Source organism: Heteronotia binoei, chromosome 1 (genome assembly GCF_032191835.1).
Source record: "Heteronotia binoei isolate CCM8104 ecotype False Entrance Well chromosome 1, APGP_CSIRO_Hbin_v1, whole genome shotgun sequence".
Classification (NCBI taxonomy): Eukaryota; Metazoa; Chordata; class Lepidosauria; order Squamata; family Gekkonidae; genus Heteronotia; species Heteronotia binoei.
Window position 1 is genome coordinate 46178057 of NC_083223.1, and position 144179 is coordinate 46322235.

Below are 144179 nucleotides of genomic sequence, written 5' to 3' on the forward strand. Positions count from 1 at the left end.
AGTACTCCTGCAGCGCGCCAAGCAGTGGTGGCCAAATACCAGCAAGATCACCCCAAGGTGCACAGAGTGGCACAATCTTGATATGAACAAAGTAATCCTGGAACACGAGAACAGAGGCTATCACTTCCCTGGAAGTCAAGGCTCACTCAGGTGTGGCATATGATCCTGATGTGGCTTATGAGGCAGACAGCACTCTAGCTCTGGGTAGCATGACGCACAAATGCAAGTATTGCAATGTCCTCAAGTGGAAGGAGGAGCCTGTCGGTATGTGTTGCAGCAATATCAAGGTGCAACTCCTCCCCTTCAAATCTCTGCCTGAGCCTCTCTATAGCCTGCTACTGGGCAGCCACCCTGAGCAGTGGTGCAAACAGATGATATGGTCCACTATCCTGTGGAGTTCATCAACATACTCAACTCTCCTGGCTTCCCACCCTACAAACTTCTCCTCAAAGTTGCAGCTCCAGTGATACAGAACCTCAACCCACCCAAACTCTGCAATGGAACCAGACTGCAAGTGAAGACACTCTACAGGAACATCATCGAGGCCACACTGCTCACCAGCACTGGTCGGGGGGATTCAGTGATCATATCATGTATACCACTCATACCATCGGATAACCCCTTCGAGTTCAGGAGGCTGCAGTTCCTCCTCAAGGTCTGCTTTGGTATGACCATCTACAAGTCCCAGGGGCAGACAATGAAGGCAGCAGGAACTGACTTAACAGAGGACTGTTTTTCACATGGGTAGTTCTATGTGGCCTGCTCCAGAGTGACCTCACTCAGCAGCCTGGTGATCTTAGCATCTGAGGGCAGAACAACCAATGTGGTCTTACAAAAAGGTCATTCAGGAGAGAGAAAAAAAAGATTACATGTATTTTTCACTACATTTTAAAATTACAATCTTCTCTTTTGCATTACATCAACAAATGTTTTATTTAAAAATTAACTTTATCTGTTTTGTCCATCAACTCTTTTTGCATTATTCAAGTCAAGTTAGCCTTTATTGGCATAATATATATATCAGAGCAAATTGGTTAAAAAAAAAGATAAAATGGAACGATTGCATACATATATAGCAGGAAAAGCATAAACAAACTATTTCGATGAGATCCTCTGGAGTGCCTTTAAAACAGAATAAAGAAACTTAGCTACTTTCTCAGTGACACTAGATGAAGTATCGTTCAAAAGACTATAGACCTTAAGTGCATCAGAACAATCAACCATGCTAACTAAAAGAGGATGTAAATACTTGTGACGAAGATCTGTATACAAATTACAATAAAGAAGAATTTGAGTAACTGACTCCACACATTTTTGCTTACAGAGACAGCATCTGACTGAGTAGGCTGTCTTGTTAAATCTGCCATAAAGAATGGCAGAGGGCATGGCGTTGCATTTGGCAAGGGAAAAAGCTCTACGCTGCTGTGGCAACTGCAAGACTGATAGATATGAGGCCATTTTCCCAGTACTAGAAGAGATCTCAAAACTCAGTGGGGAACAAGTTTTCTTAGCCAGATTGTATAGGTCTTGGCGCTCAATATCTAGCAACCTGTTTTTAATTTGTTGGACTGCGGTGGTGAAGGACAGCATGGACAATAGTTCTAGGGATAAACCCACTGCTTTTATTTTTCTCTCAATTTGTGCTGACCAATTTGACAAATTAAATTCAGAGAGCATTTGAGAGATATAGCTCCCCAGTTCAGAGTTGTAGTGCAAATGTAGCCAGAATTTGAAGGTCATGAGCCATGCACTAGTAACCATTAAAGACATGCCAATTTCTAAGCAGATAACTGCATATGGGACACATTTTGGCATGGCCAGAATTTTACGCAGGAATCTGGATTGGACACATTCGATAGCACCTTCATAAGATCCAATCCAGACTGGGATCCCATACAGAAGTTGTGAAATCACTTTGGCTTTGAATATTTTTATGGCAGCTGGCACAAATTGGTTACCTCTGCCATAAAAAAAGCGAGCTATGGCAGATTCACTGATGTTAGCTATCTTCACTGCATACTTGCGATGGGAAGACCAAGTCACATTATATTGAAAATAAACACCTAAGTATTTAAAATACTTCACTTGCTCTCTCTCTTTACCATCAATAACCCATTTGTAAAGTCTCCATTTTTTTTTTGAGAAAACTAAGATTTTGGACTTCTCATAATTGAGCTGGCCCTTATTACTAGTAAAATACAGAACACAACGGGACAACAGACGTCTTAAGCCCACTCTAGAGCAGGACAACAGCACCGTATCGTCAGCATAAAGTAACATGGGTACATGTAATGCACCGAGTTTTGGACTATGTCAGTCAGGACCAGACAACTGAATAGCCAGGTCATTATTTAAACACCCTTGTGAAGTTTGGCTACTATGCTATTATATTACAAGACAATTCCAAAAACAAAACACCCTTCCTACAACACAAAAGCATTTTATATATATAGAGGTATCATAAGTGGACACAACAACATAGTGAAACATGGGTTTCATGCTAGTCTACAATAATTAGAGCACAGTATTACAAGGGTGCTACAGTGAGACTGTATTTATGAAGTGTTCTGAAAACTCATAAGTGCTGTGTACATTGCACTGTGCTGTGCATATTTATACCATTTTTATCCTGATCTCTCCAGTACGGTACTGGAGATGATTTAGGTAAAGATAGTCCCCTGGGAGAACCAGTCATTTCTGACTCAAGGGTGAAGTTCAATCACAATGTTTTCACAGCAGACTTTTTACGGGGTGGTTTGCCATTGCCTTCCCCAGTCATCTACACTTTACCCGCCAGCAAGCTAGGTACTCATTTTACCGACCTCAGAAGGATGGAAGGCTGAGTCAACCTTCAGCCGGCTACCTGAACCCAGCTTCCACTGGGATTGAACTCAGGTCGTGAGCAGAGCTTGGACTGCAGTACTGCAGCTTACCAGATTTACAGCCAATTCAAAAAGTATAAATAATTTAATAATACAAAAATAAAATAACCACTCTTCAAAACCACACTAAAATAACAGAAATGCTAAGTATGGAATATGGCAGCACATTTTTAAGGAACTGAGTAGTGTTTCTAAACTAGTGTTGAAATGCTACCAGTAGGCTCTAGGCTGCTACACCAGGAAAGCAATTTCCATTGAATTAAGCAAGACTTCCTTCCAAGTAAGAGCATACAGAGGTTTACTCTGTAAGCAACTAAGAGATGAAGGAAATGTCTAGCAGCCTATCTAGAATGTCTACATTCTCACAGTGCAGGTACTACACTGTAGTAGATAGCAGGTTGTGGTTCTTGTTTGCTTCAGAACTAAGGGCTTGGGTGCCTCTGTGTAAAGGAATCCCTTCCTTTATTGCAGTAAATAAGGTGGGAGAGCAGTGCATTCCCCAAACTATTTAATGTGGGGTCGTTCACTACGATTTGGGGGAGTCGGTAATTTATAGTGCAGAATCACCCAGGTCTACACAACCACTGGTGAGCTCTGCATGCGAATGCTGAGTCAGACACGTGATAACCTTTAAACCCAATTGGGTTTAACTCTGCATAGGACTGCAGTGTCCGCATTGTCTCCTTTCAGTACCTGCTGCTGTGCAAACAGAAAACTGTGGAAAACCCCATCCCCGCCCCCCCTCCGTCCATTCCTCGATGGTTTAAAAAGAAAGTTGTGAAGCTGACTCAAGCGAAGCAAAAGATATCTTTACGCCGCTGCTTCTTCCCTCGAAAGCTTTATATGGTCTGCGTGCCTTAACGTCAGCCTCATTCAACCAAGGGACCGCCTCGCTTGCTGTCGCCTTCTTTTTTCTTTTTCTGTCGTCTCTGGTGGAATGAGAAAAGAGGCCGGGGGGGGGGGGAGGAGAGGAAGCAAAAGCAAGCAAGGAGGCACTCTACAGCCAGCCTGACTTTTTGCAGGGGCATTCCTGGCCGTCCAGTCAATCCCCCTCTTCGCAGAGTTTGACTGAGGTAAATTGTGCGTCATCGCGGGCTAGCATGCACACAGCGTCACTCTGTTGCTTCCACAGCCCGGGAGACTAAAGTTAGCTCCAGTGCCCGACAACCGCATCCCTCTCTCATTGAAGGGAACCCTCCCCGCTCCGCTTCCTTTCGGCCCTCAGCCCGAGAAAGCAGAGGTTTGTGGGTAAAGCGGAGGCCATAGCAGCAATCCTAGGGATAGTTTACCCGACGCGGGGGGGGGGGCGGGGGAGGAGGAGGAGAGGGAGAGAAACTAAACCAACAACACGGGTTGCTTCAGCCGGCTGCACCGCCGAGCGAGGGCCCGTCAGCTGCAAAGGGAGTGACCGGCAAGCCCCAGAGCAGGAGAGCCCAGCAAGGCGGTCCCAGGCCCTCCTTCTCTTCCTCGCCACAGAGGAAGAGGGGGAGGGAAGAAGAAGAAGCCAGCCAGACTCCTCTGCTGCTGCCAGCCTGCCTTCCCTCTCTTTTCTCCCTCCCCACCCCGGACGGGTACTGACCTGGTGCAAAATGGCCGAGAGAAGAGGAGGGGGAGGCCGGCCGTAACTTGCTTTCCCGCCTAGGCAAGAGAGGGGCGAGGGAGGCTGCGAGAAGCCGGCCCTTCACACGGTCTCTTTCTCTCGCCTCCTCCTCCCCCCCCCCGGACTGTGCATGCCTGAGAAGGGGGGGCGCCGCCAACAGCCGCGCGGGTGGAGCTGAAGCAGCAACGCTCGCCCCAGTCGGGAGGAGAAGAGGAGGAGGAGGAGGAGGACGCTGCTTGCGCCCCTGGGCTGGCTTCCTCCTGAGAGAGGCCGGGCCCGGGCTGAGCAAGGCCGGCGACTGCCGCTTCCCCGCAAGGCGGTCGCCTCTTCTTTCCTGAAGAAAGCCGCTGAACAGGCCCCGAAGCGGATACCGGCGGCGCTGGCGACGGAAGGCGGCAGTCGCTTGCTGCTTCTCTCGCCTCCCCGTTCTTGTGCCCGCCCGCCAGCCATCGCCCGTCTCGCCTTGGCGCCTCACAAGGAGGCGAGGAGAACGAAGGAGAGAGCCCCGCGGGGAGCGGGAGAATGAACCATCAGCCGCCGGCTCAGCAGGCGGGGAAAATGTCCGCTTCCCCCCCGCCGCCGCCGCCGGAGCCCGACGAAGAGTTCGTGATGGGACGCCAGAGGAAGTTGGAGTCAATGATCCGGGATCCCCGATCGCCGGTCAATGTGGAAAGTTTGCTGGTGAGTTGAGCGCGATTCCGGCGGAGATATTTGGAGAGCGAGAGGAAGGGGGGCCGGCGGATGGGAGGCTTTTTTTGGAGGGAGGCTTAAGAGGGAGGGGATTGGGGCCTGGTTTTTTTGGGTGGGGGGGCATTACTGTTGGAGAGAGTTGGATTTCAGAGTTTTGAGCGATCCTGGGAAATGCTGGCTAGGAGGGCAGTGAGCCCGGCCCCGCTTCTGGCCTGGAAGACCGGGGGTGGGGGACGACCGGCATACTTTCTCGACGTGTGGATTGGGAGATTCTTCTGTTAGGTCTCTCTGTGCGTGTTTTTTTTTTTTTTTAAACCCTCATGTTTTCTTCCCCCACTCGAAAAATTCTGAACTGTGAGCATTTTTTTAAATACCCCCCCCCCAGTCATTTGATTGGAGGGCGATGTATTTAGGACCCCCTCCCCCCTTTCCTCTAGTGTACCTAGAGTGCTGGCATGGTATTCAGCTGGGCCTGTTGAAATATTTCCCCCTAGAAAGTTAGGAAGGGGTAGCAAGGAAGAAATGTAGATCTGCAAATAAGAGTTTAGGGGGTGAGAAGGAGACAATAATAACTATAGTGACAACAGTTTTTTTGTTTGTTCAGGCTGGGAAAGTTACAGGCTCCCACCTAGCATTTGGGAATATATATTTTTTGGGAGTCAAATCACTTTAGAAATCCCTATGGCATCGCTGACTTGCAGTTGTATGTAGTGATGCACCAGTCCACTGGAACTGTTATATTGGATTGTGAGTCAGGATTCTAAACATCTTCATATTGGAACTTCTATTGTAATCAGATGCTTGTCCATAGTTCTTTGATATTATCTTTGACCCTTTATCTTTGGTTCCCTGGTGAACTTGGTTTCTATTGAATTGGACACTAATGTCGCCTTTCTGCCTGCAAACACTATGTGGCGAGAATTGAGAAATTAAGTATATGTGGGAGGGGGTGGAGACACTAAGGAAAAGACAAATGAGATTTTTTTTCTAATTCTAAATATAGGACTGTACCCCTTCACCATTAGCAATCAGCTACTGTAGGAAAATAGCACTTTGGAATGCCAGAAATTTCATGCGTACTTTGGAAGAAAGAGGAATGGGATTTTTGTTTCTGTTCCAAGAGTTGTTCCCTGCAGGCATTTGGGGAGGGGGGAGAGCAGCAGCTGGAGTCATTTTCAAAAATGACTCAGTCCTGCTTGGCCAAAGTACAGGAACTGACTAAACAGTATATGTATGTCTGTGCTGGAGGGTGTAGGGATGTGTAGTGATATGCTTCTTACAGACAAGACACTACATAGTGCTATGATGACATTAATGACAGTTACTGGAAGTAATGCAGAATATTTTTTCTAGACTGTACTTGTGTTCAGCAAAAACACTCCTTGTCTCTGCTATCCATCTCACAATCTTTGTTCTTCAGCTAGTGAAATCCTTGACCTATGGCCAATGGATACCTGATGATGATGATGCAATAATTAAACAACAAGTTATCAGATAAATATTTAATTCTTGACTGGAATTTTTCCATACTTCCCTCTTTCATAGTTGTTACATTGTTGAGCTGTTACAATTGCATAGGCACCATTTTCATACTGATGAAAGTAATTTTAACGAGAAAAGTTCACTTTACATCCATGCTTGTAAGTTGATAAGTGTTTCTATATGATTTTGTTAATCAGTATTGGATAACTAATCAGAATAAATTGAATGGTAGTCAGTATTTTGCATTTGCGTACTGTATTCAGAGGATATAGATGGTTCATATATGTTCTTTCTATGAAATATTCACATAAAAGCTTTGTGTGAGATCTTTGGATGAATTGGTGCTTTGATTTGAAACATGTGTTACCTGAATAGAAATCCAGTTGATTCTGATGGAACTTTCAAGCATGGTTTGTTGAATTGTGGTCTTGTGTAGAAAATAATTCATACTTTCAAATGTTTCACGTTTAGTACATCTTTAGTGATTATCTTAAACAAAGTTTGCAGGACAAGATAGAACAACAATGCCTGATCAGACCAATGGTCTAGCACATATATATCCTGGTGCATCCAGCCATGCTGTTTGATAAAGTTTGTAGTGATAAAAGAGGTAGGTTGCCACTTATTCAAAGGAATTAATGGGCTTTTGACTATATGACTGCAGTGAAATAACAGCAGTCCTTAACATTGAATGATCAGTAGTCAGCCAACAAATCTCTGTAGAAGTACAGAGTTTTTAATTAGCCTGCAAATATTAAAAATGAGCCATGTATCTTGAGTTGTAAAGTGCTATCAGCCTATAGCAATCTATTTAATGAAGTGGATGTTGTCAGCTTTTGGGGCTGTCCTGACAGTGTGCATTCGGAAATGCTGATTTTGGATTGCTTCTGTAGTGAGCACTATTAGCTGTGTAGTAATAAAGGAATGTTAAATGTCTACCTAAGATAATGTCTCTTCTAACTCAAATTGCTGTAGAATGTTTGGAACCAAGTATTTGTGGTACATTTAATATAATAAATGCATTGTACTTTAAAAGAAATAATATTTTGAACATGTTTTTGAGGTCTGTACTTAAAGGACTACAGATACAGCATAATGCTGGCCTTTACTAAAATTAAGAGATGGTGAGCAGTTTGCAGCCTTGTTACCCTTCCGTCTTCCATTTGAATTCAACATACTATTTTCTTTTTACTGTAGTTTATAATGGTATCCGAGTAACACATGATTAAGCAGACACCTCGGTGTGTGTGCTCATGTGGATGCTGTTAAAGTCTAATATTTTAAACTTCTAAAAAGTAAGTTTGAAGCAACCTGAATTTGTGTGACTCATGATCCATTTCCATCAAGTGTCATGCTACACAATTGCCAAGGGAGCAGAAGTAATTGAGGTGGGGAAGGGGGCTGGCAGAAATCCTACTGCCCTCTTCAGCACTTTGACTGCCAGTTAAGAATGTGTGTTGTGCTTTGACTGTAGTAGCCATTAGGTATTTTCAAAGCCAGTAAAATTTAAAACTTTGTCTCTTGAAAAACTATATTTTCCAATACATTCAATACAGATAAATGTTATCTGTATTAACAGATATTCTCTCCCCCCCCCCCCATCTCTGAAGATCAAAATAACTGATGTCAGGGCTTTTTTAAAATAGAAAAAGTGACTCAGGAACTCATTTGCATCTTAGGCCACACCCCTAATGCAAGCCAGCCAAAATTGCGTTCCTGTGTGTTCCTGCTCAAAAAAAGCCCTGAATGATGTGCTGAAAAACACCAAGAGCTTTTGTTTGCCAAGACAGGTGTGATAACAGAAAAAGTTGCTGTGTTTGTTTTTGAAGCAGTGAGCCCATGGCTGTAATAATGTATGCACTTGAAAGCAAGTTCCATTAAACTGCTACAGGACTATTCTGCGTGTCAGTCTTCTCTAGTATTTGATGTGATCGATTTCTGCAAGGATAATTTACATGTCATATTGATGCTTCATGAACATATTTAATATATTATTACAACACATATAAGGCTATTGTATGTTTTGACAAAGGTTATACCACTTAATTCACATGTGAGCAGTTTACTCTGTTCTACTTACAGGGAGATGTGAGGCTTGTATTTGTGAGTTTTAAATGGCTAGTTTGAATAATAATTATATGATAAAGGAAAAAAAACTTAACTGAGTTAATCCCTTTTATAGAGACTTTTATAACAGTGCTTCTTAAATAGCTGGGCTACACAATCAGTGTGATTCTATCACGTTAGATTCCTATTGGTAGTTGCTATGTACACATATCTGTTGGGTTTTGGCAGTTACATGTGAAGCAATAATCTGAGCTACCTATCTTTGCCCCACCACCACCCCAAGCTACCTATTCCCAAAATACTTTGTGTCTTTGCAGAGGAACCTAAGCTCCTAGGATCTTATGCTAGCTGCCATGCATAGTCCTACTAGCTCTCCAGCCCTGCCATTCCTTTGCCCCAAGATAGTGAGTTGATGATTGTTTCACAAGGTCTCTGAAGCAACAGTGCTAGAGGTTGTAACTGCACCCATTGTGGGAGCAAGGTAACTTCCATACTTCCTAGTGTGAGATGTTCAGCTGTATAATTTGTAGCATCTGTACATGAGAATGTAGTGTTGGGTTTTATCATTAGACAGAGACAAACAATGCAGTTTGTTTTGACAGAGCCCTTTAGGAGTAAACGTTCTCATTTTGAGGGGAGTGGGGCAGACATTTTAGTATGGGTGATTCCCACCTATCAGACAAGGGGACAGCTCTTAGTTTCAGACCTCATATCCCCAGCAGTGGGGGTCACCCTACTTCTCAGTTTGTTTCCTCCCTGGAGCTTTTGTTGCTGTTGTTGTTTTTTGTGGTGGTGGTGGTGGTTTTGTGAGAGCTCCTGAGCTGGGCTTCCACAGCCTATTCTTTTCTTCTTTTGTGTATTTTTTCTCCCATTCTGCCTTCCCTCATGCTGCCCCTCCCTTTTGAGGCCAGGGAAAGACAAAGGAAGTCATGGTCTCATTCCCATGCAGGACTATTCTCTAAATAGGGAGGCAGGAACTCTCCTCCCACAAAAGTATAAAGCAGCCATAGAGAGCCAGAGGTACTTGGGCTCCTTTCCTCGAACACAGCTACTGTGATGCTGTGCTAGATGCATAGCAGAATGGAAAGGCTGAGCACAACATGGCCTAGACAAGTAAAAAGAGGATTTGTTTTGGCAGGAAAATCCTTGCAATGAGGGAGTATGTAATGGCACCAGATCTTCAACAGCAACTGCCACCGGCCCATCCTCATGTCTCCTAAAGGTGCAAATATGTATCTGGGAGAGAGATGAAATGCTCAAGGGCTCCACAACATCTCAGTGGCTGCCGCTGTCTCTGCAAGTAGCCAGATGACTCTGGAAAGCACAATGGAGGAGGAGATTGAATCTATACCCCACCCTTCACTTGGAGTCTCAGAGCGGCTTACAATCCCCTTTCCCTTCTCCTCCCCACAACAGACATCCTGGGAGGTAGGTGGAGCTGAGAGAGCTCTTTTGAGAACTGCTCTTGAGAGGTCAGCTCTGAAAGAATTTGTGACTGACACAAAGTCACACCAGCAGCTGCCTGCAGAGGTGTGGGGAATCATTTACATTGTTACTAGCAGGGGCAGCACCAGCGTCTTCTAGAGGGCACCAGTGGCATAAATCTTAGTTTATTTCCCTTTCCTTCCATTCAACCCTCCCTCCTTCCTCTTCAGACAGAAAAATGCAAGGTGGCACACACTCACACCCAGTCCCTAGCTGGGTGTGAGTGTGTGCCACCATGCAACCTTAAGGCAATAACCCTCCTGACAGGAATGTAGTTTGCTAACAGTGAATCATGGTTCTTTCTAACCTATTTAGGGCAGAGAGTAGGGGGAGAGACTTATGCTGTCCTGGAACAGTCCATCAAGGGCTGGCGCTTCAAGATGAAAGTAGTAGTTCCTCCTCAGATGCCACATAGCTCGCCTACCTCTTTGGGATTATTTTAAACACCAGTACCTCCATAGAAACTGGTAGCCTGTCTTCCTGGGCAAATATGGCTATCTGGAAATGTGCCTTGGGTCTTCACAGAAACATTCTTAGACATGGTAGCCATTTTTTTGACACATTGAGGAGAAACAGCCATTCTGTAATTTCAGTCAATTGGTTCACTTGCCTCTAGATTCGAAGTACCACAGAAGTAATCATCACTCTAGTCTAAAGCTGCCTTTCTCATCTACAATAGAGGAATCTTGGAACCCCTCGTGGCAATCTCCCGCCTTATTTGCATTGTGCATACTTCCAGGAGAGCTGCCACTGAAATTGAAGAGGTGGATGTTAGTTTCAGATACAATGCTACCAGTTCTCCTTGAGAGAAAATTTCATTTAGGAAATCTGATTTCTCTCTGGATCTTTCCTCCTGACCAGATGGGTAGAAAGTCTCCAACCTGACACTGAGCAAATGGCTCAGGCAGCATGTTGTCCTTGTCTATCCAAGTCAACCCCAGTTTTGTAAGGATCACAGTTGTAAAGTAGTAGCCATTGCATATCCTTCTTACCATTACCTCATTTGAGGTAACTGGTAAAATAGCCACCTGGGCATTTTCCATATACCATTACTTAGATCCCATGCATTGGCTATGTATAGATCCCTGTATGTGCCCCAAAGAGCTTTCTGAGCAGTTCTTGACCTGAAGGACATCCACCTTATCTTGAGCACGGCCAGGGTCTTTTTGGCCCTGGCCCCAACTTCTTAAAATATGCTTCTGACTCTGACTGAGATCAGGGCCCTGTGGGATCTATTGCAATTCTGCAGGGCCTGCAAAATGGAGTTGTTCTCCCAGGCTTTTGGCTGAGGTGGTGGATGTCCAGATGTCACTGGCCTCCCTGCTTAACTCACAGTTTGCTCAATATGCCTCATCTGCCTTAGGGCACTGCTTATACTAATGTGACACCACTGCCAGCCGATTCTGGTTATTCTAAGAAAATGTGTCCTCTCTGACATTGTTGCAGCATGCACTGTAGTTAGGAACTGTCAAGCTGCTATCAGGTATTATTTTAAGTAATTTATTCTAGATGAAATTACTTGATTTTTTTATGAATTGTTGTTTATTGTTTGATCAAATGTGAGCCATCTTGAGCTCACTAGCACAATAGGGTGGGATATAAATTGAATAAAATGAATATTACCATTATACTGCTAATGGTCTTCCTGTCTTCTTTTACTGCCTCTTTAATTCAGAGTGCGCAATATATACCTGGCATTTTCACCTCTCTGAGTTACAGGAGAAATTATTATATGGCTTGCGGAGCACCTGAACTGGAAGGGTAGTGTGACCTCTACTGTTTGGGACAGGAGGTTTGAAACTAAGACCCTCTTCTTTGATTGGTAGGAAGCACTCATGCAAAGATGGTCTCCCTTCCTCAGAGTAGGAACCGTCGCAGTAAGTTCCAGTGTTCCTAGTTAGGTTTGAACTATGTAAACTCTGCTTTATTTATATGTATTTTGTGGCAAATTTCATCTCTGTAAGAAAAGCTTTCAGAACTTCCCTTGACTATTAAGAGGTTCATCTTCTGTAGCTTTGAGGGACCCAGTTTAGAAGTTAACTACAGTCAGGGTGAGAATGAAACTTCTGGGTCTGATCCTCCACCCCATACTTCCTGTTAAAGTTTTGAAGTTTTGTTTGAAAAATCAAATCTTGCCTTGAGTCTCATTGAGAAAGACAGACTATAAGTGAGTTATATAAATAAATTGTGCTTAATTTTTTTTTTTTAAATCTGATTGGTATTCTGGATCTGGCTTTGATAGTCAAAGTCCAGAATATCATTTTAAAAGGTGCATCATTTATCCACTCTGATACCCAGGCCTCAAATTCAGTGGGAGCTCACAGGAGCACAGCTCCTGCACCTTTCTGACAGCTCCACCTCCTCCTCCTGAGAGTTCCTCCTCGTCCATTGAATAGTATGTGCATAACAATCCCTGGATGAGCTCCACCACCTATTTTTCTACAAAATGATCGCTGCTGATATCAGTTGTATATTGAAATATATAACTTGTGAAATGGTGAGTAGGTTGTCCTAAGAAAATTATTACAGCTAAATATGAAAAAATACATTAAATTCATGGATAGAAGCATATTGATGCCATTTTTAGGAAATCAATATAATACAACACAAGCTGCTGTTTGTGACATCAGAATGCATAGCATATTGTTTCATCTGGACCAGTGGCTGGTAATCACTCATACAGTGATTATCACTGTAGGTGGGGAGGGATGGTGGCTCAGTGGTAGAGCATCTGCTTGGTAAGCAGAAATTCCTAGGTTCAATCCCTGGCATCTCCAACTAAAAAGAGTCCAGGCAAATAGGCATGAAAAACCTCAGCTTGAGACCCTGGAGAGCTGCTACCAGCCTGAGTAGACAATACTGACTTCGATGGACCAAAGGTCTGATTCAGTATAAGGCAGCTTCATATGTTCACATGTTCAGTAATTTTCAGCCTGAAGTGATTTGAAGTCTCCAGTGTGTTTCACAACATTCTTGTGTAGGTCACTACTAGTTTATAGATGAACCAAGGCAAAAGGTTTCTTTCCTACACCCACAGACTGATCCCAGACTTTCTATCTACTAAAGTCTGAACATTTTCCAGGTACTTCCTGCTGAAGAATTTTGAAGACTCTGACAGTTACTTGGGCAAGTATACATATTCTGTGTAATATCTGAGGCACATAGGTCAGGGCTTCACGAAGCCCTTTGCTGGTATGAGACTGTAGAAGTGTTTGTAGGTGCAAAACCTATCTTTCTCCCATTTAATGGTTTGAGTGCTTGCATGGTTGGGGTGAAAGCAAACTGGTTCAGTCTTGGAATGCACTTTGAAGGAAATAAGATAAAAATGTGTAAAAAAGGAATAAGGAATTTAAAGAAACAGTTTAGGTGTAAGTTCATGTTATCTGTTTGTTAGCTGATGAGAAACAGGCTATCACTAAAGATGTAGCCAAATTTTGTGCAGCTTATCTTAGTATCCATAAGGATCGCTCAAATTGGTAAATACTTTTAATTTTTTAAAATCCCTTTTTGATATGCGGTGGATAGTTTTATATTCAATTTAACCTGTACCTTGTTTGTATGGTCCTCCTTTATTTTATATTATACTTACACAATTTTTAGCTATTTTTATTGTTGATGTAATCTATTTACATTTTATACTGGCCTGGTGCCGCAATAAACTTACCTACCTAAACTCAAGTGATAGAGGATTACATATGTGGTTGAAAGAGCTCAGAAAAATTGAGAGTTATGTAAATTATCTTGATTGTAATGGTGGAAATGTATTAAATAATCTAATTAAATTGAGAGAATTGCCATTAGTAATGAGAAGTGGATGTGGCTACGATAATGAGGTGGAAATGGGGAACACAAAGTATATGCATATTGAAGTATAAAGTAGTAAGTTCAGTACTAATTCCTGACTTCCACAATATGCACTAAGGCAGAGGTGAACAAAGAAGCACTTCTCTAGGAAGTTCCTCTGATTGTGATTGATTGTATGCCATTCATCTTCTGTTGTCCTAAAGAACATAATTGACAGTATTGAGTAGAAGAAAGGATGAAGAAATTGAGGTCAGAATGGAGCAATCATGTAAATAAATAACCAAGAAGCAAATCACCATTTCATTCTGCTGACTAAACTCCTCCTCCTGCCTCTTTTAGTGTTAAAGAGCTGCTATATCTTCAAAGCTAGAAGAGTGTGTACAATGCTAGTCTGTCCCTCCTCCCAGTTAATTAGCCAGAATTCTATAATCTGAAGAAGACAAGAGCATGTGAACTAGAGCCAATCATGTACAGTTCAGTGCTGTGTTTACTGTAGAACTGAGCTGTGAGGGCTGAATGTGCGCATGCTATGTAAGAATAAAGAAGAGGGACAAGTCAGTACCTTTCACTTCTAGTTGCCTTGTTTTCAGGGAAAAGGTAGACTCAATATCTCTATGCTAGCTAAAGAACAGTATAGTGATAACCATTCTGCTTTTTCCATGGCCAAAGCAAACATCGACAATGAATTGGTCTCCTTCCCATTTTTCCTGTCCTGTCCTCATGAGGATGTTGTGTCAGACCGATCCCTGTGACTGAATGTGCATACTGCCTGTCCTTGCTATAAAGCAACATTAAATATGCTTGTGTTACTTTAAGTAACTTACGTTTTCCAGACTGTAGTTTCCAGCAGACAGGACAGACAGTAGTAGGGGTATACTGCCTGACCTTGCTGTAGAGCAACTCTAAATAGCCTTGTTACTTATGTTTTCCAAACTGTAGGCTCCAGCAGACAGGACAGATAGTAGTAGGGTAAGGAAACAATTGCTGACTTAGATCCAGCATCATTGCTCCTACTTTTCCCAATAAAATGTTCTGTCAGCTAGGAGATCTTAAGCATGCAAGGCATCTGCATGTAGAGCCTGCTTGGGTCTGTGGTAAATGCAGAATTGCAGAATGGAAGCTATATATGTTGCATTCTGTTGTCAGGAAATTTCCACATGTTGAATGTTAAGATGGAGCATCACAGCAGTCATATGTAGTTCTCTTGCTGAAATTGGAATTAGTACAGTGTCTCATTCTCATATTGATCAGAAGACAGTTGCTGCCTTAGCAACACTGGCTTAGAGAATCCTGCCTTTCACTGCCAAGAGCAGGTAAATCCATTGTCTGCACATGCACAGACAGCGGCTTTTAATGTTGGGGAAAATTCAACCCCCCCTCAAAAATGATTTTTTGTAAGGTTTCAGATTTTTTTGTAAACCTGGGGAGTGCCACAAATTTTCAGAAAGATCTGTTTAGCCTCCATGTGCTGCTGATGTGCAGATTTAGTTATGCACACAGAGGGGGGCATATTGGCTATTAGATATATAGATTTTAACCTTTGCTTAACCTACTGAAAAACTGCTACAAAACCAACATCCCACAAATAGCACATTGGGAAGAATACTTGGCAGTATGTAGCATAAAAGGAATCTTGTGGCACTTTAAAATCTGACATTTATTGTAGTATAAGTTTTTTTGTGAAGTGCTACTAGGCTGCTTTTTTTGTTTTGCTGCAACAAATCCTCTGAGATTTATCAGTATATATTCTGCATGTGCACTCTGGCTGCTCTTCACTCTCAACCCTCCCTACAATCTCAATTGCTGCTCCAGAAAAAGGCTTTACTACTTTGTTCTTATGAAAATATAACCTTCTAGAAGGTGGGATTCAGTTACTGCTAAAGTCCTGCTAAAGTAAAATTATCTTGCTTTAAGCCCCAAATACAGTATGATAAAGACTTCTGCTAATTCATCTATCTCCTCTAGTTAGTATTGTGTAAATAAAGAACTGCCTTCTCCATTGACCCAGGAGTATACAAACAAACACTTCCTGATAGTAACTTTGCATGGTGCAAATCACGTAAAACATCAGCGAAGCAGTCAGGAAAAAATACATGTGTATTTGGCTGCCCAGTTGCAGATAGTCCATTTGAATGTGCTTTCTATTACTAATAATGTGATTTTCTGAGCACCAGATTAGAGCATTTGTTGTTGTTGCTTATTTTAAAGAACACATGTAGTGTGTTCTTAAGTAGCATTTGTAAATTGAGAAATTGAAATTGTCTTGGATCAGGTGTCAACTGACCATTCTAATACCTCAGTAAAAGTTGTTATAGCATGATAACTCACACCTCATCAGGGCTTGTAGATTATTGACTCTTCTGCTTCTACTGTTTGTGCAATGGGTGAATGAGAGTGACTCTGACTTTTCCCATGAAACGGGAGGGGTGCTGACAGTTTGTTCTCATATCATGTTAATGCAGTTTTTAAATAGTTTACACTATTCTTTTCTCCTGGGAACTATGGTAGATTATTATGAAACAGTTTTCTATCTAAATTCTCAACAGTGTCTTGTATACTTGAAATCATATTGTATAAGTAAGAAAAAGAAGTGAAGTAACAGATTTATTCTTCCTTGAATTCTGGTACGTGGACAGTTTGCACTTTGGAATTGTTTGTAATCAAACGTCACAAAAACTGTATAGTTAGAGCTCCTGATACGTGTCTAGTGTTGACTTTCTCCAGGAAATTTCATTTTTTTCTCTAAAAGACAAGCTTAGCAAGTGATACTAAAACAGGTAAACAGGTAAGGTTTATTGTCTATGGCAAAAGGTTGTTACAATCTGAACACATAAAGCAATTTGGCATAAATATCAGCATTAAAAAATCAGTGTTAAAATGATCTCGCTAAAAGATACTGATCAAATAAAAACATTACTCTTTAAATACAGCTCTAGCCTGTATTTTCTTGGCTGCTGAAGCAAAAAGTGCAACTCTATAGGAGACAAATGGATCAGTGTCCGAGAGAAGAAAAAGCAGCTTCTATGAATCTGAAGAAAAGTTTAAACCCAAATAATACAAATTTTCTATATAAGACTAAACTTGGCAGTGTTGGTAACGTTGGAGATTTGTACAGTTAACAGAGGAGGTATGTGGCAGTTCTAGTGATGACAGCACCAATTGAAAGCTTTTTAAAAAATACGTTGTTCACACTTCAGATTGTTTAAAAATGTGCTTTGTCTTTATTGAGATTTATGCTATTGAATGTTTCCAAGTTAGATGTTGCCTGAGAGCCAATTCTACTGGTAACAAAGTTTTTTACTTCATGCAGACATAATAGGGTGGATGCGTGCATGCACACTTCAGTAGGAAAAAAGCAGCCCAAATGACTGTTGCTATTTGTTTGCACTCTACATTACCAGTGGGCAATAAATGAATAGGAAGGAAGATTGTTCAGGAGTTCATTTTAGTTGTTGAATTGCAATGGTAAAACCCTGTTGAAGTTCTCAGTTTTTTTGCCACACAAGGCATTGGGATAATGTCATAAATCATATGGAGCAGAGTTTAAAAATGAAGTCTGCACTTAGAGACATTCTGTTTTCTTTTATAGTTAGGAATAAATGATTTCATGAGAATCAAGCTGTAAAATCTAACTATAAATACATTGTCTTCATTATTTATATTCTTTGTTTAAGCATGGGTTATTGCAAACCTCAACAAGGAAATGTAGTTCTCCTTGACTTGTCTGATATTGAACTAAAGTGTCAACCTTTTTTCTTTTCTGCCAAAAAATACATAATCTAAAACATTAATCTTTCATGTTGTTAAAGGGAAGTGTTCGCCTAATAAATACCTTAAATGCATGTTGACTGCAGAGCTGGACACTTCCTCCTGTTATATTGTCAGCTGCCTTTTGAGGGATTTTTTAAAAAAAGTTATATTAATTTAGATAAAATATCCACTTTAGCTTAGGGAAGCTCACAAGCAGGCAAAAGTATGATAGTGGATCCAGCATTGCCTATGAATATGCTGATTCCATGTCTAGCTGTTGGGTCTGTCAGTTTCTTGTTTATTTTTTTATTTAAGCATTTCTTCAAGTTAAAGTAGGAATCATCAATGACAGTGAATTCCATACGTCTTGAACTGTGTGAGGAAATGCTTAATTTGTTCTGAATCTGCTGCCAATATATTTTGTGTGGGTGATCCTGTGGTTTACTCTTGGGGCAGGGGTGGGGAGAGGGAATAAATGAGAGCCAATTTTCATGACCATTTCTGTGCTAGTTCAGCTGCAGTTGCAGCACATATTGATCTTTAGTTGCACCTATAAGTAGGTTGTAAGAGAGTTGGTGGTGTATTGCATGCAGAAATTACCATGAGTTGGCTTTTCATGTGAGGCCACAACTAAATATATCCCATATGAAGGTATTTAAATGGTGTTTTGGATACATATGGCATTTGTTATTAGGCATTGAATACTTTTTTGAAGTGTTGATGGGTCATATTGTGATAATTGATATACACCTTTGGATTTTTGTGTTCATCACATGAATATATATAAACACACTCGGCTGTTATTTTTGTTTTCACTCTGTAGAAGGCTTAAAGTGGGACCTCTTTCCCCTTTTCTGTTTTTGGCCATATGGTTTTAGATAGAAAGAGAAAGCTAGTCTAAGAGGTCCAGACTGAATTCAGGATTATTTACAGATAACAAAATTAAAGCCTCTTGATCTGAAGAAAGACAGATAAGAAGCATATCCAACTTCATTAAGGCAAGTAACTTACTTAGCAGCATGGTAAATTTCCATTCTATGTAGGCATTTTTAACATATATAGCAAAATAACTTGCTCTTTTAATAGGAGTCTTTGCCACCCACTTGGCTCCAACAAATTTCTGACACAAAAGTGCTTTTATAAGTTTGAAGTGACTCCTTATATTTGTTTATTCAGCAGCAACTTGGAATTCAGTTACCTATTAACTAACTAACTTGCTTTTAACAGACTAATCAATTAGTCATTATGTCATTGTTGTGGTATCATTCTGCAGGTAATAAAGTGCAGATACTTAGTCAAGGTTGACTGGTTTACATCATTTAAGAACAAATTTGGGGAAGTCAATATGCCTGATAATGGATGTAAATATGAAACGCTCTTCTCAAAAGTATTATTTCTGATTTTTTGAAGGTTGTCTAGATTTTAAATTTGGATTCAGTTACCAAGTTAGTTATGCTGATTGATGAAATAATGCTCTCATCTTTCTTCTAAACTTGGGTGAATGCTGCTTCCATTGTAGATTACAGTAAATTGTATGCTGCATCTCTTTCTTAAGTTATCACTCTTAATGCATTCTTCCTCTCAGCACTGGGACTAAAGGGCATCATATTGTGGTGGTTTGAGTCCTATCTGAGGGGTCGGTCTCAAAAGATAGTGTTGGGGGGTTCGAGCTCTGCTTCATGGCTGTTAACATGGGGGATGCTAAAGAGTTCTGTCTTATCTCCCATACAGTTTACTATCTATATGAGGCCAGTGGGAGAGGTCATCAGGAGGTATGGGCTGTGAAGTCACCAAGATGTGGATAATACTGATATCTACCTTTCTTTTCCTCCTAATTCTGAGGATGCTTTTAAAGTTCTGAACTGGTCTTTGGAGTCAATAATGGGCTGGATTAACGTGAACAAGTTGGAACTTAATCCTGACAAAACAAGAGTTTTTTGGGTTAGCAGAAAGGCAGATCAGGGACTTGAGATCTCTCTCCTGTCTTGAATATATTCCCCTTGTAAAGCTAGATTCACAGTTTGGGAGTGCCACTTGACAGCGGTCCCCTTAGAAAACCAGGTGGCTGCTGTGCTTGGAGAATATTAGCCCAGCTCTGTTTCTGGGTCATTAGAATCCAGTCACAGTGATTCATGCATTAGTTACATTTAAACTGGACTATTACAATGTGCTCTACTTGTGGCTACCCTTGAAGAGAGTTCAGTAGCTGCAGCAGTGCAGAATGTGGTGGTTAGACTGCTGGTCAGGCCAGCTATCAGGAGCATTATGTCTCCAATACTACGGCAATTACATTGATTACAAGTCTGCTCTCAAGCTCAGTTCAAGGTGTTTGCTTTTACTAGGGCCAGTTTCTGGTTTTGAGGGGCCCTGGGTAGGTGGGTGCCCAGAGGCCATTGTCTCCCTACCACCAGGCCCTCATATCTTTCCATCCCCATCTGTGTGCCCCTCCTGACTTTCTCCCATTCATAAGGCCCCCCCCCCCTCACCATGTCAGTTGCCGGCACCCACTTTCCTCAGCTGTATTGGCTGGTGCATGCAGCTGAGAATGGGGCTGTCATGGCCACCAGCAGCATCGCCTCCGTGCACCTCATGTCCTTCCCCATGATGATGGGCATCTGTGAGCATGGGAACAAAGCACTTCAGGCATACAAATGAGAAAGGGCATGCAGACCTTTGGCTGGACAGGTGCCTGGGTAGGGATCAGTAGTAGTGACCCCCGCCCCCCGCCAAAGTCCTGTGGCTACTTCAGGATATGCTAATAAGTTTTGACTTTTAAAGGCAGACATGGTTTGGGACTGGGGTGTCTAAAGAACCATCTTCTCCTTTATGTTCCTGTCTGGGAATTAAGATTGCAGGGAAATGCCCTATTCACAGGCCCACCAGTTAAATTAAAGGTGCTCATTTGGAGAACATTTGGTTAAAGTCTGACCAAATGCAGGGTGGAGCCCATTTAAGAGCCTATTCTGTAGTGGTGGGGTGGCACTGAAGGGGAAACTGTTTTCTGTAACTGTAGCATATATACAGTGCAGTTATGCTAGTTAAAGTGTGTCAGACTCCATTGGCTGGGGTTGGAGTCTGGGCTGGGCACACTCTCCAACATCCCCTTTTTTTACAGCTTGCCCAATGGTCTTGATAGAGGCAGAGGATGAATCATTCAAAATTTCTGTTATAGTTTATCTGCAAGATTTTCTGTGTACTAAGATGTGTTTCAGATATTGTCTTTAGAGCTGAACTGGCCAAGAATTCAGTGGAAGCTTGTACATGGATCCTGACATTTAAATTAAACAACAACAACAAAAATCTCCAGTGTGAGGGAAAGGGATTTTGAATTTCATTGAAAAAGACCCTCATATGGGGTCGTGGGAGAATAGACCCCAAAGAATAGGATTCAGTGACAAATATATGGGCATCATAATACAAATAAAGCCTTCAATATTGAATTTGGACAGAAAAAGTACTTTAGTGAGAGCTGGTGTATACTCACCATTTTTTGAAGCACAAATTCAGTAGGTTCAAATTGCTGTTTTCCGCCTGTGCTGGAAAGAAAGTGATTGACTGAAAAGTGTAATATCTGTGTTAATTTGGTTTTTAAAAAGGGGTTGGTTTTTTTGCGTGTGTAAATGTATGCGTATGTGCTTGTGTGCCTGGAAGTCATGGTGACCTCCAGCACCCTCTACTGGATGTTTTTCAGAAAGGTGGGTTGATATGCCTTCCCTTGGGTCCTGGCCCCAGTATTCCTTTGGAGGTTTTCCTTCCAAGTACTTGCCAAGGTTGGGCCTACTTAGCTTCTGAGATCTGATGAGATTGGGCTTGCCTGGGTTATTCAGGTCAGGGCAACTGTGTTAACATGTGTTTGAATAGGGATTTCCAAGCTTTTTTGAACCTGTAGGCACTTTTGGATTTTGGTACAACATGGTGGATGCAGCCACAAAATGGCTGCCCTAGGAGGCAGAGCCAGCCACAAAGTAGTTGTTGCAGCTTACCTTCAGTGTCATGCTGTAGTGGCAGCTTCGCCAAAGCAGCGTTTTTACAAATCTGCACAGCCGATCAAATCTTCAATAGCCAGAAAAGTCTTGTTGTGCAAACACTCCACCTATTTTCTAAAGACACTTGTTGGACACTAGGAAAGGTGTTTGTGAGCCATGGCACCCTTGGGCAACATGTTAGGGACCTTGAGCTAGAAAAATGTCAGAGCACTGCAGTGCTATCCATGTTTCTGGAATCCTGCTTCTGAGAAAAAATGTTCCTGACCCCTTTTCATGCCTAGCGGTTTTAACATACTTGGTTTGCTGGACCTCTCTGACAATTTTATTACAAAGTCGGGGTTCCATTGTTAGTAATGAGCACATGACCATAAACTTAGAAATAAAAGACTGTGGGAAGTCGATATTATTAGCATCCTTCTGTGAAATCATTCCCCTCCTGTTGGCCTACACAGGCTACGACGCTGAAACGAAAATGCTTGTGTTACAGAATTTCAAGATTGCTTTGCATGTTCTGCTAGTAAGAGTTCCTGTGTCTCATATCGATTTTTTCTGAATGGACGATACAGAGACAGCAAGTTAGTTGAAAAACAAGACAATGTTTATATAACCCTTGTCAGTTTGAGCCTAGTCAGGAAATGCAGTAGTGTACTGTGAAGAACTAATGTACCAGTTAACTCAGAACTGAAGAATATATTAGCTCAGTGTCTTCTCTAGATATTATTATTTAGTTATTTTTACTTGTATTTGTTATGTGAAATTTCTCAGATTAGTACACTAATTTGGCATGGGTAAAATCTCTGCGCTATTTTTTAAAAAAATAACTAATTCATATGTTATAAATAGATCCTGATCTATACAAATGACAGTTCATGTGAGCTGTGCAAGGGGAGGTTGGAATGCTTACTAAACACGTGTTAAGCAGGGATTTCTTCATTCCCTCTATGAGAGGGTTTTTATTTTATATTACATTGTTCATGAGCGCTGAAGCCTATTGGCAGTCTTCTCATAAGAATCCATGGAACACAGCTGGCATTTAAAAAAACCCTTTGACCTGAATAAAAGACACTCCTGTTTTCTTAAACAGGCATATGCAATAGGATGAGTAAATAGTTCACTGTAGTGGATACTGCTTTAAATTTGGTAATGGTACTGTGGAGAGCAGGATGGTGTATTATTTAACACAATCAGTTTATTGCTTCTGTGGATGTGATTGTTGCATTTCAGAATTGTTTTACTTGTTCCACAATGCTCTTGTTCTAGGCATATTATCCTCATGACATCACTCTCTAAAAATTTTGGGACTCGAACCTGCATTTATAAAAGTTGAAAAGAACATTTTTGTCACCTTAAAAAGGTAAAAGTGGTCCCCTGTGCAAGCACCAGTCATTTCCAACTCTGGGGTAATGTTGCATTATGACGTTTGTCACCTTACATCACTTTAAAAGTGGAAGCTGAGATCCTGAATATTTTAATGAATGTAATTCTCACCTTAACAGTTGGGAGACTTCATGAAGCAATTTTCTGCTCCCCCCCTGCCCAAATCTGGCCTTGTTGGAAACCCTGACTGGTTTGCTATATTACAGGAGTGTCAAACATGTGGCCCGTGGGACACATCCTGCCCCTGCAGGGCTTGGATCCATCCTGTGAGCAACTGACCTCCCCTTCCCTCCCCCCCCCCGCACCTCTCTGAGAGGTAGGGGTTGGCTGGGTTTTTCTGCAAAAAGCGGGACAAAGACCCCCTCATGCCTCTTGTCCAAGAGGCGGAGGATGACTGGGATTTCCTCCTTCTGTAGCCTCGGCTGCAGAAGCAGGACAAAGACTACCCCTCACATGTGCACACACCTCTTGGACTGTCTGGGGTTTCCTCCTGCTTCTGTAGCCAAAGCTTCCCTCCACACTTGGCATGACATTTTATGACACACATGGCCCATCCCAACAGGGTCTCATTTATGTTAGATCCAGCTGTCATAAGAATTGAGTTCATCATTCCTTCTCTACAACCTCAGCTCTTTCTTGTTGTCGATCATTCTTCAAAGACTTCTGCAGATACCTTGGTTTGAAACATATTACTGGGATTCAGAAGAGCCTCATATATAGATCCAGAGAACTGTTCTTGAACCCAGGCTGGGATGTTAGCTATGGAAAGCAAAGAGCTGCATTCAAAAACGGTTCCACAATGGAACGGATAAAATAAAAATATCTCTTTGCTCTTTGTCTCTGGTTTACAGCCATTATGGCAAAAGAAATATGGTTCCAAGCAAGGAACTTCAGGTTGCATGCTGTTAGCCTAGTGCAAGTTGGAAGGCAGAATTTTATTTGTGTATATTTGATGTAGGGAAGCTCAGGCTGTTTATAAGTCTACTTCCTTGATAATGTGCCACTGAAATCTGCAGGGTTTAATGCTGAGAATGTTGGCTAGGATTAAAACTACACTTTTAAAACTTACTATTGAGAGCTAAATATTTAAAGTCTTAACCATCTCAAATTGCTCATTAAAGTATCATTTTGGAGGATTAGAATTTTTCTTTTAAAAAAGCACTGATTAGCTTGTGTCAAAAGTGTTGGTATGACAAGCTTGCTCCCTGGAATTCATATCATAAATTAACTGTGTTCGTTGTCTAATTCGAAAAATATTTTCCATTACATAAAGCTGTTGCTGAAAGATCAGGAACGTCAAACTTTCCCCCCAGTATGTTAAAGCTGGGAGTGGGGTTGGGGGAATTGCTTTGTAGCTCTGAGTTTGAACATTGCTGGCACTTTGGCTGGGTTTAGTTCTTCAGAAGTATTAAAAATATTGGATTCCATTCCTTAAAAGTTTTAATGTTCAGATTCTAAACGCTGTCATCTGGTGTCAGGTTACAGATAGATGCCACATTTTACCCAAAGAATGTGCAATACAGATTCCAGAGTGAGATCTAATTTTTATATTGTTGATGGAAAAATCAGGAGCGAAGGGCCTTTCTTATGAGATGAATAGCCAAGGCTGCCTTACCTAAATAAAGCTTCAGAGTACTTCTGATATCACTACCAAACACCCTGTAAATTTCTGCTGCTATCTAGATTTAGTGACATTGATTCAAAAGACTGCTGTCACACACTTTGTCATTTCTATTATGCCATGTTTTCATTAATTTTCAGGCTCCTTAGCACTTTTGGGTCTTGAGCTCAAGTGCTCTCTCTAGCTGAAGGTGTTTGTGTAGACTTTTTGAATTTTTAAATACTCTTGTCTCACCCCAAAATATTCACACTAGGTGTCAAATTCTTCAGTAGCTCTGCTGTGTGATTGAGAGAGCCTAGCAAAGCAAGCTCTCACTCTTTCCCTCTCTTCCCCTCTTCCTCTGCAAGGGAGGAGGGGGAAGGAGCCTCAGCCAGTAGAGGGAAGAGAGGCGTTGCTCTGTAGCTCCTGTATGATTGAGAGAGCCTGGCAAAGCAAGCTGTGATGCAGAATGAAGCAGGAGAGAGGGAGGAGGAAGCAGAAGAGAGCCAGTTGCTCACGGGATGGATATGAACCTTGTGGGGGCTGGATCCAGCTGTGGGCTTCATGTTTAATACCCTTGCTCAATGTTTGCGCTCCATAGAGGAAGCATAGGATAAATATATTATAAATTGCCAATAAGGGAAAAGGTTTAAGTCTGAGCCTTTGCATTATATAGATCATATGTTAATTGTCCCTTGTGAATTTTGCTACAATGCAATAAGTGGCAAAGTTACTCAGTACAGAGTTGACCCATAGCTTTGGAAAGCTGGGATGTTTTTGTTTGTTTGTTTTGACATCTCAACACTGTGTCCACATGTGTGTTCTGTTCCTGCCTGAAACCCAGTCCAGGAACTATCTAGAACAGGGGTGTTGAAATTTGTTATAAGGGCCAAATCTGACGTAAATGAGACCTTGTTAGGCCGGGCCATGTTAGGGTATGTGCTGGGTGGTGGGAGAATAAAAGTGGATTGGGGCAAGGTGCAAACCATCCAAGAGTGGCCCAGACCCACCACTATGAAACAGATTAGAGCGTTCATAGGTTCATAAGATCAGGTAGCAGAGATATAAACTTTATGAAGGACACAGACAAACACAAAGATTTTTTTTTAAAAAAAGACTTAAAACATGCTTAAAACATTAGCACTCGTTGGACTTAAGGGTGCTTTTTTTATATTTCTCCAGTGGGATCCAGGGAATGAGGAGGGCGAGGAGCAGAAGGAGGATAGGCTTGGCTCAGTAGCTCTGCTTTGTGATTGAGAGAGCCTGGCAAAGCAAGCTATTCCTCCCCCCCCTTCCTCCCCAAGGAAGGAACCTCAGCCAATGGAGAAAAAAGAGGTTTTGCTCTGTAGTTCCTGTGCGATTGAGCAAGCCTTGTGAAGCAAGCTGTTATGCAGAAGGAAGCAAGAGAGAGGGAGAAGGAAGCAGACAGCCAGTTGCTTGTGGGCTTGATAGGAGCCCTCCGGGGGCCTGATTTGGCCCCTGGGCCACATGTTTAACACGCCTGATCTAGAGAGAGAGAGAGTTGCTGCTCATATCTCCTTTCCTTTGAGAAAGAGAGTCTTGTGTGTGGCTTGAGGGATAGGGAAATATCATCCTGCTGAGTTCTGTTTTCTTATTGCCGATTGAGTACATTGTTTTCTTCAAACTCAAACCTAGGATTCATTGGGCTAGTCTGAGATGAAAAACTCCCCCCTCCCCCCCAAAAAACTGTCCTAACAGGACCTTGCTTATTGAGTATATTTTTCATTCCATCTAAGAAGTACAAGGAGGTATATGTGATTCTCCCTTGTCTATTTTACCCTCATAACAACTTTGTGAGTTAGGTTAGGGCTAATTTAGTGGAACTGGATCAGAGTTATCCTGTAAGCTTCTCACTTAATAATTTGAACATATAATAATAATTTTTATTTTATAACATGGGTCTCCTGGATCCTGATCCAAAACTCTTACTGCTGTACCACACTTGCTCTTGCTAGCAGTAGCAGATAGGACTGGAATTTTTTTCTGTGCTGTACTGTATCTGCAGTTAGAGTTAGCATCTTTTCTTTATTTTCATCATGACATCATAAGAGAGCTGTTCCTTGTAGCACTTAGCTTAATTAGGTAATGTTTTTAACCATGTCTGGATGATTTTTTTAGCCATGTCCTCTCACATGCCTAAGGTGCAGTGAGTATATTTTAAGAGTGCTGTGGTTGCAGGAGAGAGCCCAGGAGGAGTTGCAGCCAAAGATGACTACAGCTACATCTCAGGGTTACTTACAGGGTAACCCTGATCCAGTTCAACTATCTTAGCCCTAACCTAATTCACAAAGTGGTTAGAAGGGTAAAACAGGGAGAACCACATATACCTCCCTGTTCTCCTTGGATGGAGTGAAAAATATACTCAATAAGCAAGGTCCTGTTAGGACAGCTTTTGTTGGGGGGGGTGTGTGTGTGGAGTTTTTCATCTCAGACTAACCCACAGAATCCCAGGCTGTGAGTCTGAAGAAAACAATTTTCTTGTGTAGAATTTCTCAGAGTTATTGATATAAGCTCTGGATTAACTTTGGTTTAATTATGACTTCTGAAGACTCTGTTCCTAAATGTTATTCAAAGATACTCAGTGTTCAAAAGAGCAAGACTGAGGGTGGGCATGGACCAGTCCACAGACCTAATTTTGTCATGGACCAGGGGCCAGTTTGTGGTCCGTTTGCCTGGTCCAAACATTTGTGGTTTTGATGGACTGCCCACAGATCATGATTTTTTTAAGGCACTCATTTGGTCCTTTGGAGTGGTCCATGGACCAGACATGGCGGAGTCCAGGAACCTTTGAAGCACTGCCAGTAAGCTCAGGAGGCATTTAGGTGCTTCCTGAGCACACTAGTGTTGCCCTGCTGCCGCAGGCTGATCTGTAAGTGGTCTCAGAAGGCATTTAAATGCCTTCTGAGCCCACTTCTGGGTCACACTGCATCATGGTCCTCAAAGTGGTTCATAAAACAGGAAAGTCCATGGAAGTTCATGAAATTCACAAACCTCCATGGACATTCATTTTTCCGGACCATGCCCATCCCTGATCAAGATTGCACTTCCATTGGTTTTATCCATTGGTGATTACAGTCTGGAGCCAAAGGTCAGGGGAGCAGAGCTTACTGTGCCAAGTCACACACATCATCTGAAATTCTTGCAGTTGCTATGCTTCAGTCTTTACTACTGGAGTTGTAGGTGTTGGCTGGTCTATAGGTTTTCAGTACCTAGTTTATAACTATTCATCTCCAACCTCAACTTTTGGCTGATCTTTTAGATTTTGCAGTGCTGGAACCTGCACTGTGTAGTCTGGATAAATGTGTATACATCATGTTACACAACAACACATTACACAGTATCACATTAGATATTCAAATGTTAGGATCCCTTAAGGAGGGTAAGATAGAGGACAGCATCCCATTTTCACCTTTGCAAGTCATTTCATGCCAATCTATTCTGCAGTCTCTGATTTCTTCACACAAACCTTGTAGGGCCACAAGACATAATGCCTAGAGTCATGATTGCAAAGTATAGAATGAACTGAGGCATGAATCATTAAGATGAATAGCTTGTTTGTTGTCTATGTGGACCTGCTTTTGCCTCCCGCCTTACGCTATTTGTTTATTTAAAATTATTCTAGCCCACCTTTCTGCTAATATCTTCAAGGCAGAAGAAGTAGGAATAAAAATAAAAAGTAGAAGCAACTCATGTATTAGAATAGAAATTGTAACAAGAAGTCTCCCAATAGGCACAAAAATAAAATGACACCATGCACAAAGTGAACATGAAGAGTCAATTAGCTCTCAAAGTGGGACTAAAACTAGGATTCCCATTGAATCAATCTGCCCTTTATAATCACAGATCAAGAAAATAGGCATTTAAACAGAACCACAAGTCACACAAAAAGAATCCATATAAATTGTCTGGCGATATTGCTTGTACAGAGGGCATTGGCATCTTCTCTTTAGGGACAGGTTGTTCAGATAGCCATAGATAACACTGTCACCAAACTTAAGATCAATAAACAGGGAGGCACCACTTCCAAGATAACGTGCTTGATAGTGATCTGTCTTTGGTATCTAGATCAAAGTATTTTCCTGACTGCTCTTCGCAGGTTTCTGCAGTTTGACCATGGATACACTGACCTCTGAATTCTTGATATCTGTCTCATATTTTCATGTCATAGGGCCGTTTTTGTGGACCTGTTTGTGAGTTCCACTCACAGTGTCAAGTGTTCCTTTCTGTTGTGCAGGAGATTGGACCTGTTCCTTAAGCAGTGTATCCACAAGGCAGGATACATCTTATGTGAACTTTGCTTCCTCAGTTCAGAAATACTACATACAACACTCAGTTACCCTCTAGCACACAGATTTGAGTCACGATACAGTAGTGACTAGTCCAGTGGAGGCTCTGCTAATGTATTGAAGAATGTCCAAAAATGGAATATGGTATCAAGAACTATGGCAGTGTTTGAAACAAACAAGTCAACTTGCTTTTCCTTTCCTGAGCTCAGGGAAACAGTTTGACTAAACTGGATCCTTCAAACTAGCTGGTATATGCTGAAGAATTTTGCAGAGGTGTTGGGAGAACATGGCTGCCAATGAGAGATTACAAACTAATTTTCAATGTTTTTATTGAAAGGTTTGTCGTGAGATTTTTTTAAAATAGTAAAAGCAACTTTAGATAGGAGAGTGGACCCCCCACCCCCAAAAAACTGCTGCATAATGAATATGACAACAGCTTTTCATCTTATTTTCACTGCCCTGTATAGAGCTGATTTTACTTTTTTTTTTTTTAAATAATCGTATGACCTGGAGAACCAGTTATTTAAATGTGCTCAAAACCTACATCCATTTTTTAATATTCCAGCTGGGATGGAAGGTTTTTCTTTGGTGCTGTCTAAATTACTTAGCCAATGGTATCCTGTAACTTGCATCTTTTTTGTCTTTCAAAACTGCCTTTCTAGTAGTGATTATACCTGTTCTTTTTAGTATGATGTCCTTGTTTTTCATATCTACAAAACCCAGGTTGTTTTTCATCAAGGGCTGACTTCTGTTTTGAAGTAGGATGATCTGCCTCCTTCCTACTCACCAAATTCACAGGTCGACAAGAACATGCATATACTGTATACTTTACATGCAGGAAGAGCAACAGTCATCTTTGTAGGACGATGTGTGTGTGTGAGGGGTTTTTTTTGTAATAACAGAAATTTGCATGACTGTTTCCTCCGTGTTCCCTACAATTGCAGATCTCTGGAACAGTAGTACATACTTTTTCTAAATAAATAAAATGTTAGGAAAGTGCTATGGCTCACTGATAGAGCATCCGCCTGCCATGCAGAAGGTCTTAAGTGCAATCCGCAGAGTCTCCAGTTCAAGGGATCAGGTAGCAGGTGATGTGAAAGATCTCGACCTTAGACCCTAAAGAGCTGCTACAAGTCTTAGTAACCTTGAGCTCTGTAACAGGATGCTTTTTAAAATGAACACAGTGTTATAAAATATTTTCTAGCATACACACTGCTTATCTTTAGTCACTTAGTTAATGTCGAAAGGCAACATGGCCTGACTAGAGTTAAAAAGTACTTACTGGAGGGATGCATTATGGATAAGTTCTCACCGATGCTTTATATGAACAAGTTAGAAAATCCTGACCATAGGAGATCATTTACTCTATTACAGTATGAGACCCTTTCCTCTGCTATCCTGGAAGGCAAATATAAGAAGATGCCATATGAAGAATGCCTATGTGGAGATAAGAGTGTTGAGTTGCTAGTGCATGTTCTCTTTGATTGTAAAATGTATGAGTATATCAGGGGAATATATGTTAAACCCATAACTGATAGCCTGTCAGGCATAGCTAGAAGAGATTAGCTTTTAATATTTCTAGCCGATAGGAACAGGGAAATTATTTATTTATTTATTACTTTATATTTATATCCCGCCCTCTCCGCAAGCGGACTCAGGGCGGCTTACAATATCATAAAAACAATCAATTTCATAAAACATATAAAACCATAATACATTTATCAAACTATTACGATATCTCAGTCTAGTCTGGCGGTATTAGGTTCTGACTATGACCACCAGCTTCTGTAGGATGTCCGGTGGCAGCCCATTTTCAGTCAACCAGAAAAGCCTGCCTGAACAGTTCGGTCTTACAGGCCCTGCGGAACGCCGACAAATCCCGCAGGGCCCTTATAGCTTCTGGGAGGGTGTTCCAGAGTTCTGGTGCTGCCACCGAGAAGGCCCTAGATCTTGTTGCGGATAACCTGGCTTCTTTTACCTTAAATTACCTTAAAAGTAGCAAAATATGGCTGAATTAAATTGGAGAGCCAGTTTGGTGTAGTGGTTAAGTGTGCAGACTCTTATCTGGGAGAACCGGGTTTGATTCCCCACTCCTCCTCTTGCACCTGCTAGAATGGCCTTGGGTCAGCCATAGCTCTGGCAGAGGTTGTCCTTGAAAGGACAGCTGCTGTGAGAGCCCTCTCAGCCTCACCCACCTCACAGGGTGTCTGTTGTGGGGGAGGAAGGTAAAGGAGATTGTGAGCTGCTCTCAGATTCTTCGGAGTGGAGGGCGGGATATAAATCCAATATCATCATCTTTTAAATAGGAGGAAAATCTGGTTAGATATGGCTAACCATAGATAAGTAGTATCCCACAATAATAAATGGTATTTAAATTTTATGTATTTTATAAATTTTATGTATTATTCAATAGGGAGCTATAATTCTACTGAATGTGTAGATATATTTTAAAGTGAATACTGAGGTTTGCTGATTGAATAGTTATGTCTGTAGTTATGTCTTTGTAGGATAGATTTATCTACTAAATTTTTAAACATAATTGCTCTGTAAAATGTAGCTGGTTTAATCTTTGCTTCTTATACTGTTTGTTTGTCTGTCTGTCCATTTTTTTATCATTCTGAATTGTTACTAAGAAAGTGATGGCATTTGGCCAATAATCTTGAAATTATTAAACTAGTCATTTAGTGAAGATCCTTTGCTGTGGTTGCAGCTGCCTGCAAGGTAAAAATGTGCCAATCAGATGCCCTGAAGGGCAAAAGCCCCATCTGCCCCTGCCTACTTTATATGAACACTTAGCAGTCATCAGGAAAGATGTTGGCACCCACAGGCACCACATTGCAGACACCTGCACTATACAGTTGTCATTTCATTTTTGCAAATCATTATATTCTGAATATCTGCATAGCCAGAAGTGGCTTTTGGCAGAGCAGTTTTACACACTTTGTTTTGTGAGGAAATCTGCTAACTCCAGCAGGTGTGTCCCCTGTCAGGTTACACTTATATGGGGCTGGTTGGAGACCATGAAAAAGATAGCTGCTTTTTAGTTGGTTTTTCTTTTTCTAGATAGTTTCCTGTGTAGTCATAGTTTGTCCCCCTTTCTTACTGTAAACTTTCATTCACAGATTTCTAGTAATTCCCTCCCACCCTGGGATACATGCATACAGGATAGATGCTTGCCCCATTCTTCAAGAGATATATGAATGCTCAAAATGTGACAACTTATTGGGTATACTAGTTATTGTGTTTCTCAGATTGGCTCTGTGAAAGCACAGTACCTGTATTTAGAATAGCACATAGACTAATATGGACACAGCAAAGCAATCCATTACAGAGTGATGACAATGCATTGTCTCACTGCTGGATTCTTTCTAACTCATGGTTCGATCTATTATAAGAAGGGAGGAGGTCAGGCCAGCAGCCTCAGTCTTTACTGTTTCTGGCCAATGGTCATCAGTCTTTATATGTTATAATTTCAGCTGTTTTTACAAAAGCTCTAGTTACATAGCTTAAAAGTCAAATATTCCAGCTCTCTCTCTACTTAGGATGTGTTTGGAGTAAAGCGTATATAGAGCAAAGCATGTACTGTATATAGCAGAATGTAATAATAATTGCTTTTCAGAGAAATGGTCATGTGCCTTTAGGTATAATCTTCCTTTAATTGGCAAGGTTCCTTTTTACTTCCGTACCACAGAATGCTGCTGCTTATTCCCAAATTCTTTGGAGCGTCAAATGTTATAATTTCCCTACACATTTAATATGAGATAAGTTTTAAAACAAGATGTTCTCTCTCTGAGGCCGGGAGGACATATTGCGGGTGATTTCCCATCCTACTTGAAGGGAGGCAAGAACAATATTCTACTTCCTGTTCCTGCTGGGAGTCACCTACTCTTCAGTTTGTTTCCTGCCGCAGTAGGGAAAGCACCTTGGATAGGCTTTGCTTAGCCTTGCTGTCTATTTCTGTCTGCCACTGTTCTATCTACCTTTTCCTTACCTTGTTGTTTCTTCTTCAACCCTCCCCCCTATATTTCTTTCTTCCCCCTACCTCCTCATACTTAATTTCCTGTCTTGCTTTCACTCTTCATTTCCATCCGCTCCTGGCTGTCTCCCACGCCCATCATTTTGCTTGCTCCATTGTGGCTGTGTACCCCGGAGCTGAAATACGCCATTCCCTGACCAGTTACTTCATGCCCAGCAGCGAGGACGACTTTCTCTCTGAAGGAGAGAGAACCTTTGAGCACAGTTGAGGGAAGCTGAGCTGCCTAGACCCACTCACAGCTTGCTTTGGTCACCTCATCAGTGCCACTATTTTGTGGCTCTGCTAAAAAGTGCAGAAAAACGATCGGCGCTACTTAGAAGGACCACAAGCCATGGCAGCGCAGGGAGAACTCTGTCAGCAACAGCTATGGAGCAATCTGCTGGCAGCAAGAATTGCAATCTAGCAGGGATCCTCTAAACAGAATTTTAGTTGAGACCAGAGATAAGAAGGCAGTGCCAAAGTTTTTTCACCATCAAGATAGGAGATCCTCTCATTCTTCTTCCTTTTGTTCCCAGCATTCACTGCTACACTTTTGTCAGGATGCCAAAAGAGGCTTCTGGTCTTCAAAATAGCAGTTTTGTAGGCCCAATTTCACTAATCGCTTCAACAAGTCCAGCAAGCAGTTGGACAGAACAGAGATCCAAAAAAACATCAAGGCATGATTATGCAGACTACCCCATCAGAGCTCGCCTTATACATTTCCAACAATGCTGGCAAATGTCAATCACAGACAATTGGTGCAAAGAAATAGTTTCCAATGAGTACAGAATCGAGTTTCAGTCTTTCCCCCCCTCATTGCTTTCCTCGTTCTCCAGAACACAAGGACCCCCTAAAGAGATTGCAGATGCTGCAGGTGAGTCCACACCTCCTGACAATAAGAGCAATAGAATTAGTTCCACTGGAGAAAGGCAATCTAGAGTTTATTCTATCTTCTTCAACATCCTGAAAAGATCGGGGGTCTAGAGCAGGGTGGCCAGTGGTAGCTCCCCAGATATTTTTGCCTACAACTCCCATCAGCCCCAGCCATTGGCCATGCTGGCTTGGGCTGATGGGAGTTGTAGGCAAAAAACATCTGGAGAGCTACTGTTGGCCACCCCTGGTCTAGAGGGCAGTCCTGGAGCTAAAGTACATGAACAGATTCGTACTGGCAAACACTTCAGGATTGAAACTCTGTGATCCATAGCAGAGTCCCTGCAGCATCAAGAACTTCTGATATTGATCAATTTAACAGAGGCATATATGTATATTCCAATCTTTGCAGGCAATATAAAGTTTCTCAGTGGAAGCCACTATCAATTCCAGGCACTGCCATTTGGCCTGGCAGCAGCCCATAGGATCTTCATGAAGCTACTAGTCAGCCCAGTAGTCCTCCTCAGAGTACATATCCATCCTTATCTGGACAACAGCCTAGTACAGGCCCCTTCATTCAACAGAGTGAATCAGGATACCTCCAGAATGATCCAGTGCCAAAGAACTTTGGTTTCGTAGTAAACATCTAGAACAGCTCCTTCTTGCCTTCACGACATCATAGACACCAGCTTGAATCGTCTATACCTCCCAGCAAGTGAGGCACTAAGGATCAAGAAGGTGGTGGCTGCATTTATAAAAGGCAAACATTATTCTCCCATGATACTCGCTGCACTCCAGGGCCTGATGGTCTCCACCATGGACACGATCCAGTGGGGGAGATTTCACATCAGACAGAGTTTCCTATGCCCATATCAGGTCCATATATCCAAGAAATCAACCTCTCTAAGTGAAAGTCAGCTGCTGGTTGACAAAGATGTTCAATCTACTCCAAGGGAAATTCTCCTGGATCAAGGATGGCATCAGCTTTACATGGATGCCAGCTTCTCCTGCTGGGGAGCAACCTTGCAGCAGACTCCAGTCCAGGGGAGATGGTCCACGGAGGATTCCAAGCTGCCAATAAATGTATTGGAACTCATAGTGATCAAGCTAACTCTTCTCCACTTCGTTCCCATGATCATCAACTGCTATGTTCTAGTCCAAACAGACGTTCACACTTCACTAAATAATGAGTTTTGCAATTGGATTTTTACTATGTAAGAATAGCAAAGATCCATTTGCAAAATTCATTATTTAGTGTAGTGTGAACACACCCACAATATCAGCCAAGGCCTACATTAACAAGGGGGCTCCAAGTTGCATTCACTGTGTAGGGAAGCTTGCAAATTGTTTGATTGGGCTCAGTTCCACCTAGCATCGGTCAAGACAGAACATGTGGAATGTATGTCCCATCACACAGTTGTCAACAACTCAGGCAAGGAGAGCAGACCCTTACCTGGAGGACATCATGACACACTTCAGAAATTTGTGTCTCCATCAATCACAAACTGAAGCATTTTTACACTTGTTACTACCATCACAAAGCGGAAGCCACAGATGCATCGATGGCACCATGGCCGAAGGAACTCCTGTATGCCTTTCCCCCCCAACTTACAGGAACTATCCATCCAACAACCCCTAACCTTGCAAGTATTGACAGATGTGTTACAGCAGGGACTGATTTTCCACCCCTATCCAGATTGTTATCACTTGACCACTTGGAGGTTAAAAGGAGAAAATTGCTATGCTTAGGGTATTCCCACCCAAGTCACCAGGACCATTTTAGCATCCAGGAAGGCCTCCACCCATACAATATATAATGTTACATGGAAAGCTTTTGTGAGATGGTGTCACAGAAAAAAGGATGATCCTTTCCATCCAACGGGCAGCACTATCCTAAACTGCCTCCTGGATGGGCTGGTGACAGGACTCAAGGCAGCAACCGTTCATCGACAAGTGGCAGCACTATCATCTATCTTTCCTAAGTACCACAGAGAACCCATCTCTAGATACCCTCACATTCAGTGTTTTCTGAGAGGAGCAGTTCTTTCTCAACCTTCACAGTTACACAGGTTCCCAACCTGGAAATTAAATACTGTATTGTCAGCCTTAACGGAACAGCTGTTTGAGCCCATCAAGGAGATTTCCTTGTTATATCTTTGGATGAAAGTTCTCTTTCTGATAACCACAACATCTGTTCAAAGAGTTTCGAAGCTGGGAGCTCTCTCAGTGAAGTCCAATTTATGCATATGCCACAAGGATAAGGTCATGCTTTGCACTGATCCAACCTTCCAACCCAAGGTCAATTTGGTCTTCCACAGGCCGCAGGAGATCTGTTTGCCTTCATTCTGTCCTCCACCCGAAGGAAAAGGTGTGGCACATCCTCGATGTCCGAAGGGCCTTGAAGTGCTACACATACAGAATAGAATCCATTTGAAAGACAGATACTCTCTTCATCAATATCTCCTCTCCTCATACGGGAAAAAATCTTCAACGGCAGCCATAGTAAGAACATCCACATGTGTATTGCAGAAGCTTATAAAAGCCAGAGAATTCCAGTACCGTCAGACATGACACACTTGGTACGCAATGCAGCAGCAGATGCAGCCCTACCTAATAGAGCACCCATAGAAGAAATCTGGAAAGCGATGGCATGGTCATCGTTATCCACATTCATTAAACACTGGAAGATCAATGCATATGACTCTGAAGATGCAGCGTTTGGTCATAGGGTGTTACAAATGTTCTGGGGGATATCGACAAAGAAGGCCCTCCCTTACATTAGGGACACTGCTTTAAGATGTCCCATAAAATGTCCTCCACCTCAGAGGGAGAATGACCATGAAGGGTCCTTCTGCTCTGAGGAGGACATCTTGGCCATCCCAGATTGCTGTCAATGTTCTCCAGAAGTCCAGTCAGCAGGCAAGCAAAGATAAGCGTAAAGATAGACAGAATGTTAGCAGATACAACCGTTATCAATTCAAATGTGGGCACTTTACCTATTCTGGTCTCTAACTTCTTTACGCTTTGTTTATGTTTTTTTCTTCCTGTTTACTGTCGCTTCTGTAAGTGTTGTACTAGTTGTTTTTTCCAGTTATTTCAATGTTCTGCTGCTTTTCGGAGTTACTGAACTGAAGAGAGTGGGTGACTCCCAGCAGGAACAGGAAGTAGAAAAAATATTGTTCCTGCCTCCCTACAGGTAGGATGGGAAATCGCCCACAAAATGTCCTCCTGTCCTCAGAGGAGAAGGACCCTTCACGGTGAGTATCCAGTGGTCATTTTAATCTTGTGGGTTTTTATTAGAGCTGAAGTCTTGAACAATGAGCAAGCAGCCAGCATGGCTATGTGCTTCCAAAAAAGTGTGGAAGGTATTTTCAGATCATGAGTCAGTTCAAAGTAATATTTCTAGAAATGCTATTTAAGTGCCCAATGAAAGGATTTCCAGTGAGGCATATCCAAAGTTGGGGTATGAAGTCAAAACTACAGGACTGCTTATGTCTTTAGTTCAAAGTATTATGTGTCCTTTCAAGAACTAGGATATGCATCAGGGAACCAGTCCTCATATATTTAGCTATGATGAGTACATTAACTTTATATATAATACAAACACTTCTTTAATTCTGCAAGCATAGATAAGTCCTTGTCTGCCAATGCAAATACTTCTTTCTCAGTCTCAGAGTGATTAAAGTGAAAGCCTTCCGAATTAACTATGGCCATAGTCACCTTTGTAATTTTTCCTTACTTATTATAGTTTTCACTTTCTTTTAAAGAATATGATGGTTTGTGGAGAGAACCAGTATGTGAAATAAATAGGTAAATATTGAAGAAGCCTGCTTATTAAATAATTATTACAGTTATAACCAAAGAATTGACAGCTGGTTCATTATGCAATAAGGAAGTCTTGTCTTATCTCCTGCTTGTCCACTTATGGTTGCCATATCATAATGCTGCACTGACAGTAAAGCCACAGATGACAATTTACTGTCTATGAAATCCTTAGCGGTGTGGTATTCTTATTGGGTATAGAATCTAGGCTCAACCATTATGTTTTATTTATTTGTCAGCTCTCTAGGTAATGAACATGTTATAACAAACATCAAAAAGATAGTTTCCCAAAATATTAAACCTTTCTGTGAAACCATAAAACCTAACAATATGTTTTATGTCTCTATGTAAAATTTGGCTTCAATTCTACTTTCTTCTTAGCTGCTTCTTTCTTTATCTTCATCTTCCACCATTTCCTCTCGTCTCTGCTTTTTAGCCCACTACATTTTTAGTCCCATGTTATCAGAATGCTTCCAGTCCAATTTCTGTGAGAAATGAAAACTTGTCAATTTGGCTGGGATTAGTTCACAGAAGAGTAGCTTTGTGGAGCAGGCTGACTGCTGGTAACCATTTGTAAAAATAGTGATTAATTAGACAATTGAAGACTGCAGCAAGGTCATCCAACTGAAGGATGTAGGGGTGAATCCAGTAAACACTTCTACTCATACAAGAGTGCTTGGGAAAGTGGAAACACGCAGTCATCGTAAGTAATCCTCGTGCTAAATCAACTTGAGTGGTTCTAGATGTGATTACTTCAAATACAAGGTTTGTCAGTGGAGTCGGTTCACACACTGAATTACGAGAAATCAGATGTAGTTTGTGAATGAGTGAACTGGCCTTTTGGACTACAAGAAAATGAGATGAGCAGGTGGAAGCTGTATTAGAGAAGCAGGGGAGAGAATGACACCGTTGTGGAGTGAAGTAGAGTTTTCTGCTCTTGGGCTGAAAATACCGCAATCCTTTGAAAGAAGGCTTTTATAGAGAAACAAAAAGTTTATGCCCTCCAGTGTCTATTTCTCTCTAAGCAGAAAAACTGAAAGTTGAATTTCAGGTGAGAAGATAAGTCCCTCAAACCTGTTTTCCCTCTCTTCCTGTCTTCACTTACATGGGTCTACCTTTGGATATTTATCATGTATCTTATTCACCTGAACGTTCCTAAATCTTGGTGTGTAGTGTCATTTTTCTTTTGCCTTATAATGTAGTTAGCCAGTAGGCTTTAGGATAGATTCATTTCTCGGTCTTTGGAAGGGGAATGAAGACCTGTTTGCAGGACCTTCTCAATTGCCTGGTAAGAAGAGAGAGATAGGGAACAAATGTTATGAGAGATGCATTGTGAAGTGGGAGTCTGTCTTTCATGAGATTCAGGATATAAGGTTTGTAAGTTGCTATCTTGGAGCATTGTATACGATGGATTTTAAATGTCAGGATGCTAATGGGAATGGGGTTTGTTTGTTTTTTCTCTTTCTCTCTCTCTCTCCTGCACGTTTTCTGACAATAAGCTAACTCAGAAAGGAATTAATAAATTAATGCAGTTCTGCTCAGAACAGATTATATTAGGTAATTGGTTCTTCATAACTGCAGTACCACAAATGAAATAGTCATGGGAATGGATATGTGATACATTTCTTGATTGTGAGGGAAAAGAAGTAGCAGATGAAGTGTGGGAAGTGCTAAAAGAAGAAACTTAAAAACTGGAATTAATTATTTTGGCTGCCATGCTTCGTTATATCAAAGTCAGTGTGAGTTCTATCATATAAAAGTCTTATTTTTAAAAGATTGGCTGGTATCTGTTTAAGTTGTGATAAACAAAAATGCATTAAAATATGATATGAATTTTTTTTGGTTGGCTTGTCTCTAACAAGGATCAGATTATCAGTGATACTTTCTTGAAATAAGACATTTGTAAATTTAAGTCTTTTTATTTAGTTGCAGTCAGATTGATATGTCAGATTTCATGCTATTAATGCATGCAAATCCCATGCACTTAAAAATCATGTTGTAAATTGTCATTTATGGCACATTTCCAAAACTTGCAGCTATCAATATTTAGTAGTTCAAATTCTGTCATGTATTCTGTGATTAAAATCTGAGAGAACTAGAAAGTTACTGAATTTTTGTCAAATTAATTTTTGGTAGGAAAGTGTGAGAAAACTTTTGAGCCCCACATACTGGTGTTCCTGTCTTTCTGTGTTTTAAGAGTATCTTGAGTGATTAGGTAATTGCAGTTTCTACTGTATGAGCACAGTGGGATGATTGAAATAGGATCAATACTACAAAGTAGGAGTCAAGTGGTACCTTTAAGACCACAAAGTTTTATTCAGAATATAAGCTTTTGTGTATGCATGCACACTTCTTCAGACGAGGAACCAGGTACACTGAGCAGAGTTACATGTAGCTGGTAGGCAGTGGTTTAGAATGCAAAATGGTACAAATTTAAAATCCAGTGACAGACTAGTAAAAGTAACAGATTGAGCAAGCCTTTGATCTGGGTAGCATGAGCGTGAGAAACCAATAAAACAGTAACATGTCAAAATGTTTTTGGTTACTACATGCTGTGTAGAGATTATTTAGACCCCTTGCTATATTACAGCTATTGGTATAGATAGAAATTAAGTGAGAATGCTGTAGAGCACATTTGTTCTTGAAAAGCGATAATTATCCAGAGAATTTCTCCCAGTAATATCAATTTTTTTTATTCCAAGGATCCCAGGGTTGACTTGTGTTTTTTTTCCTTTTTACTCATCCCCACTACACTACTATCACTACAATTTTGCAAATAGGATTAGACAGAGATATTCTTTCAATGCAATGTTATACAGTGAAGTAAAGAGAGTGGGAATTTAAATCTGCATTCTCCTCTCCCCCCTCCCCCATTTCATCCAATGCTATCTATTGCATCATGCTGACTGCAGTCCCCAGCTAGAGATATGAACACCCTGGAAAAAACCTGAACATTTTAAAAAGAATCCCTCCCCCATCCCACTCCGAATGTAAAAGTTAAAATTTTTTAGAGTGCTGGAAAAAAAATATATGAAATATCTGTGTTTTGGAGCAGTTGAAATACTTTTAAAGACCCCCCTCCCCCCGGACTGCTGTTGCATAGGGATGGGATTTTAGTGTTCTTTTGTGCAGCTGAAGTTTTTTATTGTTTTAAATCTCCGCTGCCTCGTTGTGATGGTGGTGTTCTATTTTTATGGTGCCGTAAGCTGCTTGGTTCATTTGTGAAGAATCTGTCAAGAAAGAACATTCTTAATTATAGCCGAACGTAAATTAGGCTGTTACCAAAATGACTGTGAAGTTATTTTGAGTATATATTCACAAGCTTAAATTCACCAAACCTCCACACAGGTGCTCCTTTTTAATGTAAATTGTCCAGTTGTACAATTTGTTTTCGTAGTGCCAGCTACAGGGACTGGGGGTCTTCATTGAGATACGCAAATGGCCAGATAGGCTATTACTGGGGTTGGGGGGATGCCCCATGGGCATTTTCGCAGGCTTTTACATTGATGTTGATGTAAATGTTTTATAAATGCAGGAAACCATCTCTCCAAATCTGTTGGAGTCATCTATCTTTTTGAATCTTCAGGTGCCTTTGGAATTCTGGCACAGCATTGTGGGTGCAACCCCAGAATGGCTGCCGGCTGCAGGAGTCAGAGCCAGCACAGAATGGCTGCCACAGCTTACTGTTAAGTCACACAGTGAAGATCCTTATGCTGTGGTGGCAGCTGCTTACCAAAGTAACGCTTTTAAAAATTTGTGCAGCTGATCAAAACTCCAGTGGCCCATGGGAAGCCTTGCTGGACAAAAGCCCCACCAGGTGACTACACACTTTCTAAAAATACTTAATGGGTGCCATGGTACCCGTGGGCACCACAGTGGGACCCCCGGAGAGCCACTTTGGTGTAGTGGTTACGTGTGTGGACTCTTATTTGGGAGAACTGGGTTTGATTCCCCACTCCTCCACTTGCACCTGCTAGCATGGCCCTGAGTCAGCCATAGCTCTCGCAGGAGTTGTCCTTGAAAGGGCAGCTGCTGTGAGAGCCCTCTCAGCCCCACCTACCTCACAGGGTGTCTGTCGTGGGGGGAGAAGATATAAGAGATTGTGAGCCGCTTTGAGACTTTTCGGAGTGGAGGTCAGGATATAAATCCAGTATCTTCTTCTTCTTTTTATATCAGTATCAAATATTGGAACATGCTAATTAGAAAGTTGTGGCTAAAATTGTGCATTGTTTTAATCATGTTAGTACATTCAGGCTTGTTGTGCTTGCCTTTGCCTTGGATATTTTTTGTTATATGGTATTTTTAGTGTGGTTGGCTTTCAACTTTTGTTTAAAAAAACGGAGAGAGGAAGTGAACATTGAAATCACTTTAATAACATATTTCCTGCTTGAAGTGTGTTTTATCTATGAGGCCTAGACAGAGGACATGTCATTTCCTGGATTACTTATCTGTAGTACAGATGGTCTGTTGTGCTACATAACTCTTGACCCCCATGCATACATCAGGATTTGTAAGTGTAGCACACATGAAAACCTTCACTTGGTAGTAGTTCCTTAAATCAGTGGCCCCAGCCAGTAGATCAAGATGGGTAGCCATGTTAGTCTGTCTGTAGCAGCAGGAAAGAGCAAGAGCCCAGTAGTACCTGAAAAGACTAACAAAATTTGTGGCAGGGTATCTGAAGAAGCGAGCAGTGACTCACAAAACCTCATATCCTGCCACAAATTTTGTTAGTCTTTAAGGTGCTATTGGACTCTTGCTCTTTTGTACTACATAGGCACTAATGCTGAATATACTTGTGTGGGACTAAATAGCATTTGAAACTAATGGGAGATTTCTAAGTAAATATGCTTATGAGTGGGTGTTTTTTAATCTGAAAGATGTCCTCCAGCAACAGTTATGGAAACTTAATGTGATTGCTGAATTCCTAAATAATGTTGTACAGAACTTGACTGTTTATGTTATTGACAATTTCTACATATACCCTTCTTATATAAAATGTTATATAATATAATATAATATAATGTAATTTATCTGTGTAACATCTGTTGATGAATGCCCCCCCCCATCTCTAATCAGAATGGGTTGTGCTAATTTATTTTTCAAAACATCGATAAATAATACTGTTTCGAAGCCTACTGCAGAGTTTGTACCCTTGTCACATACTGACAATCTCTCTGAACATCTTCAGGTCTTTGTGAACCCTTACACCTTGGCCTACTATTTTCTTACCTATCCCAAAACTGATATCATTTAGCCTCCACAAGCATATCATATTGGAGGCTTCTCTTTTTGGGTGGTTTTACTCTTGTTTTATGCTGATCTATGCTGCAACTGAGATTGTATACATGAGGAGATAAAGATTTCTCTTTCCATAGCAAACATGTCAGTGGAGGTGAGGCATAGTGAATCAGAAAGAAACTGAAAACTGTTTTTTAAAAAATCGCATCTCCTAATGTTGATTATAATTAATGCCTATACAAAAGTTTGCCACAGCTACATGTTGTAAAAGAAACAACATCTGGAATTATGAGGCTCTCTCTCTCTCTCTCGGCTTGACTTCGCGAACAAAGATTTAAGAAGGGTGCAGTAGTCCACGTCTGCTGCAGGCTCGCTGGTGGCTGACAAGACCAATGCGGGACAGGCAGATCCGGCCACAGTGGCTGCAGGGAAAAGTCTGATTTGGGGTTGGTGCTGTAGCAGTGCGATTCTTCCGCAATCTCCTTTTGTCCTCAAGACCAGCTATGCGTGCGTTCTCAAAGGAAGAGACAGCCTGGTGGATGGTGTGCCTCCATGCTTTGCGATCTGAGGCTAGGTCAGACCACTGGTGATGGTTGATGCGACAGGTGCCAAGGGATTTCTTCAAGGAGTCCTTGTACCTCTTGAGGCTAAGTTACCTAAAAATAAGTGAGGTATCTGTATATCAGTTTCTCAAGCATGGGCAGAATACTTAAATCTGCAGATCGGGCCCTATTGAGAAAAATTAGATTTTTCTTCAAATGTTGAAAAAACTGCAGGGCTGCAGAAAAATCTGATTATCTGTAAAAAAAAAATTAAATGTGTTTTTTTTTTAAATCCCCCCCCCAACTATACCATTCTCTATACATTCACAAAAGATGGGATTACCTTCTTTCTATGGTAGTGGCTTCTGATAGGGCTGCTTTGATCCTGCCTTCAATGATGATAGCCTGAGAAAGCCACTCTGGACCCACCCTCGGTGGTGGCAGCAGCCCGTCAGAGCTGCCCTCAGTGGTAGTGGCCTCTGAGAGCTGCTCTGGGCCCACTCTCTGTGGTGGCAGTGACCATTCAGATCTGTGCCAAGCCCAGCCTCAGCAGGCTGAGAGAGTTGCGCTGGGGTTGGACTTGGCAGCCTGTAAGAGTTGCACTGGGCGCAGTGGAATGCAAGAGCCATGCTGAGTGCAGCAGCCTGTGAGATCTACTTTGAGCCTAAACGCAACACAGCCACCTGTGAGAGGCACACCGGTTCTGGACATGCCAGCTGCAAAGCCTGGGAGCTGCACTTCTCATCCTACCATGGTATGAGAAGGAGAGTGGAAGGACAGAGAAGTAGTAACTTCCCACTTATCAATTAGGCAAAACTGTAGGTAGGAGGAGTTATCACTCTCCCCTCCCACTCCAAGCTGGCAACAGAGGAGGGGTTGACAGCCAGGGGTTGGGGGGTGAGTGTCTTAAGTGGTGGTGTTGAAAGAAGCAGGGGATGAGTGTCAGAAAAGGTGTAAAGGAGATAAAGTAGAGATGTCCCATTCTTGCAAGTTCCTTATGGGTCCCCACTTGTTTATGACACTCAGCATGCAGACCAAAAATATGCAAATAGTGGTTACCCAGTGATAGGAAAATATTTCTGCAAACCTGGGGGAAACCTCACAGTTGCTAAAATATGTATAAAGGAAAAATACAGATTTAAAAAAATCTTTTGAAATGATGTCTGCACTTGATATCTCAAAGCAGTCTACCCTGTTTGTTCTTCAGTATGTGGGCCATATTGGTTTATTTGTGTGTGTTGTTGAGGTCTGTGTGGTTTAGCTTTCCAAAAGGAGGTGTTTTAAGAATGTTAGAGCCCTGCTGTAACAACCTGGTGTTTCATCTTGTCCAGCATCCTGTATCATGCAGTGACCAAAAAGTTTCTCTTGAGGGTCAGCAACACGGCATAGAGGCCAAGGCTCCTGGCACTGGTATACAAAGGTTTACTGCCCCTGAATGTGGAGATTTCCCTTTAGCCACCATGGCTAGTAGCCACTGATAGACCTCTCTTGCATAAGTGAGGTAGATGCACTGGTTTCTTTCTGTGGATCCCAGAAGCCACTGGAGAATTGAACAATAGCGTGTTTGGTTTTTCTGGGCTTCAGAAACTTAGTGTAAAAGGGTCAGTTAATTTTAGAATTCCTCCATTATGTTCCCTTTTAGACATAATATTTAGGAAGGCTGACAGAAGCAAGAAAGTCAACTGAAGTAGGCTGTGGAAAGCTACACAGTTTCAACAGCTCTACTCATTAAAGTAGTAGATCATTTGCAGGGAAGGGCTACAGTTATTGCTCTCCTGAGCATTATAGAAACATGTTTATAATTTTATCTCTGTTTATCTCTGTTCTTTTATCAAGCACAATGAAATTAATTCCGTAGTATTAATGGGAGCTAAGAGCCCTGTGGTGCAGAGTGGCAAACTGCAGTACTGCACTCCAAGCTCTGCTCACAACCTGAGTTTGATCCCGGTAGAAGCTGGGTTCAGATAGCTGGCTCATGGTTGACTCAGCCTTCCATCCTTCCGAGGTCAATAAAATGAGTACCCAGCTTGCTGGGGGTAAAGTGTAGATGACTGGGGAAGGCAGTGGCAAACTACTCCATGAAAAGTCTGCGATGAAAACATTGTGAAAGCAACGTCACCCTCGAATTAGAAATGACTGGTGTTTACACAGGGAATTACCTTTACCTTTAATGAGAGCTACTAATGAGCAGGGTTAAGTTGCTGCTTTTTTGTGTATGTGAGGTATGGAATTACCGTATTTTTCGCTCCATAAGACGCACCTGAGCATAAGACGCACCTAGTTTTTAGAGCCGTTTGTGTGAATTTATAGGCATTTGTGTGAATTTTTTGCAGTATTCGCTCCTTAAGACGCACACACTTTCCCCTCCACTTTTTTTTGGGGGGGGGGAAGTGAGTCTTATGGTGCAAAAAATACTGTAAATATAAACTATCACAGAGAAGTATCCAGTATAGCAGGGGAAAAGAGAGCTAAAATCTTATATGTGAGTTACCTTCTGGCACTGTTTATTGGATGCCACTTCAGATCTATTAAATTATTGTATTTTACCCATCTCATCTTCACAGGTGAAGGGGGTAGTAACATACCTGTGTAATAATTTCTAGATGGGACTGGCCTTCTTCCTCACTTCAGTTTTTTTTTTTTTATGTCAACAGATTATGAATTACTGGTTCAGGCCAAGAAACAACATAGCTTGTTATTCTTTCCCAATAGTGACCAGCCAGATGCTTCTGAAATTTGCAAATGGGCAGTAAAGAAGGTTGCCCTATTGGCCTCCCATTTCTGGAATTCAGAGTTATTCTTCTGTTACTGTATATGAAGCGTTCATTTAGACATTCTAGATAGTACCAACCAATCTACCCTCTATGAATTTGTCTAATCCATTTTCAAAAAAGTGATCTAAATAGTGGCTACTACTTCTATGATACTGGATGCCATTATTATATATTGTGTGAAGAAATAATATATTTTGTTTTCCCGAGATTTATTGCCTGTTAGATCTTGCTCCCTCCCCTACTTGTTAGAAATCTCCCATCTGATTACTCTGTGACAGGCTGCTGCAGCTGGTGCAAAATTCTGCCCCTCTTCTGCTTGTAGTAGGATACAGAAAATATATTTGTTCTGGGCGCAATTCAATGTGTTTTAGAGGCTTGGGCCCTGTATTCATAGGGATAGTCTTCTCCTGTATGTTTCCCCCAGGGTTAGCTAGTGGTGCTTCATTCTTATGTACCCTCCTCTCCCAAATGCACATACATACATAGACATTCATTGTTTTAATTTGAAAAAAAACGATTTGTAAAGCTAGGATTAAATATGAAAAGTAAGAGCTTCTTCAGCATCTTAATTATAGTTGGAAATACAGAGTATGCCATACAAGCTACTTTGTAATCTGTGTAGCAAAATATCACGTCCTCTCTGTGTAAGAAACTATAGAGCAGGAATGGGTGAATTTCTGTAAAACTAAATTACAATTAACCTTTTAAAACCTCTTTTTATAGGATGGCCTGAATTCTTTGGTTCTTGACCTGGATTATCCAGCACTGAGGAAAAACAAGAATATAGACAACTTCTTAAATAGATGTAAGTTTCATTTACATACTGTCCCTGTCCAGTGATACTGAATAATTTAGAGATGTTACATCTTACTTAGTTTTTAATTTTGCCTGAAAAAGCCAGACTGATTTTAAAAGAGAGACTTCTGTTTTCATCATATTTGAAAAACAAAGCTGTGTTTGTTAGGTATTTCATTAAATTATTCAAGGCTTCAGAATAATATTATTAACTTTTCTGTGTAATTATAGCGGTAACTTTGAGAGCCAGTTTGGTGTAGTGGTTAAGTGTGCAGACTCTTATCCGGGAGAACCGGGTTTGATTCCCCACTTCTCCACTTGCACCTGCTGGAATGGCCTTGGGTTAGCCATAGCTCTGGCAGAGGTTGTCCTTGAAAGGGCAGCTGCTGTGAGAGCCCTCTCAGCCACACCCACCTCACAGGGTGTCTGTTGTGGGGGAGGAAGGTAAAGGAGATTGTGAGCCGCTCTGAGACTCTTCGGAGTGGAGGGCGGGATATAAATCCAATATCATCTTCTTCCAAATTTCAGTACCACATAGTACCTGAGATTCTGATGTATATTATATAGATGGAGAACCTAATTATTTGACATACCAAACTTCTTCTAATGGTAAACATTTTATTGAGAGCTCTGACCAGTAGATATAAAAGTCTTTACTGATGTCAGTGGATCACTAAGAAAGCAGCAGTTAGTTTTTATACCCTGCTTTTCTGTACCTTAAGGAGTCTCAGAGCTTCTCCAAATCACCTTTTTTCCTCTTCCCACAACAGGCACTTTGTGAGCAGAAACAGTGCCAGGCTTTTTTGGCACCCTATGCAAGGCTTACTACTCCCCCCCCCCCCCCCCCCGGCCAACCAATTTTCAAATACAGATAAATTGTAAGGAAAATGAAAAGCACAAAACTTGAAATTACTCCCTGACCTGGATAGCCCTGGCAAACCTGATTTCCTCAGATCTTGGAAGCTACACAGGGTTGACTGTGGTTAGTGCTTGGATGGGAGACTTCCTTGAAATACTCAGTCAGCAGGACAGGGGCAGCTCTATTCAGCCACCTCTCTGAATATCCTCCAGGCCCCCATTAGGGGTCAGTCACCAGAGGGCAACATGACTTCCAGGTGCAGGCAGACACACATACATACACCCCCCCGAAACCCCCTCCCCCAAAAACAAAAATAGCGAACTTGAAATAGCTATTTAAAAAAAATTGTGAGAACAAGTAGTACAACAATCTTTCATTTTCTTTCTCAAATAGAAAACAGTTTTAGCACACAAATTATTTTGGATAATCCTGTGAATTGTGATGTTACAACTTAAATCTCTTGGATATTTCCATTTCAGGCACATCAGAATCTCATTTTGCATGCCCTTTTCCTTTGCAAATTTTGTTACCAATTCCTTCAATGCTGATGCTTCAGTGTTTTCAATTGAAGTAGCTGCCAAACAAGTAGTCTGTTTTGCAGCAGTGTTGAGCATATGTACATTTTTATGTTTGATCTTTGAAAAGACTTCATGTGGAGTAGTAAGGAATAAAACCCAGTTCTACAGATTAGAGTTCATCACTCTTAATCTTGTGCACTGGCACAAGTGGAAGCACACGATGAAGGCTTTTGAAAACGGAGAAATTTCCCCCTGGCTTGAATCAACTCTGCCAAGACACTATAGGTGGGATCTAGAGATCTGCTTGCGGAGGATACTTATGGTCACAGATCTTTCCCACTTTCATCTCTTCCAAGCGCTCCAAACGTTAAAAGAATTTATTCTTGAGGTTGCAAGAATCAGTTGGAACACAGATGAAAAAGCTTTTACGGGGAAGGGGGAGGGTACAAAATTCAGTTTCTCTCTTTTCAGTCAGTGCAGCTTCACTAGCAGAAGAGAAGATAATTTTGTCCTCCTTCTTCTCCCAACAGCAGCCTTCAGACCATGGCTGTTAGTTCACACAGGTTCCACAACGCCAGGAATAAATTCTCCCAAAGTTAGAAATGCTGGAGTGAGGGGCATGTAGAAAAGATCTGTGGTTGCCAGGATCATGGATCACTGGATCCAGGTATATAAGGCTTAGGAATTGGAGGAGGAGAAAGTTTCCATATCCTGATCTTTTGCTATACAAATAACACATTGATAACAAATGCTTAATATGTATTATACAAGTGAGGCGTACTGTTTCTACATTTTGGCTTGTAATTTCTGTTTGAATCTTGAAAAGATGAGAGCCAATGCAGTGTATTGGTTAGAGCATTGGACTGGGATCTGAGAGACCTGTATTTGAATTTCCATGGTACTATGGGCCAGTCACTTCATAGCCTAACCTACTTCACAGAGTTGTTGTGAGGATAAAATGATAGAGATAATAATGATCTAAGTAACTTTGGGTCTCCATTTGGGAGAGAGACGGTATAGATAAAATTTATTTATTTATTATTTATTTATTACTTTACATTTATATCCCGCCCTCTCCGCAAGCAGACTCAGGGCGGCAACCATTTAAATGAAAACAACCATTTAAAGAAAATGTAATAGTTTCTAAAAATATAGATAGATGACCCAGTATATGACCATATGTTGTGCACACTGTAATGACATTCTTTAAATTTGTTTTAGTTGAGAAAATTGTGGAAAAAATTCGAGCGTTGCAAATGAAAGCTGAAGACTATGATGTTGTTAAAGTGATTGGAAGAGGAGCATTTGGAGAAGTACAGTTGGTAAGAATCAGAATTGCTATAAGACCACTGAACTTACATTTCAGTGGTAGTGAAGTTTTACATGAATAAATTTTGGTTTTATGTTATTAATATGTTTTATCCTGTGTGTTTTATCTATGTTTGTAAGTCTCCTTGAGCTCCATATGGAAGAAAGTCTTCTGGTACTTTGGAATAATCACAACTTTAACTTGTCTCAGACATCTTTACTTCATATTGCATGCAGAATTCTGAAAATGTATGTTGTGAATATGCAAACGTATCATAAAATACAGTTCCTTGTACAAAAACAATTGGCCTCCCAATAGTCTGTTTTTTCTTTATTCACTCTTCCAAAGGGAAAGTGGCTTGACTTTATACCCTCCTTAGATGACTTGGTGGTTAGTTCGCCTCAAAAGTGTGTGATGCTCAAAGTATGACAAAACATGAGCATGGAAAGGAAGTCGAAAGGCAGTTAATATGGCTGTTAAAAACTTGTATGTGTAATTGACTAAGATTTCTTTCATCAATCATGCTAAATTTGTACATGAATATTTTTCTTTGTTCACAAAGAAAAATATTCTTTGGCTTGGTTCCAGATAGCTTTTATGTCTCAGTCAAACTCAGTCTCCAGACTTAGGCTCCTTAGGCTCCTTTACTGCAGCCTCTATCTGCACAAAACGTCTGTACATGCAGGTCCAGCATAGCCAAAAGAGACCCTGTCTTTCTTTTTCACTATCAGAAAAGCTGAAGGAATCTAGCCCTTTGTTTTTTGATAGTGTACTCATATGCCGCAACAGGTACCACCTTAAAAAAACCTTCTGTATAAAAATTAATAGACTGAAAAAAATGTACAGTCCAATCAGTCAGGTGCATATTTTACATCAAAACTGCAAATTAACTAAATGTAAGTGCCTTAGTAATCAGTAGTATTTAAGTGGTCTTGAATACTTTTTCTAATTCCTGTTCTAAAGTATTAATCTTATTGTAAGTTAACAAAGATGTCCCTGTGCATGTATCTTCAGATTCTCTGCAGCCACGGATCACACTCAATTCAGCGGAGAAGGTATCTTTGTGTTGCCCACATGCTTCCTACCATCCCTAGAGGGCCTGCAACCATATTTATGGTTCTTTTGCCTCACTCATTAAACAAATATAGAATGTTCCCTGAAAATCTGGGGTTATGGAGCATTGAGAGTTACAGTAATAGAAAAGGAGGGAGGCAGAGAATAAAAATATTTTATTTTTGCTGATTTCTAGTCCGCCCTTTCCCAGGTTGGGCTCAGGGCAGATTACAACATAAAATAATTAAAATCACATCATAAGACAATTAAATTTAAACAGTTAAAACCATTAAAATGAAATAAAATAAGGCATCGTCAGTGTACAGATATGTACATCCTTCACAGATTGAAAATATCTTGTAAATGATATTTATTGTTTATTTATTTAGTTATTTATTACTTTAAATTTCTATCCCACCCTCTCTGCAAGTGGACTCAGGGCGGCTAACAACATACATTTTTACAATTTAACCAATAAAACTACAATTTCAAATCATTTAAAACACTTAAACATTAAAACATTCCATTGCATTTTTGGTGCTGTATCGCTATGATATACCTGTATTTTTCGCACCATAAGGCGCTCCGGACCATAGGACGCACCTTCCTCCTGGGGGGCGATCCGCTGCCTCCGCCTCCGATCCCGGCGCTTCCCCCGCGCTTGCCTGCCTGGCTCCAGCTTCTTCCAGCAAGTGCTGGGATCGCTCCACGCTGCCCCCAACGCAAACCCAGCACTTCGCGAGCGCCGGCTGCGGAGGGGGCAATGTGCTTCCTCCGTGCCTGTCTGCCTGGGTCCAGCTCTGACACTTACAGCAAGCACCAGGATCGCTCCCTCTGGCCTCCGATCCCGGCGCTTGCTGTAAGCATCAGAGCTGGAGCCAGGCAGACAGGCACGGAGGAAGCACCCGCCCCCTCCGCAAACCCAGCGCTTTGTGAGCACCGGCTGCGGAGGGGGCAGCGTGCTTCCTCCGTGCCTGTCTGCCTGGCTCCAGCTCTGATGCTTACAGCAAGCGCCGGGATTGGAGGCCAGAGGGAGCGATCCTGGCGCTTGCTGTAAGCATCAGAGCTGGACCCAGGCAGACAGACTCACGAAGCGCTGGGTTTGCGGTGGGGGCAGCATGGAGTGATCCCAGCACTTGCTGGAAGAAGCTGGAGCCAGGCAGGCAGGCGCGGGGGAAGCGCCGGGATCAGAGGCAGTGGATCGCCCCCCCCCCCAGGAAGGTACCTTCGCTCCATAAGACGCACACACTTTCCCCCCACTTTTTTTGGAGGAAAAAGTGAGTCTGATGGTGCGAAAAATACGGTAATTTAACATAAATATAGATGTAAATGGTGATCATGGTACTCCAATAATGTAGAGTGGCAGCTCTCTCCCAAATTAGGTTAGATCTCAAAGGCCTGTCGAAACGTTTCGGTCTTACAAGCCCTGCGGAAAGTGGAAAGATCCTGCAGGGCCCTTATGGCCTCTGGGAGAGTATCTCAGTATAAAAACTGAGATAGAGGAAGTTCAGGATTTCAAATGGAATGTAGTCTCAGTTGTCCCAAGGAGAAGCATTGCTAGCAAAATGGAAGAAAGGTGCAGGCTTTGGGGACGGGGGCGGAATGTTATCAGATTTCTGTAAACCCCCACATTGCTTTGATTGCTGTAGCTACTGGCTCTTGTCTTTTCAATCGCGTAGAAGATTGATCCATATAAAACACCAAACCTGGGTATGATGTTAATGAAGCAAGCCTCATACCCACATGCTCACTTTTCACTCTTCTGTTTACACATTTCCCCCTTGTGTGCTGTGATTCCTTCTGTGGTTTACAATTCAGGAGACATCAACAAAACCATAGTTTGCTGATTTAGACATAGCAGCAAGCCAGAGTTTCTGGGAAACAGGAGTGGAGGAAGTTGTAGAGGAGGAGGGACCATACAAGGTCAGGGCTTGTTTATAGTACACTTCCAGACTCTGATTTGGTGTTGCATCTCTTCTGACTTTCTGCTGTGTTAGAATGATAATCTGTTGGTTATTTTTGGCTTGGAAGAGTGCGCTATTAAAATAATATTCTTATTTATGATTGAGAGTATTTTATACTGCCTTTCTTTGAAGCTAGGCTCAAGGTAGGTTACGATTATAATAAAATAATAAAGAGGGTACTTTATTCTTGTTTGAATGAGTTGGATTTGAAAAAAAGGGTGTTGATTTTTGCCCAGGGACTTAGAACCTACTACCCCGGCTGCCATGGTGATTGTTTTTGATAATTCTGTCTTATGGATTTACTGCTGCTCTTATTTTCATATTTGTAATGCAGTTTTGTAAGTTTTATTTATTTATTTAGTAGGCTTATATTCTGCCCTTTCCCATAAGGGGCTCAGGATGGATCACAACATAAATTGAACAATAAAAAACCTACAATTTATATTTAAAACAATACAATAAAAACCAAGATAATAGAACAATAGAACAAAATAAGGTGCCTTATTTATTTAATGACTTATTTTGTGCAATGCCTTGACAATTGTTTAGAGGAGTCATAAGTGTATATAAATAGGAAGAATTAGGACAGGATGGTTAGACTAACACGTAGCAGAAGACATTGGAAGATCTCCCTAACATTTTTAAAAGGCTAAACAGGAGCCTGCTGTCCTGATTCAGCTTGGGTCTGTGAAAGGATGGGAGTGTGCACTTGTGTTTATTTTTCTTTCCAAGACTATAGCACACAGAGAGTCAGTATAGTGCAGTTAGTTGTTCCAAGCAGCAGACTCTATTATGGTTTGAGAACCCACTTATTCACGTGAAGCTAGCTTGGTGACCTTGGGGCAGTTCTCTCAGAACTCTGTCGGCCCCACCTATCTCACAAGGTGCCCATTGTAGGGAGAGGAAAAGAAGGTTCCTTAAGGTAAGAAAACATCAGTTCAGGACTGACTTTGTTATGTCTGGTAGATCATCCATTAGAACGAGTGGCTTTCAGATCTGCCTTGTGATCACTTGGTTTCTGCATTTGTATAGTTTTGCAGATCCCAAGTACTGTTTCTTGAGTGTGAGGCTTTTAAATCATTTAGATCAACTGGTAAGCTTTTCTTGCTTGGATAGAATGAGTTATCTGGGTTAGATTTTTGTTATTGGTGGAAGTAGTTTCAGACTTGTATGTTCTTATTGAAAACAAAAATGCAAGAGACTCCTTTGGAAAGTCTTGATAAATTTTCAAAAAAACTTCTTTATTCACAGGTTCGCCATAAAACAACACAGAAGGTTTATGCGATGAAACTTCTTAGTAAATTTGAAATGATCAAAAGATCAGATTCGGCCTTTTTCTGGGAAGAGAGAGATATAATGGCCTTTGCCAACAGTCCATGGGTAGTTCAGGTAAGGATACTTTTTATGTTTAGAATTGTTTTGCAATTTGAGGCAGGCCCGTAGCCACAGGGGGGCCTGTGGGGGCACTGCCCCCTGACTTCCAGGGGGCAGCCTGCTTTTCTCTCTCTGTCTCTCTCGCCATGACTGAGCTGCTAAAGTGTCAATAGTGGCAGCCGGAGTTGGGAAGGCTGAGCAGGACACACTGTACTGCAGCAGCAAAAGCAGCAGGTGGAGAGGAGAGAGGTGGAGTAGTGGGAAGTGGAGGAAGCCACATGCAATGGGTAGGGGAGGGGGGAGAGATGGAGCTGCTGGCTGGAAAGTGCCAGGGTAGGGGAAAGCGAGTGGAAGGAACCCCCCCCCCCCCCCCGCTTTCACACAAGCTCACAGTCCTTTCTTGACTCCAAAGTTTTAGGGTTGGCTGCCTTGACATGGTCACTTTCAGAGCCTCCAGCTTTTGCCTCTACCCTGAGAAGCGGCAAGCCCCGCAATGGATGGGAAAGGGTGCCCCCCCTGACTTTTAAAATCCTGGCTATGACCCTGATTTGAGGTGCTGTTTTGAAGATGCCTTAAAACTAGTGTAGTATATTATCCTTGATGATAGTGTTAACTGATGGATTTCTGCTAGTTTGGAATCCAGTTGACTCTTTCCTTATGAAGCTGAACTTGTAGTGGGTTGGGTCCACCAGTAATTCCACCTGCAGAGCACAGCTTCTTCACCTTCCCCCTCCTGCTGCAGCCCCTAGGATCAGCAGAGGAGGGATTGTCCCATGAGGGAGTCTGCAGTGGGAGGCAGGAAACAATGAAAGCAACCTCCATCTTCAGAAGTCCTCAAAGGCAATATGTGGTTCTTTCAGATACATTTGCTTGTTGTAACTCAGTTTCTGTGAAATTGTCTATTTGCTGTGGTAGCAATATGTAGAACATTGACAACAGTGCAATACTAATCTTTGTGTATGCTGCCGCTTTAGAGTTTGCCTCTTATTTTCTTCTGTAGCATGTAATATTAGTCTTACATAGCTGACTGTATCTCAGGAAGTTTTATGAAATTGGTAATGCCTTTGAAACTTAAAACAGTATGATTAGCAAACTATGCTGTGAATCTTTATTTGGGTTATTTTAAAACCAAAATAAATGAATTATGCTCACATGCCAGTAATATGTACAGTTCTGGCTATAATCAGTTTTACATGCTGATGGCCAGGATGATTAAATTAATTCCAAGTGCATTCAAAATGCTTGAAACCCATGTGGAGAATTTGCAATCAGGAAGTATGTTTGGTATTAGCAAGAACTCCCTGAGGGCTCTTTACAGATCTTTTATTTACTGTTTCAACAGCAGCTTGGTTTAAGTCAGAAGCCAGTGCAGTCCACAGCCCATTCAAGAACCATCTTTTAGGCTTGTCTTGTAAAAACACATGGTTTTGGCATTCACTTTTTATTTTCACTGTTACACTGTGTGATATTACTTAAGAAGGTAACCCAGGGGAGTGGAATTTGGCTCCTTTCACCTTCTAGCTGTGTGGATTTGCTGTCTTGTCTGCCATTGTTGGGTTGTGGGCAAAAAGTTGAAAGATAGGTACATGAGTGGCATTTTAGCAGTGTCATAAAATTGCCCCTTCCACATTTTTATCAGTTTCTGCATAAACTTTGGAGTTACTAGAATGGCACTACCCCTAACCTTGTGGACTGTGAATTGATGTTGTAATCTCTGTTTAATCCAGCTGTAGTTACTACCTCAGAACAGGATGCTTAACTGTATTTTCTACTAATATTTAGTGTCAGGTAAAAGATTGTCTTAATCATTGGAATGAGAATGATTGTTCCAGAACTCATGGAAACTTTAATATTCGGTGTGTCTGTACAATTGGATATCTGTACCATACCAAAAGTATTCTAAAATTAAGACTTAAGGGGAAGGGGGGAAGCTTCCATAGTGTTTTAAATAGGTTATGATTTAATAATATATTGAAAGTTGGCCAGCCTGGCAAACATCTTTACAAATGTCCATCCTTCTGGCTGCAGCTTTTTTGTGCCTTTCAAGATGACCGATACCTATATATGGTAATGGAATACATGCCTGGTGGAGATCTTGTGAACCTTATGAGCAATTACGATGTGCCTGAAAAGTGGGCTAAATTTTATACAGCTGAAGTTGTCCTTGCTCTCAATGCAATCCACTCCTTGGGATTAATACACAGAGATGTGAAACCTGACAACATGCTTTTGGATAAATATGGACATTTGAAGCTGGCAGATTTTGGCACTTGTATGAAAATGGATGAAGTAAGTATCTAGTTTGTTGTGTATTCTTCTAAAATAATTGGTAGGTTAATTATTTAATTATTAAAATAATTAGTAGTTTTTGCATTCTAAACCACTGCCTACTAGCTATACGTAGCTCTGCTCACAGTACCCGATTCCTCGTCTGATGAAGTGTGCTTTGACTCCTACTTTGTTCTACTGCTTCAGACCAACACGGCTGCCCATTTGGATCTATGCCATCTTTAATAAAAAGTGTAATGTAGTGACTAAAGAACCAGAAAGTACCTGTTTTAAATCTTACCTCTGCCTTGAGATCACTTGTTGGCCTCAGACAAGCCACTCAGTCTCCTCGCTACAGTATACTTTATGGGATGATTGGAAGAATTATTGAATAATCTGTGAATTTTTTTTTCTCTGTAAGACCACATACATGTTAAATATTATTGGATGTTTGCTTCTAACATCAAGGTACTTGAATTAAAGTTTCATCTCCATGTTCAAGACATAGAGATGTATTGCAAAGGCTAGCTTCACCTTTTTTCCAATGGAAGGAGAGAACGTACAAACAAATATTTATGTGTTGTCGTGCCTGGAAGATACAGAGAAAATAAAAGTTGTGTATATATTGAGATTGAAATTCTGTCAGGTTTTGAACCAAGCTCAAAGCGCTTTCTTCACCCCCCACCCCCAAAAATCTCAAAAAGATATAAAGCATGTTGTAATGAGTACCTTCCTTGAGCATTGTGAATATCACAATAAAAAAACCCAAATTCCAGCGTTAGTTTAATGCTCACAACTGTTTTTGGTACTGCTTTTGAGGAAGAGAGGCCTCTCAACCACTGTTCTTTACCAGTTATTAGTAGCTTATGCAGTATTTTAGGAAACATTAATAGCAAATGAACTATAATTTTGGTAATGATCCAGAGCTGGCGAAGACTCATGTAAGGGTTTGTGCTCACTCAGTCTATTCACTTATTTTTCCAATTGCTGCTTGTGGGGCTGTAAAATGGGACTGAGGGTGGCTAGCAGCATATAAAATATACCCCATAAAAACAATATAAAAGATACAATAAATAAACTTTAAAATTTAAAATCATTTTTAAAAATGTTAAGCCCATAGTGGCACCTTAAATAGAATAGGAAGCAATGATCCTGTGCCACTGTATAGTCTGCACTGGACTAAAGTTCCAAGTTCAGAAATATTTAAAGTAAGAGCCTCTCTTGAGGAGAAATTTGTAATAAAAATTATTACTTTGATTGCATTAAATTAACTGAATTAGCTGCTGATGGAGAATGATGAATTCAGGCTTTTAAACCATAGCGAACTCTTTACCTAGCAGAATGGAGAAGTATTGTCTTTTCTTTGTAATCTGAAACCAGGTTGCATTTGGTTTGATAACTCAGTTTTATCACTTTTTAAAAATCTTCCATAGTGGGGCCTAATGTCTAAGTATTTATGTACTACATGCAGTTATTCTTATAGCATCCCCTAGTGGTCTTCAGATGTCTTAAAAGTTAGACCAAAATAAATCAACCAGTCAGCTCTTTGGAAAGTTTTTTTGTTGGCGCTCCTTTTTACGCTATGGAAATATCAAGCATATTCTTGGTCATTCATATTTTTGTCACAACATCATGATGAATTATGTTTCTAAAGTTTCTAAAACTAGAACTTGTCATGAAAAGCTAACACAAGAAGAAAAAAAGCATTTCCAAAAGTTGGAATGAATGCAGTTACAGGGGTTGAATGGGGCAGCATGTTAGCTACTATTTTACTAGTAAAACTTTTACAGCATGGATCAAGTGAAGGCAGTAGAGATTCTTTCTTCAGGGGAAGTGGTAGCAATAGATTATCTGCTTACAATTTGCACTGAGTACCACTTTACTGGTGCATAAAACATGGTTGGCATTTTGGCTGACTTGGTGGCTTATGTTGCCTGAGTGTAGATGCAAATAACAGCAGCCCTTGTGCATGTGGATCTCTAGATTTGTCATTGCTGAAGCCTTCAGTACATTGATGCATTAAGGGTGGAGTGAGTTTGTTTTTTGTGAATTTAGGAGGCTTTATTGTTTCATTTGTGTGTAATGGCATTCATTTATTATGGGAAAAGTTAAAGTTACTATTTAATGTGGCGTTTATGAATGCAAATATATCTATTAATAGAAGTTCATCCTGCTGTTCTTCAGAAGATGTCCAAAGTAGTGCCTATGTGTGTTTTTTGAGGCACTGTCCTATCCAGCCAGTTTTACAGGCCCAAATCTGTTTAGTTTGGGTATGAGAAGTTTGTAATGTACCTTTAGACCTTTCTCTTGCCTGGTGGGTGGGTATCATTCAAGTTTTTTCAGGAGCCTTTCAAACAGGCATAAGTGATTGCTGTGGTAAATCTTGATTATGGTTGGCATTGTATTTTTTATGTAAATACAAGCAAATGAAGGGTTAAGGGTGGCTTGTGTTTCTAGGCATTGCTTACCATTTCACTGTACAAATCTTTCTCAGATCTTATTCATGATGCATAATCTGTGGTTCACTAACTGGTTTATGGAGACTTGGGGCCTGGTGGAATCAGCAAGTACTTTGGGGATGTCTACGGGCGTTTTCGCACTCACGTTCAGCCGGCGCGACCCCCCTCTTCACTGCGCAGGATCTGTGCGGATTTCGCACTAAATGCCGCGGAGCAGCCGGAAGAGCCGGAAACTCCCATCGCAAAAGCCGCGCAAACGGAAACTGCTTTTTGGTGGTTTACGTTTGAGCGGCTTTTGCGCCGGGCGTTTCCGGCGCAAAAGGCTGCTCTGCGGCATTTAGTGCGAAATCCGCGCAGATCCTGCACGGTGAAGAGGGGGGTCGCGCCGGCTGAACGTGAGTGCGAAAACGCCCTACCACTATTCATGCATCTGTGACTAACCTTGCAAAATTAGGTTTTGTTTTGGTTTCCTTACAATGGGCAAAAAACTTAACAAAATAAGGTTTATAATGTCATGCTAATTTTTGGAATCTTGTTACTGATGGCTGCTCAGTTGCTGTTGACACACCAATTCAGCATGCTACATTTGAATAGAAGCCATACAATCAGACAGCATCATATTAATAATAATTCAGAACACCTCCAGAGCCAGTGTAGTTTTCATGAACACCAATAAAATACTACAATTATGTTGCTGTTAGTAGGACATTCTCTGTAAAACATTCATCTCTATACTTAAAAAAAGATAACTTCATGCTAGTAGATTAAATATTCCTTTTAGTATTGATATTTTGTTAACTGTGTCTTTCCTTAAACAATTTAGGCATCAGTCAACGATAAAAATGCAATAGGACCCTGACAATAACTTCAGTTAGAACAAACAAATTCTTGTATTTGGTTTCATGTTGAATTCTGACACAACAAAACTCCCTAGTGAGGATAACATTGATAAACATTTTACAACTGTGTATTTGTTTCTTATTTCAAAAATATTATTGAAAGATTCAGCTGTTTCTCAAGTGGCAGAATACACATGCCAGATTCATAAATAGAGATTTTGTAGTACCATACCTTATAAACAGGGTTGTTGTTTTCATCTTCAAGGATTTTAACCATTCTGTAGCTTTCCTTTGAATATACGTTCTACTAGCTTCAAACTGCATCATCAAAATGTTCTGGATCTTTAAATACTTCTACTAGAACTCACAAATTAGGCATTTCCCACACCAACTGTACCCTGCAACTCATCCTCTCCCCCCCCTTCAACTGAGGGTAAAGCTTGGAGGCAGTTTGAGAGAAAAAAAGCAGCCATGTGCCATTCCTGCCCCCCCCCCCCCATGGAGGAAGAGAGGGAAGGAGCAAGAGGGCCTGGCCTGTTAGATCAGGGGTGTCAAACTCATTCATTATGAGGGCTGGATCTGACATAAATGAGACCTTGCCAGGCTGTGTCGGGCTGGGCCATGTGTGTACCTTTAGATTAGGTAGCAGAGATATAAACTTTTTAAAGGACACAGACAAACATGATTTTTAAAAAACTTAAAATAAAACATGCTTAAAACATTAGCACTTGTCAGTCTTAAAGGTGCTTTCTTTGTATCTCTCCCATGGGATCCAGGAAATTGGGCAAAGGAAGCTCTGGCTCTTTCCCTCCCTTCCCAGAGGACCAGAAGGGGGGTAAGCTTCAACCAATGGAGAAAATTGAGGTTTTGCTCTGCAGCTGCTGTGTGATTGAGTAAGCCGTGCAAAGCAAGCTGTGATGCAGAAGGAAGCAAGAGAGACAGAGAAGGAAACAGACAAGAGCCAATTGCTCAGGGGCCTGATACGAGCCCCCTGGGGGGGCCTGATCTGGCCCCTGGGCTGCATATTTGACACGCCTGCCTTAGATGGAGGGGGGAGGGAAGGAGCAGCCCTGCTGAGGATTGCACTTTGCATCTTGTGTAGGGTTGGCACTTTTGGCTCTTCTTGGGCAGTTGGCAGTGACTTGTGCTAACCACACAGCAATGGCAACTTACCTGTGTGGCATTGGCCACATTCTTTGGTGGCAGGGGTTGTTGTTGTTGATAGTTCCTGGTCACTTCACACTGGGCCACCTTGGGGTCAGGGTGACCCTAGTGGAGAGGGGATCATCAGGTTCACCATGGCTTTAATGCCCAATCTATTCTTGGTCAAGAGACTCTGTGTATGTGAGGAGATATGTGAGGGTCTGCAGCAGGAGACAGATACCAGTAGAAACCAGTGCCCATTCCTCTGCCAACACAAGTACTGTTCTGTCAGCATAAATGTGATTGTGCTGGAGGAGCAACAGTTATGCTCTAATCTGGTGTTTATTTTCTGCATGTTGCTAGAACATGAGTAGGGCACGCACATGTAAAAAGAATGGAAAAAGAGAAAGAGGAAACGTTTTTAAAGCTGTGGCAGAATTTGTGCTCTGTGAAGTTTTCTGTCAGCACCCTAATGTTTAGGCCAGTATTCCTCAGACTTTTTGAAGTGGAATCCGCTTCTAAACTTAGAGAGCAATCCTAAACAGGTCTATTCTGAATTCTACTAAAGTCTATTCAATAGGGCTTACTCCCAAGAAAGTGACTTTAGGATTGCACTGTTGTTGTACTCTTTACACACCTGCAAAGCCACTTCTTGATACTTTCTCCTTACACAACATAAAACCCAGAAATCTAAATTCACTGAACCCTAAATAAGTATTTTATTTTTCATATTTACTATTTAAAAATAGGCAGTTTTCATGATCTGTAGGCTTGTGTCTTGTGGTCTTTTTGCACGCTATGCAGACATAAACACAAATTTGCTATCTAGCCTTCTAGAGCTTGCTATTCCAGATTACCCTCTTTCTGCCTCATGGCCTGTAACCACCTTCAAGAAAGTTCCAACAAACTTTTGAGTCCAAGCTTGTTGTTTGAGAAACACTGATTCACGCACTCCTTAAGTAATGCAAGCTGAGTGCAGGCAGGCATCTGCATTGTTAGCTGTGGAATGAAAGAAGAATCTTGTGGTTTTTCATCATGTTTCATGTGCAATTTTCTCAACTGCAGTGTTACTCTTAATACTTTTAACCTTCTATAGTGGCTGTTTCATATGTGCAGTAGATGACCATTTCTAACTCAGCTACCAAAGCAAAGCTAGCTATTAATAGGGCAGGTTTCTTGCTTGCCTTAAGTAATCTTCTTGTTTTGGAGGGACTTAGTTTGCCTTGTGAAAAATTCAACTGAACCACATGGGAAATAGTTCATAGAAACTGCTTTACAAAGCAGCATTAGTAACACAGGTGCTTTATCTGAGCATTAGTACCAGCTGGCATAATGCGTATAACTGACTTTAAAAAGAACAATAAAATGGGGTGGTACTTGGAGGTAGTGGAATAAAATAATTAGAATTTGCATTTTCAAAGTTTTTCTTTCAAAGATGCAAGTAAGCAACGGCCCCGGACTTACCCGGGGATGTGTTTGTAACTGCAGGGCCAGGAGCTAGTTGAGGGGACAGTTTCCATGGTGGCTCCAAACTGGCATCAAGGAGCCTGGTGGGCTGTCTCCTATAGCAGGTCTGGGCTGGCTGATCTGTTGCTTGCAGCTGCCTGCAGAAGGGGGCCGATCCAGGCAGACCAAGAGTTCAGAAGCTTCACTCTGATCTCCCTCCTCAGCACTGCTGCTGAGACCTCACCCTCAGTCAGTTTCAGCTCCACTAGGATTGTTGTCTTGGGACTAGTGAGGATCGGTGTGGGCAGAGGCTGCATTCCTAGGACATTTCTCTCCTCATGCAGTGTTCTTCAGTGGCTGTTTCCTGCACAGTGGTGTTTTTTCTCTTCAGCGGCTCCTTCCTGTGATGGTGAGGATCTAGCAGCAGCAACTTCTCTTTGAGTGGTGAGGGAGCACTCCCACCCCCAACAGTATGGCTCCTGCAGCGATTCTTTTCACAGCAGCGGTAAACCTATGTGCAGCAGTTTTTCTAGTCCAGCAGCACACAGAGCAGTGAAGAGCCTTCTGGGGGTGGCCTGAACAGTATTTTTATGTCCCCCCTCCAAGAGCTGCACTTTAGCTTTCATTTGGACTATGGACTGCCCTCTCCCTGCATTCACTGAGCATGAGGGAGCACCATGTGGGTGCCTGCACTCTTTTATGCCCACCCCATCCCTTTTTGTATCAGCTGGTGAGCCAAGCCCTGAGCAGAGCCACACCTCAGCCTAAAGAGGAGCATGTACTTAGGTCTAGCTGCATGTGGCCATTCTTCTCTTACTATTATTATTCTTTTTATTTAGGAAAACTGGGGGGGGGGGGTACAGAAAAGGGAAAAAAATAAAAAAGCTTTATACAACATCATTACATTTGTCAAAGACAATCATATAGTACATAATCTATAGGACAGATAATATTTTTCTTTTTCATCCCCTTCAGAATAATTGTTAATGTATTATCTATAAAATACAGCAGTTCTTATTTCTGTTGGAGTACAGTTGTATCCGTCATTTAAGTTTCAAGTTTCACAACGAAGCTATTTGACTACAACATTACTATATAGTTAATATAACGTATTTTTCCCTCTTCTACGTATTCATTAGAACCTTTCATTGATAAGTAATATATCACGGTGTAAAAGAAGTGTTATATATCTCATATAGAGAACCCATTTGTAAAAAGGGGGGATGAGAAGGGTGAGTCTGAATACACTTTCCACAATTCTTTGATGGGGTGCATTGTTTTAATGGGGATTGTCTGGCCCACCTATCCAGATCATGGCTGGCATTTGTCCAACCATATGGGTAATGTTGTGAGGGCCCAACCTTAATGGAAGAAAGCACAGCCATTTTGTATGATGAAGCTTTTTGCAAACAGGCCTCATATAGTGAAATAACCAGCTGGAATGTGATCATGGGCAAGCTGTGGTTGTTAATTGTCAGGCCTCACATCAATGCCAGGACTGCAAAAGGCAGGAAGCTTCCCTCATCCTCACAAGGTTTCAGTTTGCTAGTGTAAAGCAGGCAAACATTGTTGCCCTGAGTCTCCCCCCCCCCAGAGATTTTGGGGTTCACTTCTTCAGCCTTTAGTGCTGTCATGGTGGCTGCAGAAAAGGGTCTCCCACTGGCCATCAAAGAGGTCATTGGGAATTGGAGGTTCTCTTCTTACAAAACCTAGGTCTACCTCCAGCTCAGCCAGGTCTTTAACATTTCTTCTTTTTAGCCCCTGTAAAGCAATACAAGGCAGTATTGTTCACTGGTCACAGCATCATTTACTGGGTGAGGGACCACCTTGAGAATTGAGGATTGTCTTCAGGTCACTTGGTTGGGGCACAGAGGGATGTCTACCGTCTTCCACCTGGATTCCCTGGATGTCATCATCATTCAGTTTGGTGAAAATGATCTTTCATGTCAAAAAGTGGTGGATGTCACTATTATCATGACCACAGTCTTACAGACTCTCATCTCCAGACTCCCAGATATGTGTCTCTTCTGGTCAGAGCTGCTGAAGTGGGGTGAACAGTATGGGGCCATCTTACTGGATAGGGTTGATGTTGCTATGAGAAAAGTTAGTGGGGTGGCAGGGGAGCTCATTGAGGTGGCTAATGTATTCATTATATTGCACCCAAACATTAGGGCAGATGGTGTTCATCTATCAGACTGGATCAGGACAGTTGGCTTCATGAGACGAGCAATTGGCAGTTTTATTGTCTGAAGCCGTAGGAACTTTGGCATAAGCAAAGCGGTTTGCCTGGCTCTTATGACAGATTGGGCTTTGGAATGCATCTGTGGGAGATTGTGCCTGCTTACCTGCCTCCCCTGTTTTGGTGACCCCCTTGAGGGATGTTGGGGGTGAGGTCATGTATCGGCATGCTCAGCTATCTCACGATCAGGTTGTAAGGGAACCATGCAGTAGCTTGCAGACATGTGGGATCTTGGGGCTTGCCAGTCCAGGTTTGCTCCTCAGCAGATGGGTTGAGGGGGAATGGGGTGATATCAGGCAGCAGCTGGATTGTCCAATGCAAGATCCATCACTGTCCTATTTCAGGGGTCCTGTGGTTGTACTGTGACCTGTGTTTTGTTTTTAGTCGTGTCTTTGGTGTTTTGTTCTCCCCCTTTACCCTTGTTCCCTCTCCTGCATCTAGAACCTTTTGGTGCCTTTTGCCTTTTGAAGGACTCCATCTTTTCTCCCCACCCATCTTCAAGATAATTTGATTATAACTTCAAAACTCAGGACCTTCTTCAAAGACTTACTTAACTTCCATCTTTTCAGTCTCATGGGCAATATTTAGCAGCTTGTGAGGGCATGAAATGGGTTTTCTATTTGTATGGTATATGGAATGGTAATCAACTGCAAAACATCCCATGGGCAATATCAATGAGAATGGACATCATGCGCTTCCACCAGAGGCACAGTGGAGCTTTTGTGGCAGCACAATAAGGTTATAGGAGTGACAGGTCATTCTGCACCTTCGTTACAGCTCACCTCCTCTCTGTGCTTTAAATTACTTATCCCCTGTTATTTGCTCTACCCCCTCTGTGAACATATTGTGGGTAACATTTATATGAATATCTAGCAACTCACAATTTAAAGCACAGGTTTTCTCTTGGATCTGGATAAAAAACTTTTTTCTGATACATCCAAAATGTTAGTTACTTTTTGGTACTGGTAGTAGAATATTTTTTAAATGAAAGATAAAACTTGTTATAAGAAGCAGGCCTTGTATTTAGCCATCACTTTTTAATCTGTTAATGAGCTGGTAATCTCGCATTCATTTAAACAGCAGAAGTGAAGATAATATGGTAGGCTAATAATATTGTATTTACCGTATTTTTTGCACCATAAGACGCACTTCCCCCCCCCAAAAAAGTGGGGTAAAAAGTGTGTGCGTCTTATGGAGCGAAGGTACCGTATGTACCTTCCTCGGGGGGGGGGGGGGCGATCCGCTGCCTCCGTCCCAGTGCTTCCCCGCACCTGCCTGCCTGGCTCCAGCTCTGACGCTTACAGCAAGCGCCAGGATCACTCCCTCCGCCCTCCGATCCCAGCGCTTGCTTTAAGCATCAGCGCTGAAGCCATGCAAACAGGCAGGGAGAAAGCACGCCGCCCCCTCCACAGCCGGCGCTCGCGAAGCGCTGGGTTTGCGGAGGGGGCGGGTGCTTCCTCTGCCTGGCTTCAGCTGCTGCTTTCAGCAAGCGCTGGGATCGGAGGGTGGAGGGCGCGATCCTGGCGCTTGCTGTAAGCATCAGCTGAAGCCAGGCAGGCAGACAGGGGGAAAGCACGCCGCCCCCTCCACAGCCCAGCGCTTTGCAAAGCGCTGGGTTTGCGGAGGGGGCGGGTGCTTCCTTTGTGCCTGCATGCCTGGCTGGGAGACAAGCGGTGAGATCGCTCCCTGCGAAGCGCTGGGTTTGCGATGGGGGCGGAGGGAGCGATCTCGCCGCTTGTCTTCCAGCCAGGCATCTGCGTCTAATGGTCCGGAGCGTCCAATGGACCGAAAAATACGGTAATTCCCATCAGGCCTGCTTTATTCTCCATTTGAAATATGTGTGTTAATCCTTGCTAATCGAGTAGAGATTACTCTCTATACACTGCCCTTTGAAGTGTGAAAGTAGTCTTATGTGGATGCGAAGGTGCTCACCTTTTAATGATAAACGTTTTGTAATACTTATGGTTTATAAAGCAATTTTGAGCATTCAGAGCTCTTCACATGCATTACCTAAAGATATTATCACTATTAGTAATCTGTAATCAACAGAAGGAAGTTGGAGGAAGGTTTCAGACTTTTGCGTAGTGGAGTGGGAGGACACCAGTATGTTCCTTAGGCAGAACGAGGGCTGCAGCTGAGAGATGCTGAGCTTGTAATAACAACTTCTCGCTTGCCACTCAGACTTTACGTACTACATAGCCTTTGTGTGTAATGTAGTAAAATACATCAATGTTTAGAAAGACACATTCTCTTTTAAGTTCTTTGTTTTCTGCAAAATTTAATCTGTATATCTGACATCCCTTTTATTGGAGCATCAAGAAAGCAGCCATAATTTGTTATTTTGTATGGGGTTTTTTTATTACAGAGTTATAATATTTGTAACAAAAAAGTTACTTTTATTTTAAAGAAATGTAGGTTACTGAGCCACTATACTAATCAGTTGTACTTTTAATTGTTGTCTTTCATGTAATTATTAAGACAGGCATGGTGCGTTGTGATACAGCAGTTGGAACACCTGACTACATATCACCTGAAGTATTAAAGTCACAAGGGGGTGATGGTTATTACGGACGGGAATGTGATTGGTGGTCTGTAGGAGTTTTTCTGTTTGAGATGCTAGTTGGTGAGTAGTAAATTCTTCTTACTCTCTCCCTCAATAGGGATTAAAAGCCTGGGTGAAAAGATGGATTTTAGGTGGCTAAGAGAAAATAAAAGTAGGTGCCAGGCAAGCCTCATTGTGGGGGAGGACATTCCAAAGGTGAGGTGGTGCTACAGAAAATGCCCAGTTTCTAGTCACTATCCTCCTCACATCTGAAGGATGGGGGTACAGAGAGCAGGGCTTGAGAGGCACGTCTTAACTGGTAGGTTGGATAGTATAGGAGATGTCTTTCAGGGATTATGGCTGATTAGACAAAGCAAAGGGAGTATTCAATGAGAAGACCCTGAAAGAAACTGAGTTAGTGAATAGCTTGTAACAAGAGAGTAGGCCCATAGAGTAAACTAGCCCCAGATTGTTTCTGGCTTTAAAGGTCAAAACTTGTGCGTTAAATTGGACATGGAAGCATATAGGTAAGCAGTGAAGCTGTTCCAAGATGAGAGCAACATTCTTTCCACCTTTGCATTCTAACCCAATATTCAAGCTATTTTGTACTGTCGGAACTGTTGGATAATCTTCATGTATTTATATGTTTTTATCTCTTTTTCCTGTTTTCATTTTAGGTATTTGATTTACAATTGTTAATATTTATGCATTTTTAATTTTAGGGGATACTCCATTTTATGCTGATTCATTGGTAGGGACGTATAGTAAAATCATGGATCACAAGAACTCATTACATTTCCCAGATGATGTAGAAATCTCTAAACATGCAAAGGACCTTATCTGTGCCTTCTTAACAGACAGGTATGTAAATTTATAATTTTCTTTCACTAAAATTAATTCCTTGGTGGAAACCAGAGGTGTCAAACATTCAGCCTGTGGAATGGATCAGGCTGTCCAGGGCTCCTATCTGTTCTGCGAGCAACCTCTCCCGCCTCCCTGGTGGAGCTCTGCTCCACAACCACTAAGCTTCCAATTCTTTTCCTCTCCAAACTCAACTCCTCTGCTTTTGCTATTGGATTCTAACTTTGTACTACTTTGCATTCTTAAACACTGCCTGCCAGCCATGTATAGCTCTGCTTGCTGTACCCCATTCCATTGTCTGATGAAGCATGCATGCATACGAAAGCTTGCATTCTGAATAAAACTTTGTTGGTCTTAAAGGTGCTACTGGACCCTTACTTTGTTCTGTTGCTTCAACCCACTTGGATCTCTCTTCTGCTTTCTTTTATTATTCCCAATCTAGTCACAGCCCTCTCCCTCTTTCCCCATCACTGGCTGCCTTCTGGACTCAATTTCCATCCTAAAGCATGGGCAGCCAATTGGGCAAAGTCTAGTAGGGGAGGGGCCTGAGTCAGGGGACGGCCCAGCCAAACCCCGAGCAGAAGGAGCTGTGTCACTGGACAAGGAGTGGTTGAGGCTGGTGGGGATCACTCCAGTGGTGGCAGCCCCCTGGCTACCTGTGGCTTGCATTGGCAGCAGCAAGGCAGCAGGCTGGGACCTACTTTAGCATCATCCTGCCTGCTTTGTAGGAGAGTTTCAAAGTCAATCTGATGGGGTGGGTTGGTTGGGCAGTGAGCCTTGGGGCATCCAAGAGATGTTTGGCAGCGGCTGATAGATGGGGGTTCTGCAGAGGCCTTGACAGTTGTCATCTTCACACCTCCCCACCCCCTTTTGGTTGGCTCTTTCTGGATGGACTTTCGGCAGCCTTTGCACTGCCGCTCGCAGGACTTTTGTGTAGTGTTTGGCAGTGGCTGCTGTTGGCCTGGGGTTTGAGTGGTCTTGCCAGGCGTCTTGCCAGGTCTTGCCACTTGCCAGACACTTCTCTACCCCTGGCACCTTGTCCTTATTGCTTCAGGGACAGTTAGGGGGTGCTCACAGGGCTGCAGCTTGGTGATGGGCTTATCTTGCTCTCCTATGGTAGCTTATAATGGCCACTGCTGTGCCATATCATCATGCCCACTTGAGAGGAGGCAGCAGCTGCGCTCTCGCCTCCCAAGCTGGGAAGGGATGAGCCTTGTGGAGCCCAGCTGAACTGTGCCCAGTTGGTCCTCTGCCATGGGAGGTAGGGAGGGAAGAAAGTTGGCTGGCTGCTCCACAGATGCCCTGGAAGGCTTTTCCATGGCTGGATCTTATTCCCCTCCCCAGGCTCCCCTTCTTGACTGGGGCCCACTTCTCCCTGGCTTTTTAATGTGTGCTCTGACTGGAAATGCCAACTCCATTGGGAACTTACTGGAGATTTTTTTAATGGTTAAAACAATTTTATTTGGTAACATATGGTAACAAATTATATTTATTGCATCCTTAATAACTTCTTTTATCTATCCCATATATTACTTTCTACCCACCCCTCCCCCCGTTACTTGACCCCCGCTGGTGTTATTTACTTAAAGTACTAATGTTTAAAGGTACCCTTAACTAATAAAAACAAAAATTAATATTCTTCTTTTTTCTAAGACTTAATCATTATCAAAAATTGTCCAATGTCCTTTTATTTTCCACTCTTTTTCTACATATCTTCTGAACTTTTTCTACATATCTTCTGAACATTTTTCACTCCCTCTTAAAAACTTCTAAATCATAGTCTCTTGAAATTCTTGTTAATTTGTCCATTTCACTCCATGTCATAACTTTTACAATCCAATCGCATTTCTCTGGTATTTTTTCTTGCTTCCACAACTGTGCATATAATGTCCTAGCAGCTGAAAGCAAGTACCAAATTATAGTTCTATCTGAATTGGGCTCCCCCCCTCCCAGCGCCCACGACAACCACCTAGTTTGCCTGCCTGCCTCCCCTGCTGCTGCTCTCCCTCCTTTCACAGCGCTGTAATGCAGTGCTGCGCTCCGTCCCCCCCCCCCCCCCGTGCACCGTGGCTGGGTCCTACCAACTTTGATGCGGGCGGTGCACCATCTAATCCAGGGGTTCCCAAACTTTTCTTTCCCGTGGCCCGGTTATTTTTACACTTCTTCATGGTCCACTAAAATTTGGGGGTGGAGCTGGGAGACAGAAATTATGTCATTTCCTGTGGTGTCACATCCAGGTCAAGGGTCAAGTGATGTCACTTCCAGGACACACTGAACCAAAACTCCACCTTTTCCTGTGATGTCACTTCCAGGGCACTCCCCCAAACCTGTCTCTTCTTCTGAAGTAACTTCATTTTCAGAAAAATATCTCTGAAACTCATGCAGAGCCAAGATGAGAGTGGAAAGTGGTCGTCTGCAACTTTTTCATACATTCCCAGGGTCCTCTCTTTCCACCCTCACACCTGCATGCACCTATCTCTTTGTGTATTCTTCTCCAGCTTGCAAGCACTCCTAATGCCCATGTTCAATTGCCTGCACTACCTACAAACCCCTTCCTCAACAGCACTGGCCAGTGTATGCAGTTGGAAGTGCTGTTGCCATTGCCATCAGGAATTCCAGTGCTGTGTACCACCCACACTGGGCCCTGGCAGCTGCTGTACCTCAAAATATGCTGACACATTTAGGAGGCCCTTCCTTCAGCTGCTGCTACTGGAACCCTTCCTCAGGCTACAACCAAGCTTACTTGGTTTCAAGAAAACCTTTTGACAGCTATTTTTCATACTTTTCCTTGACTGAAATACTGGGAAATTGTTGTGAAAGGTAGCAGAGAATTGTACTGCAATTCATGAATTAATTTCAAGTTATATAAAGTTCAGATAAGCTTTTCTGCAGTTATTTATGAGGGGCTTGCAGCTGTGTTTCCCATACCTTTAAAAGCAACCAGTTGTGCAGATATTTAGTCGGTGAACTTATTTTATCTATTTTAATATTTACAGGAGGAGTTTAATTTTGGTGTCAGACAGCTGTTAAAAGCAGGACCAGTAAAATGGTGCCAAGTTCATAGTACCATCATTTCCAGTGCTATTGAGATATACAACAGTAATCTCCAATCTCTTTCTGCCCCACACCTCTCACTCTCTCTCACTCACACAGAAATCTCATAGAAAGGCCAGCTGGCTACAACTGGGGGTGCCAATTTTTCATTGGCAGAGCTCCTATGTCTGCAACAACAATATGATGAACAGAAAAGTTTCATCCAATAAAAATGGAAGGAAAGAAAGAAAGAAAGGGAAAGAATGAAATGGAAGGAAAGAAAGGGAAAGAAAAAACATAAGAACATAAGGGAAGCCATGTTGGATCAGACCAGTGGACCATCCAGTCCAAAATTCTCTCATACAATGCCCCAAAAGCACCAGAATGTCCACCAGTGGGACCAGCCACTAGAAGCCCTCCCACTGTTGCTTCCCCCCACCCCCAGCACCAAGAATACAGACAGAGCATCCCTTGCAAATGGAAAAAGAAAGAAGGGGGGACAAAGGGAGAAAAAGCCTTACCATCAGATTACCCCAGCCAGCAATAATTCTGCCCAGGAGTCATTTGGTAAAAAAATAGCTACTGGAATGCCCACTCCCCACCCCTCCCAGATGAAAAAAACACACAAACCTTCTTTGCCGCCCAGGCCTCCCGGGAAATCTCCCCAAAAGAACATACTGCAAGGCACATGAAGGCTCACACCTTGAAGAACACTTCATGGATCTAAAGTGCCAGTGGACGCCAGCTTTTCTGTCAAACACTGGGAGAGGGGGAGAAGGAAGGAGAGGCAGCCCATCTCCTCTCTGCACAACACAAAGATAGAGTGTATCAGTCTTCAAGGTTAGCTTTTCTCTGCACAACAGAGAGATGGTGGAAGGAAGGAAGCAGAGCAGAGGTCATGCTTTACTGAGGGCAGGGCTAGCTTTGGCTTTTCTTGTGACCCGGTAGTGAGGCTTCCGTGGCCTGGTACCGGGTTCTGACCCTGCAAATAGGAAACAGTGATCTAATCCCTTGAAGCGTGTGTGGGAGAAGGTTTCTCTTATGTTCTAACCCAGTGTGCTGCAGCAGTAAAAAAAAAAAAAGGAAAACTCTTACGTTAGGGATGATTAGGAAAGGGATTGAGAATGAAGCAGCTGATACTGTAACGCCCCTATATAGATCTATGCAGCTGCCTCATTTGGAGTGTTGTGTAGATTTAGAGGAACTGATTAACTACTTTGTGAAACAGGATTCTGGTCTAGATAGACCACTGGTTTGATCCAGCAGGGCTTTGCTTATGCTCTTATGTTTAAAGCATGTTTGTATTTTGAGTAAAAAATATCACTAATTGGGTTTGCCTTTGTCCAGCACCAGCTAAGTGACATTTATTTCAGATCCGTCCCTCATAACGAATGAGTTCAATACCCCCGTTGTAAAAGAATACTTTAATTTGGCTTATTTTTTTAATAAATCGTTTTGGAACCATCCTATGATAGCAAATCAATGAAAATTCACTCATGATCAAAATCAGGGTTTTAATCAGTATTTCCAGCAGTAATTACCAAGTGATGTTTTCTTCTTATGAAAATGCTTGGTGAGATTGGACAGATGTTCTACAGAAACATAAAGATGTGCATCAAACAGGAGCCTCTTTGTCCCCCCTCCTCACAGTAGCTGCAGCAAGATTTTGTTTACTGAAATCTCCCAATCCTTGCGGGGGATTACTGAATGAAGGCAAAAAATATTTCAGGCAAAATCCATGGGCTCCTTCCATTTACTCAGCTACAGGGAGTAATCTATGGTTTATATAATTTGTAGATTTTTTTCAAAAAAGTCTAATTATGTTGCTGAGCACATACTCAGATAGCAAAAGGGGGTTCATTTGGGGGAATTTGCTTTAGACTCTGCCCATATTTATGTACAAGATGTCTCAGAAGGGTGGAGAAGGCACTCTATGAAAAGAACTCTGAGCTAATTAAAAGAGTGCTTTGTCTACGTCTCTTTTTCCTAGACTTGTGTATACGTTCTCAGTTTATATTAAACTTGGCGCTCAGTGAAGTTATTTAAAACAGAATGCCTTTTTATATACACAATTGCTGCTGAAACACTTATAGTGACAAGGAATGAGTATCTGTCATGTGACTTATTGGTTTTCATACAGAAGCCTGTTTTTATGAGATTTCAACCACGAAAAAGCTCTTTTGAAAAGAAATGAGTTTGCCACTTGTATAATGGGTTTATTATATGTCTTTAGGAAAAAATGTGCAAGTGTAGCTATGCTTTCAAGTAAGAGGTGTGGGGTTCAGTTTTTGAAATACTTACTTCAGTAGATATTGAATAACTGGTCTGTGTTTGAAAGCCAGTTTCTTTCGTCATTTATGTCCACATGTTTGTACTGTGGTTTGGCAAACTTTGCAGACTTAGAGTTGTTGCTTTTTAAAAAAAAAATGAAGCCTTTTCCTGTGTTCCTTTCCTGCTCAGTCCAGTTGGAAATATTTTTTATTCCACACGTGGCAGATTGGGATTTCTAGGCATTCTATATATGCGAGAGTGCTAGCAAATGGCTCTCTTTGTGTGGGGATTCAAATTACAATAGATGAAAAACTGTCATAGATGATCACGTATCGTGTGTGTTTAGGCATCTTGGCATGTAAATGGAATCTAAAAATAAGTTTAATGAAAATGGAATGCTGTCTATTTTAATATAAAATTTGGTTCAATTGCCATGTTCAGAGAGGTGCGTCTCGGAAGGAATGGAGTTGAAGAAATTAAAAACCATCCGTTCTTTAAGAATGATCAATGGAATTGGGATAATATTCGAGAGAGTAAGTACCCCCTTTTGTTTGAAAAAAATGCATGTTCTTTTTTATATAAAAGAGAATGCTGCTTTGAGTTAGTATTAATTTAAAATGGTCTCTTTTTGTGCATCACATTTTTTCTGCTAATGTCAAGGACTCGTAATTTTCTAACTGAACATATGTAGACTGTGAAAGTGTTACATGCTCTTGGAATAAATCTCATGTGTACTTTCCATATGTTTAAAAATAAATATATGTGTAAAAATATCATTTCTTTCAATAGTAACTGCCTACAGTGCAGCTCTCCATGAGCACATGGGTGTGCCTCAGTGGCAGGGACAGCTATGCACGTGCAAAGGGACGTGGAGCTTCCCTCACTGTTAGCTTCCAGGGAGAAGTTCTGTAGCTCTGCTAGGGCTTCCAGGCTGCTAAGGATGCTCTGGATTAGCTGGTTGGTGTTGTTTTTATGTACATATTTAAGGTTTAGTGTTCTAAGTTTCTTATATTATCCATTTGACATAACTTGATGACCAAGTACCACTTTGTATTTATTTTTGAAAATCGCTTCGCTTTGACTGTAGCCTTACCAGTTCATTCACGTTTCGTACAATTTGGCTGGGTAATCACTTTTTAAAAGTTTAATCTTACCCATGATTGGCTATGCTTGGAGACTTGCAATTAGGTGGCATAATTATGTTGTTGCTGAGTAGTACTTTACATTTATTTATATATTGCATAAACTGAATTATAATATGTTGTTGCATAATACTTATAACCAATGTTTCCTCTAAGCTGAGTTAGTGTGAGCTAGTTCAGTTTTTTTAGCCCCCAGCTCTCACATTTTTGTCTTAGCTCAGGAAAAATGGCCCCAGAGCACACTAATTTATGCAGTAGCTCACAACTTTAATGCTAGCAGCTCACAAAGTAGAATATAAGGTAGACCGTTATTATTTTCCCTGTATTGCTGTTGAGGCCGAGATGTGTGGCTTGCTTATGGCCACCTAGTGAGCCAATAGTAGAGCCAGAATTTCAGCCACAGACCTCATGGATCACAGCTGATTCTCTTTGCAACTATGTTACCCCCATAGAAACTAATTAAATGCTGAAGATTAACCTTAAACGTTTAAGCTTAATTTTAAACCCAAGTATCATTGTGATCCATTCTCAAGATAAATTATGCCCAGGAAATAAAACAATATATTTGTTGGGGATGGGGTTTAATTCTGGTGCTGTTCAGCTATAACTAAATTTGTAGCAGTTTTGGTTTCATTCCAGTAGCTGACTTGGAAAATGTTTGAAGTCACTGTAAATATGGTTGAGATTGCAATTAGGATTTCCAAAATGGAATGCAATTCCGGGATTGTTTAAAAAATACTCACTCACTCACTCACTCAGTACTCACTCACCGTACTGTTTTCAGAATTCTTCTTTCTAATTTTCAGAGTATAGTATGGCTGGAAATTGGCCATGCTCTGTGCTGCTTGGGATCCTGCAGGCCTGAGTGCTACAAATGCCACCTCTTTGTAATGGAACGTGTTGGTCAATTTTGTGTTGAAGTTTATAGGCAATGAATTTTGTTCTAATACAGGTCTCTCTCCCCCTTTTTTTAGCTGCTGCACCAGTTGTACCTGAGCTCAGTAGTGACATAGATAGCAGCAACTTTGATGACATTGAAGATGATAAAGGAGATGTCGAAACATTTCCAATCCCCAAAGCCTTTGTTGGAAATCAGCTGCCTTTTATAGGATTTACCTACTATAGAGAGAACTTGTACGTGATGCATTTCTGGAATTGTCATTATAATGCTTGTTTCAACATTGAATTCTTTCAAAATATTTAGTTTATAGGGTTAAATGCTCTAATTTTGTAATTGACATGAATATTGTAATCAGTACAAGCATTTTGTGCTTCAGCAGAGGTGAGGAAGGAAAGAATGAAAAAAACAAATAGAAAAATTTGTAGTATTATTTATATTTATTTTCCTATCTGCATATACTGAATCTGCATTACTTCATGTGAATGAAGCATTAAACTTATGTAGGCAGTTGAATGGTAAACTGTGTGGGTCTGAAAGAAAGCTCTTGAAGATCTTTGGGTTTCTGAAAATGAAAAGGTAGTTCAAACTGAATAAGACTACCATCATTCTGAGAATAGTTTAGTATGGATTAGGATTTGAGATGTTTTTTTAAAATGAGTTGGTTGACATGGTTGCAAGAGTTTTAGAACACTTGAATTGTTTTCAACAGGTTACTAAGTGACTCTTCTCAGCCTTGTAGGGAAAACGAATCCTGTAGGAAAACTGAGGTATGGATACTTTTAATTAAATGTTAAACACATGTAAAGTATTTTTACAATAGTGTACCTTTGAACTGTAGCATCCTGTATTCACTTTTGCACAGTTAGGATTAATTGTACAAATCTGCTATTATCTATGAATAAGTCCCCATAAAGTGAAAGGAATTGTTGGCTATTAGATGGTTTTATGTTTTGGGTTTTAATGCAGCAAATTCTGCAATTCAAAGAAAATAAGTATAGGCCATCTTGTTAAAAAAAATAATCATTGACCTATTTCTTTTGTTTGTCTTTACAGGACAGCGAAGAGGTAAGCATGTTATTCTACATTATGAAAGATAAAAATACTTTTATTTCTGTATAGTGGTGTTTGAATTATTTGTTCTAGTTTATTTTTTTAACAACATCAGTGTTTGTTTATTTAGAGCATAGACCTAGTCTTTTAAAACCCAGTCATTGGCTATGCCTGAAGTAAATATTTTCTACATGGTGGAGTATTTGAGAGCCATTGCCAGACAAGAAATGTTTATCCAGTTTTGGAGTAGTGACAGTGTGTAAAAATTACAAACGTGAGAAGAACCCTGCTGAATCAGATCAAAATCCATCTGTAATGGGACACTGTCACGCCCACATTAAATTAGAGAATCTGGATAAACACTTTTAAAAGGATTTTGCCTATGCAAACTATTTAGCAGCAGAGTTCTCCCGGATTTATCTTTTAAAGGTTGTTTATCTATCTTTAAGTCTGATAATATGAACAAGTAAGCTGTAAATTATGTTCTTTGAACCAGCAAACCTTCTGAGACTTTTATCTTTTATTGAAAAAAAAATGCAAGACAGTGAGAAATACAGATGTGGAAATTAGTGCTACAATTACTGTAAAATTACTGCTGAAATCGTCAGAGTTCCTAATATTGCTTAATTGTATTATGAGTAATATTTTAAAAGCAAACCAGGTTTCAAGTTTTGTCTTAGTGCTTTTAGGGATTATCAACAAGCGGAAGTCACACCCAGAAATCTCACCTAATCTTGTTCTATCCAGAGAAATCTGTTGTGTTTACCGCAGTAGTGCTTATTGTAGAAAAATATCAGTCTTTTTCTAAATCTCTTCTATCATAATCATGTGATTACAATCTTAACTAAATATGAGATAATCAACATAGGTGCAGATGAGCCAGTCAGCCGGTACATAAGAGTTACATCTGACAAAACAAGATAAGAAGACCAATCTGGTAGCAGCTACAAGCATAGCCAGCTTCAAGAGGGGGTTAGATAAAACTATGGAGCAGAGGTCCATCAGTGGTTATTAGCCACAGTGTGTATATATATGTGTGTGTGTGTGTATATAAATAAAAATTTTGGCCACTGTGTGACACAGTGTTGGACTGGATGGGCCATTGGCCTGATCCAACATGGCTTCTCTTATGTTCTTAATCTTAACACTTAACCTCTATTAAAAAGCAGTTCATCTAACTTTTCTGTCAACTGTCACAGATTAAAGTAATTTAAAGCAAAGATTTCACTGACAGTTGAAGTGTGGTAAACTCTTAAGATCAGCAAGAAAAACAGTTGTTCAGTTTCTGCTACATATCTAGTCCAGCCTCCTGTTTTTCCTCAAAGATCAACCATCAGATGTTCCTGAAAGGATTATTTGCGGCACACAGAAGACCACTGTTTCAGCTTCTTCTTGTCCCCCAGCATTCAGAGTTGCATTGCAAATGAATATGAAGCATTAAACCATTAAAGTGTAGGTTTGCCAGCCCCCCTGTCTGGATGGGGGTTCCTCCACTTTTGTGGACTTCTCCCCCCCCCCCCCGCAAATGCCCTGAAATGCAGCACAATGACATCACCCTGAAGTGATATCATCACACTGCCAACATTGTGCAGCAACACTCCAGGTTTTGGACAAAACTCTATGGTAAACTTGGGCTCAAAATCATAAAGTTTTGTCCAAAACCTAGAGAATGCAGCACAATGTTGGAAGCATGATGATGTTTTTTCCAAAGCGTGTATGGCATGATGATGTTTTTTCCAAAGTGTGTATGGCAGAAGATCCCAGGAAGGATCCCTGCTGGGTCAGAGGTAGGACCTAGCAACTGTGATAGTAATTTATGAAGGACAGGTCCAGCATTAATGGATCTATCAGTCAGTAATCAATTTGTTTAGTCTACTTTTAAAGCCAGCTGCCATAATTGCATCTTGTGGTGGTAAGATTCATAAGTAAATTGTATTAACTTGTTTACTTAAGTATTTCCACCTTTCTTTTAAGAGCTCAGCGTAGCTATTAAAATCACAACAAGCAGAAAAATACGACACTACAGTGATGTAGATAAAACCTGTACCATCAAATATAAACTAGAATCATTAAACACTTTATAGCCTAACCAGTGCTCTCAGAAAATAATTCACAAAGCAGCACTCTCAACCAGAATTCTTCAAGATGTAACACTAGCACCAAATTGTTTTAATGTTTTAATTGTTCATTGTTTAATTTGTTTAATGTTTTCTGTTCAAGTTTAGAATTGTAAATGTTTTATTGTTGTGAGCCGCCCTGAGCCTGCTTCAGCGGGGAGGGTGGGATATAAATCCAATAAAATAAAATAAATAAATAAAATGGCCTTGCAAGCCTTCCTAAAACACAGGCAATGAAGGTGCCCTTCAGACTGTTTCTGGAAGGCTGTTTTCAGTCCAGCAACAGACAAGGCCCTGGAACAAAGTAAAGAGCCACGTATAGACTTTTAAATGATCATAGTATATCCCCTGCCAGGTGGTTGGATGCAATAGAGGACAAACTTCAACACTTAGGCTTTTCCAGCATAGTGCTCTTGGATCTTGGCTGTCAGGGAGCTAAAACTCTAATTAAGCAGAGATTATGGGAAACCTCCTTCCAGTTGGGCAGAGTTAAAGTACATCTTGTCCTGGCAGTGAGGAATTGCAATCAAAACATCTCTCCACCCACTCTCTTCTCTACACTGGAATACCCTAACAATTGCAGGGCCTTTATCCTTGTGCGATTGAATGTCCTTCCATCTGCCCTTCTTAGAGATTTGCTCAAATTCCATATGAGAAACTTTTCTGCCCCTTCCTCTCAGATATGGTCAAAACAATTGAGCACATTTTATAATAATGTCGATTTTACCAGAATATCCAAAATATTTATATTACTCCAATTATATCCAATTTCCCAGGTAGAACAAATCAATTTTATATTTATCTCCTCCTTGGAGATTGTTGTAATGAAATAACCCTTAAAGTCGCCAGATTTTATGCTCAGCCATGTCTATTTAGAAAGAAGTGTACAACTTAGTTTTAATATTTTATCCCAGTATTGTATTTTATGTTCATTGTGTCTAGTGTATTTTCGCTTTGGAACCAATGTAAATGTTTGCTGATGATTTTGATCTCAGATCATAATAAACTTTACAAAGGGCAAATGAGCATAACTGGTTCATATTGGTTCACATATGGAAATTCAGGCACTGATTGTTTATATGTGTGTGTGTGTGTGTATCCTGAATGTACTGTTTGTCACTTTCATTGCGTGCCCGATTAACTAAGGTGGCTGTCCCCTGCCATGGGTATCCTGCCATTCAATCTTATGCAAAGTTATTCCAATTGAAGTAATTCTGCATAGGATTGCACTGTTAGATGCCTTTTTAGCATACTTTTTGGTTGTAAACTTAAATTTATAGAGGAGATTAATACAGCATTTGCACCAATTATAAGGAAGGTATTTGTTGAATTTTACCAGTAACTATAATGTCAGATTTGAATTACAGAAGTGAATTATATTTTGTAATTGGTCTGTTGGTTTCAGTGGGAGATGTGTTTGTTCACTTATGGCCTTCATTTCACCCATTAAAGTTTTCATAGTTTGATAATAAATGTGGATCCGCATTTGTAATTCTGTTTATTGTAAATATCTGTGGCCAGAACTTTCTCCAATACAGCAAGACTTTTCTTAGTAGAGAGGAAACATTGGATCCATCTGTTGTATGTCAGTGGATTTCATTCTGCTGTGGCATAAATTATTATATAATACCATTTTCCACTCTAGATATGCATTCTAAAAAACCCGTTCAGTTCTCCCCTATAGAAATAACTAGCAAATAAATAATAATATTTAGGCCTAGCTAATACGCTTTAGGTTTCTGGTATGTATCTGTGTAAATAATTTCCTATTTGATAAGCACTTAATATCAAAACTCTTTCTTTCTAGTTTGCACAATTTCAGAAAAAAGTAAGCAAGTTAGAAGATCAGCTTCGTAATGAAATACAACTCAAAGAAGAGCTGGAACAGAAATGCAGGTAATAGCTTTTCCTCTGCCTCTCCATACATGGAATAACTTTTTACAAGAAGTGTATAAAGGGGCAAAAAATAAAGAATGATGCCTGCATCAAGAGCCATAATACCAAAAGAAGCCTATATTTAAAGCTTTTTGGTTGCCTTGTGTCAAGGACCCAAGTCTGGGTCCCTCTGAACTCACCACTTCTTGAGCAAGTAGGCAGCACTCAGAGTTGTGGGTTCTCAAAGCTATATGCAAACAAGAAACCAGACCTTGGTAAAACATATGACGCTTTATTAAATATTTAAAGAACAAAATAATACTAGGCAATACAGTCTCTGTGATCTTGCAGCAAGAAAACGATAAGTGCAAGCTAGAGGCTCAAGTGTTATCTGTGTAGCTGTCCATTGCAATGAAGCTTGACATAGTCAGAGCCACTGTCCTGTGTGATCATAAAGTTAGCATGGCTTCCCTCTTGTCTATGGCTTAATTGTAGCCTCTTGCCATCTGTTGTCAGGTGGTTCTTCAATCCAATCAGGGTGTTTGCTTGTTGGAACTCTCTGGAAGATTATGACATCGCTCTTATCTCACCCTCCCATCTAGTTAACCCTAGGTTCTCATGATGAACCATTTACCACATTCTTGAATCTGGCCTTAAAAGAGATAGAGATGATGTAGGCAGGGAGGCCCAATTATGGACACCTGCAAGCTGAAATAGGCCTAGTAATACCCACATTAACCCTTAGGAGGAAACAGGGTATTTTGCATCTCACCTTGTGATTTTGAATACTTATTGAGTTCAAGTTACTCATATTCAGCTTTCTGTCTCTCCTCAGGATATCTTGCTTGTGCTGTGGACCATGTACAGCTTGTATTGGGCAGAAAGGGATGAGGAGGGATGGGGACTGGGAAGACTATGGGTGTCAGCACACAGCCTCCTCATTTCCCCTGATGGCCTGTTGCCTTGCTTGCATGTGCGGGAGATGTTAGAAGTCAGGCTGTATCTCTTATCTTTCTTTAGCTATCTGTGACTTATCTTGTGCATTTTATGGTTCTGGTCTACCAACTGAATGCTCATTTTTATCCAAGTACAGTGTAAATCGGTTTCAGTTATATTTAAAGAACTCTGTGATTCTCTTACCAGCCTTTTGCTGGTAAGGATTAGCTCAGCTAGTTTTTGCATGATTGCTGTACCCTGTAACTTACAGAACCAACATGGAGTTGTGTTTGGACAGTGCTGGATTAAACCCTGTGGAGGCCCCTAAGCAGTTGAAATCTTGGGGGCCTCCTCGCAAATTATCTCAGAGTCTGAGTGCCCACCCCACTGCCCACAGCTCCTGCTGCAGCCTGCAGGCAACTTCTTAAAAGCCCCTTTTACTAAACTGCGAGGGAGAGGCAGAGAGAGGCAAACTTGGCAACCATGCCAGCAGCAGCCACACCAGGCAAGTCAGGCAAAGAGCAGCTCAGCTGCTGAATGCGCATGCAGACTGGGAGGGCTGCAAGCAGGGGGGAAACCGGGAGGAAAAGCCAGCCTGGAGCTCCCAAAGGTGTGGGGGCCCATAGGCCAGGGCCTACTTGGCCTAATTATTAATCCGGCTCTGTGTTTGGAGAAGTTTTTGTTACTCCTTCCTGGTCTTTGTGCATCATATTGATGGACTTTGTGACTGTACAGATCTGCAGTTTGGAAACTTTGAGAATGAGCTTTTAGATGCAAAAAAATTTCTCCTTTCAAAAGCATAAGTTGGGCTCTGCATGACCACATGGTCATGCACATGGTCTTCGTGGTTTCTGTGCAGTCCCACACATGGGTCTTGCCGCAGGCAACGGATCCGTACCTCGGAGCTCCAATAGCTCGCCTATAGCGTCTTTTGGCGCGCTTTCCTCCCGCCCTGGGGAGCAGGCAGCGACTGCGCATGCCTGGAGCGGGGGGAGAGCGCCCATTCCACTCAGTTTCTTCCCTACCGCCGCCCGGACATCACCTACCTCGCTGCGTTTCCTCCTTAGCTCGCTTTCTTCTCCATTCTTCTCTTCATCTGGTATCGTATTCACCTCGCCTTTTTATTCCTTGCTATTTTTTGTCCCTAAAAATATATATTAAAAAAAATCCATTTCTGCGCTTCCTTTCCCCTTTTCTTTCCCTCCCTCCCCTCCCTTGTCCGGAGCGCATGGAAGGGAAGGTTACGTTCAAAAAGTGCAGGCGCTGTGGGGCTAAGATCCCCACCACTGACGGCCACAGCCATTGCCTCTTCTGCCTTGGAGAAGCCCACCGGGTTGACTCCTGCGCACATTGTGCTAATTTCGGGAAACAGGCTCGTAAAAATAGTGCAGCAAGACTCCGGAGCTTTCTGCTTGAACTGTCTTTGCGGGCGATGCCCGCGTCTGCCTCGCCGCCTCCCCCACCTGGAGCGGGAGATTCGGCCACTTCGGACATGCCTCTCTCTCAAAAGCAGACGCACAAGTCCAGAAAGAAAATTTCGAAGCACGCCGGGACCGGCCATAAGTCTTCTAAAAAATCGCGTCACTCCGGCTCCGAGGATTTGGCGCCGAAAGCACCGCGTCACTCGAAAGCGACTGATTCGACTCCGAGGAAGTCTTACGAGTCGCACCCGACCTCGCACCCGCATCGGGCCTCGACTTCGGCTCCTGACGCTATGGATGCCGCAACCTCGACCGCTCAACTCCTGCTTCCGTCAGAACTCTCGGCTCCGTCAGATGTAATCACTGATATACCGCAGCTCACTCCTCACTCTTCTACGGCCGTAGAAGTGTTTCCTATTCAGTCTCGCTCACCGTCGGTCCGCAGCGTGGTTCCGTCTGACTTTTTGGAACCCGACCCATCCGATCCTACTCAACATTACGTGAAGTCTTCACTTCGACTCGGATCCTTCCAGGATGTCGCACTTTCGCCACTGTATAGGGACTCAGCGACCCAAAGCTCTACTCACCGACTTCGTTCACGCTCTCCAGAGACCCAGCCCATACCGCGTCGGGTTCGATCACGTTCCCCGACACCTATGCCTTCTCGGTTTCGCTCTCGCTCCCCGCATAGACACCGTGATTCCGGCTCCTCCGCCTACTATGACCGGTATGACCCGTATGCGCGCCCGCACCTCGACTATTCATCTCGTCCGCGCTACGACTACTCTTCTCAGTCACGATCGCCTTCACCAAGGGTTAGGTCTCGCCATCGCCTATCCCGTTCCCCTTCCTACTAGGGTACTCACCGCTCCAGATATCTAGACCTGGGTCGTGATGTTGTTACCCCTCGGATCCGCTATGACGACTCTCCTCGAACCCGAGCATATGATTCTCACCGAACCCGAACATACGGTCGGCTCCGAGACTTTCCTCCAATTCGAGACTCTTCTCGACCCCGTGACGTCGATCGACTCCGAGACTTCTCCGAGCTTCGAGAATCCGATCACCTGCCCCTTCGGCAGTCGGTACCGTCTCCAGTCCCTGATCGCCCTCGGGACCTAAATAAACCCGGTACCATCCCCCCCGGAGCCCCGACGGTTCCCATCTGGATTTCTCCAACTCGACCAGCCCAGGACACTCACGCTCCTAAGCTTCGGGCTTCGGCCTCGGAATCGATCGCACCGCGCCACTCTTCCAATGCTGATGACTCCCAGTCCGATCGGGAATCCTCCCTTTCATCGGATTCGGAGGACCACCCTGCCTCTGTTGCCTCGGAGTCTGCACCACAGCTGCGCCTTTCACCATCAGATGCTTCCAAAGCATATCTAAATCTCATCACCATGATGGCTGATGCTCTCCAAATTGCCTTGCCGTCTGACTCTCCTAAATAATAATAATAATAATAATAATAAATTTTATTTCTATCCCGCCCTCCCCACCTCAGCAGGCTCAGGGCGGCTAACAACATTTTATAAAAACATACAATAATAATAATAAAACCTTTAAATTTAACAATATAAAACATCAACAATAAACTTAATAACATTAAAACCAGTTCAATAAATAGAGTTATTCTGCGGTATAGTTCTTCAACCGCGTTGGCGGCTCCTTAATTTCTGATCTTCCTAACAGTCCGGGTGTGCAAATTTGAAGAGGACGGTCTTGCAGGCCCTGCGGAACTGCTCAAGGTTCCGCAGGGCCCGCACCTCCTCGGGGAGTCGGTTCCACAGAGTAGGAGCCGCAATCGAGAATGCCCGTGCTCTGGTGCTCTGATATTTTATCTCCTTCGGCCCGGGGATGGTCATTAGATTTTTCCCGACTGACCTCAGTGCTCTCTGGGGTTCGTATGGGGAAAGACGGTCCCTCAGGTAGGCAGGTCCTCGGCCATATAAGGCTTTAAAGGTAACGACCAACACTTTGTACTGGACTCGGTATACAATCGGCAGCCAGTGCAGTTCACGCAGCCCCGGCTGTATATGCTCCCGTTTTGGGAGTCCCAGCAACAGCCTGGCTGCCGCGTTCTGCACTAGCTGCAGTCTCCGAGTCCGGCACAGAGGTAGCCCCAAGTAGAGGGCATTACAGTAGTCTAATCTTGAGGTGACCGTTGCGTGGATCACTGTTGCGAGGTCCCGACGCTCGAGGAAAGGGGCCAACTGCCTTGCCCGCTTCAGATGGAAGAATGCTGACTTGGCAGTGGCTGCTATCTGGGCCTCCATTGATAGTGAAGGCTCCAGTAAAACACCCAGGCTCTTTACCTGGCGCGCTGCTTTCAATAGCGCACCATCGAAGGCCGGGAGAGCTATTTCCCCTCCCAGAGCGCCGCGACCCACGCAAAGGACCTCTGTCTTCGCTGGGTTCAGTTTCAGCCCACTCAGCCTGAGCCATGTCGCAACAGCCTGTAAAGCCCGGTCGAGATTCCCTGGTGCGGAGTCGGGCCAGCCGTCCATTAGTAGATAGAGCTGGGTGTCATCTGCATATTGATGGCAACCCAGCCCAAACCGCCGGGCAATCTGGGCGAGGGGGCGCATATAGATGTTGAACAACATCGGGGAGAGAACTGCTCCCTGAGGCACCCCGCAATCCAGTGTGCGCCTCCGGGACCGTTCCCCCCCAATAGCCACCCTCTGTCCCCGACCTAGGAGAAAGGAGGAAAGCCATTGCAAGGCCGACCCCTCAACCCCAATGTCGGCGAGGCGGCGCGTCAGTAGCCGATGGTCGACTGTATCGAATGCAGCCGACAGATCTAACAACATCAGCACCGCAACGCCGCCTCGATCCAGTTTCAGACATTGTACATGACTTAGTACAGGCTGACTTCCCACCAGGGTCGCTTCTCCCGATGCTACCTGTACACCTTGAAGGGTTGCGAGAGGCGTGGGACAAGCCGGCCTCTGTCCCACCTACCTCCAAACGATTTGACTCGCTCTACAGGGTACATGCCCCGGATGCTAAATTCTTGGCGACACACCCAGCGCCCAACTCTATTATAGTTCATTCTGCCACTAAGGCCAAGCCCTCACGACACCCTACACCACCAGATCGCGAAGGGAGAAAACTGGATACCTTGGCACGGAAGTTATTTACTCTGGCTTCTACCAATTCTAAACTCAACAATTACTTAGCTTATTTTTCTGCCTATGTCTTCAATCTAGCCAATCAATTTACACCCCTGATCCCCTCTCTCCCTGAAACCTCTCAGAGAACGGCCTCCAATTTGGTGTCAGAATTGTCCAGAGTCTCCAAACAGCAGATAAACACCGTATGACATGCTGTTTCCTGTTCTTCGAGGGTCTTCGCCTCCTCCGTCGCCTTGCGCCGTCATGCCTGGCTGCGTTCTACTAACTTGCAGCCCGACATCAAGCAGAAGATAGAGGATCTCCCCTTCGACGGCCTAGGCCTCTTCCATGCGTCCACTGACGAAGTGCTAACCTCTGTTGATGATGGCCGCAAATGTGCCAAGCGCCTGGGAGTTTCCCAACCAAACTCACAGCAGTTCAATCGATCGAAGACTTGGAGACCATCATTTCCGAAACGACAACGGTCACCAAAACAAAGTGACTACTGGAGGCGAAAGGGTCCACAACAAAAACCGCATTTCCAGCAGAGACCTAAGCCCCAACAAACCAAGAAGGCCTCCTTCCAGACTAAGCAGTCTCTTTGACTCTTTCCAAACCCCACTTGCTCTCCAAACCCCACCGGCTTACAGCACACGTCTCCTTCCGTTCCTTCCCACTTGGAACTCGATCACAACCGACTCCTGGGTGCTGACCATCGTGCGCCTAGGTTACGCAATCGAGTTCATTTCTCCACCTCGCCACCACTACTTCATTGCTACCCCCCCGTCTACACTCCTCCATCAGGAAATCCTGGACTTGCTCCAGAAAAATGCCATAGAACCCGTCCCTCCTCAACATCGAGGGACAGGCTTCTATTCGAGATACTTTCTGGTCCCCAAGAGGGATGGAGGCAAGCGTCCCATTCTAGATCTGCGAAACCTCAACCGGCACATCGAATACAGGAAGTTCAGAATGATCTCCCTGTAGTCCATCTTGCCCCTTATTCCCAGAAATTCCTGGATGGCTTCTCTAGATCTTCAGGACGCTTACTTCCATGTGACCATTCGACCTCAACATCGGAGGTATCTGCGATTCGCCATGGGCCAGGACCACTTCCAATATGTGTCCCTGCCATTCGGCCTCTCCACTGCACCCCGCGTTTTCACCAAGTGCATGGCAGTGGTGGCAGCTGCTCTTCGCATTCGGAACATCCCAGTCTTCCCATATATCGACGACTGGCTTTTCATAGCTCCAACTCAACATCAGCTGCAGAGCAACCTCAACACAGCTCTCACCCTTCTGAAATCCCTGGGCCTTCGTGTGAATGCTTCAAAATCTCACCTCACACCTACCCAGGACCTCAAGTTCATAGGGGCCCTTCTGCGCACTTCTCTCCATCGTGCCTTCCTCCCCGAGGATCGGGCACTAACTATCATTGCCTTAGCCAAGTCAGTTCAACAACAGCCTCGTCAGTCTGCATTCACAATCCAACGCCTGCTGGGCCTCATGGCCGCCACAACGTCTGTCCTTTACTTTGCCAGGCTACGGATGCGACAACTACAGCTCTGGTTTGTACGAGCCTACCATCCTCAGGCGCAACCGCAGAGCGTTTTACTCACTGTCCCACAGAGAGCACTTCTTATTTATTTATTTATTTATTAATTTCATTTATATCCCGCCCTCCCCCACCTTGGCAGGCTCAGGGCGGCTAACAGCAATCCATAAAAACACACCATAATAATTAAAACATTAGAATTACATTATAGAACAATAAAACATTAAATTAAAAACCAGTCTAGTAGATACAATTATACTGCGGTATAGATCTTTGGACCGCATTGGCGGATCTTTAATTACCATTTTTCTTAGCAGTCCGAATATGCTGATTTAAAAAGGATGGTCTTGCAGGCCCTGCGGAACTGTTCAAGGCTCCGCAGGGCCCGCACCTCCTCGGGGAGTCGGTTCCATAGGGTAGGGGCCGCGATCGAAAAGGCCCGTATTCTGGTGCTTCTATCTCTCACATGGTGGACTATACCCGACAATCTGCTCGCAGGCATGCCGTTTCTACCGACTCCTCCGATGGCTGTCGTGACAACAGACGCCTCCAAGTGGGGATGGGGAGCCCACTTAGAGGACAAGACCGTCAGGGGGCTTTGGACTCCCCCCGAGAGGGCCATGCACATAAACTGCCTAGAACTGATTGCTGTGCACAGGGCCCTCCAATCGTTCCTCCCACTGATAAGGGACCGACACGTTCAGATTTCCACGGACAATATGGCAACAGTTTACTACATAAACAAGCAGGGAGGCACCAGATCCCTCCGCCTGTGCCGTATAGCCGTACTGCTCTGGGAATGGTGTGTCAAGCACAACATCTACATGACTGCCATTCACCTCCCGGGTGTGGAGAATGTTCTGGCCGACTCCCTCAGCAGGTTTCGCATAGACGACCACGAATGGTCCATCAATCCGACCTACCTTCGTCGTATCTTCCGATGCTTCGGAACGCCCAAGGTGGACGTCTTTGCTTCCAGGGAGAATGCCAAATGTCCTCGATTTTATTCCAGGAGGGGCAACGACGCCTTCCTTCACAGCTGGACAGGTCCTCTTCACTACTTCTTCCCACCAACCCCCCTTCTGACGCGGGTGTTGGTAAAGATAGCACGAGATGGCACGGACTGCATCCTCATTGCTCCATAGTGGCCTCGGCAACCGTGGTTCACGAGGCTTCTACAAATGTCCCGCCACACTTACCGCTGCCTTCCTCCGGCGGGCGATCTTTTATCACAGGCCAGTGGTCAGGTTCTGCATCACAACCCTCGGGTTCTGGCCTTGGCAGCCTGGAGAATACATCCGCCTGCCTCTCCACAGAGGTAGCCAACATCATCCTCAACGCAAGGAAGCCTTCCACTAGACTTTCGTACCAACGCAAATGGAAGCGCTTCTGCTCTTTCGCAACGTCTAATCACCTGCAGCCAGAGTCAGCACCCCTTAACCTGATCCTTGATTATCTACTTTCTCTACAGAAATCAGGACTCTGTTATTCCTCCTTAAAGGTTCACCTTTCTGCAGTTTCTGCGTTCCATAACCCGGTTGATGGCAAAACAGTGTTCTCCCATCCCTTGTCTAAGTCCTTTCTTAAGGGCATGTTGCACCTTAATCCACCTGTTAAGCCCTTCGTCCCGACTTGGAGTTTATCACTAGTCCTTTCCTGCTTAATGAAAGTTCCCTTTGAACCTATGGCTACCATAGACCTTAACCTTCTTTCCTGGAAGACAGCATTGCTGGTAGCCCTTACCTCAGGTAAACGGGCAAGTGACTTATGCGCCTTCCGCCACGATCCTCCCTGCACTATTTTCCACAAGGACAAAGTTGTTCTGCGACCGGACCCTGCGTTCCTTCCGAAGGTTGTCTCCCAGTTCCACTTATCGACTTCAACTTCTCTACCAACGTTTTTCTCCAACCCATCCGACCAGGGACAACGAGCCCTGCATTCTCTGGACGTTAGAAGGGCTTTATCTTTCTACCTTGATCGTACACAACCTTTCCGTAAGGACCCTAATCTGTTTGTGGCCTACGGAAACCCTCACAGAGGACACAAAATCTCTACCCAAAGACTATCTAAATGGGTAGTTAGTGCCATCAGGTTGTGTTACGAACTGGCTAAACAGCCTCTGCCCGAAGGTCTTAAGGCCCACTCTACTAGAGCGGTCTCGACGTCTTCGGCTTTCCTGCAAGGCGTCTCCCTAGAGGACATTTGTGCGGCTGCATCGTGGTCCTCACCATCCACGTTCGTCTCCCATTATGCCTTAGACGTTCGTGCGAGACGTGACGCCTCCTTTGGTCAAGCGGTCCTCAGATCCATCTTCCACTGAAGTCAGGGGTGAGTGCATCCGCTTCCATCTCTATGTTGCATAATATGATGTGATTGGGTTACGTGACTAATTTTTTTCTTTCACCAGCACCCTCCTCCAGGACATTTAGCTGGCTAGTCACCCATGTGTGGGACTGCACAGAGACCACGAAGAAGATAAACAGGTTGCTTACCTGTAACTGATGATCTTCGAGTGGTCATCTGTGCAGTCACACACGCCCACCCAGCCTTCCCCGCTGCTGGCCTCGTGTAATCGTTGCCTAACTTGGTATAGTGTCAGTGCCAACGGCGGCTGGAAGAAACTGAGTGGAATGGGCGCTCTCCCCCCGCTCCAGGCATGCGCAGTCGCTGCCTGCTCCCCAGGGCGGGAGGAAAGCGCGCCAAAAGACGCTATAGGCGAGCTATTGGAGCTCCAAGGTACGGATCCGTTGCCTGCGGCAAGACCCATGTGTGTGACTGCACAGATGACCACTCGAAGATCATCAGTTACAGGTAAGCAACCTGTTTTTACTCCTTCCTGGTCTTTGTGCATCATATTGATGGACTTTGTGACTGTACAGATCTGCAGTTTGGAAACTTTGAGAATGAGCTTTTAGATGCAAAAAAATTTCTCCTTTCAAAAGCATAAGTTGGGCTCTGCATGACCACAGGGATGGAGTGGTGTTACATATTATTTAACAGTCGCTAATAGGAATGTACGTAGTTTGCTATAAAAGATTTACAACAGAAAAACTGAAATTAAATCTTTTTTCATACCTTATTCTGTGTTTTCCCCCTAATACTTCACTGTTTCCCTAGAACTATTAATAATCGCTTAGAGAAGATAATGAAAGAACTGGATGAAGAGGTAAGCTGGTATCTTTTATATGCTCTGTTACCTTATTTTTATTATTAGTGGAAAATATGAGCATAGTAAAAAAAAGGTGTTTTTCTGTATTTTTATGCACAGTACATTTTAAATTGATTCTTTTGTATACAATTTAATGAGAACATGTTGTCAACTACGAAATATCGGTAAAGTTATAAAAACATAGCAAGTATTTATTACAATAAAAATGGGACTGTTTCAGATATTTGTGAGAAGAATGTAAGATGTTTTGCTTGTCAGTTTTTGAATCTATACAGTTTGGATTTAGCAGATGGATAAGTGGAGTATTAATTGCTTGTTGAATCTCTTAACTTTTTTAAGGAGCTTGTCTGGCCCTGAGCCATCTATTGAGTTTCATGGCTGTGTAGAGATCTGAGCTGATTCCTCCCCACACCCAAAACCAGCACTCTAAATCATTGCTCATCCTGATACTTTCGTCCAACACCAATCAAAATAGATGAAAGACACTATTATTTATTTATTCATTTATTTTTGTTAATTTGTATTCCACCCTTTCCCGCAAGTGGGCTCAGGGAGGATAACAAAAGTTAAAACAATTAAACGCTTCAAGCTAAGATAATAAAATACAATAAAACAAATAGCACATTTGTCACATGTGGTGGTTTCCATTGGGCGCATTCTATATATCAGTACAGCAGTTGGCCCAGAGATGGAATAATAAATTAAGGTAAGATAAAATAGCATCATGACAGGCAATGGAGGAGGCCAAGCAGATGGAAATAAGGATGTCCACTGCCTCAACTGAAGGCCCGGCAGAACAGCTCCATCTTGCAGGCCCTACGAAATGGCATCAAATCAGGTAGGGCCCGGATTTCCACAGGGAGCTGATTCCCTTGGCAGCCTGAAAGCAGGATTTGACTAAGGATCCAATCCTCCATTCATATCAAGGAACAAATAGTGGCTCTGAAGGAAAATTGCCTACTGATCAGGCTGCCTGTGGAACGTAGGAGAAGCAAATGACACTTTTAATTGCAAACTGTATTTATTTTCTATATTGGCCAATCCAATTATGCCCAAAGTGGTGTCAGTTGTAGTCAGCATGATCATTGCTAACAATTCCTCAGTCTCAATGTACTGGGAGCCACCTTTTAAAAGATAAATTATTTGGTGGCGCTAAAGATACGTTGGTATGTACAAAGAAATACAAAAGAAAAATGAAGCATGGTTGCTAGGTTTCTGAGAAGATCTAAATGGAATGCCAGGGTGTGTGTGGGGGGGGAGGATGCTCTATATTTATCAGGAACTAGATAAAGGTGACAAAAATAAATTCAGCTTCATAGGATCACCAGAACTGCGTTGTTGATTTCCGTGTGATGTGTAGTAAATCCTAAATATGGTTGATCTGAAAGTCACACATGGATTAAGCTTTAACATTGATTTCCATTAAACAAAATTGTGAAGCTGCTTTGCCAGTTTTGAAAATATGTGGTTGTCTGTAATTTGAATAAGCACATCTGCTGAGCATATTTGCTGCAACCAAATGAGAAACATTTTTGTTGAATTAGTTGGATCAAGCCAGCTTTTCCCCTCAATCTTGCACAATTTCCTCTCCTTATTACAGCCCCCATCCCACATGATTTCCATTCAGGCAAGTTCCACGATCCCCAGCCTAGTTTTTTTTTAATGGTCAAAGGGAATCACATCCCCCTTTTTCACCAATGGAAAAAGCTTTTTGGATCCAACCCAGTGCTTTCATTAAAAGTAATAAGGTTCAATTCTTTATAAATCTTCTTTAAATAAGGAGTATGCCTTCTGCCCTTCGATACATTTTTCTAGATGACCTCAAGAAAGAATGTAGAGTCTGCACTGAGACAGTTGGAAAGGGAAAAAGCTCTTCTCCAGCATAAGAATGCAGAATACCAGCGGAAAGCGGAACATGAAGCAGATAAAAAACGCAATCTGGAAAATGATGGTATGTGGACCAAGATCTTGAGGCATTGTGAGACGTGGATAGAATTATCTTCCTAGTGCTAGGAATTAATTTTTAGAAAGCCATTATTGAGTGATGTACTTTAAAATTCAACATTTTAATTACAGTTAATAGTTTGAAAGATCAGCTTGAAGATTTGAAAAGGCGGAATCAGAACTCTCAGATATCAAATGAAAAAATCAACCAGCTACAAAGACAGGCAAGCCTTTTTTCTGTTTAAGTTGTCTGTCAGACTTCATTTCAAATCTGTGTATTAAAAGTGCCCTATCAGTAACAGTTTGCAACTCTGATTTCACCTTGGCAACCTTTTTAAAAGTTTTGTTGATATTCACTTGTCTGAAATGTTTTTCATGGTTCAATAGTTGGATGAAGCCAATGCTTTGCTGCGCACAGAATCTGATACGGCAGCCAGGTTCAGGAAGAACCAGACAGAGAGTACAAAGCAGATTCAGCAGCTGGAAGCTACTAATAGAGATCTACAAGATAAAAACTGTGCACTGGAAAACGCTAGACTCAAACTAGAGAAGGACTTCCTCAACCTGCAGTCTGCCCTGGAATCTGAAAGGAGAGATCGAACTCATGGGTCAGAGATTATCAGTGATCTTCAAGGTATGAAAAGCATTCTGCTGGAAACTGCTTTGCACATTAGAAATAAGCTACTTTTGGAATTTGGATTTAGCTGTTTACTTCATTAATTTTCTTAATTTTTTACTCTTCTGCTAATGATGTTTTTCTTTTTAAAAATCACACTTTATATGTTACATTTTAATAAACCATTTAGTAACATTTCTTTATCGGTTGGTCTCTTGCAATATATTCTTAGGCCGAATAACTAGTTTGGAAGAGGAAGTAAAAAATGGGAGGAGCGCATTAGCTAAAACTGAGACAGAGAAAAGACAATTACAGGAAAGATTCACAGATCTGGAAAAGGTAAAGAAAAAAAGTATAAGATTAATTTTTAAAATTATAGTCTGTGCTGTTGACATTCTGATTTTTGCATACTTTGATAGATGTAATTATATATTTTCTCTTTCTTTAAAGCTACATAGCACGCAACAAGTAAATTAAGTGGTGGTGTTTTTCCATGAATGTATCTGTCTTTAAGCTTGTGTCTTCTACATTGGCTTTAAACCATAAACTGTTGCTAGAATATATTTTTCTGATGCTAGCTGATGCTCTTGTTTCCAAAGGAATAGTAGATAGTAGATATTTCCAGAAGAATAGTAGATAGGCCACTTGTTCTCTATTGAGAGAACAAATCTGAATGTTCATATCTGGAATCTATTTTTATTTGACAAGGCTCCATTATGCATGCACCAGTTATGAGTGGTAATAAATTATAATTTTGCAAGGCTATTTTTGGTAGTATTTTTCTTTCCTTGGGCAGTTTTGATCAGAGCTGTTAAATGAAGGATATAAGGAACTGTGGTTTATATCTGTGGGAACTCTAGTGGGCTTTGAGGTGACAGTTGATGGGTTAGAACAGGTAATAACCTTTTAATGGAAGGAGCTGTCCAGTGAAAGCTGAGAAACTGAGAGTCTATGGGGACATGGAATAAGATGTGGAAAGAGCTTTTAGGTTGCTCAGCACTGGCATTGCCCACATTCCAAGCATAACAGCCAACTTTTATAGCCAACTAGAGGTTGTGAGGAGTAAAATTCTTTTTAGCTTTGAGGATTTTCTTTGGTGCAGTAGTAAACAATTCATTTGCTCTCTAATGTATAATGCTTCTGGTAGGTAGCCAATTTAGCATTTTAAATATATGTTATTACCTATTATATTTATAAGATAGAGTATATGTTCAAACTAGAAATCTTAGAAAGAGCCCTTTCTCTCCTGACACCAGTCAGGTTTTTCAATTAAAGTGTATATTTTTTAAATTAAAAATATTTGTGGGATTATATTCAAACAATTGCATTCCTGTGTGTTTTATTAACAGGAGAAGAACAACATGGAAATAGATATGACATACAAGCTAAAAGTCATGCAGCAAAACTTGGAACAAGAAGAAGCTGAACATAAGGCAACAAAAGCCCGGCTGGCTGACAAAAATAAAATCTATGAGTCTATTGAAGAAGCAAAGTCTGAAGCCATGAAAGGTAAATACATGATATGTAGTCATAGTTTTATTTAGCTATTATATATGTTTCTCACCCTTTTATAAATTTGTCTAAGAGAGAATGACTTGGCCACATTTACCCTGTCAGCTTCACTGTTGAGCAGGATCTGAACTCCCATATTAATGAATCAAGACGGACATTCTAGCCATTATATAACTTCATTGCCTTATATTTCAAATTAAACTCAAGCAGTGCAAATTTGTGTTAAACTGATTATGAACTCTTATTTGGCTTCATAGCTGTATGTCAGTGGTCAGCATCTAGAATAGGTAGATGTTACGGTGTGATGTAGGTTATGACTACACAATTCAGTAATTGCTGAATGTTATTTCTAGAAGGTGTAGGATCTTATAATTGTATAACGCTGCATCTTAGATTTTTTCAGGTGGTATAAGTTTTATCAGGAAAAAATTAATGTGAATGGTATTTGAACAGTTATCAATGAAGTCAAGATGCCATCTTCATGGCAGATACAGTGTATATGTGTTGATGTCACTGGGTGGGGAAATCCTTTTTTACATGTAAATATTAACTCAGAATACTGCTTAGGCTGTTAGCAGGTGCTGATGCTTCAATTTTACTTTGCACTGGAGCTTACAAAAGTTTCCGGGCAGTCTAGTCAGAGACAATGAAAGCATAAAACTGTGTGGCATTCATGCATCAAAAAGTAACTTTGCTTTCACAAAGAAGTGAGAATATATGTAGGCAGTAGATGCGTCAGAACATATCTTTAGGTAGAATAATAGAAAACTGACAGTGAATTTCGAAGCTGAGGAGACTTGCTTGTATGCATCTTAATTGTTTAACTTCAAACAGATTGAGCAAAATCTAGAAGTATTACATTAATTGAAGCTTCAAAAACAATTATTTCCTATTTAGCAGGGTTGCAGTTATGTTGGTCCTTCAGTAATAACTATTTTAAACTTCATTTATATCAATTTTCTTTGCGGAAGTCCTTGACATTTTAGTGTACTACAAATAAAATAGTACAAGTGTCAAAGTGTTATAAAATGATACCTGCTGACTTTGCTTGTTTTTTATTTTATAGAAATGGAAAAGAAGCTCTCGGAGGAAAGAGTTTCAAAGCAGAAAGTAGAAAACTGCTTGTTGGAAGTTGAAAAAAGATGCTCTATGCTGGACTGTGATCTAAAACAATCTCAACAGAAAATAAATGAGCTACTTAAGCAAAAAGATAAGTTGAATGAGGATGTAAGTATGAGTAAGAAATTCACAGTCATCTTAAAGTTTGTTCCTTGTTATATCTAAGTAGAACTTCTGTCTTTGTGGTAAGGTAACTCATAATGATGTATATCTCCAGATCTCGGTTTAGCTTTCTCCTAGCTGCATATTAGTTCTCTACTAAAAATAAGGTGAAAATAGGGTAAAACACTCCCTTTGTGCACATGTGCACACACTTCACGCCCATGCATCTGTGGGTTGGAAGCCCTACTGGGATGACATATGATCTGATGGTGGGTGGGTAGGTGTGTGCATGCAGGGGATGATAATTCAGTTGGGATAGGCTTATAGACTAGATCCCAACCCATGTTTGTAGCAGTTCAATCCTGTGCTACAGCCTGAGCCATTAGTTTAAATTAGCTTAGACTGGAATACTGTGTAGGACTGCACTGTATATCTACTTATATGAGCTTGTTATTTCAACTGTGTATGTGTTCCGTGCCATCACCTTGCTTCTGACATATGGAGACCCTGTGAATCAATGATCTCCAAAATGTCCTTCCATTAACATCTTTGCTCAGGTCTTGAAAACTGAAGTCTGTAGGTTCCCTTATTGAGTCAATCCATCTCATGTTGGGCTGTCTTTTCCTACTGCCTTCAACTTTTTTCCCTGGCATTATTGATTTTTCCGCTGAACCTTGTCTTCTCATGATGTGATCGAAGTATGATAGCCTCAGTGTAGTCATTTTTGCTTCTAGTAAGGGTTCAGGTTTGGTTTGATCTAGAACCCATGACTTTTTATTGGTCCATAGAATCTTTAAAACGCTTATCCATCACCACATTTCAAATGGATCTATTTTTTTCCTTTCAGCTTTCTTCATTGCCAACTTTCACATCCGTACATAGTAATGGGGAATACCATAGCATGAACTAGCTTGATCTTGGTCTCCAGAGATACTATCTCTTCTACTGCAGACCATCAAGCTGCTTCTACTGCAAACCAACACAGCTACCCTTCTAAAACTAATTTTACCTTTGTTTATGACTGTTGGGATATCTTGTAGTGGATAGTCACCTCTTCCAGACTTTAATTATTTTGTAAAGGATCTGAATAGTATATTTGCCCCCCCGATGGTCTTTCAGTTTTCAATTATAAGTGGTATCTTGGGTATAATGTAGTAATGCTTATTAGTGCAAGGGAACTAACTGTTGCCTGTCTCCTCCCTGTCTCCTCCTTTTGAAGTAGCTGTCTCCTTCTTTTTGCGCTTGATTAAATATCCCTAGATAGCTATTGGTAAGCATTAATTCTTGATAAAACATTGTTCAGCAAAGTAAACATGATATATATATATTCTTAGCAAACATATGTGCAAAATGTTTGTTAAAAAGGAATCACTTTTGTTGTCTTCCAGGTAAAAAACCTGACATTAAAAATAGAACAGGAAACACAAAAGCGCTGCCTCACACAGAATGACCTCAAGATGCAAACGCAACAAGTCAATGCACTGAAAATGTCAGAAAAACAGCTAAAACAGGAAAATAATCACCTTGTTGAAATCAGATTAAGTTTGGAAAAACAAAACAATGAACTCCGCAAGTAAGGCAACAATAAGGTTGTTGATCATTACTGTTTGATATCCCGTTAGAGCCAATAATGATTTGCTAATTGAACAAATTTAAGGTGCCTTGCAACCACTCAGGAAATAGTCAGGTTTGAATCCCCACTCCATCATGGAAGCTTGCTGAGTTAAAGCCTAACCTACCCGATAGGCTTGTTGTGAGGATAAAATGGATGAGAAGAAAACGGTGTAAGTCAGTTTGGATCCCCACTGGGGAAAAGGCAACGTATAATTTAAAAAAAAATGGCCCTGACCTAGATAGCTCAGGCAAGCCCAATCTCTTCAGATCTCGGAAGCTAAGCAGGGTCAACTCTGGCAAGTACTTGGATGGGAGACCTCTTTGGAATACCAGAAGTTGGGAAGCAAGAGCAGGCTTTATTCAGCCACCTCTCTGAATATCCTCTATGCCCCCATTAGAGGTCAGTCACCAAAAGTCACGATGACTTCAAGGTGCACACACACTCACTCGCACGCGCACACATGCACATAGAAATAAAAAAAATCCAAAAAATTGCACTTGGGTCACTCAGAATCTGAGTAACTTTCTTATACGTCAGATCTCTGCCATTTGAATTTCTCTGGTGTCCAGTTTGTGTATAGATTAGTCGATTCACAAATCATTTTGAGATGGACTTTTTGTCATGCTGAGGTAGTGTTTATAGCAGCAACATCACTGCAGGTACATTTTTAGTAAACTGGTCATTGTGAAGAACAGCCGGGTCCTGTTCTGCTCCACTTTGCTTCAAGGCCATGGGTGACATTGGGTTAGATTTCACCTACTGCAAACAGCAAATTCGCAAAAAAGGATCTTTACTTTTTTGTGCTGCAGTCCCTATGCACCCTGTCCCATCCTCCAGTCATTCTTAGAGGTTGGGTAGACCTTTTGGAACAAGAGGATACAGTTGGGTGCAATGAGAAGGGAGAATTGGCAGAAATTTCCACCTCTTGTTCCCTTCATGGAAGACTTCACACAAGAGTACAGAAGTGTACAGACAGCCAGTTGGCTCTTTCTTGCTGCAGCTTCCACATTTCATCTGGTACTACTCGTAAGGGTCCTTAATCCTCTGAAGCCATTTTTTCAGGGACGTGGGGGGCTGCAATGTGAAGAGGAAGACATTAAGGATGCTTTCACAAATTTGCTCCATTAATTTATTGAACTTCAAGAAGAGAGGAAAGAGTGGGCATTGGAAGATAATTTATTCTTGCTTGTCAGAACTACATGATGATTTCCATGTATTTATTTTTTCTTCTGAACAGGGAACGCCAAGATGCTGATGGTCAAATGAAGGAACTTCAAGACCAACTTGAAGCAGAACAATATTTTTCAGTATGTGCTGCATAATTATCTTTATTATTCTTTTCCTGTAGTTTAATACAGAAATGTTATTTCATTACTGTCTGCATATTGTTGCTTTATCTCCTTGGGGATGTTGTTTCACCTTGGTAATTAATAGATTTTTGACCAGTTATGTTGTTTTACACTCATATACCATGGCGCTGACAACTTCATTTTTGCATGTGCTTCATAATTCCATATATTAAACAAGCATTAATGCAAATAAAAAGCCTCTGTGGTCACAGTTTCTTGATCCGTTAATGTTACCACTGTTCGCATCAGTTTTCTTTTTTTTTTAAATTTCAGACTTTATACAAGACACAGGTTCGGGAGCTTAAAGATGAATGTGAAGAAAAGACAAAACTTTGTAAAGAAATGCAGCAAAAGATACAAGAGTTGCAAGATGAAAGGTGAGGTTTCAGCTCTTTGCTTCTTGTCCACATGTAGGCCTGTAGAAAAATGCCCTGTGCCTTTTAATAGATACTAAATGCATGGAAAAGGGCAGCAGAACATTTTCACAGCATGGAGTTAAATACCACATTACCTGGTAGTCAAGTTTATAGGACCCAGGCTCTTAATTCAAAATCACCTGGTAAATAATAGCCCATTAAGCCTCTATTAAAAGAGACAGGGTGCTATTTCTCCAGGTAATTGGCAGCCCTGTAAACATAACCACATATGCATATATTCTGAGTTAAGAAATGGCACGGAATAATTTCTTCAAACACATCTTTGCCTTGCAGGGATTCTTTGGCAGCGCAACTTGAGATCACACTAACTAAAGCAGATTCAGAACAGTTGGCTCGTTCTATTGCTGAAGAACAGTACTCAGATTTGGAAAAAGAGAAGATCATGAAAGAATTGGAAATTAAAGAAATGATGGCTAGGCATAAACAGGAACTTGCTGAAAAAGATGCCACAATAGGATCTGTAAGTGGTTCACGTGAAGCCCCTATTGTAGGTTTTGTTTTGCCTGCTAGAATGTCTTTATTTATAGGCACTCGTCTAGTTATTATGATTTAGTCCTTGCATCCTGAAACAGTAGTGGATATCTGTTGGGCAAGATACTTTGCACAATGAAAAGGTGAATTGTTAAGTGCTCAGAAAATGTTTCCTGGAATTGAAAGTATGTATTGTTCATGCTTGCATACTTTTCCAGACAAATATGAGAATCTATCCAGTCATAAATAGAACAAGTGTGGGGGGGCATGATACTGATGGAGGAGGGAATTCCATATCCTTCCCGCATCACTGAACCTGACAAGGCTCCAGGTCCTGCCGCCTACCATAGAGCCCTGCTGCTGGCGTTCTCCACCACCGTTCCTAGGCCCATCATAGCTGCTGGTGTCCTTTGTGCCCAAGCCCACAGAAACTGCCAGTGTGCTCTCTGCCCGGGCCCGCAGTGGCTGCTGGCATCCTCCACCACTACTCTTGGGCCCACAGCAGCTGCCTGTGTTAGTTTTATGAATGCACTCTGGGGTGGGTTGTTTTTTTTTTATTAAACTGTTTAGGAGGTTCCAGTTTCTGTTCTTCTTCGGACTCATATTCTGATCCAAAGAACATTAATCTCTGAACCTAATCTGTGTCTTTCCTGTCTACTTACATACTCTAGTTTTTGAATCCTAGTCTGTGACCAATGCTTCTTCTAAGCTGTGGAGTCTTGTGAGCAAAAACTCTACTTTGTGAGCTACTGGCCTTAAAGTTGTGAGCAAGCAATCTAGCTATTGCATGAATTAGTTTGCTTTGGGGCCATCCTTCTGGAGCTAAGACAAAAATATGCGAGCCAGAGGCTAAGAACCTGTGAGCTAGCTTGCACTAACTCAGCTTAGAAGGAACACTGTCTGTTTGACCATTGCTTTTTTGCAGCCTAGCAGGTGTTTTCTTTTGTGTTTGACTCACTACTCATTCCATCGTGTATTGTTGAAATTTCATTGTTATTTTCTGTCTGTTAAGCTGTATATTCACTTCTTCTCTGCTTCCCACAGAACTTTTGTTAGCTTTTCCTTTAACTGCCTAATTCTCCTGTGTTCATTTCATCTTATGCTTTTTTCATTCAATATTCTCAAATAGTTGATCACTTATGGTCTTGTGAACAACTTCTGAATAATTCTACCTTTCTTACTTTACTCTTTATTCACCCCATTCCCATGTTAATTTCTATATTTTAGCTGGAAGAAGCGAATAGGACGCTCACCAGTGATGTGGCTAACCTTGCAAATGAGAAAGAAGAGCTGAATAATAAACTTAAAGAAATCCAAGAACGTGAGTTTTCTTCCCCCCCCCCAAAAAAAATTAGCTCCTATTTGAGCAAAGATTGGTTTTGATCATTCTGTTTTCTTGTTTCAGAAATTGCTAGAATGAAAGATGAGGAAACAAATATAGGAGTTATTAAGACTCAATATGAGAAACAGTTGTTTACTGAAAGAACCCTGAAGACACAGGTAAAATACAAACCAGAAATGCAGCAAGAAAATACTTCAGTATCTTAGGTGGCAGATGGGGGGGGGGAGAAGAGGGAGAGAGAGGGAAAATAAAATGGGCAGGATGATATTGATATTTGAAAACCATGTAAATGTTCGTAACTTTAAACTTATATCATAGAAAAGCATCCTTAACACTGCTGTGCTTTTAAAATGGTAATAACTAGAGGTGTGTATTTAGATCTACCTGAGCCAAAAATATACTTTGGCAACCCAAATGTATCTGGGTTTTCTTAAGAAAACTGGTGTGTGTCTGTGTGTTTGTGTGTGGAAATCCTGAGAAAATCCCAGATATATTCAGAAATTACTGGTAGATCTGAAAACAGCAAAATCCTTATGAAACAATCAGGAAGCCAGGATTATTCAGGAATCCAGAATATTTTTTTCCAGTTCAGTATACCCAAGCCAGAAAGGGAGGGAGGATTTGCACATCCTTAGTAATGACATACACGTTGCCTTTCCTCCTTAGAGAATGAACTGATTTATTATGGCACATATTCCTGTAGGTTGTGGGCAATTTCAAAAGATTAATGATCTGTTTGCTTATTGGTATTGCCTGTGTTAATATTTGGTCACTGAAGTAGGAATATAATTCCTGAATAGGCAGAACAGTGCCTGCAAATACTTTAATGTAGTAGATGATTTAAAAAAAAACAAATCCTATGCTTGTCTACAAGTTTTGAATGCCATTGTGCATCAGTCTTGTAGAGTCAGGCTGACGCTTGAATACTATAAATTGCACTGGTGTTTAAGATTAAACCCTTAACGTAATCCTTATGAACTAATTTATACATAAAACTTTGACTGCACTTTGATTTCTATCCCCCACTTCTGACTCAAATAAGTGAGAGCCTCCTTTAACAAATTAAGCTCCGTATGGCTTTCCAACTAAAAATATAGCTATCTGGACTACATTATGTATGAAAATGGCTTAATACTATGAGCTTGAAGAACTGACCTCTGACTCTACATTTCTAATTTAGTACTTTTATTTTCCTTCCCTCTCTCCTTTTTAAAGGCTGTGAACAAGTTAGCTGAAATTATGAATCGCAGGGATCCTGTCAAACGAGGTGCTGACACTGATGTCAGAAGGAAAGAAAAAGAGAACAGGAAACTGCATATGGAGTTGAAGTCTGAGCGTGAAAAGTTAACCCAGATGATGATCAAGTATCAGAAGGAGATAAATGAAATGCAAGCTGTAAGTACCTTGTCTGCAAATGGTTTGGGGACCAAAGCTGCTACAGTCTGCTGGAAAAAAAATTACTTCAGAACAATGCTTCTGAATTTCTTAGACCTCATAAGCAATGTTATATTTTAAATAATTTAATGCACTGTTCAGTGCATTCCTGATTATAATGGCCTCAATCCCTGTGGCCTCTCAACTCCTCCTGTTTCATTCCTTGGGATCTTTTGTAACGTGTCTGTGCACAAATAACAGCCACTTTATAAGCATCTATTTTAGGGTGTATTTTATTCCTTGTGGGTGGGGGCTGGACTAATACTCTGTGCATAAGTCCAGGAAGAAAAAATTCTGAACAATGTAGTAAACATTTATTACTGAGTTGAAGTTTTATTTATCCTTTTACAGCAAATAGCAGAAGAGAGCCAGGTAAGAATAGAATTGCAGATGGCCCTGGACAGCAAGGATAGTGATATTGAGCAGCTTCGCTCCCAGCTTCAGATGATACATATTGGTCTAGACAGCACCAGTATAGGCAGTGGCCCTGGAGATGCAGAAGCTGATGATGGATTCCCTGGTAAGTCTCCTCCTTCATTAGCATCATTCTGTTTTGTCACAGAAATTAAAACAAAGTGGCAGCTTCTGTAACTTGCAAAAATGTAATAGCAGTAGTGTTTCCATCTCACTTCTTCTTTTTGCTCCCCACATTTTAGCAAAACGGTTGTTTAATTGAAGAAATGGATTAAAGCTTTTGTGTATATTTTCTCTTGGCTCATAGATTTTGTTAATGACTGAGGAAGGAAAATAATATTTGCAGCTATTTTTTCATTAATCTTTTTTTCTGCACTCCCCACCCCCACCCTGGATGCTGGGTCCTCCTCAGTTCGTATTACTCAGTCCCGCACAACGGAGTCTATGTCTTTTACCTACCAGCGTTCTTCTACCTCTGTCAGTATTGCCACTAAGCCTTCCAGTTCTCGTGTGTTTCTCAACTCTGATTCTGACTCAGAGGAAGAACCATTGTCTTCCACACAAGTTCCTTCAGAACCTGACAGCCCAGGTGACATGCCTGAAAAGCATTTAGTGGCAGAATGCTATTGCTTGGAGGCCATCTCTCTAATTATTTGTTACTAACATGGAAGCAGTTGAAATCAAAGGGAAGTATGCTGCATGAGGAAAGGAGTGGCACTTAAAAGATCCACTGATAGTTGTTGTAATTAGACACTGTGAGTGCTATCTGGAAGTGTATGCAGCACTCAAGTTGTTCCACTTATAAGCAGTTCCCACCCTTGGCAAAAGAGCTGCAGATAAGAGAGTGAGGGCTTCAAACTTCAGTTGATTTAATCAGTAGATTTAATAGACAAATTTGTAATTGGAAGCTGAAAGGCGGCACCCTTGACATTGGTGTATTACATGGTATGTCATTTCAAATTTTGTTCTATATTCTCACAGATACCTGTGTCTGTCATGAAATTTTGGTATTCAAATCTATTAAAAAGTGATTGGTTAATAGCCAGATGATGAACTGACAATTTTTAATTGACTACCATCCACAGAGAAAATGCATTTGGATTTATTTGTAGGAAAATCTGATTCCCAGGAAATAATGCTAAAATAAATATGGTGTGCCTCTTGTGTGTCTATGTGTTAAACACACAGAAATCTGTAGCTGTATACTGCAATAAAAATGACTCTTCAAGGTGGGAACAGAATGTATCCCTAAACTAGGTGATTGCAGGGTAATTCCTAAGTATGTCTACTTGGAAGTAAGTCCAGTTTTATTCAGTGGAACTTACTCTGAAGAAAGTGTGCGTAGGACTGCAGCCTGCTTCTGGTACCTCTTGAGATATTAGTTTCCCATCATGGGAGCTCACTGGTACCACTGGCTGTGCGGGTGTGTGACCTTGCCTACAATCTCTCACTGCCAGTTGCTTAATTACTTGCTTTTGCTTTGGCATGGCTTCTCTTACTCCCTGTGAGCAGCCACTTATTTTGATGTGTGGTAGGAGAGGGCAGGTAACATAACTATGAAACTTACCAAAAAGAATAATTCTTGTAGCCTCTGTGTACCTGTATTGCACTGTTGTAATGAATTTCAAAGGTGATTGACTTGGGGCCTTCCAAACTGAAAAGTATATTACGTAAAACAGTAGGGTAAATGGATTCTTTTGTGTTGGTTCATTGTTTTTGTCTCAATTTCTGAAGATGTAGAACTTATGAAAACTCTGGTCTTAAGTCATCAACTATTCCATTTAGAGAGTGGTTTAAAAAAAATCTTACTACAGCCAGTCATTTTACTTCGAGATGGGCAGGAGTGAAGATAATGCAAAGTGGGAAATTGATTTTTAGTATATGAAAATGGTACTTACGTTTGTAAACTTCAAAAAGTATTTAGGGTAAACAGATGACAGTGCTTGAGAGCAATTGCAACACGGAGACTGCAAAATTGTTCTCCTGTAATAGGATGAAATTTCCCTTGAGAAAAGGTTTGCTTCTCTTTCATCTATTCCAGAAGCACACTCTTTCCTTCCATCCCTTTCCCTAAAACATAAACGGTCCAGTCTGTTGTATCATTAGCTGTTGCTAATAATGTGTTACATGCTAGCAAGAATATTAACATGTGAGAAACTGCAGTGCTATATTATTTGTGGGAGAGTGGGAGAGAGATTGTGAAAATATATGTCACATGTATGCATATAAAGTTTTTAGTAATACTGCACTATCCAATAGTAGTGGCAAAAGTACATTAAATGATAAATGTAAACATTTGTATGGTGTGTTAGTGAGAACAATAGATTGAAGAATATTCAATAACGGAAAAACAGATTAGCAAAATATGTCTTGCATTTGCATTTATGCTACATCAGGGTTCTGAAGAAGTATAAGGTTCTAACAATAGTTTCTCTACAAACCTTATATTAAATATTTTATGATCTATGTGGTTACCATTTAGCCATAAACAGGTATTAAAATGTAGAGTTCAAGTAGTCTTACGTAACTTTTGAGTGAAAAGTATATATTTTTTAAAAAATTGGTTCCATAAAATAATTTTGTCAACTCTAGCATCTTCTCTAAAATTTTTTTACTGAAGTTGAAACCCCAGTGCAAATTGTTTTATGAAAATCTGTTGAGTTTACAAAGTTCTGTAGACTGAGACCTACATGTTTATCTGTTGTCATGATTTTACAGTGTAGAGAGGACTTGATTTTACCAGCTGGGTGATAAGGCAGTAGATTAACTGCCTTTTGTATGTAAACTGATATGTTACATATTTTGTCCTGAGTGCTGAAAAAAATGCATTATCTACTGGCATGTGCTGGCAATGGCTGTGTAGGTCCAGGAAACAATGAAAGACCTAAGCCATGCCTGCTGCCTTCTCCCACACCTCTGAGTTGAGTGGTACTGCCAGCTCTTCAAAGGTTCTCCTTTGTTGCCTGGACAGAGAACTATTCTTTCATGCTTTCAGCAGGGGACCAGGACGGGCTTTCTGCTGACTGCCACCACTCTGGCAAGGGTCTGCCTGGGCGGGTCCAGAGCACCCACTCAACACTTGTATTCTTTATTAACAGATACTTTTTAACCAAGGTGGCCAAGGCGACATGAGCACCTCGTAGTTTTAACAACAAATAAGTTTAATATAAGTGCTCTAGAACAACAAGTGGGTAGTAAGTTTAATATAAGCGCTCTAGAGCAGCAAGTGCAATAGGAAACAGTAAAGGTGGTATAAAAATAAAATAAAAGCCCTATCGTGACTAGCTATACGCTCCCTTCTCTAAGTCAAACCTATTCACTCCCCCTCCCTGGATAAGGGATCTCTCTACAGCTGGAACCTCCTGCAGTCCAGCCTCAGCAGAGAGAACAGCTTCCTTTTCCAGCCAGGCCTGTTTATGCTTTCCTCCCAGGTCTCGTCACCTCTAGGCTAGTTTTCCCTCCAAAACTCTGCTACCCAATCAGAGGGACAGAAGGAATCCTGGGAGATGTAGGTCCTTGTATCTATTCCTACACAGGCTTCTCCTTGCCCTCTGGGCCACATGCACTAGGCCTCAGATCGTGACACATGCCAAGCAAAATGTGTTGCTTGTTTGTATTGCTGTTCAGCATATGTATGGCGGGTTGCCTTCCTGTTCTGGATGATCATAAGACCCAACTTAAGAAAATTAAAAAAGAATAACGAGCTGTATATAGAACAAAGTATGAGACTCACTACTAGTGGAAGGCAAAAGGGAATAGGCCAATTACCTTCTTTAATTTACAGAATCTGTTAAGTCTAGAGAAGATCCCGAGTGTATAATGTGTTGATAGGTTTTAAGTCTCAGAGTCTCTGCTGATACTTAAAAATCTTAGTGTGGGTAAAGGTGCTCTTCAGTATTGACCAGGGACCAATTAAGCCATCTGAGAACAGAGCATTAAAATTTTTGAATAAGAGTATCTGCTGTCCAAAGAGGCATTGAGAGCAGTTACCTCTCCAGGTACTTAGTACATCCTAGAATTACACTGCTGCATATTTTGAGTGGTAGTGACTTGTTTTCAAATATTCTGAAGGTGCAGTCACAGGGGAACACGTATATTTACTGGTAATGCCTTTGCAAATGAAAAATGAATGGCTGGCAGCAAACACTGCCTTACAATAATAAATGCTTTTACTAATGGAAATGTCCAGTAACACATTTTTTATGACTAGAGCTTTGTTCTTTTTTTGGGGGGGGGAGTGTTTCTGAACTTCAGCTGTTTGGGGTGCAGTGTTTGCTTGTGGAATGGGGCTGTAGATGAACATAGCTTTGAAAAAGCATTTTTTGTGATCTGACATGACTTTGAAAAACAAAAGAGAGCATAATTATTGCTGGTTTCAATGTTTGCTTCTATTTTTTTCCCCAGAGTCACGATTGGAAGGTTGGCTGTCTTTGCCTGTTCGAAACAATACCAAAAAGTTTGGATGGGCTAAAAAGGTAAAAAGGCATAATTCTTTGATATGGTCTGACATGACATTTGTACTTGATTCAGCAGCCAGCATTAAAATGCTGTGCTTTTTACCAAGGTGCTTGTTGCTTTTCTAGAGGGTTACTATGTGTTTGGCTGCTCACCATGCAAGAGAGACTGGCCTGTTGAGAATTCTAAACAGAATATTCTCTGAAGAAACTCTTCTTTCCTCCTTCACACCCAAGAGGCAGAGAAAACTGGAGAGGATAGAAACTCTCTCACACAGTGAAGCAAGAGCTGGTGGGGTGGCTGCCTTACTCCACTTGATATTTATTTCACTTTATTACTGGCTAACTCTGTCTAGGAGTATGGAGAGGGAGGAGCATGTAAAACTAGAATCCTCAGCAGAGAAAAGCTCTTGTTTGGTGGGGCTACATAAAATAGTAACTGTGGCCTGTAATCAAGCTCTTAAGTAAACAAACCTAAATTTTGAAAATATTTTAAGCTGTTTTTGGCCATTTTTTGTTTTTGCATCCAAACCATCCTCCAAGGAACCTTCCTCCCAATTTAAATGTCTCTTCCTCCAAAGAAGAGGGGAAAATTGGAACAAGGCTCAGTAGACAAAATGATAAAAGTACATAGAACAAAATAAGTCAATTGCACCTTTAAGACCAATTTAGTTTTATTCAGAACGTAAGCTTTCGTGTGCATGCACACTTCTTCAGACGAGGAATGAGGTACAGTAAGCAGAGCCACATATAGCTGGTGGGGTTTGGAATGCCAAATGGTACAAAGTTAAAAACCAATAGCAGAATAGTAAAATTAACAAATTCAGAAAACCTTTGATCTGAGTTGAATTAGCGTGGGAAACCATAAAACAGTAACATGTCAGAATGTGAGAATGCCTGTTTGTTATTCTATTGCTAATAAACCTGGGTCAAAGAAGAAGGCATTTCTTTCCCAGAAATTTTTTCCTGTCCAACTAATTTACCTGTGATAAAAGTACGATCCACCATACTGAATTGTGAATGGTCTGTTTGCAGGTACAGATTGAGGGGGAGGTGGTGGGAGACAGAGGTTTGCATATTTTAATAATCCAGCAGTAAACTAGCCAGTTACAGCTGTAAATCAGAAGTAGATGCTTTTACAGATGCTTTTTCCCCTTGATCTAATTATGAATTAGTAATAGTTACTAGAATAATACCTTTTAAAAAGATTGTAAATCCACTGGCCAAAATATTTATTCAAATAATTTATCTCAATATAGTTTGTGATATAATTTTACACTATAAATATGTTGTCATGGAAGATAGAGGGCTTATAAATTAAAGCAAACATTTGCGACAAAACCTGTGCTTACACTCAAATTGTGCCTTTATGTGTGTTTTTAAACAGTATGTGGTTGTAAGCAGCAAGAAGCTCCTCTTCTATGACAGTGAGCAAGATAAAGAGCAGTCAAACCCTTACATGGTGTTAGACATAGAGTAAGTACTCTTGCAATGCTTACTATTTTGGATGAATAACCTTGGACCTTAGAAAAATATTTTTAACAAATAGGCAGATGTGTGTGGTTAAAGAAGTTGTGCACTGTGTGGGTAAATTATAATTTAAAAGGACAACCAGGAAGCCTGTTCCGGAGGCCTCACTTTCAAAAGGATGAGGACAGAATGGAGTGGGTGCTGAGGAGAGCAATGAAGATGACCAGGGGTTTGGAGACCAAGCCCTGTAAAGAAAGGCTGAGGGACTTGGGAATGTTCAGTCTGGAGAAGAGGAGGTTGCAGGGGAGCATGATTGCTCTAAGTATTTGCAGGACTGTCACTTCGAGGAGGGCAGGGAGCTGTCCCTGTTGGCAGCAGAGGATAGGCCTTGCAATAATGGGTTTAGATTAAGGGTGGAAAGATACCAGCTAGATATTAGGAAAAACTGTTTTTACAGTAAGAGTTGTTCAACAGTGGAGTCATCTGTCTAGGGAGATGGTGAGTTCCCTGTCACTGGTAGTCTTTAAGCAGCAGCTGGACCAACATTTGTCAGGGATGCTTTAGGTTGATCCTGCATTGAGCAGGGGGTTGGACTAGATGACCTGTATGGCCCCATCCAGCTCTGTGATTCTGTTATATGGATGAGTTCATAGAAAGGAGAAAGTTGTATATGATGCTCTGCTACTTTACCTGGCCCACTGCCTCTGCAAGGAAGGCCTGGAAGAAGAGAGGACATCCAGATGTTAGTTGTCTCCCATGTCCAACATAATCTTAAAGTAAAATAGAACACTGACATGTCAAGTTTTTTGGTTCTTTGTTGCAGTGTAGCACCCAGGTCCATAAGCAAATGACATCATGCACCTATAACTGAACAAAGGGCGTTGGGGGTCCTCTTCTAAGGGGAGGGGCATGCTTGTTGCATCCATTTCATTTGCCAGCCATTCAAAGAATGGGCCTGCAAAAAAAAAAGTCAATGTTATTAGTAGAGGATTTTTTGTAAGTGCTTGATATTGATGTGTTTAAGTGCTATTTACTTAATATTATCATCCTCATTATTTCATCCTCATTATTGTTTTAGCAAATGAGAATGGCAAGAATAACAATTTGGGCACTTTTTAAATAGTCTGCACAGAATTATGCTGAGAGGTGCTAAGTCCCACCGACATTCCCAGATGCTGTATAGCAGCTAGAGTTTAATTCAATAATGCCCAGCACCAGTGGAGCATCCTCCTATGCCCCACTGGCCATACAGCAGCTGGCTTAAGTGAACTCCCTTCATCAGTATGGGCTGAAGTGCTTGCCAAGTTTTCCGGCCCTTCTCATTTGTTTCAAAGTTGTATCTACTTTTTTGGTTTAAAGCTTTAAAATAGTTAAAGACATACATTGTTACTTGTTTACTAACTCTGTTTTGAGCCAGCAAATGGCCAATCAAACTTGAGATGGGTCCATCCCGGCTCTGAATTTGGTGAGCACGACTGCCAGCTTCATATCTGCTCCCTCAGTGAAGATCTAACAGTCTGGTCTAATGAGATCTGCTTAAAAAAAAACCAACCTTAAGATCTCTGATACTGTATGAAGCAGCTGATAAAAAGGATTCTTTCATAGCCTCACAGCTAGTTAGAGACAGTTTCCAAAAATTCCTGCTCTGCCCTGAAGGGACCAGCTAATCCCATATGAAGAATGATGATGTTGTACTCTCTATACTGGCAAAGCTTTGAAACACTAGTTGCCTTTTTAAATGTATACACTTGAACCCATAATTTAGAGGCTGTGGTGAGCCCTACTGAAGTAGATTAGGAAGAATTGCTCGCTTTATAATATAGTTCAGGACTTTATTTACATTTTTATCGTATTCTGCTTTTATAGCAAATTATTCCATGTCCGGCCAGTCACACAAACGGATGTATACAGAGCAGATTCCAAAGAAATTCCTAGGATTTTCCAGGTATGCCTTTCAAAACTCATAATGCTAAAACAAAAGATTGAAGGGTGGGGGAACAAAGTGACATATCTTTGTCAGTGATTGGACTTTAATGTTTTTTGTCTGTACAGTTATCTTAAAATTCTCTGTATTTCTTCTGAAAAAGTCTATAAATTCAGAAAAGTTCTTTGAATCACTCTAACTTAGATCAAAATTATGTACTTTGGTATGCTTAGTTTTTTTAAAAAAATAGGTGGTCAATTTCCTCCCCCCCCACCACCTTCAACAGAAATATGTTGTTCTTTTGTAAGTTCCCTGGTGTTCTGAAGCATTTCCATGTATGTTTGTCAGAACTGCAAGTTGGGCTCATATCACTGTAGGAGTAATGAACAGGATGTATCCTTCTATATCAACCATTTCTCATGTTTGCATACTTCTAGACTGGTTTAGATGTGTATAAAAGCTTACAGGCATTACATACATACATGATATCTACCAAGTATGCCTTCATTACTTCAAGTCCTGACATCCACACACTATATATTCTGTTTGAACTGGACTTCTCTCCATAAATCTCAAACTGTATAGGTCTGAATTATTTAAATGCAGTACAGTAGTTAAACTCATAAAATTACAGGAAATGATAGTACAGTTCAGTCTTTTGCATGCTGGGGCCTTTATCTGCATATGCCTTACACAAATATTATGACTATGTATGGGCAGGACACTTGCAGTGTTGTCTGAATTGCCTCTCTGTCACTGCTCTTTCTTCTTCTAGCTGTTCTTTTTCTACCTTCATTTTTCATTTATATTCATACTTCTTGCAACAATACTGGTTTTCTTTTGAGGAAGTATGCATTGTATCTTAAGTAAGCCAAGCTTTGTCTTTTGTTGTTGCTGTTCTAGATCCTGTATGCTAATGAAGGAGAAAGCAAAAAGGAGCAAGAATTTCCTGTAGAGCCAATGGGGGAGAAGTCGAATTACATTTGCCATAAAGGACATGAGTTCATACCGACTCTCTATCACTTCCCAACCAATTGTGAAGCTTGTATGAAACCGTTGTGGCATATGTTTAAACCGCCTCCTGCTTTAGAGTGCCGGCGCTGCCATATCAAGTGTCATAAAGATCATATGGATAAAAAAGAAGAGATTATAGCACCTTGCAAAGGTACCAAGGAAATAAACACTTCGTATAACGTTGGTTGGTCTGTTAGGACAGACCCAACACCATTTGTGTGACTTCTGCAATACCAGCAGAGTTGCTTCAAAGAGTAGAAAACTTCCCTGCTTTTCACTGTTGGGGAAGAGAGTCTATCCATATATGTTGTTAACTAAGGTGCATTTGTATATCTATTATGAAATATAATTGGAAAAACAGGATACATTTTCAGAATGCACGGGTAGATGCTGACATGACTACTATAGCAAGAGTTTTCAAGAGCCCCTTTTTACTTAGACTTTTCTATCAAGGAATCCTTGTGGCTTGTAAAAAAAAATGGAGTTCTTGTGTTGGCAGGTACTTCATTCAAGCTGTTGGGACAGGGAAGACTCTGTCTTATTCCATTCTCAGTGGGAAGTTCCATGTTTCCAGCCCATTAGTTGTATATTTGTGTTCATGCTGTTTGGAAGGGGTTTTTGTTGTTGTTGATAGCTTTAAGCTCAATTCAACCAAGATAAGCACCTTTTTATTGAGGTGGAATGGGCTCAGCTTTAGTTAGTTGCAGCTGTTGTCTATAGGAATGATATGCTCTGTGTTTTTTAAAAAATATATAGTTAATTGAATTTACGTGTCTACATTTTGAGATGCCAATTTTAATATTTCAGTAAATTATGATGTTTCAACGGCAAAGAATCTACTACTGTTAGCCAATTCTACTGAGGAGCAGCAGAAATGGGTGAGCCGTCTAGTAAAAAAGATTCCCAAAAAGCCTCCAGCACCAGATCCTTTTGCACGATCTTCTCCAAGAACTTCCATGAAGGTACAGCCAAACCAATCTATCAGACGGCCAAGCCGACAGCTTCCTCCAAATAAACCAAGGTAAAAATACCTGCACAATTTGGCAGGTTTAAATTGTTGTTTTTCAGATCACTGCATTGAGCAGCTCACATGGTCAAGTACAGACTCTTGTTTCTCTGAAAAATGCATCAGTTGTAGCAGTATTTATTCATTTAGCCTGCTTGTTGTAACAAGACTGTCATTTTATTTTAATCCTCTTTTCAAAAATGCTCAGAAAAGAAATGATTGGCTGCTTATTGTAGAAGCTGCCAGTGGAGGTATAAGACCATAGTACATATCAAACTTTTTACATTTAATAGTAAATCCATTTATTCAGCAAAACATTTTTTTTGTTTTCAATCAGTTTGCATTCCATGCTAATTAGTAATATGGCTTGTGCTGATGTGTTCCATTAAAGTAAGTTACTTGAACTTGAAGGTGAGACTTCCCTTAGCTGCAGATATATAGCTGCAGATATATATCTCAAGATATATAGTGTTGAATTTAGAATTCCCATTATATCAGATCAGACCACTTTTCTACCACTGTCCTGTCTTCTTACGGTGGCGGGGGAGGAACCAACTTAAACTTTGTGAAACACTACTCTGATTTCTAGTATTAAGACAATGGAGATGTGAGCTGAATCTGCCTGTGGAGCACTTTGGTTGGCATGATCTGCTCCCTTGTGTTAGTTTGTGTTTGTTTATATTTGTTTGTATTTATTTATTGTTTAAATTTATATCCTGCCATGCGGGGTTCAGGGCGGCTCACATTTTAAAAACATAATAAATAACATAAATCAATAAAACAATTCTGCAAGACAATAATTAAACACACCCAGGTTGCTCAGAGGTCTGTGAGAATGCCCAAGATCGAAAGGGTAGTGGACAAACACCCTTTGCAGCAATTAAATAGCTAAGTCAGAAGGGGGCGGGGTGGATGCCAGCTCAGGGCAGCGCACACACACACACACACACACACACATATATATATATAGTTTAAAAGATTAAAACATAATACTAGAAAAAAAGTTAAAATACAGTTCTGGACAAAAATCACAAGATGGCAACAACATAATTAAAGTGCTCTCAGAGATTTTCCCTTGTATGTGTGCTCAGTTGCATTGCTTATTAGCAAGTAGCCAAATTCCCACCAATCAGTACATAAAAATATCTCTTCCTCTTCCTTCAGTAACCCAAACACAAAACAACAAAGCAGTTATCAGAAGGCTAATACACACTTAATAACAGAATTAGAATCCAAGTTTCTCCTTTAGACAGAAGGCTTAAAATATAGGCCGAGAGGCAAAATAGCTTAGAAACTTTAGTACATTTCAGAAAACAGTTACACAGTTACAGAAGATAGTCAAGCATAAAGCATAATTCTATAGTCTAAGTCTACAATCTGTTAGGCTACATTTTCCCAGTTAGAGTTTAGAGTCAAAGTCTCTCAAGACCCATTTAAGTTTGGCATGACCAGCATAGAGACAGCCCCCTGTCTCTATCCAAGTCAGCCCAGGCTGAAATCAACAAAGGCTTGTTAATTTCTTGGCATGACCAGCAAAGAGACCCCCTGTCTCTCATGCAGGCCAGTTGCTTCTGTTCAAAAACCCAGGATATATAAAGCCTTATCCCCATAACCTTATCAAGTAATCTCTATCTTAATATTATGAATTCCAGTTACTGCAGACGCAAATCCAGATGGGGTATCTTGCTTCCTCCCCATACCATATAAGGACATTCCTGTCCTAAGATAACTTTCAACTTTAACCTAGTTTCTATTGACCTAGATTCTCAACCTAAGCTGTTGGCTTGGCTGAGAGCAATATAACTGCTTTGAATAGTGCTAAATAGATTGGAACTCTTGTTGCCAATTTTATAAGAGACCCAACCCAAAAGAAATTCTGCCACAAAACCTAATGACAAAAGCTTATTTTCTCACTTGCCATTTTAGCTAATAACTCCACACAGAACTCAGATTTCTTTCACATTCTACAGCACCCAATCTCTCTTCCCCTCTCCCACATTCTAACTTTCTCTTCTCCACTCTGAACCCACCAGTCAACTACACTCCTAGGGCATAGCTACCATCCAATCATAATGTGCTTCAGTCACCCAACCGGCCCTCCTTTCTTACTTTAGAGACCTGCAATTTAAAACATAACAACATGTATATGAAACTCCACATAAAAATAGAAATAAGACACACACAAAATACTTACATTGTGAAAACATCACATTATATATATCTTGTTTTGTGAGTATAAACACCTGGCTAACTTTAGCAGCATGTATCTGCTATGAATATTTTTGTATGTTTTCTCATTAGAAATCACATCAGCCAGAATCGATCATATTGTCTGAATTCCCTGCAACTCAGTACTGCTATGCATTTGCTATGATGTATAACTATTCATATCCTGTAGCAGTAGCGCCTGCTATTATGTATCCTGGTGCCCTTCTTTTCCAAAGCAGAGAGCCTGTGCTGCTTTCCTGCATCTCAGTGGAGTAGAAAGAGCTTCAGAACACCCTAAGAGGTATCACCTTTGGGTGTGTAGTGGAGTGCCTATTTCCTTATAGGCAGTTGTCTCCATATACAAAGACACTTGATTGTTCTTGCCTCTTGTGGCAGCCATTTTGTCATAGTGCCCACTACCTTTTCTCAAAAATCCAAAAGGACCTGTGGTCATAAGAGCCTTATTAGGCTAAACCAAAAATCTTCATAGGGTTCAAAAATCTTTTAGGTAACCTGTGCAGCTTTACTGCTTTTCTTCCAGTTGTCCACCACACTCTGCTTGGAATAATCTTACAGAAAGCACTGCTGCTGTTCTACCTTGAAGTTATGAAAGTATGATTGATGATTTCTGGGTCTGAACTGGAGGGACATTTGAACCCTTTTCATTTGTTAAAAAAATGTGAATGAAGACAGCATCTACCATGGCTGTTGGCTCTTACCTCTATCGTTTATTTTTATTTTAGTTCTGGGCCCGTTCTTCGAATTATTCTTCACTGATTTTTTTTTCTGTACTATGTGTTTTAACATTTCAACAGTAAGTAATAGGGTCCTGTGGTTCAAGCACAAATGCACGTTAACTGTGAGAACTAACAGTAAGAAAGCCTAAATGACAATATTTTATAAGGCATGTATATAATTTAGTTTTATACAGGGGGTATGAGGAATCTAAGTAATAGTAAACATGTTATCAGCATCTCAGTGTATAGATTGTGTATTGGCCTGCAATATGCTCCTACTCTTAAACCTTACAATTTGTGCTCCGTTTAAGATTTTTTAAAAACCAAAATAAAAACAATATTGTCATTTAGCAACACTCAGAACTGAATTTGTTTTCAGAATTGCATGAAAAGCATTTTTGTGCGTTTCATGCGTTGTCCTCTTGGTACATATAGGACGATGTTGTCGATTTATGGCTAAATATGTGATGTCAAAAAGCCAATCAAAAGGCCATGTTCAAAACAATTGTGAGAGGTATCCTTCATCTAAGGCTACATCTGGCTCTCATGTGCAGATTGATACACAGAGAAGGGGGCCGGGTTCAGAAGAGGGGATATTTTCCTGCAGACTCAGGGGACCCCCAAATTGGCTGAAAAATATGAACTGCCCCAAAATGGAGGGTTTCTAAGTCCACCTAAAACAGAGGAGTAGCCAACGAGATAAATCTACTGTGAGCGAAGTGGAGGAGGAGCCAGTAGAGCTAGTGGAGAGATTGTCGCTGATGCCAGTTGTTCCACCACTTCTCTGCATAGGTGGGGAGGAGAAGGAGCTGCCACTCATTACCACTGCTGACATTAGACTTGCCACCATAATCTCTCTTCAGCAGGATCCACCCCTTGCATGAGCCAGATGGGTAGGTGAAGAGATGGAAGTAGCAGACAGGCTGACCCTGAGTGGGAGGGAGGGAAGAATGGGATTCACACACACACACCAGTTAGTCTTGTGGGTCTCTGCTTGTTCTGATCTGTTCTACATAAAGTTAATGAGCTGAAATCCAAGGGGCATATTAAAGCTAGTGGACCTCAGTGCAGCCGTCTTTCTTTGGTCATCCCTTAATGTTTGCTAAAGGGCACTTCTAATTTCATGTTTAGTATTGTTCAACTATCATGTCCTTCCAGAATACCCCCTTAAACTTTTCAGGAAGGCAGAAGCACCAAATGTCTGTCAGCAACAATTCACTGCTAGAAATTGGTGATGATGCTGAATCTTGCAGGTGTAAAGACAGAGCATACTCCACTTTTAAAACTATATGCTGAGCGCAGAAATGGAAAAGATATTAAAAGTACTCTGTGATATTTATTTACAAATACTGGCGTCTCCTTTTCATGGAGAAACTGATTGTTTGAGGTGAGATACAAGATTAAGCAATATGACATTAAAAACCACATAGTGTCTAGTCCAGTAGGTGAAAGAGGAGCTGTTTCTGTTTGATACAAAGGAATGTTTGTTGGTGGTACAAGATTTTGAGCATGAACCTTTGACTCTCTGTCTCTTGTAATTGTTTTAAATGAAAAATGTAATATATCCAGTCTATTTTGGTGTCTTTGGCTCCAGTCAGCTAAATAGATTGTGAGTTTCTGAACTAGCTGAGAGCCTATCTCTGACAAAAGAAACCAGTCCCTGTTCATATATCAAATTATGTACTGTTGGCACTGGATTTACAGTTCATGTAAGATAATAAAATGGTCTGCACTTTTTAAAAAAGAGAACATAAGTGGTGAAAGAGTACTAGTCCTACTTTTTCTGTTTTTTTTAAATAAATATTTCAATAGCAAAGAATCAGTATTTCTTTAAGTGTCATTCACATACCTGATTAGAGGGAGTGCTGAGGATCTTCTTAACTGACCTTGGGTTGAAAGGTGGCATGGAACTAATGTATGCCTTCTGTCAAATCTGAACTTGGTCCCTGTTAACTCAGAATTGCATGCTGCATAGCCCAGCACAGTCTGAAAGGCATTCTCCTTTTCCCATGCTGTGCACTTGGGAAAAGTTTCTTCTGTTACTTTACCAGCTCCACAGTTCAACAGGACATGAGAAAAAATTAAATAAAAAGGTGGGGATGAACGGAAATAAGGTTTTAAAATACCAAGATCTCGCCAGATTATCTCAGGGGATCTCAGTAGTATTTTATTTCCTAGAGAGTCACAGTTTCTTTTGTAAATTGGAGGCATGTTGGTAGGGAAAGGATCAGTGGGCAAGTACAAAAGTCAAGAAGGAAGATGGGTGTGAGAAGTAAAACCAGAATAGGATTGGGAAAAGAAAAATGAAGTAGAGAAAGGGGGAGAAGCTGCAAAGGGGGGGGGGAGAAGAAAAGAGAAAGCTGAAAGGAAAGCTGAGGGGGTGGCAGATAAAGGTGGGTGGTTTGGAGAGGCTGGGAGGGGCTAGTGGGTGGGAGTTGCAAGGGCTGGAAGGATAAAGGAGAAAAAACAACATGGGAAAAAGAGATAAAAGGCAGATAGGCAGATGTGAAAGGCAAGAGGGGGGATCAGGGAAAGCTGAATGGGAGGAGGGGAGAAATGGAATATATGAGTAGGATGGGCTGCATGGGGAAGAAGAAGGCTAGCAGAGGGGAAACAAGATTTTCCCCTTTACAACTCTCCTTATATATGGACGCGCAGACCTAACTTATTCAAACCCATGCAATCAACTAAGATGTCTTGAATCAAGCATCAGCCCTACTTTTAACAGAATTATTTTCCCTCCTAAATCATGGCAACATTTTATTATCTTAGACTGTCAACTTCAGCAGTTTTTCAAAAGGAAGTCAGCATACTGATTCCTTTATTTCCACTGTTTTGGGGGGTACTGAGTTATGGTAAGGAGAGCCTACCTTTATTAAACAGTGGCAAGCAGTTCCTCCAGCAGAACAGGACTTCTGTTTATGGAAAAGAGTAGTGATGCCTGCTGATGCCACTCAGCTCTCCACTGTGCCCATTTTGAGCGTCTGCTGACTAGCAGCAGCAAAATTTCAGGAGGCCCGGGGAAGCAGGGAAGTTCCACTCCTCAAACTCTGCGGATGACTGGATACACACCAATAGAATTTAGTTTTATTTGACATACATGTTCAAATAAGTTTACATGTTTCAAAACACAAAATAGAAAAAAAATACATATTGGAATGGCTTTTATTATGTTGAGAATGTTTTTAGCAAACTGTGGCTCATGAACTTCAAAACCTCCTTTTCCAGATTGCTTGATTTGGCATTTAAAGACTGGGATTGGTCATTTGATGATGTTGATGATATAGATGTTGGTGATGATGATGATAACGATGTGTTTGATTTCTGAAGAGGAAAATGGGGTGAATATCAATAAGAATGGATTGGATTTCTCAAAGCATGCCGTTTTGGATTTTGTCCAGCCAATAAAGTGTGTGAGCTTAAAACTCCCTCCCACAAAAGTCATTCTATACAAAAATTTTAATGACACAATATGCTTCTGACCTCTGTTCCCTGGAGAGGATGGGGGAGGAGGAATTTCTTAAAATCCATAGCTTCATCTTGGTATTTTACAATATGCCTTTTCAAGTATTTATTGCTAACTGTATGCAGTCAGCTTTTAAACAATCAAAGCTGTGGTTTTGTTTAGTTCATTATACATTTCTGCATGCTCAGAGGACTGGCATACTGTGTTTCCTGCTAGTACTTGTAATATCTACATGTGATGTGGCTTTCTCCGCACTGGTGTGCCTTTTTAAAAATATTATCGAACAGTGCATTTATGAAAAGCAATCTGTCTTGCAAATGCATGCAGGTGTGCAGTGATGTGCCTGTACCAAATACAGTTTCTAAGGAAGATTTGTTTGCATTGCAAATAACTCTTAGCAATTGTTTCTTAAAGTATCCCTAAATGAAATCTAGTGGTATATACAAATTTCAGGTAGTATTTTTTTTTTTATCTGAAAAGTTCTATAGTTTAGTATTTCACTAAATTGAATGGGAAAAAGGAAAGATGGAGGTTTCCAGACTTTTCTGCAAGTGGGCTCCCTTTTCTTCTCTTCCATTCTTCCTTGAGGTCTGCTTTTCCAAACCTGCCCCTGCCACTGAGAAAATTAAACTGGCTGAAATGGCTCTCCGTGCATTGCTGCAGTGGCACCTCAGCCGCAATGTGGATTTACAGTGACAAGTCTGTGTTGGCCTGGATAGGAAGCTTAAGAGGGAGATCAGTACAGATTAGTAATCTTAAATTACTGCTTAGTCAATGGCTGACTTTTATTTACATATTACTTTCTTTTCTGAGTGCTCACCAAAGAGAGTTCCAGATTGGTTCTGGCTGCAAGAGCTTTCTTGTGTATGTTTGAAAGCAGAAAGCCTCATTCCGTTGCGTGAGAAGAAACTGTAGCAGGGTGGTGTTTGCTATTTGTTTTAAGAGCAGTGCAATTAACATCAAGACCTGAAGATCACAAAATAATCTGCTAACCAACTTTTTTTTTTCTCTTTCTTTTCCAGCTAACTGCCTTCTGTAAATGTGGTCACTGTTGAAGGTGATTTTCTTCCCACTGAAATACTGTATCCCAAAACAAATGAAATATATATATATATATATGCTCCTGAAAGACAGCTATATATAAATCTATAGCAAAGGTTTACAGGGAGGATGTTTTTTGTGCTGCAAAACAATTTACTAATAATTCCTGAGTGTAGTTCCATTGGATGACTGATCAAATTAGGAATGAGCTGAAACTGCAGAGATACTCTTAAATTCTTCTCTTCTGTGTTCCTTGGAGAAAACTGACACTACATTTCACAAAAGGATTAGAAAGTTCAGGAATAGAAGAAGAACCCATCCCTTATCCAAGTTCAGTAGAGAAATGCCACCAGCAAGGTGACAGAGGAATTTGGGGGGAGAGGAGAGAAGATTCTGTCACACTGATGACTGCATCCTAAAGAAGTGACCATATACTGTGTGTATGTGTTTGTGTATGTGTATATATGTATATTATATTGTACTGTAATGCTGCAAGAGGGTTTTTTTAAAAACTTTCCACTTTATTTTTATACATATTAATCATATACCATTCACTGCAGTTGCAACTATGCACTTGTATAAAGCCATATTTTTGAAGTTCATATCATTCATACATGTATATTGAAAGCTGCATGTCTGCATTGAGCAGATTAAGTATAATGAAAGTTCCAAACAGATGCTCGTTTCATTTGTTTTTAGTGGGCAGCCGTTTTACTGGTTTTGAATGCCTTAAATTAATTTTGTTCCCTTTAAAGTCTATGCCCATTCTAGATATTTAAGAGAAAAAAATAGAGATTTACCAGCTCTTAGAATGCAGTTTTGCTTTGTTACAGAAAAATATAGTGCACTATGTTTACATATAATAGTTCATATCAATGTCAGTTTATTTTGAATGTATATTGAAAGGTTTGGAAGGGAGGAGGGGGTCAAATACTGATTTTCAGAAACAGTGAACTGGTAGTATTAAAACTAATATATAGCTTTCATACACAGCTCAACTTTTCCATTGGACTCTTATTTACAGACCTCAATATTAGCCATTAACTTCAGATTCCCCTAAGTGCTACAAAACTTCGTTCTGCCTTTTTCCCACCCATACTATCAAGGTATTTTGATTTCTTGGGATGGGGGGAGGGGACAGCTGTTTTTACATTCTTACCGCACAATATCTAAGGATTGTCACAAGCCCCTTAATGACTGAAACATACTGTAGATGTATTTTAAACCTTTTTTTGTTGGAATCCCGGTCTCATAGCCCATAGCTGTAGAAATAGGAAGATAATTTCAGTTGTGTGTTTTTGAGAATATCACTGGGAGGAAAAGGCCTCGGAGGCACTTAAATCTGATTTTTTTTTAAAAAAAATGTACAAAATATAATTTGTGAGCTCATTTATTCCATGTCCAGAATTTATTCCAGAAAATGGATGTTTTATACAACTACGGTATGCTATGTTAAACATGTTGGCAGTAAAAGACATATTGTAGCCTCCACCTCAGTCTGTTTTTTAAAAACATATACATATATATGCATATGTTGTGTGTGATAGTATGCTAATATAGAATGTAACATTTCAATGAAGGAAATAAGACATTTCACTAGAGCTATGTTCATTAGTAACAGAAATTATTTGGAAGGAGAGAACCAGGAATTGTGTAATATCACAACAATAAAAATTGGACTTGGGCTCTCACTAGAGTCCTCAAGGGAACAATTCACCAACCAGGGCTCCTTTGCAGTTCCCACCTGCTTCACTGAGACTTCTTCAGGAGTAACATACAACAGGTTTAATCTCAAAGCATACTGGGATCCATTCCCATGCTAAACTCCATTGAAATTAATAGGAACTGAGAGAAGGTCCTGGTAGATTGAACCTATAAGCACCTCTTTCCACTAATACACTTGATACTTACCAACTGTATAGTCAATTATATAATTTATGCACATTTTTTAAAAGCTGTGCATCCCACAGTTTAAACTGTAGTTTTTACCATTTCAGTTATTCCTGAAGCCCCAATGCACACCAAAAGGTTGTTTTACCATTTTGCCTGCTTGCTTCGAACAGCCAGAGTACAGCATATTTTAAGAAATGCATATTTTGCATACAAATCCTGTTTTCAAGTATGTGTACAATTAAAACTATTTCCATTCACTGAAGGCATACATATTTTATATATAAATTGTTAATTGTGGGAAGTTCTGAATTGGAAAAAAATATATTTTTAAATAAACTTATTTGAGTAAGATAAAATCATTCCTGATGTTGGCAAGTTGATGGTTATTTTTTTTAAGTATGCTTGTAAATCACAGAGAACTGTCTCTTTAGGATTTCAAATGATGAAAAGATGGCACTCACCATGATGATTGGAAAATGCATGATACTTAACTTGGGGAAGATTTTGAATATCTTATCTTCAAAATAGTGTCATCTGATGGCCCTTTTGCCAGAGCATGAAGGAACCCGATCAACAGTGATCTCAATAGGTGTATTATACAGTACTCGGTTGTTTGTCAGAAGCATAATTCTAGTGTGGTCCAAGGAATCAGACTTTCAACACCTCTCTCTGGCAGTTGTTCTCCATACAATTGAGACCCACACTATCAAGAGACCTCTGAAGGAGCCCTGACCTGGATAGCCCAGGCAAGCCTGATCTTGTCAGATCTCAGAAGCTAATCAGAGTCAACTCTGGCAAGTACTTGGATGGGAGATGACCTTGGAACAGTAGAAGTTGGGAGGCAGGGGCAGGATTTATTCAGCCCTCTCTGAATAGCCTCCAGCTCCCCAGTAGAGGTCAGTCATCAGAGCTTGCCATGACTTTCAGGTGCATACACACATGCGCACATAAATATAAAATATCAAAAAAAGGCGATCTCTGAAGGAAAACTTAGAACTTTTAGTTCTATTTGCAGTGTCAGCTAAATGAATACATGGGCATTTTACAAGATAACTCTACAGACTAGGCTGAGCTTACATACGACTACCACAGTTCAGGAAGCCACTGCTTATCTCCCTTTCATTATAGAAAATTTGATTCAGGGTATCTGTAAAACTGAAGAATCTTTGTAGGTATTTTTCATGTAACTTAGATTTAGGAATGCCCAGTTACCCTCTGTAACCCTAGCGCTGAAGGCTCTGTATATTAAACGTTCATTAAATAACAGGAAGAGACTAGGAATAAATAGACTGCTCTCACAATGGAAATAAATGGGCAGTGAGGTCCTAAAAGGATCAGTTTATTTAACTTGTTCACAAATTATTAGAAATTGAGAGTGAGTGGTTTAGTAGCCAAGTTTGCAGATGATACCAAATTATTCGGGATGGTAAAAACCACAGTGGATTGTGAACAGCTATAGCAGGATCTCTCTATACTGGGTAACTGTGGCAAATGAAATTCAATGTTGCTAACTGTAAAGTGGTATACATTAGCAAAAAAAATCCTATGTTAAGCATTTCAGTTGATCTGAATTGATGTACTAAAAGAGATCTTGGGGTTGTAGCAGAAAGTCTGATGAAAACACTCATTGACTTTTCCCACTGCTGTTCCACAAACATTCTGGGAATTTTAGGAAACGGGTTGAAAAAAGTGCCAATATTTGTATAGAAAACTACATTGCAGCTTATTTTATGCAGTTGTGGTTGCTGTAACCTCAAAAAAAGAATACTGCAGAGCTATAAAAACAGAAGACAACAACCAAGATGATTTAAGGCCTGTGGCATCTTATGAGGAAAGACTGAAAAGTGTGGAAGTTTTCAGTCTACAAAAAAAAATCAGGATGTAAACAGTTCTCTTGAAAATAAAATTTTAAATCCTGTGAAGTAGATTTGGCTGGCTGAGTATAACTTGTCCAACCGCCATGATGTAAAATATTTTATGCCAATATAACAGAACATCATTTCATTGAAAACTTTATTTTCACTCCATGGATTCCTAAACATACAAAATTTCATGGCTGTCTTCAAAAGGTTATAAATGCATTCTATAAAGTCTCTTTTAATGGGATAAGTAAATGGCCAGCAAGGATTAATGTGCAAAAATACTCTATCCCAATCCAGAGAAAGGCAATTCCAGTAAGAAATAAACTCTACTAAACTTTTGGCAGTTCAGGACAGTTGATTTGTCAATTAGATAGAACAAGAACCTTCTCAAAATACCGCAACAGGCTTGGAAGCCCTTTCATACAGTATGCATTTTTCTTTAATTTCCTGAGTTGTGATAGGTGAAAGGTATCTGAAATATCTATAAATGCTGTAATTTTAGCATACTCTGTGATAAGGCTTACTGTATAGTAGGAGATATGCTCATACCTTGGCTGAAATATGTGGAGAAAGATCATTCAGGAATGGGAAGTTTTGAAAAGTCGATTGGGTACATAGTCCAGTAAATTTGAAAAACAAATGTTAAGATGGTAGACTCCAAATATGAACTTGTTTTAGAAAAACCACATGGTAAGCATGTGCATATTTCAAAAGACTTGTGGAGCTTGGTAAATATAATGGAGTTCCATTTTCAATGTAAACATCAATAGTCTCCTATTAAATGGAATGTACATTTCCTGCAAGCTTAATACTTTTGGTCCTAATGGTAGGCTTTTATATTGGCTTCATCCTCAAGACTACTTAAAATAGGCAGAAGAGCTCATGTTTTAATCAGTCTTCTTAGCAATCTTCCTGTAACGCAATATAGTTGCTGTGACCCATACATTAAGAGCCATCATGACCACAAAACGGAAAAGAACTGGAAGAAAGGGGAGAAAAAGGTTCAGTTAGAAAGTCAAGATGGCTCAGTTTATTTCAAATTGTACAGTATGCTAAAAGTACAATGAATTATACAAACACAGCTTATTCAAGTATACGGCAACCCCAAATCCTGTATTCTTCTGCCTTGATCCAACAAGGAGGAATCTATAGTAAGCTTTTGTGAGCAGATTCTCTTTCTGGAATAGGAAGCTTAACAATGTACAATGGATGTGCAGCTGAAGTGCACATCGGTATTGTGATACACAGCCCAACAGATAACAAGGCAGGTGGCTCGATTTGTGCCCAGGTTCTTAAGGAACATAAAACACGTGGCGAGTAGACTAAGTTTTAATCCAGGGGTGTCAAACTCATGTGTTATGAGGGCCAGATCTGACAAATGAGACCCTGTCAGGCCAGGCCATGTGTGCCATAAAATGTAATGCCAGATAGCAGAAATATAAATTTTATAAAGGACACAGACAAACACAAAGATTTTTTTAAAAAAACCTTAAACCATGCACAAACCAAGATTAGCACTCTTGCAATATTTTATTTAACACTCTCTAATAACTGACACCTCTTGCCCTGAGCTATTGCATAAAAAACTGGAGACAATGAGCTGTAGCAATCTTGAGTATGCTGTTTGGGTATTGTTCAGGTTTGTACCTGTAAGCTGCAAGCCTACTTTTGATTTATTGACATTCATTACAAAAATCTCATGGTCAATGCTTTGAGCCTAAGACCCAAAGGAAAACATGAAATGGCTGGGCATTGTGAGCTTTTGTACATGTTGCTTCTTGTACTGGTCAAGAACATGTGAAGGCACCATGACACAGACTGAGGGCTATGCGTTTGTCTACAAAACTATAGCCTTCCCCAGAGAAATAATTGCAGTTCCTATGATGCAGTGCAAGAATACAAATATATAGTGGTTAGCATCAGCCTACTTATATAGGAAGACTAGGTTAAAATCCTCAGTCTTTGAAGGAAATGTGCTAGGTGAAGTTGGTCTGGACACACACACTCAGCCTAATCTACCTGACTGGCTTGTTGTTATTCTTCATCTAAATAGTTCAAATTGTTTTGATACTGAGAAAGGCTACATCATGAAGGCATGGATACAGAAAAAAGAGAGACAAAACCCAGTTGCACCCAAGACAGCCCTGGCATAATGAGTCAACAAATCTCTCTCTCATGGGCCTGATAGAAGCCTTCCAGGGGCCTCATCCAGCCCCCAAGCTATACATTTGACACCCCTGTTTTAATCCTTTATCTTTTATCTGAATTTTAATGTGTTTTAATGGTTGTTTTATTCTAATTCTTGTTATAGTCAAAGATACCCAATCATTGAATGTTAGATTTATTCTATGTATTGTATACAAATGCTGTATGCAAATAGATTGGGTGAGCTGGTCATCTAATGTAACAATAAACTTGACTTGATACATAACCGGAGGCAAAATAACCAGATCAATTCCCACTGGTGCTGCAGAGTTTGGATTAGAAGGTATATTCCTATTCTTTTAAACACTAATTCCCCCTAGCCCTGAGTATATAGTCATAAACTCGTTCATCCCCCACAACAGTCATTATTTTCCCCTAACCCTTTAAATTAAATAGGGATCTAATGCTAAAACATTAAATGTACTTGCCCACTGCAGCAAAACAGTTTTCAGTCAAGCATATTAAAAACCAACCACCTAAAAATAAGCCACCTGCCTGTCACTTAAGATACCACAGTAACAAGTCAGCAAACAATATTACCTGTTAAATCCTTTGTTGTCATCAGTGTTGTGAATATTCTTGCTGTAATTGAAGAAGTACATTTTAAACATCCAGAAACCTGAGAGGAATTACGCAACTACCTTGAATTCTGCAGTCCACAGGTGTGAGGATTATAGATCTTTTCCCAATCCTTTCTGACCCTGGGAAAGTTTATTCCCAGAGTCATGGAGCTATATAGACTAATACCCACACTGGTCAAAAGGCTACAGGGAGGGGATGAAATGTGCTCATTTCTGTCACACACAAAAGGACAACATCTAATACATATCTTGATGAATTATTGTATCTTATTTTTCCGGAAACAATACAAAAATATCTGTACATTTCACACCCCTGTTTTAATCCTTTATCTTTTAATCAGTGTTTTTCCTGAAACACACAAATTACACATTCCATTGCAAATGCCCTAACATTGCAAAATGAAATCCTGGAATTAACACAAACTGCAAAAAAAGAGTAGGAAATTGCTTTAGTACATGGCTACCCCTGTAAATATATTTTAAGGTATTCTTTCCAAAATGAGCACATCCTTATATAGTTAAAGAAATGATGGAGGAGGAGGAGGAGCACATACTTCGAATGTATTGGCAGCTTTGCACCTTGGGATGAGTTAACAGAACAATGATTTCCAATGAGATTGCTTCGGGTTGGACTCAAAGGCTCTTCTGCTAAGTGAGAATCTTCTTCCAGTGGAAGAAGGTGTTCACTTAGAAGAGAGTTCCTGAATCTAACCTATAGTTCTTTTGTAAAGTTCAGTTTCTGTTCCTAAGAGGGATCCTGCCAGTGCAGCAATCAACATTTAGACACTACTTTAAAAAAAACTGCTAAATTTTAATATGTGCACCGTAAAGAGTGGGATTTTTTTTTGGGGGGGGGGGTTGCATTCAGAGGCACATGAGTTGTCTGGACCACATCCAATGTTTCTTATAAACATTTTTACATGCTTACCTGCACAGGTGTATGTAGCTAAACTCCAAGTCAAAGTGCTCACTTGTCCAGAATCTTTAGTCTGCCAGAGACATCTGAGCTGAGCAAATTTACTTGCTGCACTGATTAGAGTGGACAAATTCTATGGAAAGCAAAGCAGAAAGAACAAAAACAAAACTGACTGAAGGATGGGCAGTAGCCATAGCAAAGTAATGGAGCACATACTTTGAGTTTATAAGGTCCTTGGTTCAATACCCAGTTTAAACAAAAACAGACTTCAATACCAAGTCCTGAAGAATCTTTGGCTTCAAAACCTACACAACAGCTGTGGCTAGTCATGAGTAAGCTACAATGCTGAACTGTAGTAGGACTCAGGGTAAGGCAACTCTGTATATTTAACACACAATCTGAACTTTTTGAGATAATAAAATTTCAAATATGACTGGTTGTGCACTGATGGCAGAACTTTCTTACTCTGGAAGAAACTTCTTGCAGTAATAAAAAGTGGAATGAATTACAGGGTGCAGCCTGACAAATCTCGCAGACAAATTAAGTCTAGCAGTATTAAATGGATCCACTGATGGTTTAACTGCTGAGTTAAGAAAGTTAACAGGTATCTGAATCCCACTTTCTATCCTCACAATATTAGGTGTCGAAGAAAGAAATGGCTAACACGGATTGACCAACCTAACATTCTCCAGAATCCTCTTCAACTATGCCAAGAAAAAGAATGCAGATGTGATAATAAGAGTTGCAGAAATCGACACAAATTAGGAAAGTTACTGTGTTAAAGGCAGGCAACCTGGGTTTAATCCAGGGACGCCAAATATGTGGTCCAAGGGCTGGATCAGGCTCTTGGAGGGGTCCTATCAGGCCCCTGAGCAACTGGCTGTTGTCTGCTTCCTTCTTCCTCTCCCTTCCTTCTGCATCCCAACTTGCTTTGCCAGGCTTGCTCAATCACACAGGAGCTACAGAGCAAAGCTTCTTTTTTCTCCATTGGCTGAGACTCTTCCCTTGGTGAGGAAGGGGGAGGGAGATCTTGCTTTGTCAGGCTCTCTTAATCACACAGCAGAGGTACTGAGGTAAGCCTCTCTTCCTCCTATTGGCCAAGGCTCCTCAGAGCAAGAGGTAGCAGTTATCAGAGACTGTTAAATAAACAAAATATTGTAAGAATGCTAATGTCTTAAGCATGTTTTATTTTAAGGGTTTTTAAAAAAATCTTTGTTTTTGTCTGTGTCATTTATAAAGTTTATACGTCCACTACTTGGCATTGCATTTTATGACACACAAAGCCTAGCCCCACAAAGTCCCATTTATGTCAGTTCTGGCCCTTGTAACAAATGAGTTCGACACCCCTGGTAATCCATCTGGCTCACCAGTCAGCTATGCCATCTACTGACTAAAAGCTGCCTTTTAACCTGAACCAATTACTTCTTCAAGTACGGTACAAATTTTCTCAGGATATGGGCCTGAGTATTTTTGCTCATTGTTGGTATGGAACTATGTAAAGGGAATGATCCCTTCATCCCATGTGTTCTGAGTTAAATCTGCTCCCAGTATAAATTTATTACTGCCAGTCTCAATGCTGAATTTTCCAAAATCAGGGCTCCCTACTTTAATAAGGCTAATCATTGTTCAAGCTGAGCTTTGAGTTTTAGGGATCACTGCATACTTAATTTTAACAAAGTTCTCATGAGAGTGTAAAAAAAAGTAAAGGTAGCCCCCTGCGCAAGCACCAGTCATTTCCAACTTCGGTGACGTCGCATCATGACATTTTCACGGCAGACTTCTTTCGGGGTGGTTTGCCATTGCCTTCCCCAGTCATCTACACTTTCTCCCCAGCAAGCTAGGAACTCATTTTACTGACCTCGGAAGGATGGAAGGCTGAGTCAACCTTGAGCCGGCTACCTGAACCCAGCTTCTGCCGGGATCGAACTCAGGTCATGAGCAGAGAGCTCAGACTGCAGTACTTCAGCTTTACCAATATTCCATTATGTGGGTAAAGGAAAGATGCAACAGAAAAGAGCCACTGACAACAAGGCAACCAGTTTTGGGGTATCATTTCATATCCATCCCTTATTCAAAGCATAATAATTGATGTCTTTGCACCAAGAATCAGAGCCATTCAATGGAAGTTATATATATAGGCACAATTTATCACCTACTTACCATAGCCAGGTCCACTATCCATTTCTGCAGACCTAGCACATACCATCCCCCCACAAATCTAGCCTTGCGGGTTAAGTTGCATAAGGATGAAAAGTGAACATTTTGTAGTGGTCAACTTTAATTTGGATTAAATAAATGGACTAAATACCTCCTGAGAACACACAAAACCAATGCATTCTATTTGACAAAAACAAATGTGCATTATCACATGGGGAGTTCCCTCGCTCCTGATTTTGTGGCTTGAACGGTTTTGGTGGAGAAGAACCTATCACCCAAATCCCTTGTCATAGTGGACAGAAATAGCAGACCAGGGTGGTCCTGCTATGGCCCCCTTCTGTTTTATGGAGATCCTCAACTATGCCCAGTAGACATTTCAGATTCTATAGAAAGCTTTATAAAAATGGATAGCAACCAGCCAAATTCTGTCAACATTTGTAGAGACTGCAGTGGATCCTGCAACTATTCCACCAATCCACTCTGCAAAGTTTGACCCCTTTCTCCAGTTTAAGAAGCCTCCTTGAAATTTAACTTGGAAGAAGGCTCCTTAGAGGAAGGTGGAGTTCATCCCACTGTATTCTGCCAGGGCTGTGTGTTCACTCTGCAATTTTGCACTCATGGATTTGACTTTGAGCACAGGAATAAAAGCTGAATTTTGTAAAATGTGTAATGTGCTAGCCGTAACATCATAAAAGTAGGTAATGTCTGAGCAACTTAGAACAGGTACTGGATAGGAATAGGATTCCCTGTATAAAAGTGAAGTAAGTTTTAGTTAAAAGAATGATCTGTGATCATAGATGTCCTTTGTTCACAAAGAAGTTCCATCAAAATTTCTTGGGCTCAGTTTCTACTTTACAAGATGGTAAGACTATATATAAAGGCAAGCGCTTTAGAATACTGATAGTGTAAAAGAACAACAGATAAGCTAACGTACACATCTATAGTTCATAGAAGTTAGGTTACCTTGGAACAGAATTTTGTTGCTGACTGCAGACACACAAAGACAAAATGAGCCCCAAGTATAAAGCTACACACTCATACTCAGTCTATGGCAAGATTCAACAAATGCAGCACCATAGGAAAACTTTCATATAACAATTTTTACACGTTACATTAAAAACGCTTGTTGAAAAGTGAATCAATGAATCACAGTGGTGACAGAAGATACATGCAGAAACTTCCTAGAAATGTTATATCAAAGTTAACTGAATACATGATCAAAAGAACAAAATAGGAGTCAAGTTGCACCTTTAAAACCAACAAAGTTTTATTCAGAATGTAAGCTTTTGTATGCATGCAGATTTCATCAGACGAGGGGATAGGGTACAATGGGCTGAAATACATGTAGTTGGTGGGTTAAAAGTGTAAACTGATACAAAGTTAGGATCAAATAGCAAAACAATGTAATAAATTGCAAGACCATTTGGTCTGAATAGCAATAAAAGGTAATGAAAGTTGCCTGTTAATTGCTGTTGCTGCATACGAAAGCTGACATTCTGAATAAAACTTTGTTGGTCTTAAAGGTGTGACTTGACTCTTACTTTGTTCTACTGCTTCAGACCAACACGGCTGCCCACTTGGATCTATCTACATGATCAAAAGGATACACGATAGTGTAAGGCAAAGCATGCCTCATTTTGCCACTGTAGTGTAGAACAAACAGCAAGAGAACGACATCTGAAACAAAACACCAGGCATTACATTCTGATGGGGGTAAAAACAAAGAAAAGAGCAAAAATGAAAGCGGTGAGGAGGGAAAAAGCAATCCAGTACCTTGTGCAATGATGATGGGGTATTCTATATATGATGACAGAGGATAACTATAGTAACTGTGGTACCGCAGGCAGACAAGGAAGCTGAAAAGAAAAGGTTATGTCTTTAATCAGATCCCAGGCAGGCCCTCTGCTACTCAGGCGTTGCTCAGAGTAGCATAATTTCAGTGGTGTGCAAGGAACAGGATCTTCTCACATTGTAATTCCAAACTGACCTACTCTGAAGCCTTCTTGGTTTTTTTGGATGGGGCTTATTCCCGGGAAAGTGTTCCTGGGATTGCAGTAAGTCAGTTATCTGAGATTCTGGCAATTGGTTTCTGTTGTCACCTGAAGCAGGTAAAGCCTTTCTTATTCCACTTAGCCTGTGAAATCAAAGCTTAAAAACATTCCCTCTATTTATACCACTGATGCTGAATCGGACAGTTTCTTACATAACTGATTTGAAGTTTTATTAAAGAGTGATTGTAGATAATTGTATTGGAACCCATTATTTTTTTATCAAGAGTTTTCTTATTTCAGGCTTTTGTGAGGCTTGGCGGTAGCCGAACTTCATTTATATCCCATTTGTCTTTCACTGTGGAATGTAAGGTGACAACAGAGTTTCCCAGGATGCCCTAACCAGAGAAGACTTGCCTTGCTTTCTCTTGCTTCCTTCTCCTGCAATTTAAAGTATTTAAAGTTCACAAACCCCAAAGAAGACCCCTCTCCCTCCATATAGTGCTATTATACATATGTTTCTGTGCACCTAAAAGAAAAAGAAGTTTAGGAATTATTAAACTCAAACAGGCCATGAGGATGGGAACAGCTTTGCAAGGAAGGTAGATAAGAGGCTTAAGGAACTATGGAGCAGAGAACTCACAGGAAAAATGGCTGACAGGAAGATACACAATTGCCTACAAAAGAGGGAGGAAAAAATAGCAATACCATTTAGTGACCTTGAGGCTGCTGTTTTTTTGCCTCCCAGAATGTCTGCCTAGTGAGTATCCACTCCTAGCATCTGAAGATGTTGGCTCCAGTCCAAAGCAGCTTACATGGAATAAAATTTGTTTTTAAGGCAGAGAATTAAGAACTAAAATGAAGCTGGACCGCCTATGTAAGTTTTAAATTATAAATTGTTTATATGAGTTTTATTTTATAATTATAGTTATTGTTGTATTATGATTGTGAGCCGCCCATAGTCTGTATGTGGAGTGGGCAGCATACAAATTTAAAGTAAATAAAATAACATAAATAAAAACAATGAAGGGAAGTAAGCAGTGGGGTCCCACAAGGATTGGTATTGGTGGTGGTACTGGTTTCCTTTAGGCAGACGATGCTGTAACTTTTTCTTGCACCACAACGGACTAAAGTGCGCATTTCAAGATATAGCAGACTTCTGTAAAGAAACCACCTTGTAATTAATTTTTCTAAATCTAAGATTTTGGTATTTCAGAAGGCTAGCCCTGTCACTGTATTCAAAGCCAAGCAGTTTCTATGCACATGCTGGGGAAGTGAAAGTAACAGAACTGCCAGGTAGATCATCCAAGTGACAGAAGGTGGCTGGTTGCCAGATTCCATCAGCCTGGACAATGACAGCATGACTCAGCAGCAAGCTGATTGGTTACCTGGGTGGACCTTGTGTATAAATGTACAAAGACACTTTAATAATAATAAGTTTTATTTGTATCCCGCCCTCCCCGCCGGAGCAGGCTCAGGGCGGCTAACAGGACATGGTATATACCATGATCAATTATACAATTCATAAAAGATACAGTTAAAATACAATTTAAAAGTTACATAAAAATTATAAAACCATAATAAATTAAAGGTGCTATATTCAGTGGGATGTCTATCCAGATGGCTAGTTTTCACATTCAGAGTTCCCTATAAGCTTGTTGGAAGAGGGTAGTTTTGCAAGCCCTGCGGAATTGGTTAATGTCCCGCAGGGCTCGCACTTCCTCCGGTAGCTGATTCCACCAGTGGGGAGCCATTACTGAGAAGGCCTGCTCCCTCATTACTTTCAGTGTGGCCTCCTTTGGTCCAGGGATTTTTAGAAGACTTTGGGAGCTGGATCTCAGTGCTCTCTGGGGAACATATGGAGAGAGGCGGTCCCTAAGGTAGGCAGGTCCTCAGCCATATAGGGCTTTAAAGGTAATAACCAGCACCTTGTAGCGGACTCGGAATACAATTGGCAGCCAGTGCAGTTCCCTCAGCCTAGGCCGCGCGTGTTCCCACCGGGGCAGTCCCACTAGCAGCCTGGCCGCCGCGTTCTGCACTAGCTGCAATTTCCGAGTTCGGCACAAGGGCAGCCCCATGTAGAGGGCATTAGAGTAGTCTAATCTTGAGGTGACCATTGCATGGATCACTGTTGCTAGGTCACTACACTCTAGGTAGGGAGCCAACTGCCTCGCCCTTCTAAGGTGGAAGAAGGCGGATTTAGCAGTGGCTGCTATCTGTGCCTCCATTGTCAGGGAGGACTCCAGTAGCATCCCCAGGCTTCTGACCGTGCGCACTGGTATCAGTGACGCACCGTCAAAGGCCGGTAGGGAGATCTCCCCCCCCCAGCCCGCCACGACCCACGCAAAGGACCTCTGTCTTTGCTGGATTCAGCTTCAGCCCACTCAGCTTAATCCAGTCCGCCATGGCTTGCAATGCCCGGTCCAAATCTATAGGGGTGTCAGTGGCCCGGCCGCCCATCAATAGATAGAGCTGGGTGTCATCAGCATACTGATGGCAACCCAGCCCATGTCTCCAAGCGATCTGGGCAAGGGGGGCGCATAAAGATGTTAAACAACATTGGGGAGAGAACTGCCCCTTGAGGCACCCCACAATTAAGTGGGTGTCTCTGGGACATCTCTCCTCCAACCGCCACCCTTTGTCCCTGACCCTCAAGGAAGGAGGAAAGCCATTGTAGGGCTAGCCCCCGAATTCCTGCGTCGGCGAGGCAGCGAGTCAGCAGCCGATGATCGACCATATCGAACGCAGCCGATAGGTCTAACAGCAGCAGTACTGCCGAGCCGCCTCAATCCAGATGTCGCTGGAGATCATCCATGAGGGCGACCAACACCGTCTCCACCCCATGGCCCGGACGGAAGCCGGACTGGTATGGATCCAAGGTGGAAGCGTCATCCAAGAAGCCCTGTAACTGCAATGCCACAGCCCTCTCAATAATTTTGCCCAAAAACGGCAAATTTGAGACCGGCCGATAGTGAGCCAATTCGGCCGGGTCTGATGTAACCTTTTTCAGGAGAGGGTGGACCACTGCCTCCTTCAGGGGCGTTGGAAAAGAGCCCTCTGAAAGAGATCTATTTATGATGTCCCGTATAGGACATCTTAGCACCTCCCGGCAGGCCTTAATTAACCAGGAGGGGCATGGGTCCAGATCACACGTAGTTGGGCGTGCAGTGACAAGGATTCTGTCAACTTCCTCCAAGCTGAGTGGGTCGAAGCAGTCCAGGATCAAATCTGAAGACACGCACAGAGCCTCGAGTTCACTCACTGTATCCAATATGGCAGGGCAGTCATGGCGGAGTGATTGGACCTTGTCTGCAAAAAATTTCGCAAATGCCTCACAGCCTATTTCCAATTCCTTAACGTTTGGCTTGCCTTGTGGCAATGTAGTAAAATTTCGAATTATTCTAAATAATTGTGCCGGGCGCAAATTTGCAGATGCAATCTTGGTCGCAAAGTATGTTTTCTTTGCGGCCTTGATTGCCATCTCATAGGACCTCATAAACTCCCTATAAGATGTTCTAGTCACTTCATCACGGGTGTGTCGCCATTGCCTCTCTAGCCGTCTGAGGCCTTGTTTCAGCTGGAGCAATTCCGGGGTGTACCACGGAGCCAGCCTACTCCGAGGGGGATATGTATGGGATATGTATGGTGGAGTTGCAGCGGAGCATTCTGTCGGTTTGGAGAGTGGAGGTGTAAATAAATTGTATATAGTGGTTTATCACTGCTGTGTACAAGCCTTCATTCTTTGCGTCACTAAAGACCACCCTCACTAAGCACAGGTGCATCAACAAGCCCTCGTAAAAGTTCCAGATTCACTTGGATTCAAATGTTATTTTATTGAGCAGGTACATTATTTTTGTTATCAGGATACTATTTCTGTCATCTAATAAATGGACTGCATATTATGATTACATGTTCAAGAGACTTAAAATTCACCTGCTTGCAATGTTAAGGGTTTTTTCATCAAGTTGGTGGCTAATATATTCCTATGCAGGGGTTGTTTTGTAGAAAAAATAGGTGGTGGAGCTCATCCAGGGATTGTTATGCAGCTGCACATACTATTCAATGGACAAGGAGGCGGAACTCTCAGAAGGGAGAGATGGAACTCTCAGAAAGGTTCAGGAGATGTGCTCCTGAGCTCCCACTGAATCTGAGACCTGTTCCTATGGATTTTGCAGGATATGGTGCTAAGATCTTAGAATCATAGAGTTGGAAAGGACCTTTAGGGTCATTTAGCCCAACCCCCTGAACAATGCAGGAAACTCACAAACACCTCCACTTAAATCCACAGGATCTTCATTGCTGTCAGATGGTCATCTAGCCTCTGTTTAAAAACCTCCAAGAAAGGAGAGCCCACCACCTCCCGAGGAAGCCTGTTCCACTGAGGAACAGCTCTAATGGTCAGGAAGTTCTTCCTAAAGTTGAGCCGGAAACTCTTGATTTAATTTCAACCCATTGGTTCTGGTCCTACCTTCCAGAGCCACACCATCCTCTATATGACAACCCTTCAAGTACTTGAAAATGCTGATCATATCTCCTCTCAGCCGCCTCCTCTCCAGGCTAAACATCCCCAGATCTTTTGCTTTATGGTGTGCCTTCATTTAGCAATTTCTGCTAAAGTGGAATCAACTCATTTCTTTGTGCTCTATTGTGGGCCCCAAAATGCATTTCAAATGGGAATGCATTAACATTTACACAGGAGGGCAAAATGGAAATCAGAGGCATATTGCTTCTTACCGCAGCTTTCAAGAAATAACTAAATCAGAGACAGTGCTTCTTCTGGTATTGCATAAGTGTTTTCTTTAGTGTTCCCCCATTTTTAAGCTGTCTCTCCATCCACCCTTGCCACTTGTTTGGCAGAAAACAGGAGACATTGTGCACACCTGACATCAAAATATGTTTCCTTGCTAGGATAACAGGCTGAGCCTTACAAGTTAGTCCAGAAAAAGATTCTCAACCACAAGAAGTGTACTAGCGTAACACACCCTAACCAGAATCAGTTCTTTTGCATCTTACAAAACCACCCTGTCTAGTCATCTGGAGAAAATTCCGCCTCACCACAGGTTTCCCAAGTCATGTGGCCAGCTACGATGAGGAGAGCGTGAGAGCCAACATCAGACTTTCCAGTCACATTTACCTTCATGAGGGCGTTCCTCTTTTTCTCTCCTCTTGAATTAATGAAGTGTGTTTGGCTCAGTTCAGATGGTCCCTCACTAGGAGGGTAACGTATGAAATCAGCTCTGTGTGACATGAAGGCCTAGAAACCGCTTAGCTAGCAACCCCTGGCCTTTCACTTCCACTCTGCATCAGCATGGTTGCCCTCAAGTACAGGAGAAACTACAGCTGAATTTTGCATTTACTGCTGTTGGCGCTGCATTACTTGAGGGGGGTTTTTGTTTTGTTTTTTGCTGTAGTCTTCCTGTTGTGGTTTCAGAACATTTTGGGTAAGGTGACTTCCCTGCGCTAAGCAGGCCCCTCTGCATAAATTCTGGTAATTTCTGAACGACAAAAACCAATTGTTAACGCTCCAATTTGAAGCCACACCTTTTGACCTGGAAGCTCATCCTTTAGAAAGGGGTACCTGGAGGCTGCCCGGAATCTGTCAGTGGCAAAGGGCACACACTCTGCCCATGCTCAACAACACCATTTATTACTTCGCTTGTGGTAAGGCTGAGTCTCTGGAAGGAAAATGTGCTTGAGATCTTGCATAGCAGGCAGGGTTTAACAAAATGTGATTGGTACGCTTTTTTGTTTTAATTTTGCGCCTCAATGGGAAACAGCAGTAATTCCCCACCCCGCCCATGTAGGCGTGAAGCCTGGCACAGCCTTTTAGACAGGAGATCCGCTTCAGGACAACGCTCTCCCCACTCGGGGTGGGTGGGGGGTGGGCAGGCGGCTCTGGGTTAACATAGAAGCCCCTCCCCAACTATTTTGACCTCCTTACCCGCTCAGCTCCAGCACCAAACTCTCCAAGCTGAGTCCCGCGGCGGATTTAGCCGCCAGCAAAACGAAGCCCTGCGGCAGCTTGAGGACGGCGCACACCAGAATCGTGCTCCAGTTAGCCAGCTCCAGCAGCAGCTGCGCCCCTTCCATAGCGCCGCTCGCCAGCCAGCCCGCCCTCGCTTTCCCTCCGAGCAGGAACCGCCGCCCTCGCCTGTTGCAAGGAGGTCGCCTCCTGTCTCTGCTCGGCTCCAACAACCCGCCCTCTAGGAGAAGAGCTCCAACGGGGAAGCGGCCGCGTAGGGCGACTGCTTTCCTCACCCACGAGAGGCGGGCGCTCAGATCGCTCGCTCTGGCTTGCCTCGCTCAAAAAGTAAAATAAAAACGATGCTTTATCCCTGGGTTGCAGGCGAGAAAGGTGGTTTGAAGGCTGCAATCGAGCAGAGTAAGTTAACCCCCCCCCCACACACACAAAAATTGAATAATTAAGCGAAGTACGGTATGTTTTACAAAGATATAGGTGGGTACTGGTAGCCCTGTTGGTCTGAACTGAAGAAGCAGAAGGGGGAAAGGTAAAAGCCAGACTTGCACGGATCCTTATAACTTTTACCTTGAAACGAAATAAAACCACCATCATACTGTAGATGTCTTAGCCCAGAGGTGGCCAAACTTGTTTAATGTAAGCGCCACATAGAATAAATGTCAGATGTTTAACAGCCACAAGGCAGGCAGAAAGGAAGGCAAATAGATGGAGAAGGAAAGGAGAGGTGGACAGAAAACAACTTTAACTGCCTTCTCCAAGCTGCTGGCTGGGTTGGCTTGGAGAAGTGATTTAAAGAGAAATGCCTTCTCCGAGCTGGGGGGGGGGGGGGGCTCCAAGAGCCACATGTGTGAAAGAGCCACACATTTATAGCAGGGGTGGCCGAACTTGCTTAACTGAGCCACATAGAAGAAACATCAGTTGTTTGAGAGCTGCAAGACAGGAACATCAGATGTTTGAGAATCAGAAGGGAGGCAGACAGGCAAATAGGCAGGGAGGAGGAAAGGTGGAAAGAAAGCAACTTTAAATGAATTCCAAGTCACTAACAATGGGAGCTTTGGGATCCACACAGTATGTGTGGAAGAGCTACAAGTGGCTCCCGAGCCACAGTTTGGCCATCCCTGGTCTATAGGCAACACAACAAAAACTATGCCTCCATGGATTTGTGGCGCCACAACTGTGCAAAAACATGGTTCCAAAGCATGGATCCTCATGCATTCATATGATTTTTATGCTGAAACTAAATAAAACCGCCTTCATAGACCATGTCTTAGTCTATAGGCAGCACCAGAAAAAAGCATCACAGCAGTGCAAAAACATGGTTTCACAGCATGGATCCTCAAGAGTTTTTTCATTGGGTCACACCAACATCACCACCAAGTCACATAACATGTCCATGGGCAGAGCTCACACCAAGGAAATCATGGATCCATGGCTTCCTGGTGACACCACATTGCAAAAACATGGTTTTGAAGCATGAATCCTCAGTCTTTGCATTGGGTCACACCAAACTCACTATCAAATCATATCATGGCCACAGCTTCCACCACAGAAGTCATGGATACATGGCCTCACGGCAAAACCATGCTAAAAAACATGGATCCCCATGGATCCTCAGGTTTGGATCACCCAAAGCTCATCCTCAAATCACATATTGTGTCAAATCACAAATTGTGTCCATGGGCAAAGCTTGAATGAAGCAGTGCTAATCCCCTTGAGATTTTCCTTGCCCATGTTGTGAGAGCTGCTATGTCAGTCCAGATCCCTCACGAAATTTGCTGAGTGCATGTCGGAGTCCAGCCCCAACAATATAATGGTGCGAAAAGGGAAAGTAGACAGGAGACAGATTTAAAGATTGCAAAGCATGCTCGTGTACAGCCGTGTAGGGATCGATCCCTCAGGCTCACCAGCACCTCCTTTTATTTCCTCATATTCGTCATACACCTCAGCCAATAAAACATCAAGTACAATCTGCTCAACAACAAGGAGCACATGCATACCGCAATCTTGGTTACATAATATCCAACTATATCAACAGCCAAATCTTACACATAACTTCCCACATTTCCCTTTATTATTTATTTTTCAACTGTCATTCTTTGCCAATTATAGACACCGGAAAACGAAGAAGCTCTTGACAATCGTCCGGTTCCCTCTCCATCCACTTTGTCGTCTACGGGTAAAGCTTAATATTTCTGTTGATAGGCACGTTTCCAAGTTAACATGGCAACAGATACTGGTTTAGAATTCCAAAATGTAAAAAATGATATTAATGAAGGCACACATTGAATACAACTACAACATAAAATTAATAATATTATTCCAATAATTATTCCTTAAAACAAATATCGTAGTCATGTAAAATTAGGCAGTCATGACCACAACCAGTTCCAATCTTCTATTAAAGTTTCGTTTTCACGTAATAAAAAGTTTTCTTCGATAACTCCAGATTCATTAATATAGAAACAGCATGACTGATTTAGCCAGGCATATAATCCTTCATTCCGTTTTTGAGTAACATTCAGTAATATATTAGCCAATTCTGAAAACTCATTAACCTCATACTGCGATTTCTCTAAAACTTTTGTCTGTTGGCCACAACTACTTCCTATAATAACAATTATGACACCGAAAGTCCACGCCATGGTCAAACACAACAGGCTGGGATCCATAAGGGTCCTTTGTCTTCAGCAACAGCAGCGTATCCTCTTCCCCAGGTAATCAGAGGTACACGACCGTACCAATTAGGGTCTGGCAATTTTCGATAAGTCACCAAGGGTCTTGGCAATGGTTCCTCGATCTTAAAGTGATATTCTACTGGAGTCTGAGATCTATTATGAGGAGTAAAAAGAAAGTTCAAAGTATAAAGTACTTGAGCAACCACACTTGGAATTTCAGATATTGGCACTCCACGACCATTTGTTTGTTTCTGTAAAAGCGATTTAAATGTCAAATGAGCACGCTCGACTATGGCCTGTCCTGTAGAATTGAAGGGAATGCCATGAATCAGCTTAACTCCCCATTGTTGGCAAAAATCAGCAAAGGCACTAGAACAATAGGCAGGGCCATTGTCCGTTTTCAAAGTCTCTGGCCTCCCCATCACAGCAAATGTCCTAATACAATGCTGAATGACATGTCGAGAAGTCTCTCCTTTTAATGGGGTGGCCCACATAAAACCTGAGGAAGTATCCACCGTAAGATGTAATTTCAGAAATGGAGACAACAGCGGTACATGGGTCACATCCATCTGCCATATCTGATTTGACCGTATTCCTCGGGGATTTACAGCATCAAAAGGAAAATTAATCGGTGATTTTGAACAACTTGGACAAGCTGACACAATGTCTCTAGCTTGAGACATAGGGATAGAAAACATTTTATGTAATACCTTTGCCGATTGATGAAATACATCATGGGATTGAATAGGATTATCAAACAAGGAAAAAAACAACATTGTTCCGTAACACAGCATCTGCCCTGGCATTGCCTTCTGCCAATATGCCAGGAAATCCAGTGTGAGATCGAATATGGGCTACAAAGCAAAACCTGGTTCTTTGTTGTAACAAATCCTGTAAATTAAAGAATAACGTATACAAATCTTTATCCATCCCTGGAGACAAATATGAAAAAGGCAAATGCATCATTAATTTAAACACATACTGAGTATCTACAATTAAATTAAAATCATTTTCCTTAAATAGTTGAAAGGCCAATATTACTGCAGCCAATTCAGATCGTTGTGCTGAGCCCTGGGTCTTGGTAAACCTTGTATTCCAGGACCCTGTCAAATCTTGCCAAACTACCACTCCTCTATTGGGGGCCCCGTCTGTAAATGCAGTAATAACGTTAACCAATGGCTGTAAAGAAAAACAAAAGGTTAGAACATAAGGAATCTGTGAAATCAATTGCAACCGTTTGTCTTTAGGGGGATTATAAGAAATCTTTCCCATAAACCCCTCAAATGCCGTCTGGAAACTCTGCAGCAAACGATCCACTTCAACCTGTGAAAATGGTAAATAAACACAAATAACATCCCTCCCTGAAAGTTGTATTGTGCGATTTCTAGACTTATAAAATAAGTCTGCTACTGCAGTGGTCCACAGATAAAGATTTCGGGACGGAGTATGTGACAAATGAATCCATTCCACAATACAAATGGCTTCTTTATCATCTGGAGCATAGATTATTGCTGTAGGTAACAGGGACGTTGATAAAACAGCACAATGTAATGGTGCATCCAATGAAGGCAGCCAATCTACTGCCCAAGTACGAATCCACTGGGAAATAATCTGTAAAGCAGTTTTCATGGCCGAGGTTACAAAAATTTTGTCTGCTGGTGATGAATGCCCAGCCAAAGCCAAAAACAATGGTGACATTTCTTCAGTAGTTAAAGCCAAAAAGGATCTGGCCCAATTGAGATTCCCCAGCAAGCTTTGCAATTGGACTAATGTATAAAACAATGGTATTTGTATTTAGGGTAGTACAGGAATAGATGCTGTTTCAGAAAGTCTGTGTCCCAAATAAATATACAGATTTTGAGTCTGTATTTTTTCTGGTGCCACTATCAATCCATAGGAATGTAAAAGCTTTAGCAAAAACCTCTTATGTTCCGACGTTATTGATTTTCCAGCTATCAAAATATCATCCATATAATGATAAACTAATAAATCAGGGAATGCCAAACAAAATGGTTGGAGGGCTAAAGCTACAAAGCTCTGACATAACGTTGGCGAATTAGTCATGCCCTGAGGCAAAACACACCACTCATATCGTTGAGTTGGTTGTGAATTATTCAAAACTGGGACAGTAAAGGCAAATTTCTCACAGTCATGTGGGGCCAATGGAATACAAAAGAAACAATCCTTCAAGTCTACCACCATAATATCATGATCCTTAGGTATCATATTAGGATTAGGCATTCCACATTGTAAAGGGCCCATTATTCTCATGCATTCATTAACCTTTCTTAAATCCTGTAATAACCTCCATTTCCCAGATTTCTTTTTTATTACAAAAATGGGAGTATTCCACGGGCTGGTACTCGGCTGAATATGGCCCAATGTCAATTGCTCCTGTATTAGGGCCTCCACCGCTTGGAGCTTTTCTAATGAAAGTGGCCACTGATCTACCAAAACAGGAGGTCCTGTTTTCCACTGAATGGGCAGAGCGTGCAGTGGTGCCGAGGGGGAGGCCCTCAGGATAAATTTGTTGTGATTGTAGCCCCAAGGTTGGACAGCAAATCCCGCCCCCATAGGGTGAACGGAATTTCCATTATGAGCGGGCGTAAAGTCACAGTTTTATCTTCAGATTGAAAAATAATCTCATGGACACTTCGCTCAGCGGGGGTAAAACCCCCTACCCCATAAACGAGTGGGGCGGTTTGCTTTGGCAAATTCTTTGGCCACTCCCTAGCTGCTATAACAGTCACATCTGCCCCTGAATCGACCATGCCATGTATGGTTCATCCCGCCATAACAACCGGCAAAACGGGACAATCCTTAGATAAAGGAATAGTTGCCATCGCCGCAATAGAAGGCATTGAGCCTGGCTCTATGGCAGGTAATTTCGGCAATAATAAGACATATGCTATCTGTAATTCAGGGGGAATAGTTGACTGTATTGTGGTCGCTCGATGACTGGAACACACCTGGTATCACTTTCCAACATGAAGAGGTAACTATTGGCAACACCAGCCCTAAGCAACCCTGAGGAATGGGTGCGGATAACATTGCAAGGACTGGAACAGTAAATCCCGCAGGAACAATAACAGATTGTCTTATCATTGTGTGCAAAGGCGCTCGAAAAGAAGTGGAAAACTGAAGTTGAGACGCATATGATTGACCGTCCTCATCATCTGAGATCCCATAAGTGTAGTCAGAGTCCCCATCTATTTGCCCTGGGCCTGGGGCCGGCCCGATGTCCCATTTCCCTGCTGAGGCTGTTGATGTTGATAGGAAAGTTGCTGAGGAGGAAAATCGACCCCAATGGGCTGGTGAGAACGACATTGATTGGCCCAATGATAGCCTTTGTGGCAAATAGGGCACTTCTTTGAAGGTCGAGCAGGGCCATTAGGACTGGACCTACACTGTGCTCTAAAATGCCCTTCTTTGCCACATCCAAAACATTTTTTACCAGCTGCAGGGTTACGAGCCTCTTGCATGGTCTGAATAACTGCCGCCAGGAGGTGCGCACTATGGGTCTGAGAGCCGACATTTTGACAAATTCTTAACATTGTCTGTATGTCAGTATCAGGATTATTATATATTGGGGAAAGAGCGGCTTTACAGTCCTCATTAGCATTTTCGTAAGCTAATTGCTTACACAGCAATTTCCGAGCCCTGGGGCTTTCGATTTGACGCTCAACAGCTCTCAACAATCG

General features: G+C 41.5%; 3 protein-coding genes across 3 annotated transcripts in view; 1 reads left to right on the forward strand and 2 right to left on the reverse strand.

Moving 5' to 3' along the window:
• Positions 1–4710: 4710 nt before the first annotated feature.
• On the forward strand, positions 4711–120258 carry ROCK2 (Rho associated coiled-coil containing protein kinase 2). Its single transcript, XM_060233879.1, has 33 exons — positions 4711–5163; positions 47015–47096; positions 49685–49785; positions 54041–54178; positions 56192–56452; positions 67036–67180; positions 67822–67960; positions 73706–73797; positions 75381–75540; positions 76017–76074; positions 80282–80370; positions 90495–90543; positions 92362–92497; positions 92623–92714; positions 92878–93124; positions 93339–93445; positions 94456–94615; positions 95685–95845; positions 97228–97412; positions 98692–98761; positions 99077–99180; positions 99514–99700; positions 100939–101032; positions 101117–101211; positions 102269–102448; positions 102839–103007; positions 107306–107376; positions 108743–108831; positions 110692–110770; positions 111653–111914; positions 112571–112784; positions 118943–119055; positions 120203–120258. The coding sequence occupies exons 1-32, from the start codon at positions 5005–5007 to the stop codon at positions 119040–119042; spliced, it is 4275 nt and encodes a 1424-aa protein (XP_060089862.1). The 5' UTR covers positions 4711–5004; the 3' UTR covers positions 119043–119055; positions 120203–120258.
• A 3852-nt stretch (positions 120259–124110) lies between these two features.
• On the reverse strand, positions 124111–138021 carry SLC66A3 (solute carrier family 66 member 3). The gene is made up of 7 exons (XM_060258145.1): positions 137765–138021; positions 131609–131691; positions 131443–131512; positions 129839–129896; positions 127691–127811; positions 126722–126763; positions 124111–124955 (listed from the first exon to the last, which is right to left on the reverse strand). Exons 1-7 carry the CDS (start codon positions 137911–137913, stop codon positions 124864–124866), a joined length of 615 nt encoding a protein of 204 aa, XP_060114128.1. The 5' UTR covers positions 137914–138021; the 3' UTR covers positions 124111–124863.
• A 5666-nt stretch (positions 138022–143687) lies between these two features.
• LOC132581955 (endogenous retrovirus group K member 8 Gag polyprotein-like) overlaps positions 143688–144179 on the reverse strand; it is a 1548-nt gene continuing 1056 nt past the window's right edge. The window contains exon 1 of the mRNA XM_060253802.1: positions 143688–144179. This exon is cut by the window's right edge and continues 1056 nt beyond it. Within this exon, the coding sequence (XP_060109785.1) occupies positions 143688–144179 (492 nt within the window).

Excerpts from the sequence above, each read along its gene's own strand:
- ROCK2 (XM_060233879.1), top strand. The coding sequence starts at position 5,005 with ATGAACCATCAGCCGCCGGCTCAGCAGGCGGGGAAAATGTCCGCTTCC. Across the intron at positions 92,715-92,877 it reads TCAACCAGCTACAAAGACAG|TTGGATGAAGCCAATGCTTT; the intron begins GCAAGCCTTTTT and ends ATGGTTCAATAG. Across the intron at positions 102,449-102,838 it reads AGATAAATGAAATGCAAGCT|CAAATAGCAGAAGAGAGCCA; the intron begins GTAAGTACCTTG and ends ATCCTTTTACAG.
- SLC66A3 (XM_060258145.1), bottom strand. The coding sequence starts at position 137,913 with ATGGAAGGGGCGCAGCTGCTGCTGGAGCTGGCTAACTGGAGCACGATT. Across the intron at positions 131,513-131,608 it reads CCCCATCATCATTGCACAAG|ATGTCGTTCTCTTGCTGTTT; the intron begins GTACTGGATTGC and ends GTTTTGTTTCAG. Across the intron at positions 126,764-127,690 it reads AGCTACATACACCTGTGCAG|CAAGAATATTCACAACACTG; the intron begins GTAAGCATGTAA and ends CTTCAATTACAG.